At 35.4% G+C, this 144,179-nt stretch overlaps 9 protein-coding genes, 5 long non-coding RNA genes and 3 pseudogenes across 14 annotated transcripts; 10 read left to right on the forward strand and 7 right to left on the reverse strand.

Annotated features, from left to right (window-relative positions):
• Nucleotides 1-11,736: 11,736 nt before the first annotated feature.
• LOC146947030 (quillaic acid 3-O-glycosyltransferase CSL1-like) lies at nt 11,737-19,568 on the reverse strand. Its single transcript, XM_085744766.1, has 8 exons — nt 18,978-19,568; nt 16,067-16,159; nt 15,303-15,404; nt 14,987-15,199; nt 14,789-14,891; nt 13,969-14,147; nt 13,004-13,351; nt 11,737-12,373 (listed from the first exon to the last, which is right to left on the reverse strand). Exons 1-8 carry the CDS (start codon nt 19,548-19,550, stop codon nt 11,906-11,908), a joined length of 2,079 nt encoding a protein of 692 aa, XP_085600892.1. The 5' UTR covers nt 19,551-19,568; the 3' UTR covers nt 11,737-11,905.
• Nucleotides 19,569-19,593: 25 nt separating this feature from the next.
• On the forward strand, nt 19,594-22,572 carry LOC146947031 (uncharacterized). The gene is made up of 3 exons (XR_015026889.1): nt 19,594-20,084; nt 21,513-21,599; nt 22,371-22,572. It is a non-coding gene; the product is annotated as an uncharacterized LOC146947031 (long non-coding RNA).
• A 2,120-nt stretch (nt 22,573-24,692) lies between these two features.
• LOC146947032 (uncharacterized) lies at nt 24,693-27,799 on the reverse strand. The gene is made up of 2 exons (XR_015026890.1): nt 27,276-27,799; nt 24,693-25,111 (listed from the first exon to the last, which is right to left on the reverse strand). It is a non-coding gene; the product is annotated as an uncharacterized LOC146947032 (long non-coding RNA).
• A 4,011-nt stretch (nt 27,800-31,810) lies between these two features.
• On the reverse strand, nt 31,811-34,009 carry LOC146947033 (uncharacterized). Its single transcript, XM_085748361.1, has 2 exons — nt 33,036-34,009; nt 31,811-32,411 (listed from the first exon to the last, which is right to left on the reverse strand). Exons 1-2 carry the CDS (start codon nt 34,007-34,009, stop codon nt 31,811-31,813), a joined length of 1,575 nt encoding a protein of 524 aa, XP_085604487.1.
• A 3-nt stretch (nt 34,010-34,012) lies between these two features.
• LOC146947034 (uncharacterized) lies at nt 34,013-37,232 on the reverse strand (annotated as a pseudogene).
• Nucleotides 37,233-38,758: 1,526 nt separating this feature from the next.
• On the forward strand, nt 38,759-39,697 carry LOC146947035 (uncharacterized; annotated as a pseudogene).
• A 4,479-nt stretch (nt 39,698-44,176) lies between these two features.
• On the reverse strand, nt 44,177-53,413 carry LOC146947036 (quillaic acid 3-O-glycosyltransferase CSL1-like). Its single transcript, XM_085744765.1, has 8 exons — nt 52,824-53,413; nt 49,914-50,006; nt 49,151-49,252; nt 48,835-49,047; nt 48,637-48,739; nt 47,796-47,974; nt 45,394-45,741; nt 44,177-44,789 (listed from the first exon to the last, which is right to left on the reverse strand). The coding sequence occupies exons 1-8, from the start codon at nt 53,394-53,396 to the stop codon at nt 44,322-44,324; spliced, it is 2,079 nt and encodes a 692-aa protein (XP_085600891.1). The 5' UTR covers nt 53,397-53,413; the 3' UTR covers nt 44,177-44,321.
• LOC146947037 (uncharacterized) lies at nt 53,406-55,089 on the forward strand. Its single transcript, XR_015026891.1, has 2 exons — nt 53,406-54,668; nt 54,838-55,089. It is a non-coding gene; the product is annotated as an uncharacterized LOC146947037 (long non-coding RNA).
• Nucleotides 55,090-59,061: 3,972 nt separating this feature from the next.
• LOC146947038 (uncharacterized) lies at nt 59,062-59,597 on the forward strand. Its single transcript, XM_085748362.1, has 2 exons — nt 59,062-59,233; nt 59,341-59,597. The coding sequence occupies exons 1-2, from the start codon at nt 59,062-59,064 to the stop codon at nt 59,595-59,597; spliced, it is 429 nt and encodes a 142-aa protein (XP_085604488.1).
• Nucleotides 59,598-66,575: 6,978 nt separating this feature from the next.
• Nucleotides 66,576-67,509, forward strand: LOC146947039 (uncharacterized). Its single transcript, XM_085748363.1, has 2 exons — nt 66,576-67,085; nt 67,495-67,509. Exons 1-2 carry the CDS (start codon nt 66,576-66,578, stop codon nt 67,507-67,509), a joined length of 525 nt encoding a protein of 174 aa, XP_085604489.1.
• Nucleotides 67,510-67,935: 426 nt separating this feature from the next.
• On the forward strand, nt 67,936-79,091 carry LOC146947040 (uncharacterized). Its single transcript, XR_015028304.1, has 3 exons — nt 67,936-68,360; nt 68,456-68,526; nt 78,716-79,091. It is a non-coding gene; the product is annotated as an uncharacterized LOC146947040 (long non-coding RNA).
• An 855-nt stretch (nt 79,092-79,946) lies between these two features.
• Nucleotides 79,947-80,282, forward strand: LOC146947041 (uncharacterized). The gene has a single exon (XM_085748364.1). It carries the CDS (start codon nt 79,947-79,949, stop codon nt 80,280-80,282), a length of 336 nt encoding a protein of 111 aa, XP_085604490.1.
• Nucleotides 80,283-81,516: 1,234 nt separating this feature from the next.
• LOC146947042 (uncharacterized) lies at nt 81,517-82,686 on the forward strand. The gene has a single exon (XM_085748365.1). It carries the CDS (start codon nt 81,517-81,519, stop codon nt 82,684-82,686), a length of 1,170 nt encoding a protein of 389 aa, XP_085604491.1.
• Nucleotides 82,687-84,477: 1,791 nt separating this feature from the next.
• On the forward strand, nt 84,478-85,355 carry LOC146947043 (uncharacterized). The gene is made up of 2 exons (XM_085748366.1): nt 84,478-84,633; nt 84,792-85,355. The coding sequence occupies exons 1-2, from the start codon at nt 84,478-84,480 to the stop codon at nt 85,353-85,355; spliced, it is 720 nt and encodes a 239-aa protein (XP_085604492.1).
• Nucleotides 85,356-125,799: 40,444 nt separating this feature from the next.
• On the forward strand, nt 125,800-126,699 carry LOC146947044 (uncharacterized). The gene has a single exon (XM_085748367.1). It carries the CDS (start codon nt 125,800-125,802, stop codon nt 126,697-126,699), a length of 900 nt encoding a protein of 299 aa, XP_085604493.1.
• An 8,970-nt stretch (nt 126,700-135,669) lies between these two features.
• LOC146947045 (uncharacterized) lies at nt 135,670-138,071 on the reverse strand. The gene is made up of 3 exons (XR_015028305.1): nt 137,834-138,071; nt 137,658-137,721; nt 135,670-135,966 (listed from the first exon to the last, which is right to left on the reverse strand). It is a non-coding gene; the product is annotated as an uncharacterized LOC146947045 (long non-coding RNA).
• Nucleotides 138,072-143,531: 5,460 nt separating this feature from the next.
• The window catches only part of LOC146947046 (uncharacterized), a 1,065-nt pseudogene continuing 417 nt past the window's right edge, over nt 143,532-144,179 (reverse strand).

Here is a 144,179-nt window from a genome sequence, read left to right on the forward strand (position 1 = left end):
GCTTATGTTTCATTTTTATCTTGTTTCAAGCTGCCAGTCCTAAACAACGGATCGCTTGAGTTTACCTTTCGTCACATTTTATTTTCTCCAGTATCATCCCCAATTTAGCTGTTCTATTGATGTCGCTGAAAAGTTCTGTCTTCATTAAGCTATCGTCCCAAACCAATACGGTAGTAGACAATCTTTTCCCCAGTAAAATTACATTCCCCAGCGGAGTGGGATCCCTTTCTTCAACGAATTTAGGTATCCCGTTTTTATTTCTATCCCCAGTCAAATCATCTTTTCCATCCTGCTTTCATACTTGCATCATGAGCATTTCACATCATCTTAGGTCCAAAATTGGTGTACTTTTGTATTTAAGTCTCTCCAGTCCGTCAAATTAAAGATTTCATCTTCAAGTTTTCGGACAAAGAAACTTAAATAGGGGCATCTGTCATACCCCAATTTTTGACCTAAGGTCCCACTGACACGTGTCCTCTGACCCGGAATATTCTCTGTCTTTTCAGTGAAAATTTCGGCAGGGAGGTATTTTAAAATACCTCATTTTGTTTCGAGTTTGGACCCTCTTCTCACTTTATTTTTATCATTAGTTCTCTTATTTTTATTTTTTTTAGTTTTTTAGTTTCCATCTTTTATTTATTTTAATTTTTATTTCCATTTCTATTTTGTTTTTTTATTTTAGTTTTATTTTCCTTTTAGTTACATTTTTTTAATAAGTTCAATGAGTCCAAAATCACATGTCCATGTCCAAAAATTGTTTCACACACGCCTCAATCACAGGCAATTTTGCAGAAGTCATACTCTGTTCTTTCCGAATCCAGAACCAAAACGCGTACAAGCATTCAAGTTGCAAAATTCACCACCAAAGCTCTTTAACTTGTTCCCATTTCCGAAATTGAAAAAAACCTTTAAAAACACACAGGCAATCACACAATGGGACACGAACAACAACATCAGTAACCTGCACAACAGTTTCACACATTTTTACCCATAACCTACCGATCTCAAACCCACACAACAATCCTCAAAAATCTGATTCAACCAAATCCAACGTTCACGAACCGTCGAAGCTGATTCACGCAATTGCAATCAACACACACAAATAACAGCCTCACAAAGACCAGTGACCCATATCATCAAACCGATCCAAATCTAAATCCGACAGATTCAAACAAATCCAATCACCAAACCACCGCATCCGTACACGAAGCCCAAATCGACAGCCACTAAAAACATCACAGACCGCGAGCATCCGAGGCAAATCCAAACAACACGCAAGCCACACCAGAAAGGTATATCCTTTTGTTCTCTTTAGTAGATCTTAGGGTTTTGTATAGTTTTTTTTATTGTTTTAAAAAAACGAAAATAAAATAGGAGGGAAGAAAAAAAATCAAAAGAAGGAAGGAACCGAAACAAAACAAAAAAAAACAGAAATTAAAGAAGAAGAGAGGAGGGAGCAATTCTCGTGAGAGAAGAATAGGAGAGAGAGAAAGAGTTGGTGAAATGAATGGAAAAGGAAAGAATGGGAATTTATAGGCTTTTTCGTTCGTGTGTGCGTGGGTGTATGTGCTACGATGCACCCTCGCGTCCCAAGCTCTTGATTTTGGATCTGAAGGCCCATGATGCCTCACTGTAGATCTGATCTAGGCCGTCTGATCAATCTGATGGCCTAGATCCAACCAGATCTAAGCCCATGCGCCCTTCTTAAGCCCAATTAGTCTGTTTTACTTTCGTGCACACCCATGTTTATTACTTGCACCCCCCCCCCCTAGCACTTTATTTTATTTCTCATGCATCTTAATTCTTTTTGCATTTTTTTATTTTTTCTTTTGCATTTTTTTATTTTTTCTTTTGCATTTTAATTTCTTTCATTCGCATTTTATTTTATATTCATCATTTTGCATATTTTATTTTGTCATTTATTTTATATTGCAAGATTTAGCATGTAATTAGGTCCAATGTAAACTATAAATAAAAAAATAGTGTGTGTGTGTGTGTGTGTGTGTGTGTGTTTTATTTATCGCTTTATATATTATTATTAGGGACTTTGTGGTGATCCAATGTCACCGCAAAAGTCCACGCGCATTTATTCTTTTATTGCTCCGTTAGTTTATTTTAATGCTTTAATTAATCAAACATTAAAAATATTTTCACAATAAACCTTGGTTCCAAAACCAAGTGATCTTTTCTTTATTTTATTTTTCTTAATCAAATTCTAAATCAATTTAATCATATTACAAGTCTATTTTCTTTTAAATAAAAAACACAAACTAGCTTATTTGCCATTTGACTTTTCCTTTTAAAATATTTTCAAAAACTAATAAAAACCACAAAACCAACAAAAATCAATTTCTACCCCGAACTATGTGATTTTGATCCTTCACGGGTACGTAGGCAAAGGACTCGTCCTCTCAAATCAAATTAAAATCAACTCTTTTTTCTTTTCTTTATTTTATTCACTATTTATGTACATCTCATTATTTTCTTTCAAAGCAAGTTTAAAACACAAAACATTAAATAAAACCAAAAGGTTCTCGTAGAGTACTACGAATATTTAGGGTGCTAATACCTTCCCTAAATATAACCAACCCCCGGACCCCCCAATTTAAATAAATTTTTTCAAAGTCGTGAAATAAAAAGTGAGTCAAAAGCTAATCAAATAGCCTTGATCTCCGAAAAATGACGCGACAACGACTATATCATCTCCAAGGAAGATTGCTGAGTGTTGATACTGCAATGTTGGTTCACTTCCCACCTTACCTGTCTTGTCTCGTTTCATCGAGTCACCTGTCACATCCAGTTTATACATTCACACATTCATTCATACATACATTCATGTGTTCATATATACACACATTCATGCATACATAGCATATACACAACGTCATTCATACATGGTTACATTAGTCACCTAGAGTCTTGTTCGGTTGTATCCATTCAGTTTCGTCCTCATTTATCATTGTGTCAAACCACGAGTTCTACAAACGAGTAGTCGACAATTATCTTATTATTGTTATAAGTGTCATCCCTAGTGTGTCTGGTCAAGAGATGTCACCCGTCAGTGTCAAGTGGCAAGTCCTAAACAACGGATAACTTGAGTTTACCTTTATCTTGTTTCAAGTGGCAAGTCCTACACAACGGACAGCTTGAGTTTACTTTTATCATGTTTCAAGTGGCAAGTCCTAAACAACGGACAACTTGAGAGTACCTTTATCTTGTTTCAAGTGGCAAGTCCTAAACAACGGACAGCTTGAGTCTACCTTTTATCTTGTTTCAAGTGGAAAGTCCTAAACAACGGACAGCTTGAGTCTACCTTTTATCTTGAGTTTACCTTTATCTTGTTTCAAGTGGCAAGTCCTAAACAACGGACAGCTTGAGTCTACCTTTTATCTTGTTTCAAGTGACAAGTCCTAAACAACGGACAGCTTGAGTCTACCTTTTATCTTGTTTCAAGTGGCAAGTCCTAAACAATGGACAACTTGAGTTTACCTTCTATCATGTTTCAAGTCGCAAGTCCTAAGCAACGGACAGCTTGAGTTTACCTTTATTTTGTTTCAAGTGGTAAGTCCTAAACAACGGACAGCTTGAGTTTACCTTTTATCATGTTTGAAGTGGCAAGTCCTAAACAACAGACAGCTTGAGTCTACCTTTTATGTTGTTTCAAGTGGCCAGTCCCAGCTAACGGACAACTTGAGTGTACCTTTTATCGTATGTCAAGTGGCAAGTCCTAACAAATGGACAGCTTGCATCTACTTTTTTTTTACTTTTATCATATGTCAAGTGGCAAGTTCGAACAAACGAACAGCTTGCAATCACCTTTCATTTTCTCATACGTGTCATCCCTAGTGTGTTTGGTCAAGAGGTGTCACTAAAAAGTTTTGTCTTCATTAAGCTATTGTTTCAAACTAATACGATAGTAGACGATCATTTTCCCCAGTGAAACTGCATAACCCCCTAGCGGAGTCGAATCCCTTTCTTCAACGAATTCGGGTGTCCAGTTGTTGTTTCTCAATCCAGATAAATCATCTTTGTCGTCCTGCATTCATGTTTGCATCACGTACATTCACCGTATCTTAGGATAAAAAATCGGTGTACTTTGTATTTAAGTCTCTTCAACCTGTCGAGTCGAAGATTTCATCTCCAAATCTCCGGACGAAGAAACTTAATTAGGGGCATCTGTCATACCCCAATTTTTGATCCAAGATCCCACTGACACGTGTTGTTTGACCCTGATTAGTCTTTGACTTTTCAGTAAAAATTTCGGCACAAAGGTATTTTAAAATACCTCATGTTTGGTTCCGAGTCGGGGCTTCTTCTCTCTTCTTTTTTATTATTATTTTCACCTTTTAAATTTCCATCTTTTATTATTTCTCTTTTAATTTTAATTTTAATTTTAATTTTCTTTTTATTTTTATTTTTATTTAGTCTTTTTTTTTGCCCGTTTGTTTTAATCGTTTTTATTTTATTTATTTTTTTAAAATGTCAAAAAAATTCAAAGTGTCCAATAGGTCCAAGATTTTCGTCCAGGGGTCCGTTTTGTTAGTCTTTTCTTTCTCAACAAGCACGCCACTTTCAGTGGCTATTTTTCAGCAAACAACGCGTTCTACTTTCAGCAAGTTATTTCCAAATTTATCAGAACCCTAATGCTATAAATTACCACCTGCAAACACAACAGATACACACACAGAATTGCCAGAAAAAAGCCTCATCAAACCCTAGCCCCAAACCTGCAACAACACAATTTTCACGCCTCCAATAACCTGCAAAAATTCATCAAAACCCAGCAAACATTTTCGAACCATAAATCTGCAATTTTACATGCCGATTCTCAGAACAAAAAAAAACATCAGCAGTAACCCTTTCAATCCAACATCCACCAATCCAAAACAAACTCTCAAACCACAGAAATATGTTCGTCAAACCATACTACACAGTATCAGATCCATCACAATCAGATATTCAAAAGAAACCAGAAGGTAGTATTTCTCTTCCCTCAGATTTAGGTCAAATCATGTTTATTTGAAAATTTTTGAGTGTAAATCAGAAAAAGGGAGGAAAGAGAGGATTAAAAAAAAGTAAAAAATTAAAAAATAGGGTTTCTGGAGGCGGCGCCGCCACCTTAGGTGGTCGGCCCGCCGCGCAGGATTTCCTTCCGGCCGCCTTGCTTACCGTCAGAGAAGAAGAGAATTCAGAGAGAGAAGAGAGGTATGTATGAAGAGAGAGAAAGAAAAAAATGAAAATGAATGAAAAAGGAAAGGTACCGGTTTTATAGACCCCGTTTTGATTGCATGTGCGTGGGTGTACGTTTTAAACGTACACCCTCGCCTCCTAGTCCTCTGGTGTGATCTGACGGCCTACGTTGGCCTAGATCTAATCTCTGCAAGCCCACACGCTCCTCTTCATTTTAGGCCCAGTCTGCACCCCCCCTTCATTACTGTTTACGCCCCCATTGCATCTCATTTTTATTTCGTGCATGCATTTTAATTTCTTTCGCACCTTTATTTTATTTTTCATTTGCATTTTATTTTCTTGTTAGTTTGAATTCATCGTTCTGCATTTCATTTACTCATGCATATTTATTTTCCGTCATTTATTTGGTTGCATAGCTATTATATTGTATTTAGGTCCAATGTACAATATAAATGAGAAAAAGTGTGCGTGTGTGTGTTTTTTATTTCTTTACCGCTTTATATATATCAAAAATGCAAAAAATTAGGTTAAAGATTATGTGGTGATCCAACATCACTACAAATCCACGCGCTTTTATTTTTATTGTTCTGTTAGTTTATTCTCATATTTTAATTAATAAACCAAAAATCACAAAAATATTTTCACAATAAACCTTGATTCAAAAATCAAGTAACCCAATTTTTTTTTTGTTTTCTTAATCAAATTAATTTTATTTTGAGTCCATTTTCATTAATATTAAAAAACACAAACCAAATCCAATTTTGCCATGTGACTTTTTTCTTTAAAACTTTTTCAAAACTAATAAAAAAACACAAAACAAATCAAACTGTAATTTCTACCCCGAACTACGAGGTTTTGATCCCTTACGGGTACGTAGGCAAAGGACCATGTCCTTCCAAATCAATAAAAAATATAAATAAAAATGTTCTTTTTCTTTTAATCACTTTAAATTCTATTTTTAAAAGCAAGCAAGTTTATAGAACAAAAAGTTAAATAAAATCAAGAGGTTCTCGTAGAGTACTACGAATATTTAGGGTGCTAACACCTTCCCTAAATATAACTAACCCTCAAACCCTAAATCTTTTTAAGGTGGTAATTTGAACTTTTTTCCACTTTCTTTAAAAAAATAAAAAGTTCAGTCGTGAAATGAAATAGTGAGTCTATGCTAATCAAATAGCTTGACCTCCGAAAAATGACGTGACACTCACCCAAAGATACATCTACTTGCCCTGTTCCACTACACTTGAAGCATCTTGCTTCTCCCCCACATTGCTCAGACCCACCCAAAAGAACGGAACAAGTATCGACAGTATTTCCGTACATGTCGCATACAACGGAATAAAAACAAAGTTTTGGCTCGGACTAGACCAACCAGGGTCTGATACCAACTTGTAACACCCTCAAACCCCACATGCAATATTTAATAATAAATCAACAGATAAATACAAGGTTCAAGGTGCTACGGCTTCAATAATCTAGAATCATGCATAATTCTTTTTCATAAACATAAAACAGTCGCAGCGGAAAGTAAAATGGCATAAAACTATCGTCTCAACATCTCAAGATACATCATCACAAAACATCAGGGTTCCTCAACAGATGAAATAAATAAACATCAGGGTTTATGACAACTTTTGTGACAACTTTCTCTCTCATGCTCACATTGTGTTTTTACTTTTTCTTTCTATTTCTTCGGTTTTCGTGCCCACATCTTCTTTTCTTTGTATATCTTTGGTTGTCACAAAATTTGTTCCACATATGGATGTTCAAATAATATACCTCAAGAAAAATATAATTACTAAAGTTACTAGTAAGCATTATGCGACTAGGCAATGTTACGATAAAGTGGGGTATGATTATAAGCTAAGACAATTCTCCGAGCACGGATGAAAGTCTTAGGTGTCAGTTACGATGTAGGTAGGCAGTGGGGCGCCACTTGCAAAGCTTTATTATAGCATATTGTATCGGTAGAATAGATCACGTTGGGTAACCCACGCCAAAGTGTTTCAGAGGACGCAGAGAATTGCGCACATGTTAGTTAGTTAAAGTTATTGAATGCTTATTATGAATTAAGGTTATGATGAATTACCAATGGCAGTTTCATATTAAAATAAAAGTAATGCTTTGTGTATTATATTTGATAAATGTAATTAATGTGGCATATATGTTTTATCCTAAATTTGGGAATTTACTGAGACCATCCTCAACAGAGCATCCAACATTGGGTGTTTAAGTGGGTCTCCTATGTCCACATCACCAATTTTACGGTAATACTTAATAAGCACCAATTTTCTCCAATCTAGCACCTCAAAAGAAATTATTAAATAGGCCCTACAAAAAACTCTATATCATTACATTTTTAACAAAATTTATTCATTTTACTAAGATTTATTAAATGGGACCTCATTAAAATGAAGAGAGAGAGAGAGAGAGAGAGAGAGAGAGAGAGAGAGAGAGAGAGAGAGAGAGAGAGAGAGAGAGAGAGAGGGTGCTTCCATAGCCACCCTTCTCCATAAGCACCCATATGTTATACTCCACAATGGGGGTGCCTATTTAATGTGGTGCTAAATAGGTGAAGCACCCACCATTGTGGATGGTTTGAGACCGTAGTGTCTCATCCCAATCCATTCTTTCCTTTTTCAAGTATAAGTTATTTGTAGTTAATTGGAGCCGGATCACGAGAGTCTAGAGTTTAGGATTCTCTGTTTTATTTAAGTTTCATTGTTTTTTTTTTTATGTAAAATCATGTCACTTATTTTAATATAGTTTCTTAATTAAATTTTGAAGACTTGTATTTTAAATTACTTTGACTGTTGAGAAACTTTCCACGGAAACTTGAATTTTAAAAGCCCAGTTGTTTCACCCCCTGTGTTTTTCTCATCTTCATTGAGTACTTTTAATTTCCCAAAATCACTTTAATCCAATGTAATCTCTAACGGTGGTGGTGCGAAGAGATTCACTCTCCGCACCACCGGTGCGTCTCTTCTCGGCTGGTGTTTCCCCTGTTTTCGTTGTCCTTCAGATCTGTTCGGGTTTAGGGTTGACGGAGAGATGTGGGTTCTCACAAGCTCGTGTTTGTGTGTGTGCAGCACTGGTTCGTAGGTTTCGCTGGAGGGTCGGGGTTTGTTTTGGTGGTTGGCGGCGGCAGCTCCGTGCTGCTTGTCTTCAAGCTTTTCTTGGTGGTGGTTTGCAGATTTCAAGGTGGTGGCTCGTCGCTGTTTCAGGGTAGTGATCCTCTTCTTGCGCAACATTTGATCTCTGGTTCCTTTCAGATCTGTTGAGATCTGCAGTTTTCATGGTTGTTGTTTTGCTGCCACGACGTCGAGGATCTTGGAGGCTGCTTTTGTTTTTGTTTCTGTTTTGTTCTGTTCGTTATATATGTCCTGTGTTATGTTTTGTTTATGTTTTTGTTGCTGTGTTTTGTTGTTGTTCTTCGAGACTGGATTTGGCCTTTTTGAAGTGGATTGTTTCGTAAACCCAAAAGGGTCTGGTGTGTGATTCTAAAACCCGTAAGGTCTGGTCTCTGACGTATTGGACTCATCCCTCAATCTGAGTTCTTACGTGTTGTTTTGCTCGAAAGAGCATTTTATGCTTGCTGTTGATCAAGGAGCTGTTGGCACTTGGATTTTGTTACCGTGTTGGCGGTCAATCCATTCGCCATAATTAAGCTCTAGGTGTTCTTTGAAGATGTTCACTTTTCATTCTTTTTTGTAACTTGGTTTCGTACTCGTATGCGGGTTCGCTGGGTTGCGTCGGTGATTAGGGAAGTTTTATTAGGATAGATTAGAGTTGATCCACTTTTGACTGTTTTATAATGTTGTATTCTCGTTTGAGTCTTCCTGGGTCAGGTATTATGTCCCCCAGTCTTTGTAATTCTTTCTTTTTATTTACAAAGTCTTTCAGAGATTGTATTCTTATAGCTTCTGAAGCCATCAACTTACTGGATACAAAATCTTTTGGGGGGAATGTTGCTCTGAAAGTGGACATAGCCAAAGCCTTTGATACTTTGGAGTGGAGTTTTCTAATCCAAGTTTTGAAGAAGTTTGGTTTTAGTGATTTGTTCTGTGATTGGATAAAAGCTATTCTTGAGTCAGCACATCTTTCTATATCTATAAATGGATCTCAACATGGATACTTTAAATGTACTAGAGGAGTGAGGCAGGGGGATCCTCTTTCCCCATTGCTTTTTTGTATTGCTGAAGAAGTGCTCAGCAGGGGCATCACGCAGCTAGTGGAAAATGGTGAATTAGAGCTCATGTCAGGCACAAGAAGATGTAAGGTTCCATCACATACTCTTTATGCTGATGACATAATGGTTTTTTGCAAAGGGAAGCTTTCATGCATCAATGCTTTGATCAAGCTCTTTACTAGGTATGCGCAAGCTTCAGGTCAGTTTGTCAGTGCAAGCAAGTCAACAATTTTTGCTGGTTCTATTTCACAGGCTAGGATGGAAAACATTGTTGATCTTATTGGTTTCAAAATAGGTTCCCTCCCTTTCACTTATTTAGGGGTACCCATCTTTAAAGGGAAACCCAAGGCCAGGCACCTTCAGCCTATTGCAGACAAAATCAAATCAAAAATGTCAGCTTGGAAAGCTTCTTTACTTTCCATAGCTGGAAGAGTTCAACTAGTGAAATCCATTATTCAAAGCATGCTTATTCATACTTTATCTGTTTATGACTGGCCAGCGTCTTTGATCAAGGATTTAGAGAAATCAATAAGAAACTTCATATGGAGTGGCAGTATTGATAAAAGAAAACTGGTCACAGTAGCTTGGAAGAAGATTTTCAAACCAACTGCTCAAGGTGGGCTTGGAATCAGATCCTTGAACAAGTTAAATCAAGCTGCTAATCTTAAATTGTGCTGGGACTTGTTTCACATGAAAGAAGATTGGGCTGAGCTTATTCTTAGTAGGGTTCTTAGAAATAGAAGAATCATTTCACACCATATTTCTTCTTCAATTTGGTCTAGTATCAAGTCTGAATACAATGTGATGATAGATCATTCCAGTTGGCTTCTGGGTGATGGTACTAAGATTCTTTTTTGGACTGATAGTTGGTGTGGGCCTCCTTTAAATCTGCATCTGCAGGTTGATGAAGTTGTTGATGAAACAACTTTAGTTAGTGATTACATTCATGAAAACAGTTGGGCTATGCCTCATAACTTTTCAACTGATTTCCCTGTTATTTGGAATCTTGTGCAGCAAGTAACTATTTCTGTGCAATGTAAAGAAGATGAACTTGTCTGGAACTCATCAACTAATGGTAGTTTATCCTTCAAGGATGCTTATTTATTCAAGACTTCTTCTTCTGTTCAACCTATCCATTGGGCCAAATCTATTTGGTCCCCCAACATCCCTCCTTCAAAATCATTGCTTGCCTGGAGACTTATGCAAGACAAAATTCCTGTTGATGGGAGTCTAAAGCAAAGAGGATGTGCTTTACCATCTATCTGTAATCTTTGTATGAAAGCAGAAGAAACTACTTTTCACTTGTTTTTTGAATGCTCTTATGCAACTCATCTTTGGTGCTGGTTAGCCTCTGTGCTCAATCAGCCTCTTCACTTCTCAGCTTTGGAAGAAATTTGGCATCTCAGTGAGAAAGGTTGGTCCCCACAATGCAAATTAGCTATCACTGCTGCAATTATAAACATTATGTCTGCAATCTGGCATGCTAGAAACAACTGCAGGTTCCAAAATAGAAAGATTCATTGGAAAAGTGCAATGTCTCAAATCATTGTAAATGTTTCCTTGTCTGCTAGCAATTCTAATCTGCCTGCTAGTTCTGCTATGAAAGAATTCACAATTTTAAAAGCTTTTAATGTTTCAATTAATCCTCCAAAGTTGCTGTTTGTGAAAGAAGTGTTTTGGTGCCCTCCTATTGTTGGTTGGATCAAAGGAAACTGTGATGGCGCCTTTGCTGCTGGTAAGGCCTCTTGCGGTGCAATTTTTAGGAACTGTTTCGGTCATTTTTTGGGTTGTTTTGCTGAAGGGTTAAACTCTGGTAACTCTCTCTTTGCTGAGCTTATTGGTGCAATGAGATCTATCGAATTTTGCTAGTTCTAAGAACTGGAGAAATTTCTGGCTAGAGACAGACTCCATGCTAGTGGTTCAAGCTTTCAGAAATCATGACATTGTTCCTTGGCAACTAAGGAACAGATGGACTAACTGTGTGAATATAACAACTAGGATGAATTTTCTTGTTTCTCATATATTCAGAGAGGGCAACGCCTGTGCAGATGCTCTTGCTAATATAGGTTTAAATTTAAGCACTTTTGTATATTATTACTCTTTGCCCTCACAAGTAAGGAGTGATTATGTTAAAAATAGGCTAGGTTGGCCTAGTTTTAGGTTTAATCACCCCTGAGAAGGTTTTGGTTTGGTCCCCCTTCTCTTTTTTTGTAACAATCTTTTTTTGGAGGTATATATTTGGGGTAGTAGCACCTTGCTTCTACCTTGTTTAAAAAAAAAAAATTAATATATTTTCTATTTGCCTAAAAAAAAAAAAAATTGCCCAAAAGTGGCAATTAAATTCTAATCATGTGTACTTTGTACTATGAATATGTAAATATATTACGACAAAAGATGTGCCACTTTAAAAACAATTGAAACTCTTTCTTCAAAAAAAAAAAAAACAATTGAAATTCAACGAAGCTTAAGACTACAAAACTATAGGACTATCACATATCCCTCTTCTTTTCATGGTTCAAATGTTTGCTACCCACTCTTCCGCTTCATAGATATAATCCCCTCCAGAATAGGACGACTTAGAGCAAGTATATAGATAATGAGGAAAAGTTGACCAAACATTTCATCAAAATCCCTCACATTGAGTAGTCTCCATAAACCACCAAAGAAGCAAACAATATTTATTGTGAGTAACACAATCACTGGTGCCATGAGCAATGCTGCACCATCAAAATTAAACTTACCCTGCTCATATTTCTTTAGCTTATCTTTGTCAATAGCTTTGTCCGATAAAGTGAATTTTGCCTTGTTCAACCCAAACTTTTTTTTCGTTGTTTCTATAATTGCGAAAATGCACCCAATTGATTTTACAATCCCACTTCTTTGTTCATTCCACCAAATCATCGAGGAGCCACCAGTTGAAATTACCTCAATATAATGATGAATTTGACTGGATAGATACAATACTGTAAACACTATAAACCAAGGATCTGTAACCTGTAATGTTCAAAAAAATTAATAGAAGTAACATGTTGGAAAATGACGAAAAATGATAATAAATAACTAATTCATCATGTTAGAATTGACTTATTTGAGTTTATCATTAGACATAAATAGTTGTAAGATTGTTTAGAAGAGTTTAAAAGAAACGACTTATAACACATCCTGAGACCTTAAGAAGAGCACATTTCAAGGTCCAAAACCAACATCACCAAACCAACCCAAATGTGTTCATAAGTTTTTACATTATTTAAGCTTGAGAACATAAGTTATATTATATGTTTGTTATGTATTATAAAAAAGTGATTTTAATATTGGATAATTTATAAATGGGTAGTGTTAACTTGTGTCCTTAGGGCACATGTTAAGAAACCAAAAAAAAAAAATATTTTATAAAATTTTGTACATTCAATTCATTAAAAAGTTAAAAATTAAATGTAATGCACATGTTTCAAGAAATTATTTCTATATTTGATTCATTAATTTGTACCTTAAGTTAGCCTTAAGGGCACAAGTTAGCATTTCCATTTATAAATTAGTTCTTAGAAATTTAATATCTATATATATCTTATGCATAAACACTTATACGAACTTAAAATTTAATTAAGCTATTTATCCATATTTTACCTTTGGATATAGAGGTATTCCCTTCAAGAAGCAAATCTGAGGAACGAATCCATATAGGATATAGGCTGTTGCAAATTGGGTTGTGCTTACCAAGTAACAAAAGGTTAAACAATGAATAGTGGGCAATCTTGAAAGGCCATAAGTGAATGGGCTATATTTAGAGATTGCAAGCAACAAAAGTTCAGATGACCACTTTATCGGTTGAATCAATCCCTCTTTCATGTCAGTTGGAGCACATCCTAAGAAGCATGGTCTTTTTGGGTAAAGATAAGTTGATCTCCATCCTCTACAATGGAGGAGATAGCCAGTAACGGTACTCTCAAGTTTTATAGCATACGAGAATCCCACCTGTGAATATCAGTCAAATTAATAAATGTCAATGCATAATTATAAATGAAAGTTTAATGTGAGTCAGATTTTGGTTATTTGTTACTACTCTCTCTCTTTCATTTTAATTGTCACATAAACATTTTTTTCGTCTTAAAATAATTTTCATTTTAGAATATCAATGCAAGATTTTTTTCTTCTTCAGAAATATACTCTTATTTGATGAAAACAATTATAATGAGCAGGGGAATATATAACGTCACACTTTAAAGAGGAATACACCCTCCGGTCACTATTATAAACAAAAAACCACATTTTAGATTCATTCATTAAATGATGTATGTGGTCTTTATTACAAACCATATACATCATTTAATGAATGAATCTAAAATGTGGTTATTTGCTTATAATAGTGACCGAAGGGTGTATACTCTTAAATTTAAATTCACACCTTATGGTTATGATTCACTCCCTAAAAAAATTTATGATTCACAACATAACCATCCGAACCAACTTTCATTGGCACATGAAAGTTTCAATTTTTTTCATAATTATATAATTTCATTTGGACTAATTTTATATCAATATGCAAGTATATATAATGTTAAGTGTTTCTATATGTATTTATATGTTCTTACCTCATTACCCCAATTTGTGTTTCTCTCATAGGAACAAGAAGCCACTTCACATGCTTCTTGTAAAATTACGTCTCTTGAAATATTCTGCTTCTTAGTTTGTTGACCACGTAACGCTTCTAGTGATTCTACATACATGTTAGACTTGCCAAAGTTGTATAGAGCATCAAGTAGATAGTCCCCTGCCATTATAAATTCAAAAAAAAAAAAAAAAAGTAAACAAAAATATACTGTCTTTGTCATGAAATAAAGATACTTTGTCCTCTCTACGATTGATTTCACCATATCCATTCGTGAAGGTAACATAAATTTTAAGTAAAATAATTAATAAAATAAAATAAAACATACTTCTAAATTTATTATATTATACACAGGGGTAAGTAACACAATTGGTTTGGAGTAAGAGTTAATTAGTTAGAGATTCTATTTCAAACCCGGACAAAAAAGTATTAGTCTTATTTTGGTGGTGGCCGAGGTTCGAACTGGTGGTGGCCGAGGTTCGAACCTCGGACATTGCATATATTATGCATGTCCCTACCAACTGAGATAAGCTTACGAAGATAAAAAAAAAAATATTAGTCTAACAACTATTAACATTTTTTGTTAAAACAAAATAAAAAATATTGAAAATGTCTTAATCATAAGTTCATCGTTAATGAATGTCTTAAGATCATTGGTTAAAAAGATAATGAAAGAAAAATTTAGCTTAAATTTTTTTTTTCAATTACACATTTTTGCTTAAAAACTTCCTTTGTTTCCTAAAACAATATCCTAAGAATATTTGTTAGAATTCTCGAAACTGTAAGGATATAGTAATTTGTACCTTTTTGGTTTGGACTTCCAAAGAGTAATGCACTTCTACTTATATAATTTCCACTACCGGTTAGACCTGGACCTCTTAATCCATCCATTCCCTTCCACTTTGTCTAATAGAAATTACAATATGTTAGTTCATAAACAAAACAAAAATACAAAAATGATTTGAGTAAAAGATAAATAGCTTAAAATTTTGGTGACATACCGTAAAAGCAGTCCTAGTCTGACTATCATATATGTCTTTCTTGCTAAGGTTGTGAAACATTTGAGGGAATTGAACAAAAGCAACATCTTTAGAGGTTTCAGGATCAAGAAAAAAGCACATGGATTGTTTGGCTGATGATGCATCATTACAATTCATATCACAATCTACGACAAGTACATAAGGTCCATTGCTGATTAGCCCTGACACTCTAAGCTGTAATCACATTTGATGAAATGTTTAAATGATTAATTATCATGAATTTAATTTAAAGAAAATTAAGAGGAACGTTTAGAGATCAAATTAAATGAGTACATACCAATGTATTGAGAGCTCCTCCTTTGAATCTGTGAGGAACAGATGGTCTTTTTTCACGAGATACATAAACAACTAATGGCATTTCTTTTTGGTCATTAATGATCTTCATAAAAAAGATAATAAGGAAAATCATCAATTGTCAAAAAAAAAAAAAAAAGGAAAATCATCACTACTTTTAAGCATAATATAAATATGGGTCATATTAACTTGTGCCTAAGGGCACAAGTTAAGAAGCTTAAAATGGAAATAAAAAATAAGTTTTATATTAAAAATGTAACTTTTGAGATTTTTAAGACATTGAATGCACAATTTTCAAACAAAAATTTCTATATTTGGTTTCTTAACTTATGCCTCAAGGCGCAAGTTAACATTTCCTTATAAATATTAGGTTTAATTTAATATAGACCTATTAACTCGTGCCTAAGGGCACAAGTTAAGGAGCTTAAAATGGAAATAAAAAATAAGTTTTATATTAAAAATGTAACTTTTGAGATTTTTAAGACATTGAATGCACAATTTCCAAACAAAAACTTCTATATTTGGTTTCTTAACTTATGCCTCAAGGGCACAAGTTAACATTTCTTATAAATATTAGGTTTAATTTAATATAGACCTCTAATTTAATATAGACCTCTAAAAAATGTCTATAAAATTAAATTCATTAATTAGTCAAAAAAATCAATCATAAAAACATATTTATATCCATTTAACTAAATTATTCTACATATTGATATAGTGATTATTCATTTAACTCAAACGGGGTACCTCGATCTGAGAAGGTCTATCGGTCACCATACAAAGATTCTTTAGGTTGCTTCCGAATTTCTCAATATTTTTCTGCATTTTCTCGTATTTGGCCTGTCAAATTGTAAAATCACCATGTGAACACTAAAAACATTAAAAGTAATGTTATTTGAACTATGAACATGACTAATTTTTCTTTTTTTGGGTGGTCGGGGTTTGAACCCCAGACCTTTGCATATATTATGCTTTGTCCCCACCAACTGAGCTAAACTCACGAGGACAAAACATGACTAATATATATATATATATATAGAGAGAGAGAGAGGGAGAGAGAGAGAGAGAGTGAATAAATACTAAAAGAATTAAAAATAGTATCTATATAGTACACAAATAATCCATTTCTTTGTATGGGTGTCATGTAATTTTGCATTTTTGTTTTAACTTGGTGGCGGCATCCCTCTGTTAGGTGCCTTGTACTTTGTACAGATTGTGTGATTCATCACTTTAGCACACCTTGTGCGGGGTGAATCACCTATTCGGTTGAGCAATATAATCCATTTTGATTTGTTTAAAAAAAAATAGTACACAAATAATTTATGAAAATAATTGATGACATGTTTATAAGTTGTTTTCAGCTTATTTTCATACACTCTTCAAGATATTTTATGAAAATAATTAATGACATGTCTATAAGTTGTTTATTAGTTATTTTCATAACTCTTCAGCTTATACTAAATTAAATAAAATTTTATTCTATAAAAACAACTTATACATAAACACTTATCAAAATAAATGTTTATCCAATAACCTACAGATTAAGTTGTAATCAAGTTTATAGTGGTCTGCAACGTGTATTTATGATATATATTTATTTAGGGTTTGTCTAACATGTGCAATATTGCACATGTTAAAGTAACTAAAAGTAGTAACTTTTCTTTGAAAACTACAATTATTTATTAAAATCCTATATATTTAATATAAAATGCACAAGTTCCAAATCAAAGTTAGAAAACAACAATTATTTATTAAAATCATATATATTTAATATAAAATGCACAAGTTTCAAATCAAAGTTACTACTTTAAACTTCTTAACATGTGCAAATTTGACCATGATAGAAAAACCCATTTATTTTTTCCAACAAACTACTACTATAAAATACAAGTACTAGTATACACTCCCTCTCAAAATAATTGTCTCTTTACCATTTTTTCTTTGTCTCAAAATAATTATCATTTTACAATACCAATACAACAATTATTATTCTTTTCACTATTATACCTTTATTTATTGAATTTCATCTAATTTAACTACTCCACTAACTACAATTAATAAAAACATTTTATTAAATGGTACTAATTTTACCATTAAAATCAACACATCTAATCATTTTCTTAAAAATTGTACACTAATATTAAATGACTATTATTTTAAAATGAGAGTATTTGAGTCGGTGGTGATGGTAGTTCCTTGGAGTTTTCAAGAAGGCATCTTTTATGGAAACCTTTGTCTCCTTTTACTTTGGTGGGCATATGTTCCTTGGAGTTTTCAACTCGTGATGAGTTAGGATCCACTCTATTTAATCTCTTCTATTTGAATAGATAAATACACAAAAAAAATTTAAAAAATTAACGATGATAGAACTCATTTAATAATATGATCCACCACCTCTTTTTTGTGTCTATATCTTTTATAATGGTAATCTTCATTTATTTTCATAAATGGAGAGGATCTAAACTCGTGACTTTTGGATAAATGTGATTTGTTTTTGCTTGCCACTAGCTCGTGTTGATTGCTTCAATGTTCTATTCTCTATTTTTGGAGTTTTGCTCTATGTCACGTGAAGATTGGGGTGCTAATGTTTCTTGGAATTTTGCCTTCACCGTCATGTTTTTTTATGTTTATTTTATCTTATGGCCCAAACTCCTTTGAATTATGCTTTTTGTTGTTTAGCTTTTCTTTAAATGCTTCATACGTTTGCTTTATTTAGTAGGGGGATTGATATATCTTTTGAGAAAATGTTATCTATTGTTCAAGGAGTATTAATTAAGGAAGTAAATATAATAGTAATAGTATATTAAAACTTGTCTAATTAATTTCTTAAAAGTGTGAAAAATGTCTTTCAATATAAAAGTTGTTTTTTTCTTCCTTAACTAGTGTCCTTAGACATTTGTTAACATGACTATATCTTCTACCGTTCTTGTTGCATGTGTTGCCTGTTAGTGTTTATTTGAGGGTGTATAATACTCTCCCCGTCCCATAATAACTGAGCCATTTGCAGAAAAATATTGTTCCAGAAAAATTGACTCATTTCACTTTTCAATACAATATTAATTACTTTTTTCCAATTATAACACTAATTAATACTACTTTCACCACTCTCAATTCAATATATTCTACTTTGTATTTATGATAAAGAAGAATGCACCAATAGTTGATAAGGGCACTCAAAACCATCTCTCTCTCTCTCTCTCTCTCTCTCTCTCTCTCTCTCTCTCTCTCTCTCTCTCTCTCTCTCTCTCTCTCTCTCTCTCTCTCTCTCTCTCTCTCTCTCTCTCTCTCTCTCTCTCTCTCTCTCTCTCTCTCTCTCTCTCTCTCTCTCTCTCACTTATACACTTTTTCTTAATAAGTGTGAAATGAGCCAATGGCTCGGTTAAAATGGGACGGAGGGAGTAGGAGTTAATCCCTCAAAGTTTGTACTTGACTTATAATTTTAACGGTTTTGTCAGTTATTCCACCTTTATCTATTGAAATCTCATATCTTTTCAACCAAAATGAAAAAGTGGGAGTTCAGTCTCAGAAACTAACATAATCACTAACTTATTCACAAATAAACAAATTACGGATATAAAATACATTTTTCAGATATTAATTTGTTTAACAGTGATACTTTAGAGAGTAATAATAAATAAATAAATTAATTAAAAAATACCTTAATCTGGTCCCTCTCTTCTTCAAATTCACGAGGTCGATGAAGTCGTTCATTCTCACCCAAAGCAGTGAAGAAAAACTTAGGACACCTAGACTTAACATCATATTTTTTACAAAAAGGAACCCAAACTTCAGCAAATTCAAAAGCCTCTTTGATCCCAAAAAGAGTAATAGGAGAACCTCCATCATCAGAAAGATAAATAGAAAGTTTATTAGAAGGGTAATCCATTGCAATAGCAGAAATAACTGTGTTCATAACATCAACCGTTGGTTCTTTTTCAGGATCAATGGTACACACAAATATGTCGAGTCCCGGTAACTTCTCGTCGGGAGGTAATTTCTCGGTCATAACTGAACGATTCACCAGCCTCCAACGGAATGCTTGGTTGAAAAACCATAGAAATGATAGAATAATCTCAGCTATTGTCATTAGAAACCATGGATATGAAATAAACAAATTGCTGATACGGTAGTAAAAGAGAAACAAGACACATGTGAAGTGGAAGATTATGTAAGCTCTTCTTAGAGGTAACAATGGTTGAACTGTTTCTTTGTGAAATGTGAAGGTTGCCATGATTGAACCTTTTGTGAATTGTTTCTTTTGTGCATGGCTTATTTATATGAGTAGTGATTGGTGTACACCCTTATGTGGCATCCACCCCTACACACCCACACAAAAATGCAACAAGTGGCAAGTGGGACCCACACACATTTCTCCTCTCTTCCTTCACCCTTTCTTTATCACCCATTCATTCCCCCCGCTTGTACACTTTCCCCAAATTTTCATTCCCCTTTTCTCACTTTGCCCAAAACCCCCAAATCTCCATCTCACTCTCAAATTTTACATCTCATTCTCAATCCTCTCAATCGTTATGCCTTCTCACTCCCAAAACCTAACCTAACCTAGCTCTCACACTCGCTCTAAGATTCAGAATCTTCTCACTCCCAAAACCTAACCTAGCTTTGAATCGGTTCAATCGATGCTACAATCGGTCCAATCGGAACTCAATTCACTCAAACGGTGCTCAAACGGAACTCAGCTCACCCAATCAGAACTCAATATCAGAATCTCGGAATGGAACTCACTCACTCAATCTGAACTCAAACGGTGCTCACCCAATCTGTTCTGGATAATGTTTTTTTAAGAATGTTTAGGTTTTTTTGTTGATTTCAGTGATTTTTTTGTTAATATGTTTATTATTATTGTTTTTTGAGTGATTTTTCATGCTATTGTTTATGAGATGTATTTCATTACGAGATGTATTTCAGCTTCATTACGAGATGTATTCTCATTGCTGATATGTATTTCATGCTATTTTTATGAATTTGTCAATCTGAAAAGATGTGTTAACCACCTTAGAAGTAATGAAGTTATCAAACTCAGCCTCTTTTGGTAAGACTAGATTATTATAGTCTTTCTAAAACGCCCATATAAAAACTCCAAAATACGTAGGCTAATAAGTGTTAGTTACTCCAATGTTATTTTATCATTCAAGCCAAGCATGTAAGACGAGGTTAAAGAATTTAGCTTAATTGTCTTCAGTGATGAATTTGTTCCAGTAATGTTGAACATACTTACAATCTCAAAGCTTATATATAATGTAAGATTTAGAAGATTGTGATAGTGTTGTCATTTTTGTGAAAGATAAACTATTAGCTTTTCCGTATAGATAATATCTTACACATTTTATCAAGATTGGGTGTTTTTTTGGCGTTTTATGGTGTTTTTGGGACTGTTACTGGCAGCTGAGTGCTGCTGCTGTTATGCAGCTGTTTTGTGCCCAGTTTTGGTGTTTTTAGGCAGTTTTTTTTTGTCTGTAATAGCCCCTGCTGGGCGCTGTTTTAGCTGGCCAGGGCAGTAGGTGTTTTTGGTGGTGTTGCCTACCTTTAGTCGTGAATGTTGTCCGGTTTTGGATCGCCGAGATGCACTTAGTTTGCTAGGAGGAAAAGGAGTACAAATAGGCACCATAAATTCACAGTTGTTTGTTGATTGTATGGATGAATCCTTAGCTTGTTCTTTAATTTGATTTAACAACCAGGGAATTATATAATGTTTACTAGTGATTGGTTTTGCTTCGTAATTATATAAATATAGATATCAGTCTCTAATACTAGTGATCAATCTCTAATACTAAAGTTATTCATGTGTGTGGCTGTCAATTACTTAAGGGCCTAATATATGTATATTATAATGTCAATTCTGTTGTGATTGTTGCTTCTGATTGACTTGCTTATCGATTGCTTAGAATGCAATAGAAAACTAGTGCCTTGATAATGTCAAATTTGGTTTTCGTATATCTGGTGAACCTTTTTGATTATATCATGTAGCTTATATTTGAGGTTGTTGGTTATGAGTTATATGTCTGATATTTTCTATTTTATTGGTGCTATTTATCAACATGTTAACTCTACTCTCCGCCAAAATGCTCAAGAAATAAATAAACAAACAAACCTTAGTCCTTTTTTTTTTTTGCTGTTTGTTTTTTGTGTTTCTTTTCAATTTAATGATGGTTTTTCCTTGCTGTAATTTTAACAGGAATAAGATAAACTTCAATGAGATATCACATGACACTGACATGGGTCTCATTGTAGGGTGCTCAAAATGGGAGTGCTTCTAACTGAGGTAAACCTTTCCTCAACATAATTTAAAGGGAAGAACCTTTCCCAACTCTAACATGACTTCAGATGTACACATTAAAATAAACACAATTTTGTGCCAACAAAATATGTCGTATAGATAAATACACTTCTTATAAGTACGTGGGTTGTAATATTAAGTTGATAATTAAATTATTAGAGATGTGAAATGGATAATTTGGACTCTTCAAATTTGTATCGATACAATTAGAGTCTAGGGAAATTTCCATCTATCTATCGAATTTGTGGTTGCAAAGAAGGCTGATAGTCTTTATCCTGTTATCAGTGGTGCAAGGATAGTTGCAAAGGTACCTCACTCTCCCTTGTAGAATTTTCTGCAGTTAAAAATTTTATTGTCTACCTGCAACCTTTAATCCAACATTTCAGTAACCCTGCGATAATGCTGGTAATACACTTGTTCATGTAATACTATATAATCTTTGTTCCAGTTACATATCATTATTGGAAAAATATAATAATCCAAGACAAACATGAAATTATTACATCGAAATCAGGAAAACCTTTTCATTGAATCAATGTTCCTTAAAATTCCTTTTCTTCCAGTCCATACATATAGTCAACTACACAAGGAAAAATATGGTTAGATTGCTTCTTGCTGATCCACTTTTATGCATTTTAGTTTCTTTCTTTAATTGACTGTCATTTTAGTTTCATGTCCTGTAACTATATTCTTTCTTTTATTTTTATCATGATTCTCAAATAGTCTGTGCTTACTGGTTGTTAGCATTGAATGCAGCCATTGAGGGTTAAGGATTGGGACAGTGCATTGGTGGAATTCACTGCTGCAATGCTTCTGGACTACATACTTTTATCTTTTGCAATTGTTTTGAATGTCCACCTGTTACACTATTGTTTTGGTTTTGAATGTTTAAACTATGTATTGTATCTATTAATTTGATTGTTACTCATGAAAGAATTATATGAATGAGATTTAGATATTTTTGGTTTTGAATGTTTAAATTATGACCTCCTTAAATGTCAATCGGAACTCCATAACTGTCACTGATGTCAAAAACAAAGACGGCAAAGGAGAGTGTTTTCAAAGCCGATGAAGACAAAAACAAAGACGGCAAAGGTGAACAAACACGAGTGACTGACGTTTGAGTAATTTCATCAACCACAATGTCTCTTGGTTTTACATTGTGGTTTCACAAATTTCTAAAAAATGGATTAGGAGGAATACAAACCAAAAGATTCTGGAAAGTTAATTGTTCAAGAATTTTACTCTAGTCAAATTGTTCATATTCATTAGCATATAAGATACCAAATCTGCAAAATAGAACCATCATTTTTGAAGATCGAATCCGAAGAAATTAGTGTGTGAGATGGAGTACCTGAATGTGGAAAAGACGTAGGACCTTCAACAGCATTTTATTACATGTTTAATGGTGGACGGCGGTCGTTGCGGTGGTTGTCTTCGTTGGAAATTGGGGAAATCTTCGCATATATATATTTTGCCTAAAACGATATTATTTACTCCTGGGAAAGATAACTAGCCAAATATATGGTCTGTATAACCACATTTTTACACATGCGTGACCACTATTTTTCATAAATTAGAACTTGTCCGACCTTAGGCGTGATAAACTTGCCGATTGTAAAACATGTTATTTATGGTTGGAAATGCTTTTAGTGCAGTGATCAAATGAGATTATGCGTTCGATTCGCCTAAAACGAAATTAATTACATCTGGGAAATATAAACTAGCCAAATATATGGTCTGTATGACCACATTTTTACACATGCGTAACCACTATTTTTTCATAAATTAGAACTTGCCCGTCCTTAGGCGTGATAAACTTGTCGATTGTAAAATAGGTTATTTATGGTTGGAAATGCTTTTAGTGCAGTGATCAAATGAGATCATGCGTTCGATTCGCCTAAAACGAAATTATTTACATATGGGAAATATAAACTAGCCAAATATATGATATGTGTGACCACATTTTTACAAATACGTGACCACTATTTTTTCATAAATTATAACTTGTCCGTCTTTAGGCGTGATAAACTCGCCGATTGTAAATCAAGTTATTTATGGTTGGAAAGGCTGTTAGTGCAGTGATCAAATGAGATCATACGTTTGATTCGCCTAAAACGATATTATTTACACGTGGGAAATATAAACTAGCCAAATATATGGTTTGTATAACCACATATTTACACATGCGTGACCACTATTCTTTCATAAATTAGAACTTGTCCGTCTTTAGGCGTGATAAACTCGCAGATTGTAAAACAATTTATTTATGGTTGGAAAGGCTTTTAGTGCAGTGATCAAATGTGATCATGCGTTCGATTCGCCTAAAACGATATTATTTACACCTGCAAAATATAAACTAGCCAAATATATGGTATGTATAACCACAATTTTACAAATGCGTGACCACTATTTTTTCATAAATTAGAACTTCTCCGTCTTTAGGCGTGATAAACTCACTGATTGTAAAACAAGTTATTTATGTTTGAAAAGGCTTTTAGTGCAGTGATCAAATGAGATTATGTGTTCGATTCGCCTAAAACGGGATAATTTATACCTGGGAAAGATAAACTAGCCAAATATATGGTTTGTGTGACCATATTTTAACAGGTGCGTGACCACTATTTTTTCATAAATTATGACTTGTCCTTCTTTAGGCGTGATGAACTCGCAGATTGTAAAAGGAACACTCATGACATTTCTTTGTCCGTCTTTACCCACTTTTTATTAAAAGAGTAACTGCAATTTTTTATTGTAGAAATTAACATTCTTGACTTTTTTTATCACCTTATAATTTTACAAGGCACATAAAAGGAACACACTCATGATATTTCTCTGATAAGTTTTGAGTAATTTCAAAAATATGACAGCAACTCGTGAACTAACCAAATTGTTGAAGCATGTACCCACTTTTTATCAAAGGTGTAACTATAATTTTTTTTTAGTCTTGAAATTAACATTTGTTACTTTTTTTTTTTATCATCTCATAACATTATAAGACATATAAAAGGGACACACTTGTGGTATTTCTATGATAAGTTTTTAGAAATTTCAAAAATATGACAGAAACTCGCAAACTAACCAAATTGTTGAAGCTTGTATCCACTTTTTATCAAAAGAGTAACCTATTTTTTTTTTACCAAACATCATTACATACAAAAATAAGTTAAAAAATTATAACAAAATGATAATATCTTCCGGTGGAACTACAACTTAGCATGTCTTGTTATAATTTTACAATAGAACTACAACTCATCAAGTCCTATCACTAATTTACAAATTTCCTACAAAGGGATGAGTTTTTCCTTGTGATTGAGTTCACCACGTACTGTATCTGCTATGATGGTGTGTCATTAGGTTGACTTGTTGTTGATAAGTATCAATCCTAGAGAATTCAATTGATCTAAGCACTGCATTCAATATCAAAGCTCTCATTTTCACAACTTTCATGGATGTGTTGTTTGTATCAAAATCAAATTTTTAATCAATGGACCAACCTGAAAATGCATCAATGTTAATGCTTCTATATCGAACTTAAGAAAATAACAATAGAAGGTAACCAAACATGTTATTGCAATGAGCATATTTCATTTTTTTTTTTAAATTATTTGTTCAATGGCTTAATGAGCAACTATATTTGTTCTTGGTCCAACTTTTGCATAATAATCAAGTGAACAAATTCAAACACTACAAAGAGACTAATGTAGAGAGGTATCCTCTATAAATGAAAGTCTAATTAATCATAATGCAATATCTTAACACAAAAAGGAACATTGATCGAAGGAAGTAACATACCTTTTTGTTTTGTTTCACGATTCATGGCTAAATGAACATATTGAAAAGCTTGAATAGGAATGCCAAGTAAAGAAAACTACATCCAAATAAATTCATCACTGTATAAACTAACAGCGGGACTTAACATACAAAACTAAACAAAAAAACATGCAAAAACACCCCAATGATGCTAAAAAAGCAATGACAACAAATCAAAGTAACCCAAGATAAGATATGTGTAGCCAAAATCAAATGCCCCTGCAACCATAAGTACAAAGTAGTCCAGCTAACTGCACAATTAAGAGCGCTTCAATAATCCCATGAAGTTGAACGAAAGATACATGATCAAATGAAACAACAGAGCAATGAATCCAAAAAAAAAATGTTATGTGCAAATATATTGCTTGGCACGCCGAACGAATACAAAACTGAACATAAGACATCTCATATGACCACAAACTCATTAATATAATCACAAGATTGATCACCATAAACATCGCAACTCCCGCACAACCAAACAACTCAACCTACAAGCTTGTTCACCATGAATCATTCATAGGCATAACCACTAAAGACATGCTAAATAATTAGAGGAAAACTTGTGAATTTTGACTAAGAAAATAACAATGAGAGATGAATGTTATTCTATGTATAACATGTTTCACACAAACTAGCCAAAGAATGACTTAACTTAACCCACACAAATTATCATCCCAATCCCATTTGTAGATCCCATCAAATGCAACCAACAACATAACATCTTAATAGGCAACAACCCAAAAGACAACAATAAGACACTAAAGTAACAGAAGATTTTAACAGATATGTGATCATGAAATTGCAGGGAGTTTAGCAATACTATTTATGGATATGTACAAAGTAGTAAAAAGTCTTCATTTTTTTACTGGATATGTATGAAACAAATTCTTCAACATACTCAAATTTAAATCCTTACATAATACAAGAAAGATGTTTATCATTTTTACTATAAGAATTGGAAACAGAATGAATCACATTCAATAGTTGTTAAAAAATGGTTATGATTTGTAGTCCTGATACCTACAATCACGATGGACCATGTTGCTATAAATCTATAAGAAAGTGTGCATAGTAATCACCATCTATATAAAGTTCCATGTTTACTATTTAATCACTATTAATTCTATAAAGTTCCCTATTTAATCCATATACCAAACTGATAACATTTAGCAGTAATCACTATCTATATAAAGTACCCTATTTACTATATAATCACTGAAAAAGGAAACACAAGATCAAATGTATCTACATTCTATATTCTATACATATCAAGTGTATGTGTCATTTTCACAGTAAATTTTTTTCCATTGTATACTTTGCAGAGTGTGAATTCTTTCAACTAATGTGTATGAAAAATTCAGCAAGCACATAGAAATTGTATCAGTTGATATTTTCACATCAAAACATAATATTTTTTACCTTCATTATGCAGTTTAAATCAAAACAAGATGGTATCAATTCATACACATAAACCAAAATCAAAAGAGCAAATAAGAAATCTAAACACACTGCATTCTAATCCATTTCCTGTACAACTATATCATAAACACAAAAACTGCATTCTAATCCATTCTAATCCATTGCAGCAGTTTAAGAGTATGGCTTTGAACAAAAAATCTTAGAAATTATCATATTCACATTTTCAATCCTCAAAATAACTTAATTATTTTCAACATATTCACATATTCAATCCTCAACATACTCACATGAGACTTAGTACAACTCATCTAGACCAGATTAAAACATCATCTAAACCGATTTACACAAATATGAAAACTATTGGAAACAATAACCCATAAAGCATAAAGTGTAAAAAAAAAAATATATAAATTCAAGAGAGCAACTTACTGTGAGAGTTGACTGCGAGAAAGGATAGCTGGTGGCCGTCGCCGGAGGGTTGAGGGAGAGATGGAGAGATCCGTCGCCTAAGAATGGGTAGAGAGATGGAGCCATCGGAGAGAGGGTTGAGATGGAGCCGTCGGAGAGAATTGGAGAGATAGCTGGTGGCCGTCGGTAGCGAAAGGGTAGCGTGAGTGGAGAGAGAGACAAACATAGATCTGAAACTATGATTTTTTTTTTCTCCTTTTTTTTCTTTTCAATTTGCCAAATCTATTTGTTATTTTTAATTATTTTTTATTGCCATGTCATGGTGGTATAAGAGGGTGTACCAAAAGAGTGGTACATGAATCATTTTCCTATTTATTTATATATTAAAAATTGAACACGTACGTACACATATGATGTCAGTTAACATTTATGTTGTCAAGATATTTTTAGCTTTATTCTTAACTATATTTTTTTTTTGTTAGATAGACGAGATGACAAAGCCCATCATAAACTCAAACACATAAAGTGGAGGAACTGGAGTTTGAACCCTGATTATGACGTCCGGCCTAACAATTTCGGCATTTTTTGCCAGTTGAGCTAGGACCTATATGACTACTTAACCATCTAATGATACTAGCAAATGGCAATGAGATTTTGGTAAGCTTTCGGCGATCTATAATTTAGACACTAAATAATAAATATATAAAATAATTGAATTTTTGAAATGCGAAAATAATTTTGTTTAAAAATGATAGTTTTTATTATATTAAGAAATAATGTAATAAAAACATCAAACTCTATTAAAAAAACATTAATTTTTTTATTTAATATCTAAATGCATAAAAAAATCTAATATATCTAAACTTCATAAAAATAATCTAATATATTTTATTTAATATATATGTAAAATCACAGATAATTGTAACACTTTCACTACATGAAAAAAAATAATTTGCATCAACAGCTAACTCCTAACTTTAGAATTTAAGTATCGTTTTTGCTTTTCGTCTTAGACGTCTAATTTTTAATTTAATATGAGGTCCAAATTTTAGACTTGTATTTTAAGGTCTATGACGGTTGACGTCTTCGTCGTAACTTAAATACAACTCTACAATAGCTGAGATTACTCTATCATTTATGTGTGGTTTTTCAATTTAAGTTTTGATGATTATTTGTTTTTGGAGCAGAGGGAGTATAATGTAAATCTTTCATACAAGGTGCAGGGCATGGTTGTCAAACTCGCGAGTTTATACGAGTTTACAAGTCTAGAATGCAAAAATGAGTAGACTCACACATAGAATTAGTTTTGTGGTAGACTCGGTTAACTAAGGTAGACTCGTATAGACTCGCGAGTCTAGGACGAGTTTACCGAGTTCATGAACTTTTTTTAAAAAGCAATTTTTAAAATTTTTTTTTCCCAAAATACGGCCCAAATTCCAAATCAAACAAAAAATGTGAATAGAAAATACCTAGAATCTTATAACCCTATAAACGAAAGGTTACTTTCTCTCACACTTAATTAAGAAACGAAAAATCATTCTCTCTCAACGATGACGTCTGATATCACCTCCATAGTCGGCGAACACTTCGACTTCGTTGTTCTCTCAGGTTTGTAATTCGTAAATCACTTACTTATTGTTTGTTTTCATCAACGATGTTCAGTTAATTGCTTCCTTTTCATGTAATCCTTGCCTTGTTCAATGTGTTTCATCTTGGGTAAAATTTGATGATGATGATGATGATGATGATGATATATGCTGACGATGATGGTCAGGATGCTGGTGAAGATGATGGTGACCATATTGATGACAATGGTGGTGGTGATTTTGATGATGAGCAAGATTTCATTGGAGCTTTAGATGTTTGAAGACATTATCATATATGTTTTATGTTTTTTTTTCCCTTTACGTAGTAGCCAATTTTGAAGGAACTAGGACCTTATCTACTTACTTGCAAATTAACTAGCTTTATTACAGAGATTTTTTTGTTAACAAGTTGGTTATGGAATTTCAATTTTTATATTAATTGGTATTTTGTTATATATATATATATATATATATATATATATATATATATACTCGTACGAGTTTACGAGTCGAGTCTACGGATCCTTTTCGATTCTGTATCGAATCGCGAGTCTAACAACCTTAGTGCAGGGTATTGTTGCCGAACGTCGCAATGTTGTGGGGTCACATATTTGGCTCCTATCACATTTTCAAAAAATAAAATAAAACTGATAACTATATTAACCATTAATAAAAGACATGTTGAACATTGTTAAAAAAAATATATGTTGAACTATTTATGTTAAAATGACGCTAATTAATTTTTTTTTGTCCTTTACTATTTATATTATAGATAGGTTCATGCTAACTTGTGTTCTAAGGGTAAGACTATGGATCTCAAAAGTTTGGTGATCTTGGACCATACGTGGAAGGAATTAGTCTGGTTGTTAGGGTATTGTTTTTGGAGTATTGTTGCATTTTTGTTTTCTGAACTTTATAGATGTATCGTTAGGATGTATCATACTATCTTGATTGTTAGGTCTAATCTCAATTTATGGGTGTGGGGAATGTCCCAACTCTTAATCGATTGTATTATTTTTTGCATTTGAATGAATGAAGTTTTTTGACTGTCAAAAAAAAAAAGGGTACAAGTTAATGAAATAAAAAATTAAACTTTGTTATATAAATAAATTTTGTATTGAAAATATAAATAATTAAACTTTCACAACATTGAATACACAAATTTCAAGAAAATATTTCTATCTTTAGTTTTTTAACTTATGCTTTAAGGACATAAGTTATCATTTTCCTTATAGATATAATGACAAATAAGTTTCTGACTCTCCTCCAGAAACACTAATTCTACACCATTTCCATCTGCTCTGGAAAGATCAACGGGACCACGGCTTAAAACTTCAAAGCTGAAAATCTTAATAAAACTGATTAAGCGATTCTAATTTACAATAAACTAAATTTCGTCAAGATCAGAAATAGGGCCACATCGTAGTTCTTGCATCTAGCCTCGCCGCTGCTAAACACAATGACATCAATGGAGAACCACTTTGATAGGCCACCAGAGTTGCCAGATTTCTTCTCACTTTATTTTGACTCTCTTTTTATTTTAATCATTGGATCAATCAAACATCATTAAATAACACTGAAGAGAAGGCGACAGTAAATAATAGGCAGGAGAGGATTCGTGATCAAAATAGATGCATTAACTAAACTAACAACTTTTTTTAATATATGTAAGAAAATTAATATAGATTTAAAATTTGAGGAGAAGGACTACAGTTTTATCTAGGAGGCAAAATGTTACTTGGATTCGTTTAATATGCATCTCTTAAAAATAACTCTCTCAAAAATAACTCTCTCAAAAATAACTCTCTCAAAAATGATTCAAAGATGAATTTTTACTATTTCAATAAAAAATAAATTTTATAATAATAAAATATGTGCATAGAAAATAGAATTTTATTAAAATTTACCAAGACTATAAGAGTCGACTGTTTGATCATATTAAACAGTCTTTATTTTTTTAGGGGAAGTCTTGTTTAGATGGTGCAATGGTAGGGTGGACAAGGAAAGTCTTTTTAATTTTTTCACAAAAGGGGAAGCCTTGTGTTTTTTTTTCTTTTGAAGGAGGGAAGTCTTGCGTTTTCTTTTTTGGTCAAGAAGTATTATGTTATACTTAAAATGGAATTTTTTGGTTTTCCCAACATACTATATATTATATACTGCTCCGTATAGCACCAGGCGTGGAACTCGAGCACCAGCATGGAACTCGTGACGCATGAGCACAAGCGTTAAACGGTGCCCCCTGGATGATAGTAGTAATTGATAAGGTTTATCATTATGGCCTTAATTATGTGTAGGTAGACATGTGGTCATATTGAGTAAACAAAATTAGAATTCTACTCTTCCCCCTGCACATTTCGATCCCACCCAGCTGAATGGACATTAATGCCCCTACGTTAGTTAAGTCACGCTGAGTGACTTAACTAACGCACGTTGTAATTGTTGCGTGACTTAAGTAGTGCGGCGTGAGTTAAGTCACGTAGCGTCACTTAAGTCGTATATCAGCAAAACAGAAATACAGTTCCCTCATTTCCTAAACTTCCCAACTTCGAATTTTTTTCCCCCAAATCTGATTTTCATCATTCTTGCGCCATTCAAAGCCAATTTCTCCCACAATATCAAGTAAGTGATGATTATCCTACTTCATTACATTGTTTTTTGTTGAAATTTTAGTATTTTTTAAGAAATTTAACATTTTTAGGTTTTTACAAATATGGCTTGCATGTTAGTTTTTTTTTAGGATTGTTAGTACTCCCTCCGTCTCACAATAATTGTCCCTTTAACATTTTTTTTCTGTCTCAAAATAATAGTCACTTTAGAATACCAATGCATCATTTATTACTTTTTTCCACTACCATACCCTTATTTATTGAATTTCATCCAACTTAACTACTTTACTAACTACAATTAATAAGGGTATATTAGTAAATAATATTGATTTTACCATTGAAATCAACACAATTAATCATTTCCTTAATTAGGAAGAGATTCTGTCGAACTGCGCTTATTCCTGATTTCGATGGGTTCCTGTTTTTGATCATGCGAAACCTTATATCCAGAAGCTGTTTGAGCAAGGTCATTTGCCTCTTTATTCTCCACTCGGGGAATGTGTTTTATTTTAACTTGAACAAAATGTTTGAGCAACGCATTTGCTATGGTGAGGTATAAAATTAGACCTTCTTTGACACATTTGTATTCTTTGGTCAATTGTCTCAATACTAGTTCTGAATCTCCATTTATTTCGATATTGTTTTCCCCCAGTTCGAGTAAAAGCTCTAAACCGGTAATTAAGGCTTCATATTCAGCCTCATTATTGGAACAAAATTGATTTATTCGAAATTGGTACTTAGTTATAGTATTGCTTGGTGAAATAATCACCATTCCAATTCCAATTCCATTTTTGTTACTAGATCCATCGAAATACAACCTCCAACACAGGTTCTCGATGCCCCCAGGCATCGGATCTTTCACTGAATGATCAGCTATGAAATCAGCCACAATTTGGCCTTTGACGGATTTCAAAGATTGATAAGTCAATGAATATTCTGTAAGTGTTAAAGCCCATTTTCCCACCCTACTATGCAGAATAGGTTTTGACAACATGTGTTTAATTATATCGAAATGAGAATAAACACAAACATCAAAAGGCTTTATATAATGCTTAGGCTTTGTACATGAGAAATACAAACAAAGACATAATTTTTCACTTAGATGATATCTTGTTTCAGCATCATTCAAAACCCTACTAGGATAATAAATGGCTCTTTCTACGCCATTTTCATCCTCTTGTGATAACATACTACCCATAGTATTTTCAGAAGTTGCTATATACAATTTCATCTTTTTATCTTTTAAAAGAGAAGATAGAGTAGGAGGGTTCATCAAATAGGATTTGATCTCATCGAAAGCCTTCTGGTGCTCTGGTTCCCATTTGAACACATGCTCTTTCTTTAGACGAAGCAGTGATGTGAATGCTTGCGTTCTACCACTTAGATTCAATATGAATCTTCGAAGAAAGTTGATTTTTCCCAATAAAGATTGCAACTCTTTCTTGGTCGAAGGGGTTTTAGTCTCCATTATTGCTTTGGTTTTGTTTTGATTGATCTCAATCCCCTTTTTGTGAACAACAAAACCTAAAAAATCACCTGCACAAACACCAAATGCACATTTTAATGGATTCATTTTTAATCCATATTGCCGCATCCTTTCGAATGACTGGCGCAGGTGTTCTAAATGTCTATCCTCTGATGAGGATTTAACTACAATATCATCGATGTAGACTTGCATAAAGTCTTCTATGAAGTCATGAAACATCGAATTCATTGCTCTTTGATATGTAGCACCAGCATTTTTCAGGCCGAATGGCATTACTATCCACTCATAACAGCCTAATGCCCCTTGGCATCGAAATGCTGTTTTAGAAATATCCTCTTCAGCAATAAAAATTTGGTTGTAGCCTGAATAACCATCAAGCATACTTAGATATTCAAATCCTGCTGTTGAATCTACTAGCATTTCTGCTACAGGCATGGGATATTCATCTTTGGGAGTAGCGAGATTTAAATCTCTAAAGTCGATACAGACTCTTATTGTCCCATTTTTCTTTTTAACAGGCACTACATTTGCTAGCCAATCTACATACCTGGCCGGTCTGATGAAACCGCATTTCAAGAGTCTTTCGATCTCTTCTTTAATCTTTGGCAAGATTTGTGGCGCGAACCTCCTAGGAATCTGCTTCACAGGTTTTTTATCTAGTCGAATTGGCAATTTTAGTTCTACCACTTTTCGATCTAAACCAGGCATTTCATTGTAATCCCAAGCAAAACAATCTTTATATTCTCGCAGGAGTTCTACTATTCGATCCTTAAACTCTTTGGGAATCTTCGTGCTCACATAACTTGGTCTTTTATGTGAACCATCTCCCAAATCTACTTCTTCGAGAGGATCCTGCGCCTTCATTTTGATGGTAGATCCCATAGGATCTTCTTCGAAACCCAAAGGTTCCTCATCATATATACAATCCAGTTTTTGATCATCAAAAAGATCATCAGTAACATCTTCCACTGGAGTCTCGATCATTTTATTTTGCGAAATTTTGGCTTCCTCAGCCGTTTTGGCATGAGTTTCGGCCACATAGGCCGTAATTTTGTCCCAAAAATTGGGCTTAACCATAAATTACTCTTCGATGTCCCACCCAGTTGGTGAGATAGCATACTCTGTTGATTCTGGATTGAGGTCATCAGTAACCTTCTTGTATGCTGAAGCTCTTGTTCTGAGCAAATTTTCCTCCCCTAGAGGAACTTCCTTGTGATCCACCATTATGTAATCATGGTCGATGAGTTCTCTTTCCCATACAAAACCATCAGGATGTAGTTTCATAGTATACATTTCATCTTCAGAAACTACATACTTGGGACCTAGAGAAAGGACTGGAGAAATATTGGCAAGTTGTTTGTCGAAATTTTTCTTGGTGATGGTATTCACCTCAGCCAAAAAATAACTTTGATCTGCCTCGACGTTCTCTACCAAACCATCTTCTCTCCAAATAGCAATCCTTTGATGTACAGTAGAAGGTACTTCCCCCACACCATGGATCCATTCCCTTCCTAACAACACATTGAAGTTAGCCTTAGACGGAACCACCATAAATGTAGTTGTTCTTTTCACACTCCCAACTATCAGATCGACTTCGACAACCCCAAGGGAATTGCCAGTTGTTCCTTCATAGTTAGTGAGAACTATGTTATATGGTTTTAAATCAGAATCAACTAGACCAATTTTCCCTAAAAAAGATTGGGGTATCAAATTCACTATGGCACCTCCATCCACCAGCACTTTATTCACTCCCACACCATTTATTTTGGCTTGAATAAATAAAGGTTTGAGGTGATGCATCATCGAGATTTCAGGCCTCTCGAACACTGCATGTTGATCTTCAACACAACCATTGTTCATAACATAGTAACACAATGGTTTGTGAATAGCCATTTCTTCAGTGAAATCGATTTCCACTTCATTTACTTCAGAAGGTACATCATACTTGACTGGCAATACTGATACAACATTGCACACTATATCGAGACTTGGGTCAGATTCAGAAAAATTTGAAGTCATTTCTTCATCCTCTTTTGGGAGGTCCTCTTTCAAGATTGACAGAGGGAGAAATATCCTTTCAGTGGCTGGTCTTTTGACCATTTCGAAAACAGTTTCCTGTTTCTTTTCCTTTTTTTTCAACATTAGTAACATCTTTCGAGGCACTTGCCTTTTTCTGGCGTTGATACCTTCGCCATTGTGTTTTTGTCATAGGGTTCTTACCCTTATAATTATTGTTGTAGGCATATTTGCTAGAATTCGATGTCTCTTGTTGATGAGATGTTGTGGCCACTCTTTTCACCCATTTTGTTGGTGGAGCGAAGTAACCAGATTTTTTACCTCCAGAAAAAACCCAAGTGTCTGTAGGAACTTTCGAAGAAGGATTGAAAGTCCTGTGATTTTTGCCTGTATTTTCCTCTGAAGGATTCATTTTATAGGGGACTCCTCGTTTGTTGAAACCAAATTTTGACCGGTTGTCAAACCATCCCCTTTACGTTTAGTTTGAGGCTTAAATCCTTCAACAGATTTTGCAGCTTCTTTATCGAAAACTGCGCTGCATCTTGGGCAAAGCATGGCATGTGCATTAGAAATTTTGCACCTGTTGAGAAAATCTATCAAATCTTCTTCAGCCTTAGGATACGCCAATTTCATTTTTTCAGCAAACTGGTCTTCAGTAACCATTGCATTTTCAGACTGATGATCTTCAGTAACCATCTCTTTATTTCCAGTTTTTAAATTTTCATCTGGAACTGGGATTGAAGAAAGGGGTTAAGTGCTGAATTCTTCTGAAATATCTACCATGTCAATGGCAACCACATCAGCATACATTGAATCAGCCTTCTTTAGAGGATTTGTTTCGATTTGCATTGACTGTTTGGTTTTGTCTCTAAACTTCAGTCTTCCCTCATCGAGAGCTGTTTGCACAGAATCCCTAAAACGAGTACAACGAGATAAGTTATGGCCTAAAAATCCATGAAATTTGCAAAAACCTCGTTTCTTCCTTTGTTCTAAAGGAGGAAGTTTCATATTTTTTGGCACCAAAATTATACCATCTGCAACTAAGAGATCAAAACTCTCCTCACATTTAGAAACATCAAAAGTATATGTTTTGGACGGGTATTTATCATTTTTAGGCTCTTCGAGATTTTTCCCATTCGATGGCCTTAACAGTTTGCAAGTATAAGGCGGTCCATCTTTGAGTTCTGCTAAGTTTATCTCATTTTCTTCGACAATGTCTGACCCCCAATCGAATTCAGGGTCACTGTCTCCTGTATCTACATAGGCAATTTTTTCCTTCTTAGGAAATTTGTTCTACCGGCTTGAGTCTCTCGACTTGTCGAACTCTGTTTGCTAACTGTGCCATATCCCTAAGGTATTGGGTGTCTAACTTCTTTCGAACAGAATAATCAAAGCCACCAGCGGCCATTTCGACCAACTCATGTTCTGGTACTGAAGTGAAACACCTGGCCTTAAGAAGACGGAACCTATTCAAATAATCATCAATGGATTCATGCGTCCTTCGTCGAACGCTAGCCAATTCCTTCAAACTAATTTTAGATTGGCCCATGTAGAATTGTTCATGGAAGGCTTTTTCCAATTGATTCCAACTAAAAATAGAATGAGGAGGTAACGTAGTGAACCAAGTGAAGGCATTTTTTGTCAAAGAACTTGGGAAATATTTCAACCTTAAATTCTCATTATTTGCCATTTCACCTGCCTCCATAAGGTATCGAGCAATATGTTCGACTGTTGACTCATTGGTTTCCCCAGCAAATTTAGTAAATTTGGGAACCTTCCAATTTCTTGGCAAGTCAGTTTCTAAAACATATTCAGATAGTGCTGACATGAAATTTGGCCTATGTAAACCCATATTAAAGCCATTTTGGGCTAACAAAGCCTCGACAACGTTCGCTATGTTGTTATGCCCTTCATAATTGTTTCGACGGGCTTGCATGACCACTTGGTCTGCATCTTGGTATCTATTTACCAATATTGGTGCCCTTTCGGGCTCTTCCATAATTTGTGCCTGTATCCCTGGTGGTGGTATTTGGTTTTCAGGCACTTGGGTATTTTGACTAACTGCTGGGGGTTCTATTGACCCACCATTTAAATTTCGATTAGACGGTGTGCTTCGTGCAGCAGGGGCACCGAAAAAATCAGCAATTCGCTCCATTTGAGCAGACAACGCTTGATAACTATTATTCGTATCTCGAATTAAGGGATTAATCACTGCACCCATTTGTTGCGTTACTAAATTGGCCATATCATGGTTGGCCTCATCCATTTGTTGCCTTAGTGCCATCATAGATACGTTTGTTAAAGTTTGTTGGGGCGTTGCAATCGGAACACTTACCCCAGGAGTAAACAATTGAGGCATTGGCACATTTAAACTTTCGGAGAATGAGGATGGATTTTTATGCAGTCCTTGCATTAAGGAAGTTGGCATACCATACTGTATATTTCGACGACTTGTGCCCAGATTAAAAAAATGCTGGGACGGCCTGTGTAGTTTGGCCAGGGACAGTTGATCCCGTCGAAATGGCCTGAGACACTTGAGCGGGTGTCGTGACCGCTGGAATGGCCTGCGATGTTGGCATGGCCATTGTTGATTCGACGGTTTCTAATGCCGTCATTGTGGTACTATTTGGAATTGCTTGCGTACCACCAGATGATGAAGAAAGATTGGTTGTGGTTCCTGATGAACCAGCGGCGTTCGATGCCGCTGTACTTGGACTGGGAGGAGGACGTACCATTTCAGGAAGTTGTTTCCTACTCCTTAAGAGCATACACAACACAAACCAACAATATAAATTCTACAAATTTCGTTATGAAATTATTTACAAAGGCACAAAAAAGTCCCACTGGGTGTGCCAATTTGTTTACGCTGATTTTTGGTAAACAATCGCTGGTTTAAACAGAGTTACTTGCAAGATCAACCAGTAAATCTTAGGAGCATATTTGTGCTTTTGTTATTTATGGGAAACCGTAATGTTCTTGAAGTTTAAATAAAACAAAGAAAATAAAAGCAATCGAAATCAACCCAGTCGATTTCAATCGAAAATCGTTAAACAAAAACAAAGAAATTGTTCAAAGCGAACAAGCAAAATGCAAAGACATTTAAGAAAAAGAACTTAAATTGCATTGATCGAAAGTAAATTGGTACACAGATTCATACATTGCAACTTGTGACTCATATCTCGCTTCCATACGGATAGTTTGAGTGTAAGTTTTGTATGATTGAATTGCGACCCTTTTTTCCTATGAGAAACTACTATTTATACAAATAGAAATAACTACCTACATTCGAATTCAAACCTATAACCGTATAAAAACTAACAAGTCTTAACTGCCTAATTTGAATTTCGAATGCGCCGTTTGGAGATATCTGCTGCTTGTCCTTATCCGAAATAACTGTCCTTCGATGGTTTTTTTATCCGTCGAACTGAAGCACGTGCTCCCAGCAAGCCCAACTTCGATAGAACCTTAAGAACAACTCTTCATTTCTTCGATGATAAGGTCAATCTTCCTTTGACTGCATTTAAAACCACATTAAATGATACCCTTAAAAATATAGGCTAACAAGAAGTAACTACACTCCGGGGAGAGGTGAAAAGGCTAAGTACCTTGGTAGCTTCATTGGTAACTGCACAGAATCAGCCGTCACTTCCTCTGCCTACCAGTACTTCTCCAGCTCAGTCAAGTACATCTGTTAAAGGTACTCATCAAAACACTATGCTTAAAGGTTACCTATGGGGCATGCCATATGTTTTCAGTGAAGGGTTTCGTCCCATTGTCTCTGAAGTCCAAGTTCCTATTACATAACAGACAATGCCGTTCTCTCAGCCCGGTATACCATTCCCTCAAGCTACAACTTTCTCAGTTCCAGTGGTTCATGCCATCCCGCAAGACAATGGACCCATCTTCCATTCAGGGAGTGTGGTGGCTTATGATCGGATGGATCATCTACAAGAAAGGTTTGCCGAGATGAACCGGGAAGTCAAAGCACTCTGTGGGAAAGAACTGTTCGGGAAAGATGCTTATGATCTCTGCTTGGTACCAAATGTTCAGATACCACACAAGTTTAAGGTCCCATATTTCAAAAAATACAAAGGGAACGCTTGACCTAAGATTCATCTGATAATGTATGCAAGAAAGATGTCCACACAGACCGATAATCATCAGCTCTTTATCCATTACTTTCTAGATAGTTTGACCGGTGCCACCTTGAAGTGGTACATGAGTTTGGACAGTGCAGATATCTGAACTTTCAATGATCTGGGTGAGGTCTTCGTTCGCCAATACAAATACAATATGGATATGGCCCTGGACCAAGACCAACTTCGGGCTATGACTCAGAAAGATAAGGAGACCTTTAAGGAATACGCCCAACAGTGGAGAAAGATTGCTGCTCAAATCATTCCACCTCTGGAAGAAAAGGAGATGACCAAGATATTCATAAATACTCTTGGTCAGTTTTATTCCAAGAGGATGATTTCAAGTGCACAAAGTGACTTCGCAGAGATGGTGAACATGGGTATGCGTCTGGAAGAAGGGGTCCGAGAAGGACGTTTGGTCAAAGAAAGTGTTCTCACTGACAGTTCCAAGAAGAAAGACCAGGAAGTGAGTATGGTGAAAGGTCGGCCTCAACGACAGTATCCGACTTATCACCCTGTTGCCGTTGTTATGCCCGTCACGAATGCTATTCAAAATCCAAGTTATCAGCCCCAGTTTCAACAATATCAGCAACAACAACAGCCTCGACAATAGGCTCCAAGAACACAGTTTGATCTGATTCCCATGAAGTATGCAGAGTTGCTCCCGGCTTTGCTTGAAAAGAATTTGGTCCACACCAAGGAACCTCCTCCAGTGCCGGAAAGATTGCCAGCGTGGTATGCTCAATCACAAACGCAAGAGACTTCCTATGCTCAAGCACAAAAGCAAGAGACTTCTAATCAAACAGAATTACATAGAAAATTGTTTGAGGGTTGAACACTTGATATACTATCAGTGGTGTTCACAAATACAAATCATATAAGACTCTTAAGACTCTAGAATTTTTAAGATATGACAGTTGTTAAAAAATTCTATGTGAACTTTGATGTGGGACAATTTTAGCAGAGTTTTGGCACTTGTAAAATTGTTGTGAGTCACATATCAATCTTCAAGTCTTCACTCATTTATATAGAGGTGTGAAAGATACGTTGATGATTTCCAGCACATCAAAAGAGTCGTTGAGAAGCTTGATCATTCACCAATGATTTGTTGTTTGATTTGGTAATTGTCCTAAGAAGGAACAATTTCAAATCCATTCCATGTTTGGAGAACAACCAGTAGGTGCAGCGGTATTCTTGTACTGAGTAGTGGAGTAGTGGTTGTACAATTGCACTATTGTCCTTTTTATGAGCTCTTCAGTGGATAAGCATCCAATGCCTTCTAATTCCTCTGAAATAGCCGTTGCTCCAGGCCTCCATTCCTTTTGCAATGATATGTCTTCAGAATAACAAATTTTAACTAACTCCAGTTAGCAGTCTTCAGATTCTGTTGACCTTTAGCTTCTGATGATCTTTAGACTCTGTCTTCAGACTCTTGTTGTCTTCAATTCTTTCAATATAAGCTTCTTTTGTAGATTCCTTTGCTCTTCATTTGTTATTTCAGAACCAATGCTTGATTTATAAATTTTTACTATGGTCCTGCACACTTGAATAAATATTAGCATATCCAATTGACTTATTTTAATACCTTTGTTATCATCAAAACTTAAAGTGGTATTGTTAAACACATTTTGTTCCAACACTCTAGACGTCTTTTGAATTTCAAATGACATCTCTCGACAGTAACTACTGCTTGGCTTGTTAGTCCGGCACCAACTTCTCTTCGACATCTTGCTTGCTTGTCGAAGCTTCACCATCGAACGACAAAATCTCTTTATGTCCATAAACTCAATCCAGCTTGTGAGTTGAACTCATTTAATTCTCTTCAACGCCTAAATCAAACTTAATTGACTGCATTTATTGTAGCCTGTCGAAAATACAGGCTAACACTGACCCTCTTTGATTTCCTCCAAAATGTTAATTGTCAACTTCAACATTTCAAACTTCACTCCATAAGGCGTCAACACACTCACCAAACTTAAGTCTCGAAACTGCTCAATCAACTCTAACTCTCATGATCGCTGATCACTTCATACTTTGAACTATACAAGTAGTGCCTCCAAACCTTAAGCATAAACACAACAGCTGCCAATTCCAAATCATGGGTCGGGTAATTCCTCTCATGAACCTTCAACTGCCTAGAAGCATACGCCACAACTTGACCTTTCTGCATAAGCACTCCACCCAATCTCATCTTAGACGCGTCACAATACACTACAAAAGATTCAATCACATTCGGCAAAATCAAAATTGGCGCATAAGTCAACCTTCTCTTCAACTCCAAAAAGCTCTCCTCACACTTAGCATCCCAAACAAAAGTTTGTCCCTTACGAGTCAACTGCATCAAAGGTAAAGCCAACTTAGAAAATCCTTCAATGAATCTCCGATAGTAACTCACCAAACCAATAAAACTTCGGATCTTAGAAACAAACTTAGGAGCCTCCCACTGCTACACAAACCTTAAATGCTTTGCATGTTCCTCCTTCGACTTTGAATACACCAAGATATCGTCTATGAAAACCACCATAAACTAATCCAAATAAGAATGGAAAATTCTATTCATGTATTCAATAAATACACTTGCGACATTAGTCACACCAAACAACGTCACATAATACTCATAGTGACCATACCTAGTTCGGAAAGCAGTCTTCAGTATATCTTCCAAATTAACTCGTATCTGGTGATATCCGAATCTCAAATCGATCTTACTAAACGCATGTGCTCCCCACGGAGAAAAACTAGGCCTGAAGAACTTCTTATCTAACAATTCTTTCAACTGCTTCTTCAACTCACTCACGAACTCCACTTCTCTCTCAAATGGCAAATCAACAATTTCCTCCAGGAAAACATCTAGAAACTCATTTACTACCGGCAAATCACCAACTCCCACCTCACTTTCAACCTTCAAAGAAGTGAACATCACAAACACCCGAGCTTCCTCACCCAAAGATACATCTAATTGCCCTGTTCCACTACACTTGAAGCATCTTGCTTCTCCCCCACTTTGCTCAGACCCACCTAAAAGAACAGAACAAGTATCGACAGTACTTTTGTACATGTCGCATATAACGGAATAAAAACAAAGTTTTGGCTCGGACTGGACCAACCAGGCTCCGATACCAACTTGTAACACCCTCAAACCCCACATGCAATATTTAATAATAAATCAACAGATAATTATAAGGTTCAAGGTGATATGCCTTCAATAATCCAAAATCATGCATAATTCTTTTTCATAATCATAAAACAGTCGCAACAGATTCATAAAGTAAAACGGCATAAAACTATCGTCTCAACATCTCAAGATACATCATCATAAAACATCAGGGTTCCTCAACAGATGAAATAAATAAACATCAGGGTTTATGACAACTTTTGTGACAAATTTATCTCTCATGCTCACATTGTGTTTTTACTTTTTCTTTCTATTGCTTCGGTTTTCATGCCCATATCTACTTTTCTTTGTATATCTTTTGTTGTCACAAAATTTGTTCCACATATGGATGTTCAAATAAATGTTCAAATAACATACCTCAAGAAAAATATAATTACTAAAGTTACTAGTTAAGCATTACGCGACTAGGCCATGCCACGATAAAGTGGGGTATGATTATAAGATAAGACAATTCTCCGAACACAGATGAAAGTCTTAGGTGTCAGTTGCAATGTAGGTAGGTAGTGGGCCGCCACTTGCAAAGCTTTATTATAGTATATTGTATCGGTAGAACGGATCACGTTGGGTAACCCACGCTAATGTGTTTCGGAAGACGCAGAGAATTGTGCACATGTTAGTTAGTTAAAGTTATTGAATGCTTATTATGAGTTAAGGTTCTGATGAATTACCAATGGCAGTTTCATATTAAAATAAAAGTGGGTTAATATGTGTTTACCCCCCTGTAATATAGGCCATTTCCGGTTTTACCCCCTGTAAAATATTTTTTTTGGATTTCGTCCTCGTAATTTGAAGATTTTTGGTTTTGGACCTTCATGAGTTTTGACAGTACAAAATCAAAGATATGGCAGGGGGTAAACCGAAATTTGCTCAAATGAACAGGGGGGGTAAACCAAATTTTTTTTCAAATTACAAGAGGGGTAAACCTAAATTTGCTCAAATTACAAGGGGTGAAATATTCAATGAAGGTCTAAAACCAAAATATTTTCAAATTTCAAGGATGAAATTCAAAAAAAATATTTTACATGGGGAAAATCGGAAATGACCTATATTACAGGGGGGTAAACACATATTAACCCAATAAAAGTAATGCTTTGTGTATTATATTTGATAAATGTAATTAATGTGGCATATATGTTTTATCCTAAATTTGGGAATTTACTGAGACCATCCACAACAGAGCACCCAACATTGGGTGTTTAAGTGGGTCTCCTATGTCCACATCACCAATTTTATGGTAATACTTAATAAACACCAATTTTTTCCAATCTAGCACCTCAAAAGAAATTATTAAATGGGCCTTACAAATAACTCTATGTCATTACATTTTTAGCAAAATTTATTCATTTTACTAAGATTTATTAAATGGGACCCCATGAAAGAGAGAGAGAGAGAGAGAGAGAGAGAGAGAGAGAGAGAGAGAGAGAGAGAGAGAGAGAGAGAGAGAGAGAGAGAGAGAGAGAGAGAGAGTGCTTCCATAGCCACCATTCTCCATAAGCACCCATATGTTATACTCCGCAATGTGGGTGCCTATTTAATGTGGTGCTAAATAGGTGAAGCACCCACCATTGTGGATGGTCTAAGACCGTAGTGTCTCATCCCACTCCGTTCTTTCCTTTTTCAGGTATAAGTTTTTTCTAGTTAATTGGAGCCGGATCACGAGAGTCTAGAGTTTAGGATTCTCTGTTGTATTTAAGTTTCATTGTTTTGTTTTTTTATGTAAAAACATGTCACTTATTTTAATATAGTTTCTTAATTCAATTTTGAAGACTTGTATTTTAAATTACTTTGACTGTTGAGAAACTTTCCACTGAAACTTGAATTTTAAAAGCCCGGTTGTTTCACCCCCTGTGTTTTTCTCATCTTCATTGAGTACTTTTAATTGCCCAAAAGTGGCAATTAAATTCTAATCATGTGTACTTTGTACTATGAATATGAAAATATATTAGGACAAAAGATGTGCCACTTTAAAAACAATTGAAACTCAACGAAGCTTAAGACTACAAAACTATAGGATACAAAGCACTATCAATATGCCGCTACTTTTCCATGGTGCAAATGTTTGCTACCCACTCTTCCGCTTCATAGATATAATCCCCTCCACAATAGGACGACTTAGAGCAAGTATATAGATAATGAGGAAAAGTTGACCAAACATTTCATCAAAATCCCTCACATTGAGTAGTCTCCATAAACCACCAAAGAAGCAAACAATATTTATTGTGAGTAACACAATCACTGGTGCCATGAGCAATGCTGCACCATCAAAATTGAACTTACCCTGCTCATATTTCTTTAGCTTTTCTTTGTCAATAGCTTTGTCCGATAAAGTGAATTTTGCCTTGTTCAACCCAAACTTTTTTTTCGTTGTTTCTATAATTGCGAAAATGCACCCAATTGATTTTACAATCCCACTTCTTTGTTCATTCCACCAAATCATCGAGGAGCCACCAGTTGAAATTACCTCAATATAATGATGAATTTGACTGGATAGATACAATACTGTAAACACTATAAACCAAGGATCTGTAACCTGTAATGTTCAAAAAAATTAATAGAAGTAACATGTTGGAAAATGACGAAAAATGATAATAAATAACTAATTCATCATGTTAGAATTGACTTATTTGAGTTTATCATTAGACATCCTGAGAAACGACTTATAACACATCCTGTGACCTTAAGAAGAGCACATTTCAAGGTCCAAAACCAACATCACCAAACCAACCCAAATGTGTTCATAAGTTTTTACATTATTTAAGCTTGAGAACATAAGTTATATTATATGTTTGTTATGTATTATAAAAAAGTGATTTTAATATTGGATAATTTATAAATGGGTAGTGTTAACTTATGCCCTTAGGGCACATGTTAAGAAACCAAAAAAAAAAAAAAATATTTTATAAAATTTTGTACATTCAATTCATTAAAAAGTTAAAAATTAAATGTAATGCACATGTTTCAAGAAATTATTTCTATATTTGATTCATTAATTTGTACCTTAAGTTAGCCTTAAGGGCACAAGTTAGCATTTCCATTTATAAATTAGTTCTTAGAAATTTAATATCTATATATATCTTATGCATAAACACTTATACGAACTTAAAATTTAATTAAGCTATTTATCCATATTTTACCTTTGGATATACAGGTATTCCCTTCAAGAAGCAAATCTGAGGAACGAATCCATATAGGATATAGGCCGTTGCAAATTGGGTTGTGCTTACCAAGTAACAAAAGGTTAAACAATGAATAGTGGGCAATCTTGAAAGGCCATAAGTGAATGGGCTATATTTAGAGATTGCAAGCAACAAAAGTTCAGATGACCACTTTATCGGTTGAATCAATCCCTCTTTCATGTCAGTTGGAGCACATCCTAAGAAACATGGTCTTTTTGGGTAAAGATAAGTTGATCTCCATCCTCTACAATGGAGGAGATAGCCAGTAACGGTACTCTCAAGTTTTATAGCATACGAGAATCCAACCTGTGAATATCAGTCAAATTAATAACGGGCATGAAAAATGTCAATGCATAATTATAAATGGAAGTTTAATGTGAGTTGGATTTTGGTTATTTGTTACTTCCACCATCTCATAATACTTGACACAATTGACCTTATTACGCATGCCAATGCATAACTTTAAACTTAAATATCTTGAATAATATATTATAAAAAATTATGAAAATTTGATATTTTGAAAATATTCATCGAGACAAATCTAACGACATCTTATATGATACTTTGTATATTAGTAGAAAAATATGATCAAAGTAAGTCATACCGAAATTACACATTTTCAAATGAGTCATCTATTGCGGGACGGAGGGAGTACTACTCTCTCCGTTTCATTTTAGTTTTCACGTAAACAATTTTTTTATCTCAATAATTTTCATTTTAGAATATCAATGCAAGATTTTTTTTCTTCACTAATATACCCTTATTTGATGAAGACAATTATAATGAGACGGTGAAATATAGGTGCTTCCTTAATAATACTAACTAATTACCCACCTATAAATTTATCACATTGATGGTAAAATTTAGCTAGCGGTGATCAGATTCATAGGTGCAAGTCGATTTACACGGTGTTTCAAACTGACCCAACCCACTAATTATCTGAACCCAAGCATTTGCAGATCCAATCTGCTGCAACCAGCAAAGTTTAGTTCTGGAATTGGGTTTAAATTTTTGGACCCATGGATCCGACCTGCTGTTATTGATTTATTTTATTATTATTTTAAATTAATAAAATTAAGAAATATACATCAAATTTTTACCTATGATGATCTTCTACCAAAAATGATTATGGGCCCACCTAACCCTAGTTTTATTTACAATAGATTCTCATTCTAAACCACAATTTTTTTTAAAAATTTAAAAAAATAATAATTTTATTAAAATGTGGGTTGAGTGAAACACCCAATCCATTGAAAATTGAACGGGTTGGGTAATTGATTTGGCCAAACTTGTTCCAACCCAACCCGTGTATAGCCCTAAATTTAGCCATAAATTTTTTTTCCTTGTGTTTGTTGACGCATATCTCTAGTCACTTCCTTCAAAAAAAAATCTCTAGTCACGTATTTCTAAATTTGAAAATATAATGCCAAATTCTAGCCATAAATTTAACTATAATTTAAAAATATTTCTAAATAAGACAATATTTTCATAACAAAATATTAAAGCTGATGGACTATATTTTCAAATTAAGAAACATATCAAATAAAATAATGAATCAGTAAAATTAAAGAGATCAAAGGTGTATTTAAACTTTAAATTTAAATTCACACCTTATGGGTATGATTCACTCCCTAAAAAAATTATGATTCACATCATAACCATCCGAACCAACTTTCATTGGCGCATGAAAGTTTCAATTTTTTTCATAATTATATAATTTCATTTGGACTAATTTTAGGGTTAATTATGTTTCTAGTCCCTATAAAATAGCGACCTTGTAAGTTTAGTCCCTACTTAATTTTAATAGCATTTTTAGTCCCTATAAAAAAAAAATTTACTTATAATTTTAGTCCCTGCTAAAACAAAGTTTGATTAATTATCCTTAAACTCTTAAATTTTTGAACGATTTTTTTGAGACAAGATTAGAACACTATGAAAGGTTCGTTTACTAAAATTTAGAATTTTCTGACATGAAATGAATTAAATATGAATTTTTTAAAACGACAAAAGTTAAAGATAAAAAGTAATAAAATCTGGATGTAGAAATCAAATTTTGCAATAATTTTTTGCGGACGAACTTTTAGTAATGTTCTAAACATATCTGCAAAAAATTGTTCAAAAATTTAAGAGTTTAAGCATAAATTAAACAAATTTGAATTGAGTAGAGACTAATACTCAATGCAGAAAAACAAAATTAGGGACTAAAAATGCTATTAAAATTAAGTAGGGACTAAACTTACAAGGTCGCTATTTTATAGGGACTAGAAACATAATTAACCCCTAATTTTATATCAATATGCAAGTATATATAATGTTAAGTGTATAATGTTAAGTGTTTCTATATGTATTTATGTTCTTACCTCGTTACCCCAATTTGTGTTTCTCTCATAGGAACAAGAAGCCACTTCACATGCTTCTTGTAAAATTACGTCTCTTGAAATATTCTGCTTCTTAGTTTGTTGACCACGTAATGCTTTTAGTGATTCTACATACATGTTAGACTTGCCAAAGTTGTATAGAGCATCAAGTAGATAGTCCCCTGCCATTATAAATTCAAAAAAAAAAAAAGTAAACAAAAATATACTGTCTTTGTCATGAAATATGAATAAAGATACTTTGTCCTCTCTACGATTGATTTCACCATATCCATTGGTGAAGGTAACATAAATTTTAAGTAAAATAATTAATAAAATAAAATAAAACATACTTCTAAATTTATTATATTATTATACACAGGGGTAAGTAACACTTTATTATATTATACACAGGGGTAAGTAACACAATTGGTTTGGAGTAAGAGTTAATTAGTTAGAGATTCTATTTCAAACCCAGACAAAAAAGTATTAGTCTTATTTTGGTGGTGGCCGAGGTTCGAACCTCGAACCTTGCATATATTATGCATTATCCCTACCAACTGAAATAAGTTTACGAAGACAAAAAAAAAAGTATTAGTCTAACAACTATTAACATTTTTTGTTAAAACAAAATAAAAAATATTAAAAATGTCTTAATCATAAGTTCATCGTTAATGAATGTCTTAAGATCATTGGTTAAAAAGATAATGAAGAAAATTTTAGCTTAAATTTTTTTTTTCTTTTTCAATTACACATTTTTGCTTAAAAACTTCCTTTGTTTCCTAAAACAATATCCTAAGAATATTTGTTAGAATTCTCGAAACTGTAAGGATATAGTAATTTGTACCTTTTTGGTTTGGACTTCCAAAGAGTAATGCACTTCTACTTATATAATTTCCACTACCGGTTAGACCTGGACCTCTTAATCCATCCATTCCCTTCCACTTTGTCTAATAGAAATTACAATATGTTAGTTCATAAACAAAACAAAAATACAAAAATGATTTGAGTAAAAGATAAATAGCTTAAAATTTTGGTGACATACCGTAAAAGCAGTCCTAGTCTGACTATCATATATGTCTTTCTTGCTAAGGTTGTGAAACATTTGAGGGAATTGAACAAAAGCAACATCTTTAGAGGTTTCAGGATCAAGAAAAAAGCACATGGATTGTTTGGCTGATGATGCATCATTACAATTCATATCACAATCTACGACAAGTACATAAGGTCCATTGCTGATTAGCCCTGACACTCTAAGCTGTAATCACATTTGATGAAATGTTTAAATGATTAATTATCATGAATTTAATTTAAAGAAAATTAAGAGGAACGTTTAGAGATCAAATTAAATGAGTACATACCAATGTATTGAGAGCTCCTCCTTTGAATCTGTGAGGAACAGATGGTCTTTTTTCACGAGATACATAAACAACTAATGGCATTTCTTTTTGGTCATTAATGATCTTCATAAAAAAGATAATAAGGAAAATCATCAATTGTCAAAAAAAAAAAAAAAGGAAAATCATCACTACTTTTAAGCATAATATAAATATGGGTCATATTAACTTGTGCCTAAGGGCACAAGTTAAGAACCTTAAAATGGAAATAAAAAATAAGTTTTATATTAAAAATGTAACTTTTGAGATTTTTAAGACATTGAATGCACAATTTTGAAACAAAAATTTCTATATTTGGTTTCTTAACTTATGCCTCAAGGCGCAAGTTAATATTTCCTTATAAATATTAGGTTTAATTTAATATAGACCTATTAACTCGTGCCTAAGGGCACAAGTTAAGGAGCTTAAAATGGAAATAAAAAATAAGTTTTATATTAAAAATGTAACTTTTGAGATTTTTAAGACATTGAATGCACAATTTCCAAACAAAAACTTCTATATTTGGTTTCTTAACTTATGCCTCAAGGGCACAAGTTAACATTTCTTATAAATATTAGGTTTAATTTAATATAGACCTCTAATTTAATATAGACCTCTAAAAAATGTCTATAAAATTATATTCATTAATTAGTCAAAAAAATCAATCATAAAAACATATTTATATCCATTTAACTAAATTATTCTACATATTGATATAGTGATTATTCATTTAACTCAAACGGGGTACCTCGATCTGAGAAGGTCTATCGGTCACCATACAAAGATTCTTTAGGTTGCTTCCGAATTTCTCAATATTTTTCTGCATTTTCTCGTATTTGGCCTGTCAAATTGTAAAATCACCATGTGAACACTAAAAACATTAAAAGTAATGTTATTTGAACTATGAACATGACTAATTTTTCTTTTTTTGGGTGGTCGGGGTTTGAACCCCAGACCTTGCATATATTATGCTTTGTCCCCACCAACTGAGCTAAACTCACGAGGACAAAACATGACTAATATATACTCCCTCCGGTCCTTATTATAAGAAACAATTTACTTTTTTGGTTCATTGTATAAGTGATGTATCTAGTCTATATTTTCAATAAAATACATTAATTATTCTATGAACCTAAAAAGTCAACTTTTTCTTATAATAAGGATCGGAGGGAGTAGTACACAAATAATCCATTTCTTTGTATGGGTGTCATGTAATTTTGCATTTTTGTTTTAACTTGGTGGCGGCATCCATCTGTTAGGTGCCTTGTACTTTGTACAGATTGTGTGATTCATCACTTTAGCACACCTTGTGCGGGGTGAATCACCTATTCGGTTGAGCAATATAATCCATTTTGATTTGTTCAAAAAAAAAAATAGTACACAAATAATTTATGAAAATAATTGATGACATGTTTATAAGTTGTTTTCAGCTTATTTTCATACACTCTTCAAGATATTTTATGAAAATAATTGATGACATGTCTATAAGTTGTTTATTAGTTATTTTCATAACTCTTCAGCTTATACTAAATTAAATAAAATTTTATTCTATAAAAACAACTTATACATAAACACTTATCAAAATAAATGTTTATCCAATAACCTACAGATTAAGTTGTAATCAAGTTTATAGTGGTCTGCAACGTGTATTTATGATCTATATTTATTTAGGGTTTGTCTAACATGTGCAATATTGCACATGTTAAAGTAACTAAAAGTAGTAACTTTTCTTTGAAAACTACAATTATTTATTAAAATCCTATATATTTAATATAAAATGCACAAGTTCCAAATCAAAGTTAGAAAACAACAATTATTTATTAAAATCATATATATTTAATATAAAATGCACAAGTTCCAAATCAAAGTTACTACTTTAAACTTCTTAACATGTGCAAATTTGACCATGATAGAAAAACCCATTTATTTTTTCCAACAAACTACTACTATAAAATACAAGTACTAGTATACACTCCCTCTCAAAATAATTGTCTCTTTACCATTTTTTCTTTGTCTCAAAATAATTATCATTTTACAATACCAATACAACAATTATTATTCTTTTCACTATTATACTTTTATTTATTGAATTTCATCTAATTTAACTACTCCACTAACTACAATTAATAAAAACATTTTATTAAATGGTACTAATTTTACCATTAAAATCAACACATCTAATCATTTTCTTAAAAATTGTACACTAATATTAAATGACTATTATTTTAAAATGAGAGTATTTGAGTCGGTGGTGATGGTAGTTCCTTGGAGTTTTCAAGAAGGCATCTTTTATGGAAACCTTTGTCTCGTTTTACTTTGGTGGGCATATGTTCCTTGGAGTTTTCAACTCGTGATGAGTTAGGATCCACTCTATTTAATCTCTTCTATTTGAATAGATAAATACACAAAAAAAAAATTAAAAAATTAACGATGATAGAACTCATTTAATAATATGATCCACCACCTCTTTTTTGTGTCTATATCTTTTATAATGGTAATCTTCATTTATTTTCATAAATGGAGAGGATCTAAACTCGTGACTTTTGGATAAATGTGATTTGTTTTTGCTTGCCACTAGCTCGTGTTGATTGCTTCAATGTTCTATTCTCTATTTTTGGAGTTTTGCTCTATGTCACGTGAAGATTGGGGTGCTAATGTTTCTTGGAATTTTGCCTTCACCGTCATGTTTTTTTATGTTTATTTTATCTTATGGCCCAAACTCCTTTGAATTATGCTTTTTGTTGTTTAGCTTTTCTTTAAATGCTTCATACGTTTGCTTTATTTAGTAGGGGGATTGATATATCTTTTGAGAAAATGTTATCTATTGTTCAAGGAGTATTAATTAAGGAAGTAAATATAATAGTAATAGTATATTAAAACTTGTCTAATTAATTTCTTAAAAGTGTGAAAAATGTCTTTCAATATAAAAGTTGTTTTTTTCTTCCTTAACTAGTGTCCTTAGACATTTGTTAACATGACTATATCTTCTACCGTTCTTGTTGCATGTGTTGCCTGTTAGTGTTTATTTGAGGGTGTATAATACTCTCCCCGTCCCATAATAACTGAGCCATTTGCAGAAAAATATTGTTCCAGAAAAATTGACTCATTTCACTTTTCAATACAATATTAATTACTTTTTTCCAATTATAACACTAATTAATACTACTTTCACCACTCTCAATTCAATATATTCTACTTTGTATTTATGATAAAGAAGAATGCACCAATAGTTGATAAGGGCACTCAAAACCATTTCTCTCTCTCTCTCTCTCTCTCTCTCTCTCTCTCTCTCTCTCTCTCTCTCTCTCTCTCTCTCTCTCTCTCTCTCTCTCTCTCTCTCTCTCTCTCTCACTTATACACTTTTTCTTAATAAGTGTGAAATGAGCCAATGGCTCGGTTAAAATGGGACGGAGGGAGTAGGAGTTAATCCCTCAAAGTTTGTACTTGACTTATAATTTTAACGGTTTTGTCAGTTATTCCACCTTTATCTATTGAAATCTCATATCTTTTCAACCAAAATGAAAAAGTGGGAGTTCAGTCTCAGAAACTAACACAAATAAACAAATTACGGATATAAAATACATTTTTCAGATATTAATTTGTTTAACAGTGATACTTTAGAGAGTAATAATAAATAAATAAATTAATTAAAAAATACCTTAATCTGGTCCCTCTCTTCTTCAAATTCACGAGGTCGATGAAGTCGTTCATTCTCACCCAAAGCAGTGAAGAAAAACTTAGGACACCTAGACTTAACATCATATTTTTTACAAAAAGGAACCCAAACTTCAGCAAATTCAAAAGCCTCTTTGATCCCAAAAAGAGTAATAGGAGAACCTCCATCATCAGAAAGATAAATAGAAAGTTTATTAGAAGGGTAATCCATTGCAATAGCAGAAATAACTGTGTTCATAACATCAACCGTTGGTTCTTTTTCAGGATCAATGGTACACACAAATATGTCGAGTCCCGGTAACTTCTCGTCGGGAGGTAATTTCTCGGTCATAACTGAACGATTCACCAGCCTCCAACGGAATGCTTGGTTGAAAAACCATAGAAATGATAGAATAATCTCAGCTATTGTCATTAGAAACCATGGATATGAAATAAACAAATTGCTGATACGGTAGTAAAAGAGAAACAAGACACATGTGAAGTGGAAGATTATGTAAGCTCTTCTTAGAGGTAACAATGGTTGAACTGTTTCTTTGTGAAATGTGAAGGTTGCCATGATTGAACCTTTTGTGAACTGTTTCTTTTGTGCATGGCTTATTTATATATTAAAAATTGAACACGTACGTACACATATGATGTCAGTTAACATTTATGTTGTCAAGATATTTTCCGCTTTATTCTTAACTATATTTTTTTTTTGTTAGATAGACGAGATGACAAAGCTCATCATAAACTCAAACACATAAAGTGGAGGAACTGGAATTTGAACCTTGGTTATGACGTCCGGCCTAACAATTTCGGCATTTTTTGCCAGTTGAGCTAGGACTATATGACTACTTAACCATCTAATGATACTAGCAAATGGCAATGAGATTTTGGTAAGCTTTCGGCGATCTATAATTTAGACACTAAATAATAAATATATAAAATAATTGAATTTTTGAAATGCGAAAATAATTTTGTTTAAAAATGATAGTTTTTATTATATTAAGAAATAATGTAATAAAAACATCAAACTCTATTAAAAAAACATTAATTTTTTTATTTAATATCTAAATGCATAAAAAAATCTAATATATCTAAACTTCATAAAAATAATCTAATATATTTTATTTAATATATATGTAAAATCACAGATAATTGTAACACTTTCACTACATGAAAAAAAATAATTTGCATCAACAGCTAACTCCTAACTTTAGAATTTAAGTATCGTTTTTGCTTTTCGTCTTAGACGTCTAATTTTTAATTTAATATGAGGTCCAAATTTTAGACTTGTATTTTAAGGTCTATGACGGTTGACGTCTTCGTCGTAACTTAAATACAACTCTACAATAGCTGAGATTACTCTATCATTTATGTGTGGTTTTTCAATTTAAGTTTTGATGATTATTTGTTTTTGGAGCAGAGGGAGTATAATGTAAATCTTTCATACAAGGTGCAGGGCATTGTTGTCAAACTCGCGAGTTTATACGAGTTTACAAGTCTAGAATGCAAAAATGAGTAGACTCACACATAGAATCAGTTTTGTGGTAGACTCGGTTAACTAAGGTAGACTCGTATAGACTCGCGAGTCTAGGACGAGTTTACCGAGTTCATGAACATTTTTTAAAAAGCAATTTTTAAAAATTTTTTTCCCAAAATACGGCCCAAATTCCAAATCAAACAAAAAATGTGAATAGAAAATACCTAGAATCTTATAACTCTATAAACGAAAGGTTACTTTCTCTCACACTTAATTAAGAAATGAAAAATCATTCTCTCTCAACGATGACGTCTGATATCACCTCCATAGTCGGCGAACACTTCGACTTCGTTGTTCTCTCAGGTTTGTAATTCGTAAATCACTTACTTATTGTTTGTTTTCATCAACGATGTTCAGTTAATTGCTTCCTTTTCATGTAATCGTTGCCTTGTTCAATGTGTTTCATCTTGGGTAAAATTTGATGATGATGATGATGATGATGATGATGATATATGCTGACGATGATGGTCAGGATGCTGGTGAAGATGATGGTGACCATATTGATGACAATGGTGGTGGTGATTTTGATGATGAGCAAGATTTCATTGGAGCTTTAGATGTTTGAAGACATTATCATATATGTTTTATGTTTTTTTTTTCTCTTTACGTAGTAGCCAATTTTGAAGGAACTAGGACCTTATCTACTTACTTGCAAATTAACTAGCTTTATTACAGAGATTTTTTTGTTAACAAGTTGGTTATGGAATTTCAATTTTTATACTAATTGGTATTTTGTTATATATATATATATACTCGTACGAGTTTACGAGTCGAGTCTACGGATCCTTTTCGATTCTGTATCGAATCGCGAGTCTAACAACCTTAGTGCAGGGTATTGTTGCCGAACGTCGCAATGTTGTGGGGTCACATATTTTTGTTGCTTTTACGGTTGAAATCTTGGGCTCCTATCTATTTGGTTACTTCTTGTAGTTGGTTGGAGAAGTTTAAATAAAATTCACATTTTCAAAAAATAAAATAAAACTGATAACTATATTAACCATTAATAAAAGACATGTTGAACATTGTTAAAAAAAATATATGTTGAACTATTTATGTTAAAATGACGCTAATTAATTTTTTTTTGTCCTTTACTATTTATATTATAGATAGGTTCATGCTAACTTGTGTTCTAAGGGTAAGACTATGGATCTCAAAAGTTTGGTGATCTTGGACCATACGTGGAAGGAATTAGTCTGGTTGTTAGGGTATTGTTTTTGGAGTATTGTTGCCTTTTTGTTTTTTGAACTTTATAGATGTATCGTTAGGATGTATCATACTATCTTGATCGTTAGGTCTAATCTCAATTTATGGGTGTGGGGAATGTCCCAACTCTTAATCGATTGTATTATTTTTTGCATTTGAATGAATGAAGTTTTTTGACTGTCAAAAAAAAAAGGGTACAAGTTAATGAAATAAAAAAATTAAACTTTGTTATATAAATAAATTTTGTATTGAAAATATAAATAATTAAACTTTCACAACATTGAATACACAAATTTCAAGAAAATATTTCTATCTTTAGTTTTTTAACTTATGCTTTAAGGACATAAGTTATCATTTTCCTTATAGATATAATGACAAATAAGTTTCTGACTCTCCTCCAGAAACACTAATTCTACACCATTTCCATCTGCTCTGGAAAGATCAACGGGACCACGGCTTAAAACTTCAAAGCTGAAAATCTTAATAAAACTGATTAAGCGATTCTAATTTACAATAAACTAAATTTCGTCAAGATCAGAAATAGGGCCACATCGTAGTTCTTGCATCTAGCCTCGCCACTGCTAAACACAATAACATCAATGGACAACCACTTTGATAGGCCACCAGAGTTGCCAGATTTCTTCTCACTTTATTTTGACTCTCTTTTTATTTTAATCATTGGATCAATCAAACATCATTAAATAACACTGAAGAGAAGGCGACAGTAAATAATAGGCAGGAGAGGATTCGTGATCAAAATAGATGCATTAACTAAACTAACAACTTTTTTTAATATATGTAAGAAAATTAATATAGATTTAAAATTTGAGGAGAAGGACTACAGTTTTATCTAAGAGGCAAAATGTTACTTGGATTCGTTTAATATGCATCTCTTAAAAATAACTCTCTCAAAAATAACTCTCTCAAAAATGATTCAAAGATGAATTTTTACTATTTCAATAAAAAATAAATTTTATAATAATAAAATATGTGCATAGAAAATAGAATTTTATTAAAATTTACCAAGACTATAAGAGTCGACTGTTTGATCATATTAAACAGTCTTTATTTTTTTAGGGGAAGTCTTGTTTAGATGGTGCAATGGTAGGGTGGACAAGGAAAGTCTTTTTAATTTTTTCACAAAAGGGGAAGCCTTGTGTTTTTTTTTCTTTTGAAGGAGGGAAGTCTTGCGTTTTCTTTTTTGGTCAAGAAGTATTATGTTATACACCCTCTGGTCACTATTATAAGCTAAAATCTACATTTTAGATTCACTCATTTAATGATGCACATAGTCTTTATTATAGACTACATACATCATTAAATGAATGAACCTAAAATGTAGATTTTTGCTTATATTAGTGACCGGAGGGTGTACATAAAATGGAATTTTTTGGTTTTCCCAACATACTATATATTATATACTGCTCCGTATATAGCACCAGGCGTGGAACTCGAGCACCAGCATGGAACTCGTGACGCATGAGCACAAGCGTTAAACGGTGCCCCCTGGATGATAGTAGTAATTGATAAGGTTTATCATTATGGCCTTAATTATGTGTAGGTAGACATGTGGTCATATTGAGTAAACAAAATTAGAATTCTACTCTTCCCCCCGCACATTTCGATCCCACCCAGCTGAATGGACATTAATGCCCCTACGTTAGTTAAGTCACGTTGAGTGACTTAACTAACGCACGTTGTAATTGTTGCGTGACTTAAGTAGTGCGGCGTGAGTTAAGTCACGCAGCGTCACTTAAGTCGTATATCAGCAAAACAGAAATACAGTTCCCTCATTTCCTAAACTTCCCAACTTCGAATTTTTTTCCCCCAAATCTGATTTTCATCATTCTTGCGCCATTCAAAGCCAATTTCTCCCACAATATCAAGTAAGTGATGATTATCCTACTTCATTACATTGTTTTTTTGTTGAAATTTTAATATTTTTTAAGAAATTTAACATTTTTAGGTTTTTACAAATATGGCTTGCATGTTAGTTTTTTTTAGGATTGTTAGTACTCCCTCCGTCTCACAATAATTGTCCCTTTAACATTTTTTTCTGTCTCAAAATAATAGTCACTTTAGAATACCAATGCATCATTTATTACTTTTTTCCACTACCATACCCTTATTTATTGAATTTCATCTAACTTAACTACTTTACTAACTACAATTAATAAGGGTATATTAGTAAATAATATTGATTTTACCATTGAAATCAACACAACTAATCATTTCCTTAATTACCGCACACAAACCTTAAACGACTATTATTGTGAGACGGGGGGAGTAATAAATTAAGTTAGGAATAGTATTTTAGATGTTGTTTAGAGTGAAATGTGGTAGTTTAGGGTTTAGAAATTGTTAGATTTCTTAGTTGTTTGAAAATTGCACTCTATATGTTTGGTAAAATGCCTCAATGATTTTTTTTTTGTTTTTTGGATTGTTAATGATGATATTAGTTAGAAATATGTTTGTTAATGTTGATTATAGTTAGTTTCAGGACAATGTGGTAGTTTACGGATTGAATTGTAGTTTACGGATTGAATTGTTGCTGTTGATTATAAGTGTTGTTGTTGTACAATTGTTGGAAATGTTGTGTAGATATGTCTCGGAGGAATACGTCAGAGACCGTCTAAACCGCCTTAGGATAGGAGTGACAAATTTAGGGTAGGGAGGCATGTCCCTAGTAGTGCACGGAGGGAGAAGCAAGTACTAAACCTCCTATGGCTGGTCGAGGGAGAGGTGGGGGCACGAGACTTGCTATAGTTGATGTTGCGGGGGGATCATCGTCCCAGACGGGTCTATCCCAGACGGTGGACCCGACGCAGTATCAGCAGCATTATGAGGTGTATCAGCCGGCACAGGATCAGGTGTATCATTTTGAGGAGCCTCAGCCTCACCATTACCAGTTTGATGCTTATCAGTAGCATCAGTATGAGGATCATCATGAGCAGCCTGATATTGAGCAGGAGCAGCCTGTTATTGAGGAGCCTCAACAGCAAAAACATTAATCTGTTGTGGCTGCTTGCGTTGCAAGATATGGACGAGTTGGACAGCTGGTCATGGGGTGGGATGAGACTTGCTTTCCTATATGAGCCGCTATCTCTTACCTCCGACTTATCTGTGGCCTCCTGTGGTGGTTATATGACCTTGCTTGTGGTAATATTTGTTTTTCTTCTTTTTTACTTATTGGATCGTAAATGTATAGTTGTTTGTATAATACTTGTGCTAATATAAATTTGTTTCTTTGTGTTTGCAGGGATGAACTTTGGCGCACTTCACGAACATCATTCCGAGGATTGATGATGAGGACTACAACCCTACTGTTTCCCCGCTTGTCAGTCAATGGAAACCTCCCAGAGGCTTTTCTAATCCGGGACACTACCGAGCTGCCATTGATTCGATGGACCATTCTCATGTCACCTGGAGGCCGTACAAAAGACGACGACACATCACGCCCTTTCAGGATATATGCTGGTACTCCGGATGGATCATGGCCGGCAGCGACAGGATGATTCGTCACTTGCCAGAGCGGGTTCTTAGGCAGTACGAGTATGTCCAGACTATTCCCAGGCCTCCTACAGACATTGAGCTTCTTGCGGCAGATGACGTGGCCCAGGCCTTCACGGAGTTTGCTCTACATGTCCTCAGCCATCAGCAGAGGGGTCATCCGGTTTCGGATAACCAGCCGTGGGCTCATAATAAGAGGTGATGGTCCATTAGAGTATCACATCCTATTGTGAACCCCCTGCGGCCATTCCTAACTACGCAGCTGATGCCCCTCCTCGTCCTGTCCCTCCTTACGAGGAGGTTCTTGTTGAGCAACAATGGGCCAGACATCCTCCTGAACGATACAAGATCATCAACAACATCAGAGCTAGAGTGGGCATTACAATTGGGCATCCTGATGTGTTTGGTAATCCAGAGGTTCTTCGCATCATGCAGGGCATACAGTCTGAGTGGAGCATGCTGGAGCAGATGCCGGCTCCGCGGAGGAGGAGTAGGAGTCCGCGGGATGGACCAGTATGACTTGTGTAGTTTTTTTTATGATATTTTGTTGGATTTGGTTGTAATTATATTACACTTGCGCTTTTTGACGTTTTTATGACATTATTCGTTATTTTATTCTGTTATTTTTCGTAATATAATTATGAGTTAATGCTTGATTGAAAGAATGCTTGAATGAAGAAAAATGTATGCTTGAATGAATGTATGAAAGAAGGATTGAAAAATTAGGGAAAATAGAGGTTTTTGCCTCTTCTGGTTTTTTGCACAGACTGCGCGTGAGTTAACTCACGCAGTGTATTACACATGCGTTACTTAAGTAATGCAACGTTGGTTAACTAACGCATAGTTTTACACTTGCGTTAGTTAACTAAGGCAGGGGCATTTTTAGCAACACTGCAGGGCGCGAGTGTTTTGTGCTGGGGGAGAGCAAAATCCACAAAATTAAATACCATAAAATTTTCAAACGAAAAATTTGCCCTCTTAATATTTATTTTTTGCTTAGAAAGAAAGAATGAACTTGTATTAGGATTGTTTTGGACGGCATAAAAGCTTGTAGAAAATTGCTCATCTTCCATACAAAATTGCTCACTCATATGCAGCGGCGAAACTAGCAACAAATATACGCAGGGGCTAACTATAAAGAAAAATAAAATATTTTCAAACCAACCCATTAAATTTAAGGATAAAATATGTCTTTAGTCCTATAAATTATTAATTTTTAGGTTTAGTTGTTTTTTTTTAAAAAATATTCAATTTTTGTCTCGATTTTTTATTTTTTGAAAAAAAAAAGTGTTTTTAGTCTAGGATTTAATCCCTATAACAAAAAATTAAGGACTAAGATTAAGCAAAACCTTAAGAACTTAACTTAAAAATCGCAAGTCTTGTAGAGACTAAAAACGAAATAATGTGAAAAATTAGCCAATACATGAAAATTAACTTAGAGCAATAACAAATGATAAAAATTGACAATAACTATTTGGAAAAGTTGGGCAAAATACTTTTCAAGAAGCCAATTTTATCCATAATTGGACTTTCACAAAATAAATTAATAATGCCATTTTTTATGTAAACAAATAAGTTATTTGCAAGAAACTCGTTGTTCATATAGTATGTCTATGACTATTGTGTTGATAATTTTTATTGTTGAAATTTTTTTCTCTATAATTGTTATTGAGACCGGAAGTACCAAGCATGGTATATGCATACCAGCCAATTCAAGAATTTATATTTCTTTGGGGTAGCCAAGGCTACCCCTTCTACACGAAGGGCTACACCCATACTCCCATATGAACTGATCAAAATACCCCCAACGTAAGGTAACTCACGTTCGATATACCCAACATGAGTTAACTCACACTAATGTTGGATATCAGCGTGAGTTAACACATGCTGAACCCCAACGCGAGTTAATTACTCACGTTGGGTTGCATGCACATGAAAATCATATTAATTCTCAATTATGCAATGAAGGGGCCTAAAGTCTTTATCACAGATAGTTACTTTATTTGAAATTTCACCCATTCGAAATTGGTTGAGTTTTTGCTTTAGTTTCTTCTTGATTTATGTATTTGTGCCTGTGTTAGACCATGATCATTCTTAGCTTGTGAAGTTAGACGTGATCTTGTAGATGTACAAGTCAGGAGCAAATCCGGTGCTTAATTTTTTTATCTGTTTGATTATGCATTAATTCTGTACTTTACCCCGATAGTGGGTAGTGTTCTACACATGGTGTAATGTTCGCTCTTTAGCTAATTGAATGAATGAAATATCTTATTTGACCAAAAAAAAATTGGTTGAGTTATGAGGCCAAAGTGGTAGGTAGTTTATTACACTGTTAAGAGCAATGTTCCCAATTTTCATCTAAGCCTTATTTGAGTGGTTACTAATGCCGCATGGGTGACAATCATATTATACCAACCAAAGTATGGAGGTGTTATTTGCTTTTGTCATTCTATTTGTTTTGGTTTATAGTAAGTAGCATCCATAAATACAGGATGGGAAGAATTAATATGATTTTCATTGAAGTTGAAGTTATGCAAGTTATTGTTGATAAAGACTTTAGGCCACTTGCATTGCATAACTGAGAATCAATATGATTTCATTTGCATGCAACCATATGTGAGTTAACTCACGTTGGGGTTCGGCGTACGTTAATTCACGTTGAACGTGAGTTAACTTACGTTGGTTATATGTCAACATGAGTTAACTCACGTTGCTTATACCGAACGTGTGTTAACTTACATTGGGAGTATTTTGATTAGTTCATGTGGGAGTAAGCAATTTTGTATGAGAGGAGAAATTTTCAAGCTTGTGTTTGGAGCAACCAAAGCTCAATAACAGGCTCGATTCATCATTGGACCTATTACATTTTTCAAAAAAAAAATCATTGGACCTATTACTTATGACAAACATAAGGGGTGCTCACAGCAAAGCGGATTGACGATTCAAACAAAAAAAATCATTGGACCTATTATTTATGACAAACATAAGGGGTGCTCACAACAAAACGGATCGACGATTCACACCAAAAAATTGTAACTGCTCCCTGTTTCTTCTGGTGAAAGGCACGTACGCTGCACGATCGTCGTTAAAATATGATAAAGACCACGAGCGCCTGGTGTGTCTCGAGGAGCGATGAGATCTCCTACTAATGGAACGCCTTGGTGATCTGCATCTCTCTCTCTCGAGTCGGACACCTTCCTCTTCTGCAACGGGGATCGAAAGGGGCCTGATGACCTGTCAAAGAGACGGTGATCTCCTTCGAGTCTAACTGGAACGAGCGTCTTCCATTTCTTTGATTCGACGGTTCTGGTCCTCAATCATTAGTATTTGTTACTGAAATGTTCGGAGGAGATTGTTGAGCATAGCATCTGCGGAAGATTCCTTTCTCTCCTCCTCGTTAGGTCACGGGGGACTGTATAGAGGGGCCTCCTGTAAGGGAGTTACCATTTGTGGGATCTGATAGTTGCGATCCTTCCTTTGACTTTCAATTAGTGACGCATAGAGGTTTGACCGTCACTCTAGGGATGATGGATCTCACTCCTTATTTGTGAGGTTGTGTATGTAGCACTATTGGTAATCATCTGTTCATAGTGTAATTATTAAAGGTTTTGGTTTTTGTATGTAAAAAATGGGGAAACTATATTTTTTCCCACATATGGCACAACTGATCGTACCTGTTTAGAAGATGATAGTCGGTGTAGTGCTTTTCACGGTAGTTTTGAGTAGTTGCATTGTCTAGAACGGCGAGGGGGTGTGCACCTGCAGACACTAAGACGTTCAAGTCAGTATTTGACTCAGAAATGGGGGTTTTAGGTTAGAAAGAGAATGTACATTTGGGGACTGTGTAAAGTCCCCTTATATTGAGGTGACGTGCATGAGCCCTTGTTATAACACACCTTGGGCTTGACGGTTATGGATTCATGAAAATCCCAACCGTCAAACTAGATTGTAGGCACGTGGGGGGAGACGTTACAAGTCAGTTCGAATTGGTTTCCCGTAATGCTACGAACATCTCCCTTGTGGAGAGGGGTTAAATGATAACAGATGACCCTAACACAAATTTGGGCTTGCTTTAGTTTGGGCCCATGTATATGGGACTAGGAGAGTTTTGCGTGGTCTAGAATAGTTATTTTTTTTTTTTTGGGATTTTGTGAAGTTTTGGTCTTTCGAAGAAGAAAAGACGGGGATAACTTGTTAATTCCCACAAATGCTATAACAACTCATTTTTCGCTAGAATTATTTTATTTAATTATTATGTGCATTTATATGTGGTTTGCTGGTCTATATGGCCAATGAGGTTGTAAGCTAGGGGGGGGGGGGGGGGGGGTTAATAGCTTTTTGAAAAGTTTTCTGGAGTTTGATAAAAATTGATTTTAACGAAATCGACTATTGGAATCGTGCGCGGACAATCACAACAATAAGCAAAAAGATAAACCTGTGTGTAATAAGATTCAATGTAGAATTGAGTGATTCACAGTACAAATCTTATTAACACTCAAACTTTAATGTGCCTTGAACAATTTACAAAACTTTAGACAATTTCAAAACCAAATCTATATGAACAATAATACCAAACTATCAATTGAAAACACAATTTATATGAAATTGAAGAATTGAATAGATTTTGCAATCAATTGATCTAAGCAAATTATTTAAGACCTAATTCAATGAATTAGATTATCTTTTAATGAAAAAAAACTTAGATCAACACTAGCAATTATCCTAACAATTTTTCAATTAATCACATGCAATAGTAAAAAGTAAAGAGGATAGTGAGAGTGACAAGACAAAATTTTCGCACAACAACAACATGAAGAATCAATTCAGACAGCAAAAGTACAAGCCAAGAACACTTGAAGGATGAAACAATTCAATGCATAAGTGAATCGATTCAAATGAGCCCAGGATGAAAAATGATGCGATTCAACCTTTAGATGAATCGATTCAGTGTAAGTCAGAGAGTTTTATGATACGATTCAAATTGTAATTAGTTGATTCACAAGTGATACAATTCAAGAAGTTGTGTATCAATTCATCTGAAGTCAGAGACTCAGATGAGTCGATTCAGTGTATGATGAATCGATTCAACAAGACAAAAGATGAACAATGACACTTTTTCACAAGACACAAGTGAATCCTAGACCAAGACACATAGATGATGGGTGCTTTAACATGCTAACCACAATGCAATTATAAAAAAGATAAACAAAGCAAAAGAACATCATCAAAAAGATATAAGGTAAAACAGTGTAGACTTCAATCTCCCCCTTTTTGATGGTGACAAATAGTTGATGATGGTTCCCCCTGACATATAGCTTAGAAGAAGAAAAAACAAAACAAAGAAGCAAGAAGAAGGATAAAAGAGTAACAAGGAACATCAACATTTTCTCCTCTTTTGACAACATCAAAAAGGATTAGTATTCCAACACAAGTAATAAGAAAACAAGATAAAACAACACAAGTGACAATCACAATTGAACACAAGTCAAACATGCAAATTAAGGCACAAAGAAGAAAATATACGCACATGGAAGAAAAGTAACACAAATAATAAATTAAGAAGAAGCTCTTGCTTATTTAAGGCAAGAGATATCCAAGATACCTAGTTCCCTACGGATCTTGAGAAAAAACTCGGATGGTAGAGGTTTTGTAAAAATGTCAGCAAGTTGATTTTTGGTGTCAACATATTCAAATGTTACATCTTTCTTTTCAACATGATTCCTAAGAAAGTGATGCTGAATCTAGATGTTTAGTCCTTGAATGTTTAGTCCATGATCCAAATATCGTCCCCAATTGGCATAATGATAAATCATCCCATTTGGCACCTATGACACAACTATATGCCATGCTATGCATATGTATAATCTTTTAAAATCATCATCACTTTCACAACTTCAATCAAAATTCAATCTTTCTTTCAAAACCTTCGTCAAATCATCTCTTCTTTAACACGATGAACTCAAACACAATGTCATGCTATGCCACAAAAATGAGACTTTTCCACCATACATGAAATGCAATAAAAATTAATATATATTTCATTCTTTTATTCATATTCAAGTTTTCTCCTCTTATTAGGATAAGGGCTCTACGTTCAACTTAGCTTATAATTTTTATGAATATATAATTGTACGGAATACTGCCCTTACTTCAAAGTTCTTTCCTTCAACACAAGATGTCCTCAAGGTTGATTCCGCACCAAACACACGAGCAAGTCTTTGAGGTTCTTAAGACCAACTAACGAGTAGAGTGGATGGAGGTTTAGAATTTTGATGAACAACATGATAATGGGAATGAGTATGGGGCATGAGATTCTAAATGTAAGGATTTTAGAAGGCTACGTGAGGTTTGTTTTCTGACTACCTACAGGTGCAATATTGGTATTGAATAATGGGAATGATGTAGAAGAAATGAAAACATGCAACATATTAGAAGAAATACATCAGAATTAAAAGGGCAATTGAAAGATAGCTAGGATGTGTAATGAATTGGGTGCAATACTTATTTGATGAGTAAAATTCCATAACCACATGATTATGTAATTCATTAGGCTGATTAAGGAGAATAAATTGCACGGTTATGTTGTTGTTGAAGAAACGCATGGCATGGAATTTAAAGGGATTAACTGAAATTGTAACAAACACATAGCAATGTTAGAATAATGTGGACTTTAATATGTTTTGACGCATTTTCATGCACCAGAAAGATATTTTAATGATTCCTAATTCCTTCTAAGTGTGAGTTGGCGTAAAAAAAAAGAGCAATGCTATATCTCTAGAAAAATAACATCAAGAATTCTTCAAGAATAAAGAGTAGCCAATCACAATGCACTATTTGCCACAATTCAAGGAGGTGTGGCTGAAAAATAGGAAGTGGACAAATAAATCATCCAATTAAAATTTGCCAACTATGTCTTGAAAAATTCTTGAAGCTATTTTTTTTGAGAAGTAGCATTTTCCAAAAAATAAACTAGAGGGGAATGGTTTATTCTTAAATTTTGGTCAATGGCAATGATGGCTATTCATGGCTAATGAATTTTGCTATTTGACTATTATGAGAAAATAATCAATCCAAAGGTACAAGGCTCTTGGAATCTAATTTGGACGCTCAAGATTCACCCAAAGGTAAAAAAAATTATGTGGCGAATCTGCAGGAATTGCTTACCAACTCGTGTACGTCTAAAAGATAAAGGAGTCACATATCATATGGATTGTACACTGTGTACGGTGGGCAGTGAGGATACACTTCATTTATTTTTTTTAATGCCCAAGTAGCTTAAATGTTTGGAGTATGCTTCCTTTCTTTTCTTCTATTTCTATTTTGCTACAACAAGATACAGATAGCAAGAATATTATTTTCAAAGCATTACATGATTTATCTAATGAAGATGCGACTTTATTTTGTTGTGTGTTGTGGAGTATATGGAAACAAAGAAACAACAAAGTGTGGAATGAGGTAATTGATACTCAAGTCTATGTTGTGGAGAGAGCAAAAGCTATGCTTCATGATTGGCAAGATGCACGTAGGTTTCGTAATACATCTTGTGCACAGCCGCGACAAGAAGGAAATGTGAAATGGATCAAACCAGCTGAAGGAAGATTTAAGTGCAATATTGATGATTCTTTCTCACAACTTTCTAATAGAGTGAGAATAATAGTCTGTATAAGGGATGATACAGGCACTTTTGTTTTGGCAAAAACTGAGTGGTTTACTCCAGTCTGTGAGGTACATGTTGGCGAAGCTCTTGGATTGTTATCAGCTATGGAATGGGTTCATCAATTACACTTGGGACCTATCAATTTTGAGCTTGATGCCAAAAAAGTGGTGGATAATTTTTCATCTGCATGTCAGGATGTTACAGAATTTGGGATGATTATCCATAATTGTAAAACTATCTTTGAACAATATTATGTCAACTCTAGTGTTGAGTTTGTAAGGAGAAAAGCAAATGAGGCAGCCCATAGATTAGCTAAGGAGGCCACATCTTCAGCTAGTTTCCAGATTTTGGTAGAAATACCAGATTGTATTGAACACATTTTAAGTAATGAAATGATATAAGCTTCTTTCCTTAAAAAAAAAAAATAATCAGTGAGGCAAATTAAGAGAGAGAAAGAGTTGCTAACAATAATTCTTTTCTACACCAAGATAATTAAGTGGATTCAGCTGCTTTCATTGCACATCTAACGTTCGATATTTTAAGAAAGAGCTCATGTAGGCGTGAGCCTACAAGGATTGAATGGTTCTAATCTACTTTATATCTAATCCAAAGGTACATATGCTAACCCTAATTGTTAAGCTTAAACCTAATTACTGTGGCGGCAATTTTTTTACCTTAATGACCTAGAATGTTCTAACCACAATCTTAGTGTTAGGCAGAGCATCAAAACTGATTTAAGTTTAATGACTGTTAATGTAGCCCACTGCCTCATGAAGTTCTTGCGTATTCCCAATTCTCAATTCTACTACTCCCTCCGTTTCAAAATGACTGTCGCTTTAGCCAAAAAAATTTGTTTCAAAATGAATGTCACTTTCAGTTTTCAATGCAATAATAACTTTTTCTTTTCAATTGTACCCTCCAATTAATACTCTGCACACTACTTCCAAAGTATTACTTTTAAAACCAACCAATAGTTAATAAGGATAATTTGGTAAAATAAGCATTCTCTTTCTTTTAATCATTGCATTTCTTAATATGTGTGTAAACACCTAAAACGACACTCATTTTGAAACGGAGGGAGTATCTATTAACATTGGGAAAAAAAACATTGGTAAACATACACACAATTAATTATTACCGGTCCCTGCATATACCAGATGGAACTCTCCCCTAAAAAAAACCGTGAATGACACATTTGCATTGAATTATCTATTTCCCTCAATATCCGAAATGGTTCTCTCCTTCTCCTCCTCACTCATCCTTCTCTACTGTCATTCTTCCATCAATTCTCTTTCTCTTATCCTCTTCCCCCCATCTCAATTTCTCAATCTAGCATTTTTTTCCATCTACTCACTCTGAACCCCAAATGCACCCTTCATTACCAAAAGCCCCTTCCCCAAACCTTCTTCGTTCAATCTCCTCAAAACTTCTTCTGCGGACATTAAAAACGCTTCCATTCCTCCTCTATTTCATTAAATTCCACCTATCCTTTGTGTATTCTTCTCTTCTAAAAAGAGTTTCATTTCAATCCCTTTTTAGTTTTGGTTACAACAAAAAGATGAAGGCAACGGAGGGGACGAACACATTTCAGTCCTTTTTTTTGGTTTATAGGCTTATGGTTTAGGGTAAGAATGTTTATATTTCTTTGAGTAGATCTATTTTGATTTCAATGGATTCTTTCTCTGATTTTCTTACATGGTTTAGACGATTTTTTCTTTAGGTGACTTATAATTCTTCTATTATCTCCAATGATGTTACCCAGTTGAGAAAAAAATCACACCTTTATTTCAGGTGAGCCTTGAAATAACTTATCTTCAACACAAACATTTTTTTTTTCATCTCTGTGGATGTATTATTTTTACATTATGTTCCTTCACAAATACTAATATTTATTTTAGTACATGATTAATTGCTTAATGATTGGTAGAATTCACCCTTCATTACTAATATAAGTCTTCCTTATTTTATATACATTATATAAGTCTTCCTTAATGATTGGTAGAATTTACACCTCAATTGTCCACTAACTACTCCTATAATGTATATAAAACATACAATAAATCAATCATTAAGGAAGACTTATATAATGTATATAAAATATTTGGGCGTTACACAAGGTTCCCTTAGGTCGGCCCATCTATGAATCTTAGGACACTCTCTCTCTACGCTTACTTAGTAGTTCTACAAACGGGCAACCCTAATTTACGTCTACCTTATAAATGGTCTTACTAGGTTATAGCTTTAAGTCGGACAATTAGGTGCTTGTTTCCCTAATTACTAACCATTTAATTCCTAGCTTCAGTAATGCACCACACGACCCAATGGGTTCTAGCCACTGGGTACCTCGTCTAGGGTCAAAAATTCTTATGGCATCTTTGGCTAGTTAATATAATCACTTACTTCCTAGACGGATAGTTATCAGTAAAGGGATATAAATATCAAGATAGATGCATCCAGTTAGTGATAACAATATTAGGTCCTGTCACAACCTAAGTACCTAATCTAGGGTTGCACCTCTCACAGAAATAAAACTACTTCCTAATAAAACTCTATAATGGACAAAAACATAAATAAAATAAATAAACGAGAAATTAAATTAAATAAATATCCAACAAAATATACAAAGGTTCATCTTAGAACTCTGACCTAAAAAGATTTAGTTACACATGGTAACTAAAAACAAACCCTAGAAAATCAAGGAGAAGATAGATTCTCTCCCGAAGCTCCAAAGTCGCATTCCTCTTGAACTGCTACAGTTGAGAACGAGAAATTCTGAATGAGGAAGGCTAGTATTTATAGTGCAGATTTCTAACTGGGTTTGGGATAAAAACGCAGGCTAAACCTAGAAAAATGAATGAAATGACGATTGTGCCCCCACATTTTGAGATGCTTGGGGCGCATGGCATATGCTTGAAGCGCATATGCCTCTTTGCATATGCTTGTGGCGCATGGTAACAACAAACCATGCCCTAGGCGCATGGTATTGCAATTCCATTCCCTAGGCGCATTCTTTTGTGCTTCCAGGCCCAAATTCTTCGATCTTCATCGTTTTTAGGTTTTCGTCTTTAAATAACTTGCCTCGGAACTTGGTAATAGAATTCCTTCCTATGTAAAGTCGCCTAAGGCCTCTTGAATCTTCATTCTTTGTCTTTGCAATGTCTTGACAATTCTTCAGTTGTTCTTGATTTGCCGATTTGCATGATTTCTTCGTGAATTACTTCAAAAACCCTAAACTTGCTATGTTTCGGGAAAACTAGAATTACAGGCTCAAATATAGAAAACATTACAAAAGTCCTGAAATCATAGGAAAACGTTTTAATACTCCTCCTTTTTGCTGCTAAAACCTATTGAAAATGACTGAAAAACATGCTAAGAATAACGTAAGATGACCTGTCATCAGAACCCCAAACTTAAACTGTTGCTTATCCTCATGTAACGAAAGAAAAACATATTTTATTCTTTGCACTTTTTCAGGAAAAACATACCTTTCCAGAAGTTGTGCTTAGGATATCATCCATCGCATTTATTGCAGAGCAACAACTAACATACCACAGTACATTAAAACAGGTCTGGCTTGGTAAAAGTAACATATGTTCACAACCATACTCTTTTCCATGATACACGTGTGTATCTCCTAAAACCAGCAGGGCTGGTCACAACATTTGCCCACTCTATTCGTCACATGAATGTACCTTGCTTTAAATTTGAAGAAATTCTAAACAAATAATCAAAATCAGATTATTTACACACTTGGAGGACTTTGAGGGTTATAACTTGGCTTAGGTTAAGGGTAGATATATTTGGGAAAGTAGGCTAACAAAGAAACTTGGAGGTAGTTTTCTAACCTAGGGATTCTTACTAAAACATTACTGCACTACTATCCTTCATTCCCTGGTTCTAAAAAAATGGGTAAAACAGTAGAACTATTTGTCTTTTTATTTTTGACAGAAAGATACATTTTCTTTCAAAGAGACCTTTTTTTTTTGGCTCTCGATTTTTTTTTCGTTTTTTCTATTTTTTTTGTGTAGATCCATGATCATTTACATTTTTTCATTTTTTTCTTTTTCTAACAAATGTGTTTTACTGTTACCCCACCCCCAAACTTAAAATGTTGCTAATTCTAAAGAGCAACCCGAAACTTAGTTTCAAAACATGTGCAGTTATAAAATATATACCTATCTAACTCGAAGTGAAATCAAACAGGGTTCATGTAAAGTGCAGGACTGTGACATGATTCGTCACTATTAAAGAAAAGAAATTTCATCTGGAGGCTCAAATTGGTTTCACAAAGGATAACAAGAATATTAAAAAGGATGGCTTGAAAGGCTAAAAATACCAAAGAAAATTGCCTCGTGTGTATAATAACCTAATCGATCGTCCATAAAGAACGACTGCAAATTCAAGCAAAAATAACATTCATATGGAACACTCATAATATATATTGGAAATATTTAAGTATATAACAACCTAGAATGGATATGGAAGTACTTGGCTCTGAATCTCACCGGTTATGCTATTTAGAAAAGAGTTGGTGATCCTATAAGTACCTTTACTAGCAAGCCCTAGAAATTTACCATATGTGGCGGAAGAAGGAAACTGTGCTCTTGATTGTATGGATAAACTAGCCTCTGCCTTAAATGCTTTGAAATAAATACCTAAGACTAAAACAAATTTAAGCATAAAAGGAAAGGTTGTAAATGTAATGCAAAAGAAATAAAATTTTATTAGATAATACTTGAAAGAAAAAGTAATAGAAAAAGTAAAGAAATTGATTAGTCAAATCATCTCAGCTTAGCAAAAAGAAAAATGCAGAAAATAAAAATAATGGGTTGCCTCCCATTCAACGGCTGTATAACGTTTGAGTCTCGACGGTCAATAGGTTGACTCCTATTCAGTGCTTCTTTTGAGTCATTAGCTTGACGAAATAGGTTGCCTCCTGGACCGTCATAATATTCCTAAGGACCTAAAAGAATATGATATATCTCCAAGAATCCCCTAAAAGAGAATCCAAGATCACGTCTTTAAATTTGACGGCAAATGCTAACAAGTACCAAGAAACTAGAACACGGTCAACCTGCGTCACTATTATAGTTAAAGAATTTTATGTTTTATTTTTCGTAGTATAGGGCGAGCACAAAATCATACAGTTGCCGCCTCTTTTATATTTCCTAACTATTTTTCTTCAAGTTTCATTCAATAAAAGAATAGGGTGGCACTCTGTTCCCCTGCAAGGGCAGGGGTTTTTAACGAGGCACCCTATTTTAAATTGATCGCCTTCTCGACTACACCAACAAAATCAACACAAAGAAGATATTGCAAAAACTACTGACATTCACTCATCCCCCCTGTGGCACTGAACTCCCATTCATCCCCCCGTGGCACGGAACGCCTTGTCAACCCCCAGTGGCACCGCCATTCACTCATCCCCCGTGGCACTGAGTATTCGTTCATCCCCCTGTGGCACTGAACGCCTATTCATCCCCCCGTGGCACTGAACGCTTTGTCAACCCCCCTGTGGCACTGACATTCACTCATCCCCTCGTGGTACTGAGTATTTGTTCATCCCACCACAACACTGAACGCTCGTTCATCCCCCCTTGGCACTGAACGCCTTGTCAACCCCCCGTGGCACTGACAAAATGCTCATCCCCCATGGCACTGAGTATTCGTTCATTCCCCCGAGACACTGAACGTTCAAGTAAAAACATCACTTTAAGAACATAAGTCAACAAGGCGCCAAATATTTATAATTGAATAATCACGCCACCCATCGAGGAAATATGCAAAAACGAACAAACGAAGAACATAACTTAAGGATTAAAGAATTTTTTGTCGTAACAAAAGTGACCAAAAGCACATCAATTCGTCATAAATATAAATAAAGGAATTCCAGGAAACCGAATAAAGTTAAATTATAGCGTACACAATCATCATTACAAAACAGTCGCCAGGAACGGCGAACACATTGTCAAAAGAAGAAATAAATTAAACAAAGTACAACCATCACTCTTCATCGACCAACTTTCCATCTACGATGACCTTAAAGGAATCAAGCTCATCAACCTTCGCTTCAGGATTAAAGAGCAACACCTGCTCCGTGGCGCGTTTGAAACCATTGTCAAAATAAATGGCAAGAGCTCGCCTTCCTTCGTCGACAGCCGCGTTCGCCTCTTCCAACACCTTTTGAAGCCGGCCCACTTCATCCTTTTGAGCGTCCTTTTCTTTCTCCAAGGCTTCCTTCACCTCCTTCATATCGCCAAACTCTTTCTCCGCAACCTTCTTCTCTTTCAAGGCATCTTTTAAGCGCCCCTCTAAACCAATAGCTTTGTGTTTCCACTTTTCCACGTCCTTATCAACATCCTTATGTTGTTTTTCCATAGCACCATGCTTCAGCTCCATCGCATGGCCCAACAACAAAATACGCAGAGCTGCTGATCCAGCATCAGCCACCAAGTCATTGAACTTAGCCTTCACACCGGCTTCAACATCAACTCTCGCCAGAGGTACCTGCTCCGCCATGTATCTACAAACACGAATCAACTATTAGATAGATAAACAAAAACCTTAGCGAAACAACAAAGTGAAAGGATAGAAGAGCGTACTTTCGAAAATTAAACTTTGAATGCCAAAAAGACTATGTGGCTTCAACATTCAAAGAAGTGCCACCCATAGCGTTGCTCCTCATATCTTTGCTCGTCGAGGGGCGAGACTTCACAGGATCAATGCCTTAACTCGTCTTTATCTTCTTTGGCTGAGGAGAATCAGCTTGAGCATAAGCTTCTCCATCCCCAACACCCTCAAGATCCTCTAACCCCACCACGCCCGTATCGGCGTCACTCTTTGCAGCAGACTCCTTCCTCTTCAGCTTCCTCAGTTTCAAGCCTGCCATCTAAGTTTTTATTCTTCTTCAGCTCCACCAAATACTTCTTGCGTTCTGCTCCAGTCAAAGGCAACATTTTTTCTACATCACACAAAGACACCACATCGAAATAGGTCAGAAACATAAACAAGCTCAAAACTCAAAGACAAAATGGAACTTTTAAACCAAAGACCACTCACGCATATAAGCGTCCATGCTTTTAGCATACACCTATCTATTCAACAACTCATGAATATTGATAAGGGGAAACTTCTCCAAGAAACAAACAAAAGTCTGCTAGTAGGGCGTCATCTTGGCAAAATCGTAACCCATCACCTCCAGAGGATTGTTTGTCCAACCAAGAGGAAACTTAGGTTTCCCGTCCACCAAAATAGATGCAGTGGAACACTCAGGCGCACTTTGTATCATGGCAAATGAATATCGCCATTCTTTCTTAAAGTTCAAGGCATACGGAGGAAAAAGCCTCTTCCCAGCGTGAGCACAAATGGAAATCCATGTTCCCTTGTTAACATCCTTAGTACCATAAAAGTGATAGAAGACGCCAACAGAAGGTTCCAGAGTCAAAGACTTACATAAAATCTCAAAGCCTCGGATGAACGCCCAACTGTTGGGATGGATATGTGAGGGCGCAACATTAAGGAATTTCAACACGTCCATCTCAAAGGGCGTGAAGGATTTGTCCTACTTGCCCGCCATCTCTTGATCGCAGACGCAATCATCTTCGTCGCAAGACAACGCCACTACATCCTCTTCATGTCCAGTGGAAGAGATATTAAACTTGCTACGAAACAAGTTGACGTCTAGAACATCGGTGTATAACGAATATTCCTCATGAACTTCTTCGGCGAAACAAGCCATTTCCGTAGACCTAGATCGCGACTCCTCACCTCTCAACTCAGACGAAGATGGCTGAAACAAACAAACCTTTCGACAAACGTTTTCCCTATAGTTCGTTTCTGAAGTAGCAGAGAGAAACACACAATCACTATCACTACCCAAATTAACACTGGATTCACTAGATAAATCATTGAATAAATTTTCCCCATAAAGCCCTAAGTTGTAAATCTCCCAATCGATAACTCTGTTAGGACCGGTGGCATGTCACAAGCAATCCTTCCTCAACTGATCCCTTTCAGCTGGATTAGTGGGATCGATCACCTTTCCTGAATCATCGCACTCTCTAATCAAAACCATCTCCTAGGTTTACGTCTACAAAAGTAAAAACAAAACAGTAAAAAGGAGAAGGTTCAGAGAATACCTGAGAGAAACAGGCTACGAACTCTCGAACAAAGGTTGGGGAAGCTGCGAACGAAAGCGAAACGGAGAGAAAGCAAAAGACAAAGAAAATGAAAATGAAAAGGAACAGTCACGCTTATATAGGAGAAGTTAAAGGACGCCTTGAAAAATGTGTAGGAGACTTCAATCAGTGGAGACACGTGAACGAAAAGCTATGATTTAAACACGTGGGCATCAACGAAGAGTCAAGAAATCTAAGTCGTCCAAATGCCCAGGGTAAAATATATATAGCTCGCCTTCATTATTATCCCACAATAAAACCATCCCGCCATGTCCCAAGACTCATGCTTGGGGGGCTAGAGGAATCATCAGAATCATATGCATACCCGCAGGGGCTCTCAAGACATCTTACGTCGCCCCAGGGTAAACGCCTTCTATGAAAATCATACGCTTACCCTCGGGGGCTCTCAAGATACCTTATGTCGCCCTGGGGCCATGCTATCCATACAAAACATATACACGCCTGTAAAAGCCTTCCCCAAAACGCTGGGAGACCACCCCAAATGGAATCCCCTAATACAAAGCAGATATCCAAGTATAAACCAACATTTACAAACGATTAAATCATTTTACCTTCTTCCAAGGCTCGTACTTTGGGGGCTGTGGACCGTCATAATATTCCTAAGGACCCAAGAGACCATCAGAAAGGCTCTCAGACACTCTAGAAGGTCTTGAAGTCCTTTATAAGGCCTTAAACGCCCTTTAGACGGGCTTTTAGGCCCAAGGCGCGTCCTCCTCGTGAAGCTGCCTTAAGCTGCTTCTAGAAGCCTTTAGAAGCCGCCTAATTACTTAATTAGCCCTATTACTTGCTGCCTAAGTAATCATAAATCAGGCTTATAGAGGGCTATAAATACAACTCTTGAGAGCCTTCTCAAGGCATGACCATTACAATACAAAACCCTAATTCGATTATTGTACTTTAAACAAGTACACCTCCTATTCAGCGCGTTTTTAGCGTCCCGAGCCTGACAGATATGTCTAAGTGTCTTGTTCAGGTCCTTGAGTAGTTGATTTTTCTCTCCAAGTACTTAGGCCTGCCATATAGTCTCGCTGATGCATGACTTCCTCGATTGGGACCTTTGCCATCCATCTAGTATGGTCCTTGATCTCAACAGGATTGTTCTTGCATATGCGGTTTATTTTGAAAGGCCCATACCAAGCCTTATGTACAAGAGTAGGTGGTAGAAAAGCTCATGGGATTTGATCATAACTCTGTCCCTCATTCGGAAAGCGTTCTTATCTTTGACTTTGCTTTGAACTTCTTCCATGAAGTTGACTTGTCGGATCTCCTCTTATGGATCTTTTTTCCAGTTCCCAAATGGCCGTCCTCCGGTTGATTTTCTTGCTGTTCGTTTAGTTCTTGCCATGTTGATCTTCTTCTTTAGTTTGGGTACCTACAAGAAGTTAATACAACAATACTTTATGACAGCAAGTTTTCAATTAAAGAATTTGATTTAGACCTACTTCTTACGATGTAAAATAGATTTATAATTATAATTGATTTTAGTTTTGAACGTTTATTCACTTAGACTCAACTGACTCAACCTATCTTTAACTATTAAAGTTAAAAGCTAACAACACTACTAATTAAACCTAAGACTCTATTACTAATACTAAATGCTAATCCTAATTCTAAATGCAAAATAAAATGACCTAATTAACTAGACACGATCTAATGTAGAAATTATAACAACTTGTTATTTTTACTACAACTCCCTAAAATGCAATGCGATAAATAAAATAAAAACCCATACCAAGACTCAAAAAAAATAAAAATAAATGAATGGGGTTAGTTCCTATATGGCAAAAAGAAAAAAGAAAAATAAAAATGTTAGTACTAGATGGAAACAATAAACTAAATGGAAACGAAAAATTAAACTATGTTAGTAATAACTAGACTAAAAAAAAAAAGACTCAACTAGGACTAAATAATTTTGGTATTTTTAAATTTTTGATTTTTTTAATATTTTTGAATGTTTGAAAACATAAAAAAATAATGCGGAAAAATAAATGACAGAAAAATAATGATAAATAAAAATAAGTAATTCAAACTGTTCAATCGAAAATATAAACAATCCCTGGCAGCGGCGCCAAAAACTTGATGCACGATTAGTATAATGATAAATAAAAATAAGTAATTCAAACTGTTCAATCGAAAATATAAACAATCCCTGGCAGCGGCACCAAAAACTTGATGCACGGTTAGTGATAAAACATTAGATGTGTTTGCTTATGCCAAGTGTACCAGTCGTTTTCATCAAGTAATAAAGTGATCAGTAGAGTATCAAATCCAGCAGGATTGTCCTTTCGTCCGAACAATTCTTGTTACTTATTTTTGTAAGTTTGACGGTTAAAAGTGAGTTGCAATTTTTATCTGTTTGCAACAGAGCGGAGCGAAATTACCTGTTTTGGTTACAAAAAAAATAAACAGCGGTTAGGATTCTTCGAATCCCCTCTATATATTCGCTGTTGAATAATACGTAATCTAAATGTCGGGTTTATTTATCTTTTGGTGACTATAAAAGTGATAAGGCAGTTGGGAGTATCCTAAATAAGTAGGGCACCACCTGACCCAATGGGTTTTAGCCACTGGGTACCTAATTAGACCTTTCCCTTTGATGGCTAACTGCACCTGCTGATCGCGCGGTGATCCTTACGTATGGGCTCTTGCTAATTCAAAGGTAATTGAAACATAAATTTTATATTAACTTTCTAGTGTTTCCCAATGCAATGACGGCCAAGGTTTCCTTAAGTCTGCCAATCTATGAATCTTAGGACACTCAAAGCACACTCTCTCTACGCTACTTTTTAGTTCTACAAATAGGCAGCCCTAATCTTCGTCTACCTTACTAAGGGTTTTAAGAGAATGGTATTAATAGGTTATAGCTTTAAGTCGGACAACTAGGTGCTTGTTTCCCTAATTACTAACCATTTAATTCCTAGCTTCGGTAATGCACCACACGACCCAATGAGTTCTAGCCATTGGGTACCTACGTTTAGGGTCAATATTTCTTATGGCATCTTTGGCTAATTAATAATCACTTACTTTCTAGACAGATAATTATCAATAAAGGGATATAAATATCAAGATATAAGCATCCAGTTAGTGATAACAATATTAGGTCATGTCACAACCTAAGTACCTAATATAGGGTTGCACCTCTCACAGAAATAAAACTACTTCCTAATAAAACTCCATAATGGACAAAAACATAAATAAAATAAATAAACGACAAATTAAATTAAATAAATATCCAACAAAAATATACAAAGGTTCATCTTAGAACTCTAACCTAAAAAGATTTAGTTACACATGTTAACTAAAAATAAAGTACTAAAGATAAAAACATACCGTAAAAAATCGAGAAGATAGATTCTCTCCCGAAGCTCCAAAGTCGCCTTCCTCTTGAACTACAATAGTTCTGAACGAGAAATTCTGAATGAAGAAGGCTAGTATTTATAGTGGAGATTTCTAACTGTGTCTGGGCTAAAAACTCGGGCTAAACCCAAATAAATGAATAAAATGACGATTGCGCCCCCGCATTTTGAGACTTGGGGCGCATGGCATATGCTTGAAGCGCATATTCCTCTTTAGAATTGTTCATGAAAAGCCTTTTCTAATTGACTCCAAGTAAAAATAGACCCTGGAGGCAACATTGTATACCAAGTGATGAGTCAATAATTAGTGTTTTTAATAGATTATATGTGTCTATTTTATTTAGATTTTATGTGTTTCTGTTTCCTTTTTAGAACTATTTTACTTCAATTGAAAGTTATTTAATTTCAAGAATAAATATTTTAAAGATTTAGTCTTGGAGCAAAAGAAAGGAGATTTGGAGCTGATTCGGGCCAAAAATATGAAAATTCTATGCAAAAATATCAGGCATGGCCGCGGCCGACAGCGGCGTGGCCACGTCATCAAAGTTTGAAGCTCATTGGCCAAGTCAGAGAGGTTGCACATCCTGTGCCTCCAGCCACACGGCCGTGCCACCGCCACAGCATCCCCTTTTGCTGCTTTTGCTTCTCGGACAAGCTGCTAATTTAGTTTATTTATGACCTAAAGCTCATAGTTTCTTGTGGAACATACTATTGATGTATTTATTGGGGCTTAAATTGTTGTAAACTATAAATAGAGTAGCTAGCAAACATATTCAATCATCTTTTGTTCTTGGAAATAATAAGTGACAATTGTTTCTTTGAATAAAAGTTTATCTTTATTTTCTTTATTAACGTGAGTGAGTAAACTTCTTTGTCTTGGGATTGTTGGATGCGTCTAATGACCTAATCCCTATCAAACCAAGCCTCAAACCCTAATTCTATGTAAATCTATTTTCTAATCTATTTCACCGTTTTTATAATGAATTAGCAAGTATCAAATCAATAAAACGAAAGTGGAGGCTTAATACTTGTTAATTCATAATCAAAAATATCAAGCGAAGTATCGAAAGATGAAGTTTTGATATTGGAACAAGTGAAATTAGACAAGGATTGCGAAACATGAGAATAGTCTAGCAAACCTTGAGACAATAAAGTTTCTTGCTTCAAGGATTTCAATAACAATCAACCATGAGAATAGGCGTGGTTGCTAGAGAAATACACTCACTGAGACCAGAAGGAGATGTGATAGGCTAAAGAGAAACTTATATTTAGAAAATAGGTCCAACATAAAGTTCTAGGTTTAGGTTTGGTTGTGAAGGATTTGTCACCATGACGAATCATTGTTGAAAGTCAATCAAATTCATAACTCCCTGTCGGAACGATATCTTTATTACTACATCGGTAAACCGTGCACTTGCGAATTTACTACATCAAGTTTTTGGCGTCGTTGCCAGGGAGTGATGCAATTTGATTAACCTTTTAATAGCGGTTGGATTGATTTTTCCTTTTTCTTTTACTTTTTATTTCTTTTCCTTTTACTTTTAACTTCTTGGGTTCTTATTCTTTTATTTGAAAAAGCAAAAGTCTTGGTGAATTCATTCCCGAGATCGACACATTCTTGAATAAGAGAAGGAGAAAAGCATGAAATAATAACGTTATGGCTGAGGAACACACTCTTAAGGAGTATGCAACCCCTTATACGGAAGAGACACATGCTATTATTGTCAACCCAACGGTTGAAAACAATAATTTTGAAATAAAGCCTGCACTTATTTACTTAGTGCAGCAAATTCAATTTTCCAAATCACCCATTGAGGATCCGAATTTTCATATTTCTTCTTTTCTAAGACTCAGTGGAAATTTGAAAGCAAACCAAGAAGCCGTAATGCTGCACCTTTTTCCTTTCTCTTTAAGGGATAGAGCTAGTGCATGGTTTCATTCATTGCGAAATGGTTCTATTACTTCATGGGACCAAATGAGGCAAGCATTCTGAACCGTCATAATATTCCTAAAGGCTTAGAAGTCCTCCATAAGGGTTCTAAGTCCTCTAGAAAGGCTCTAAGGCCTCAGAAAGGCTCTAAGACCTCTAAAAGGGCTCAGGCGCCCTCAAGAAAGGCTCCTGAGACTCTGGCGCGCTCGCCTTAAGGCACCGCCCTTCTAAGCTTCTAGAAACCTCTAGTAACTGCCTAAAATACACAAATACCCCTATTGCTTGGGAACCACGCGACCGAGACCTAAGCCCATGACAGGCTATAAATACCACTCTTGAGAGAATTATCAAGGCATCTAATCATCAGTCTAAACCCTAGCATACGATTCTTAACCCTAGGATCCCTTACCGTACTTTTGCAAGTACAGTTGGATACCCCTATTGCTTGGGAACCACGCGGCTGAGACCCAAGCCCATGGCAGGCTATAAATACCACTCTTGAGAGCATTCTCAAGGCATCTAATCATCAGTCTAAACCCTAGCATACGATTCTTAACCCTAGGATCCCTTACCGTACTTTTGCAAGTACAGTTGGCGCTGTCTGTGCGAAAAGGTAAAATTAGCCTTGACCACGCTTTCTGAATCGCAAATCGCGATTCGGGACCCCTCGAACTAAAAACTTCCAAATTGTAAGCCACTTTTACGACTTGGAAACCCTAACCCTTTCTCAACCAACCTAGGTCGCACCCCATGTACGGTCTAGAGAAAAGCCTCTCATCATGGCCACAACAAGGCTTTTTGACTCATACTCTTGCTTCCCAGTTGGTGGAGGCACTAAGTAGCCTTTGGGTATGACGAAAGGCTAAAGCTATGCATTAGAGAGGCCCTCTTTAATACATTAAGAAAAGATGTTCAGAGGGGCCAGAAAGACTCGGTCATAGGAACTTAGACCGCATTTCAATGTCGGGTTTAATAAGTACTCTCGGTCAATCATCTCATGATCCAGACGGTATGGGGTATAAGCACGTTTCTTGGAGCCGTTGCGAAGGGTGCTTGAGGGATGGGAATGGCGTCTGCCCGTATGCAACTGGCCAACAATTGTATCGAGCTACAGGCCCTTCTCATAAGATGTTGTAAGCACCGGGCAGGTGTCAGACTCTATACATCGTGTTACCACTTAGCAGAGTCCTGTGTTTTTAATAAACAGTCGCTACCCCCCTGGTATGTGCCGCTTTCCTAGTCCCTACGAACCCAGCTCGTCCAACTGAAGGAGCATAACGATGCCCTACATGCCTCAATGGAAACTATACAACAGAAACAACTTGAAGAAAAAGATGAGTCGAACCACGGTGAGATGGATGACCCTGAGCCACAGCCTTTGTCCGCCGAAATTTGGGGTGCGCCAATACCAGAAAACTTCAAGCCCCCTCATCTCTCTGTCTTCGACGGGAAGAGCGACCCCATGGAACATATCACGAACTTCAACACTCGCATAGTTGTAGTCGGAGCCCCAGACTCCCTCAAATGCAAACTGTTAGCCAGCACCCTCTCAGATGTTGCCCTACAATGGTACATGAATCTCCCACGCTTCTCCATCATCAGCTACCAAGACATGACGAGGAAGCTTATCCAACAATTCTCTGCAGGCCGCCATCGCAAGGTTCCCGCAACCAGCCTTTTCAACGTATGCCTGGGGCATAATGAGTCTCTCCGGGATTACCTGACAAGGTTCAATGACACAACTATTAAGGTAATCAACCGCAATCAAGAAGTGTTTGTAGGTGCCTTCCAGAACGGTCTAAGGGCGGGACAATTCAATGAATCCCTGGCTCAAAAAACCGCCGATTCCATGGAAGAGATAATCGCCAGGGCGGATTGTTACATCAAGGGTGAAGAGAGCAACGTGGAAAGGAAAGCAAGGGATGCGAAGGATCGTACGTCCAATAACATAGAACGGCGAACTTATCAACCAGCAGCAAGCAGGGACCATACTCCCTACAGGAGACCAGAAAGGCGACCTTATACGCCTTATTTTCACAAGCTGTGCCTACAAGATTTCACCCCTCTGAACACCAGACCAGAACATATCATGAAGGAAGTCTGCGAGACAAAGTTAATTCCAGAACTGATCCCATCGCGTTACCCCGTTATGGGAGCAGACAAGAACAAATGGTGCAAATATCACAAAATAAGGGGACATGACACCGACTCCTGCGTACATCTCTGCCAGGAAATCGAGAAATTGATACAAAGTGGAAAGTTAAGGGGGTACGCCCAAGAAAGAAGGAGTGGAAACAGAGGAAAAACAGATGACAAAAAAAGAAGAAACAAGCGAAGAAAAGAGACACATACTAAACACCATCTCAGGAGGATTTTTGGGAGGAGGGGAATCAAGTTCATCTCGAAGGAAGTTCGTATGACAAGTAATGTTGTGCCAAGAGTACGGGGAACAGATTCTCGAGCATGAACCCGATGTTTCCTTCACAGCCAGGGACTATCAAGACGTCGTTCCACACATCGACGACCCCATGGTTATCACTTTGCAAATTTTCAAGTGGGATGTAAAGAGGGTCCTGATAGATCCAAGAAGTTCTGCTGATATCCTATACTACGACACGTTTGATCAAATAGGCCTAGACCCGTAACAGCTACAACCCTTCAAAGGAACCCTGGCGGGCTTCACAGGTGAGTAGGTTCACGTACGGTGTTACATCACTCTCAGGACAACCTTCGGTAGCGGATCTCAAGCGAAAACCATTCGCGTCAGGTATCTTGTAGTAAACTCGCCAAGCTCATACAATATCATTATCGGCCGCTCTGCTTTCAATCTTTTGGGAGGTTTCCTATCTACCAAATTTTTAGTCGTGAAGTATCCATTAGACGGGGGGAAGATCAGGACCATCTGGGGCGATCAGAAGGTCGCGAGAGAATGCTATCACAACAGTCTACGACTGCAGAAAACCAGGAAGAAGTCTAGTAACGAAGTAACGCATGAAGTCAACATGATAGACCTCGACCCCAGAGAAGATTTCCAACAGAACGCCTAGAACTCACTGAAGACTTAAATGAAATCTCCATTGGTCCTGAAGTTCATCAGACAACTAAGATTGGTACGTCTTTAAGCCCCGACGAGGAGACCACCCTTATTGACCTGCTACAAAAAAATTTAGATCTCTTTGCCTGGCACCCTTCTGAAATGCCTGGGATGGAACTTGACATTGCCTGCCATCACTTATCTGTCAAGCCTGGCGTAAAACTGGTCGTGCAACGAAAAAGGAAGATGGGGGAGGAAATAAGGAAAGCTGTGGATGGTGAAGTAAAAAAATTAGTAGACGCCCGCTTTATCAGCGAAATAAAATATCCCACTTGGCTGGCCAATACCGTTCTCGTCAAGAAAGCGAATGGGAAGTGGAGAATATGCGTAGACTACACTGATTTAAACATGGCGTGCCCCAAAGATCCATACCCACTCCCGAATATTGATCACCTGATTGACAATGCATCAGGATACAAAACCCTGAGATTCATGGACGCCTATTCCAATTACAACCAAATAAGGATCCCTTGGACTCCCCTAAAACGACTTTTATGACCAATACCAAAACTACCACTATGAAGTCATGTCCTTTGGTCTAAAAAACCCAGGCGCCACTTTTCAGAGGTCTATGGATACGGCTTTTTCTCAACAAATAGGACGGAATCTAGAAGTATACATTGACGACCTGGTGGCGAATACAAAAGAAGGGCATAGCCATACAATTGACCTGGAAGAAATTTTGAGCCAGGTAAAGAAGTATAGAATTCAGTTGAACCCAACAAAGTGTTCTTTCGGAGTACACACAGGAAAATTCTTAGGCTTCCTCTTAATAAGGCGGGGTATCGAAGCAAACCCGGACAAATGTCAAGCGATCATCAACATGAGGAGCCCTTTTAACATCAAAGAAGTCCAACAGTTAACGGGAAGGCTGGCAACTCTATCTCGTTTCTTATCCTGTGCTGGCGATAAAGCTTTCACCTTTTTCGCCTCCATTAAAAAGAAGGAGAAGTTCAAATGGACGCCATAATGTGAAGACACCTTCCAACAGATAAAAAAGTTTTTATCTAGCCCGCCCGTTCTTTAGCGACCAAGTGCACACGCTGTTCTATTCTTTTATTTGGTGATCTCCGACAACGCCATGAGCACTGTCCTGGTAGAGGATTCTGACACGGGTGAAAAACCAATTTATTTTGTAAGCAGGGTATTCAAAGGTGCGGAACTATGATATCAGAAGATAGAACGCCTGGCTCTAGCGGTAGTTACAACAGCAAGAAAACTTCGACCATATTTTCAATGCCACAAAATTGTCGTCAAGTCAGATTATCCCATCAAACAAGTCCTTGGAAAACCGGAGTTGCCGGGAAGGATGGTAGCTTGGTCTGTAGAGCTTTCAGAATATGACGTTCAGTTCGTACCAAGAGGAAGAATCAAATCCCAAGTTTTGGTGGATTTCATTGGGGAATTCACCTCGCCAGCTCAGGGAGAGACTCCCTTTGTATGGCTGTTGTCCGTGGATGGATCTTCAAACTTGAAAGGCACCTGGAGCATGCGTGATCTTGGAGGGACCAAATGATATCCTCATAGAACAATCCCTCAGGTTCGAATTCAAAGCAAGCAACAACCAGGCTGAGTACGAAGCGTTGATCGCTGGTATGACTTTAGCAAAAGAGATGGGAGCTGAGAATTTAAGGGCAAAAAGCGATTCCCAACTCATAACAAGTCAGATCACGGCCGAGTATCAAACAAAGGACATTCAACTCATCAAGTATCTAGCTAAAGTGCAGGATCTCGCCAAGAGATTTACTTTCTTTGAAGCAGTCTACGTGCCACGAGAGCAGAATTCCAGAGCAGCCTTGTTGGCGAAACTCGCTAGTACCAAGCGACCAGGCAACAACAGAACATTCATTCAGGAGGTAATCGCCGCACCCAATACCAGGATTGAGGCAGTACACCACGCCGCCGAAGGCAAAGAAGGCTGGATGGAGCCATTACTCAGATATTTGACTGGAGCATTCACGCCCGCCAACAGCGAGGAAGACCAGATAGTCCGAAAACGAGCTTCGAAATTCGTCATCATCTCAGGCAATCTCTACAAATGAGGGCGAACAAATCCTCTATTGCGCTGTCTCGGTGAGAACGAGACGCGCCTGATTCTGCTAGAAGTACACGAGGGCGTGTACGGCAGGCATATTGGAGGGCGAGCATTAGCAGCAAAACTCCTCCGCGCAGGATACTACTGGGCCACCATGCTTCAAGATAGCTCCAATTACGTCAGGAGGTGTGACAAATGCCAAAGATTTTCGGATAAAAAGCACGTCCCGGCCCAGGAATTGACTTCCGTATACTCCCATTGGCCTTTCCATAAATGGGCAGTTGACATCGTCGGGCCCTTTCCTCTCGCCCCAGGGCAACTAAAATTTCTCATAGTAGGCGTGGATTACTTTACTAAATGGATCGAGGCTGAAGCAGTTGCAAAGATAACAGCCGAGAGGGTCAGGAAGTTCTACTGGAAGAAAATCATATGTCGTTTCGGCCTTCCCAAATGCATAGTGTCGGACAACGGAACTCAATTTGCAAGCTCAACGATGATCGACTTCTGTAAACACCTAAGGATACAAACAAAGTTTGTCTCCGTAATTCACCCACAAGCTAATGGGCAGGCAGAGTCGGCAAACAAAGTCATCTTCAACGGGATCAAAAAGAAGCTGAAGGCCGCCAAAGGACTTTGGACAGAACAGCTCCATGTGGTACTATGGTCTTATCATACTACCACACATTCTACGACCATGGAAACGCCATTCACGATGGTCTATGGCACGGACGCCATGCTCCCTATTGAAATAGACACCCCCACTTGGCGACGAGATACTTTTTCGGAAGAAGGTATAACATAATTTGATCGCCTAGCTAACAATTTTTATGCTGGGAAATTCTTTCTCTTTTTAAACTCACGAAATACAAATTCATGAATCATTTTTCTACCAAAGCAAATGAAGTAGGTTTAGCAGTCAGCATGGACGTAATCGATGAAGTCCAAGAACAAGCCCACATCAGAGAATTCGCCGCCAAACAGAGAGCAGCTCGCAGCTACAACTCTAAGGTGACGCCTAGAGAAATGAAGGAAGGCGCCCTAGTCTTGAAGAGTCAGTAAGAGTTAGAAAATCAGAACACATACGTTTTGGAGAAAAGAGGAGAACTCGGAGAGAGAACCCTAAGAACGAAGAACGCAACCGTTGGAATTCAGAAAAATAATATAAGGTAAGGGTGAGACTAACTCTCATTAGTATCAAGTTTGATTCATGAAGTTTGGTCAATTGTTGTAGTTTTAGGAATTTGGAAATTAGGTAAAGAATCATTAAAAATGTAAGATTTAAGTGAACTTTTGAGTAATTTGATGTAAAAACTTGATATCGGTCATAGAAAATGTATAGATGTTAATTCCTATCGAATTAGGGTTTGAGTGGGAATGGTTGATTAGATGAAGGAAATCTGTTGAATTGATATAGGAAAACAGAGTTCAGACCTTCGAACTTTCATAGTACAATGATTAGAACCAGTTTTGGGGTTGGGTTGATGAAAATTGAGATTCTGAGAAAAAGTGATTTTAAGTGTTTTTGAGAAATAAGTGATTTTGGGATAAGCTGTTTTGGAGATTTAAAAATATGATTTTTCAGTAAAATATAATAGGATTTGTCGAATAGAATGTGTAGGCGAAAATGGAATCGGATTCGGGGTAACGGTTAGGTTTTTACGGACGAAACGATGAAACCGGAAAAAAAAAATGGGACTGCACAGAGCTGCATCGCAGGTCCCTGGCTACTGCCTGCCCACGCTTGGGCGCAACTGGCCAGGGCCTGGGAGCAGCAAGGCAGCCCCTCATGGGTGACTGCTTGTTGTGCTTTTGTTGCGTGCGGTCAGAACTTCGATTTTTGCGTTCTTGTGTCTTTCTCACTTGTTTCCGTGTTGAATTAGCTTTCGGTGTAAACATGAAAGTTGTAGATAATTGAGTTAGCTTCCTAATGACTTTAGGTTGACTTCAAAATGATTTTTAGATCTTAAGTTATGACAAAAATACTCTAAGGAGGTCTTAACGAAATTTTTTGAAGACTAACCCAAAACTTATAGATTGTCTCTGAACTTCAAAGCTTGAGTACTATGGGTTTAATTAAGGTGTTTATAGGTATTTAATCTATCTTGTGATGTATCTAACTTGATTTGATTTGAATGAATTTGATGTATAGAATTCCTTGTGAATAATTTGTTAATGAATTTGTCATTAAAGACGAAGTTGTTGCTTTAGAGTCGTGTCGTTGCATAGCATAGTCAGAGATGGGGCCTTAATGCCCGACATGTCCTTTATGACCTTAAAGATGGGGGCTTAATGCCCGACAGGTCCATTTATGACCTTAGAGATGGGGGCTTAATGCCCTGGTGGTACCACATGCATATTGAAGTTGTCTAAGATGTTGTTGGTTAAGATGAGGAGTTGTTGTTGCATTGTAGAGTCGTCTTAACATGAAATAAATGATGATTGCTTAAGAGGTTGTTGTCGTTCTTGATGATGTTGTTGCTGTTCTGACATTAATGGATGCTATTAATTGATGTTATATAATGATGAATATATATGTTGTTGATTATTCTTTATGAATTGTTACTTGCTATTAATGAATGTGAAATCTCACCGCTTCTACTTGAAAATGTTGCTCTTCGTATGAGTAACTTGCAGGTAGCAAAGAATAGTGCAATTGCGAGTGGTCTCTGTCTTGTCGTCTAGGATGCTCTGATACGTAACAGGATGAGGATTGTTTGATGCATTGTTTTCCTTGTTACGTATTTCTTTTATTATTGTTGGACTAATTTCATGGAGACTATTTTATGATGTTAAGTTGTTGCCTTTTAGCGCCAATAATTTTATAAGATGATGTAAAATTGTTTCCACTGCATATGATTATTGGATTTTTATAAAGGCTGGTTATTTTGAATAAATAGTATTTTGTTCTATTAATGAGTGGAAAATGTATTATAGATGAATGTGATACTCTGTTTCTGATGAGAAACTCTGATATTCTTTGTATTTACTTAAATTGGGAAAACGGGGTGTTACACATAGGTTTTGCCTCCATCATGGTTTAGAGAAGTGGCTAATTATCCATACATTCTATAATGGTCTTTTGTATACCACAAAAATGAATGTTGATGTAGCTACAAGTGAAGCTTTGATGAATAAAACTTACACAGGAGCATATGCTTTGATCAAGGACATGGCCCAAAATCACTATCAGTGGACAAGTGAGAGAGCCGTCACTGCTGTTGCTCCTCCACCCTCTAAAAAAGAGGCAGGTATGTACGAAGTTTCTACCCTTGATCATCTATCTGCTAAGGTGGACACACTTTTTCAAAATTTTGATAAATTAAGTGTAAGTGTTGTCACACCTGCTCCTGTTTCACCACCTTGTGAAGTCTGTGGAATATTGGGTCATACTGCCGTTGAATGCCAACTAAGTAATGTTGTTGAAAGTCTCGAGCAATTGAACTATGATCAATATAATCAAGGAATGAGGCCAAATAAAATTTTTTATAATAAAACTCCTCAAAATCCTTTTGGACAGCAAACAACACTACCCGGTTATGCAAACAACCAAAGAGTCGCTCAAAAATCCAGCCTTGGAACTTTTAATGGAAAATTATGTTATGAATCAATCCAAGCAGATTCAAGATCTTAAAACTCAAACTGGATTTTTGAATGACTCTCTTGTCACACTCACATCTAAAGTAGACTCCATTGTTACTCACAATAAAATGTTGGAGACTCAGATCTCTCAAGTGGCCCAACAAGTGGCTGCTTCCTCTCAAACCCCTGGAATCTTTCCAGGTCAAACTGAAGCCAACCCCAAAACCCATATAAATGCTATTACTCTTAGGGATGGTAAACAATTAGAGGACCCCGTTGTGAAAACCACAACAATTGAGAGTGAGATAGAGAGTGATGAACCTCAAAGTGAGAAATCCATAGCAGAGAGTGAGAAGTCAATTTTCCCAACACCCTATAAGCCAAAAATTCCATTTCCACAAAGGCTTGCCAAACCTAACCTGGATGCGCAGTTTAAAATGTTTGTAGACATGCTGAAAAAATATACATCAATGTTCCTTTTACTGAAGCTTTGTCTCAAATGCCTCTTTATGCAAAATATTTGAAAGATATTTTGTCAAAGAAAATAAAAATAAAGGATAATGAGACAATAACTCTAACAAGAGAATGTAGTGTTGTCATACAAAAGAAATTGCCTCCAAAGCTCAAAGATCTCGGTAGTTTTTCCATCCCTTGCGTGATTAGGAAGGAAACCATTGAGACAGCCATGTGTGATCTAGGGGCTAGTGTTAACTTGTTGCCTTTGTCCCTCTTGAAGAGGATTGGTATAGGTGATTTGAAACCCACTAAGATGACGTTGCAGTTGATCGATCGTTCCATTATCTATCCGACCGGAATTCTTGAGGATATCCCCATTGAGGTAGGAAAAATTTATATCCCGGCGGATTTTGTGGTAGTAGACATCAAAGAGGATTCCGAAATTCCAATCCTTCTAGGAAGGTCATTCCTCGCTACTGCGGGTGCTGTTATTAATGTTAAGTATGGTAAGATAGTTTTTCATGTAGGTGATAAGAAGGTAGAGTTTGAAATTTCCAAATTGATGAAGGGTCCCTCTATTTTTTATTCATGCTATATGATTGATGTGATTGATCATCGTGTGAAAGAATGTTCTTTAGCATTATCTGCACACAATGGTCTACGTAACCCAGATTAAGAAACTGAAACTTTTTGATCATCAAGCTAGTGACGGTAAAAGAGCGCTGCGTGGGAGGCAATCCACAGTTTAATGTCTTTCTTTCTTTATTTTTGTTTTGCAGGTTAGTAAAAGAAAAGCCACATGAAGGATCCTCCAGGACCCCAATAAATTGTGAGCTTTCCCTTTTCCTTTTTCTTTTATTTTTAGTTTTTCTTTTTCAAATCATTGAGGACAATGCTTCACCCAAGTATGGGGTGGGGGGAATAAAGTGTTTTGTCTTGTTTAGTTAAGTGTCGTGGTGTTTCCAAACTCCCTTGAATTTTAATCTTTTGTTTTCTTTTGTTGCGAAAGGCATGTAAAGCAGCTTGTTTTTATTGTGAATTATGACATAAATTTTTTGTTAAGTCTCTTCCGAAATGGCTGTTTGTTGTACATGAAAGTGATTTCTTGTGTTTTAAGTGTTCTTTTTATACCCACATCATGTTTTATTGTGAAATTTCTTTTTGAGAAAAGCACAAAGTTGCAGTCTTTGAGTAAGTGTGTAGGTAGGTATTTTAAGGAGCACGTTCTAACTTTAGTGGTAAATTGACCCTTAAAATTTTCAGAGTAAAAGTAGTATAAGTTAGTGTGGGGAATAAAAAGGTCAAAAAAAAAGACATCTAATATAAATAAATAAAGTGAATGAATAAAACAAATAATTGCTCAAAACTTCAAAACATGGATGGTCACCTTATAACCAACCCGTAGAATAGAGGCAATGGTGCTCTTTACTAGCGTCTGCCCCCATCCCCGTACATGTCAAATGACCAAAGAATTCCCACCTTCTTTATATGAAATGAAGAAAGAACTTTTCTCGGTTGTTTTAGTGGTAAAGTTAGAACCTATTTCCTCATAATATCTCTTACACAGGAGCAAGAAAAGGGTTGGACTACACATGCACATACACTCACATAAGACTTGTTGTTAGGTTGAAAAGGTTCATGAGAAATGCTTGAAGTTGTGATTAGTGTACGCTTGAAACAAAGCCTTGGAGGAGACATGAGTGTTAATAATGTTGTCATATGTTAAATCTTGTTTATGCTGCTAATGTTTATGCCTTTTGCTTGAGGACAAGCAAAGATTCAAGTATGGGGGAATTTGATGAGTCAATAATTAGTGTTTTTAATAGATTATTTGAGTCTATTTTATTATGATTTTATGTGTTTTTATTTCCTTTTTAGAACTATTTTACTTCAATTGCAAGTTATTTAATTTCAGGAACAAATATTTTAAAGATTTAGTCTTTGAGCAAATGAAAGGAGATTTAGAGCTGATTTGGGCCAAAAATATGAAGATTCTTTGCAAAAATATCAGTCATGGCCACGACGGACAGTGGCATGGCCATGCCATCAAAGTTTGAAGCTCATTGGGCAAGCAAGTCAGAGAATTGGCACGGCCCGTGCCTCCAGCCACACGACCGTGCCACCACCACATGATCACCTTTTCTTGATTTTGCTTCTCGGACAAGCTGCCTATTTAGTTTATTTCTGACCTAATGCCCATAGTTTCTTGTGGAACATTCTGATGTATTTCTTGGGGCTTAAGTAGTTGTAAACTATAAATAGACTAGCTAGCAAACATATTTAATCATCTTTTGTTCTTGGAAATAACAAGTGACAATTGTTTCTTTGAATAAAAGTTCATCTTTATTTTCTTTATTTTATTTTATGTTCTTCTTCTTCTTCTCTATTTCTACAATGAACTTGAGTGAGTAAACTTCTTTGTCTTGGGATTGTTGGATGAGTCTAATGACCTAATCCCTTTAAAACCAAGCCTCAAACCCTAATTCTATGTAAATCTATTTTCTAATCTATTTCACCATTTTTATAATGAATTAAAAGTATTAAATCAATAAAATGAAAGTGGAGGCTTAATACTTGTTAATTCATAATCACAAATATCAAGCGAAATATCAAAAGATTAAGTTTTGACATTGGAACAAGTGAAATTAGACAAGGATTGCGAAACATGAGAATAGTCTAGCAAACCTTGAGACAATAAAGTTTCGTGCTTCAAGGATTTCAATAGCAATCAACCATGAGAATAGGCGTGGTTGCTAGAGAAATGCACTCACTGAGACCTAAAGGAGATGTGATAGGCTAAAGAGAAACTTGTCTTTAGAAAATAGGTCCAACATAAAGTTCTAGGTTTAGGGTTTGGTTTGTGAAGGATTTGTCACCATGACGAACCAATAATCCCAAGGCGCCTTTTTTATTTTATTTTCTTTTAAAAACAAAATCCAATCTTTTCAAACTTGAACTTTCATCTAATCATTGTTGAAAGTCAATCAAATTCATGACTCCCTGTCAGAACGATATCTTTATTACTACATCGGTAAACCGTGCACTTGCGGATTTACTACATCACCAAGTAAAGGCATTCTTTGTCAATGAACTTGGAAAATACTTCATTCTCAAGTTCTCATTATTTGCTATGTCACCTGCTTCTGTCAAGTAACGAGCAATATGTTCGACAGTGGATTCGTTAGTGTCTCCACCAAATTTGGTGAATTTAGGGATTTTCCATCCCCTGGGTAATTCCTCCATTGTCACATACTCAGACAAAGGTGACACAAAATTAGGTCTATGTAGACCCAAATTGAAACCATTTTGAGTCAAAAGGGTTTCAACTACATTGACAATATTATTTTAACCCTCCAAATTAATTTGTTGGGCTTACCTAACTATTTGATCAGGATCTTGGTTCCTTCGAGCCAAGATTGGAACTCTTTCCTGCACCCTTGGCACTTGTAGTTCGACCATATGTTGAGGCACTGGATTGGCAAGATTTCCATCATTAGGCCTATTTACAGGTACTTCAACAGGCCTAGGGTTTTGAACTTGAGGTATTTGCACATATTTCCTTGGAGGAGCGCCAAAGAAATCAGCAATTCGCCTCATTTGGTCTAATAGTGCTAAATAACTATTATGGGTATCCCTAATTAAAGGTTTAAACACTGATCCAATTTGTTGGGTCAACATATTGACCATTTCATGGTAACAATCCTCCATCTACTGCCTTAAAGCGGACAAGGAAGCATTGGTCAGTGATTGTTAAGGATTTGAACTTGGAACACTTGGCCAAGGATAATAAAACTGAGGGTGAACCGTATTCAAATTCTCTGAAACGTTAAATGGATTATTATGGAGGCCTACCATAAAAGATGAGGGCATTCCATATGGTTAGTTCCTAAGATTTGATGGATCAAAGGACCATGGATTTTGAACTAACGAATTACCAAAATTCGCGTTAGATTATGTAACCGCTGCAACCGTCGAAGTTGTAACGGGCATGGTTGATGATATATGAACATGAACTGTTGCCCCCACTGTTTCATCAACATTTGTGTCATGAGATGGCGTCGTTTATGGACTTTGTTGTGGAATTACATTTAATGATGTATTTTCCATCGACGTCCTTGTTGGGCTTGATTGTGGATCATTACTGCGAGTAGAACGTACCGTTTCTGGAAGTTTCTTTCTATTCCTCAAGAACATACACAACAATAATCACAAGTTTGGAAAAAACAGAACAAATTTTCAAGAAAATTTAAACAAAAGCACAAACTGTCCCACTGGGTGTGCCAATTTGTTTACCCTAGATTTTGGTAAACTACTGAATTGATTTAAACTAAAGGCGAGCGAGATCAACCAATAAATCTCAAGGCATTTGTGCTTGATTGTTTTCCAGAAAACCGTGATCGTTCTTGTTATTGATAGCGAACTATGAATATAACCGTCGAAATCCAGACATAGGGTAAGTCATGTCGAGATTATCTTCAAGGGATCGATGCGAAAGCTTAAAAGAGAAGATTAAACGAAAAAAAGAGTCTAAAAAGTTAAACTAGAATTGCATTAAAATGAAAGTAAAGTGGTGCACATATTCATACATTAGGACTTGTCTACTTGTTTCTCCTTATGTGGGCGGATTGTTTAAGCGTAAGTTTTCAGTATGATTGAATTGTGACCTGTTTTCCATAGAGGAAAATGCTATTTCTACTTAGTAACTACCTACAGACATGTTCAAGACGTAACTGCCAATAACTACTACAGACTTATTCAAATTTCAAATAATGTCTCTTCGACAAGAAACCGCTCCTTAGCTCTTCTCTCTATGACGCCAACCTTCCTTCAACACCTTCAATCCATCGAACCATCCTCTCGATCAGCATATCTTCTGGACTTTGCTTCGACAGTCGAACTTGAGAGTTGAACTCAATTCATTCTTTTCGAAATCTAGGTCAAACTTCATTGACCATATTTATTATAGCCCGTCAAAAATACAGGCTAACAACAAAGCAAGAGACTTCAAAATACTCAAGCATAAAAGTAAGAGATTTCCTATGCTCAAGAACAAAAGCAAGATACTTCTAGACAAAAAAATTTAACAGAAAAATGTTTGAGGTTGAACACTTGATATACAATCAGTGGTGTTCACAATACAAATCAGATAAGACTCTTAAGACTCTAGAATTTTCTAAGATATGAAAGTTGATAAGAAATTCTAAGTGAACTTTGATGTGCAACAATTTCAGTAGAGTTTTGGCACCTGTAAATTGTTGGTGAGTCTTTGACAATCTTCAAATCTTCACTCCTTTATATAGAGGTGTGGGAGATACGTTGAGGATTTCCAGCTCATCAAATGAGTCATTGTTGAAGCTTGATCGTCACCAATGATTTGTTGCTTGATTTGGTTATTGTCCTAGGAGGGAATAATTTGAAATTCATTCATTGTTTGGAGAACAACCAGTGTAGACATAGTTGTATCAGTACTATTGCAGACATGAAGAGTGGAGTAGTGGTTGTACAAAGGTCTTTTTCCTGCGCTATTTAGTGGATAAGCATCCAATGCCTTCTAATTCCTCTAAAATAGCCATTGCTCCAGGCTTCTATTCCTTCTGCAATGATGTGTCTTTAAAATTACAAACTTTAACTAACTGCAGCTTCTAGTCTTCAGACTCTGATGAACTTCAGCTTCTGAAGATCTTCAGAAGCTTGATGACGTCATCTTCTGGCAGTCAGCTTCTGATGATCTTCAGGCTCTGGCAGTCTTCAGACTTTGTCTGCAACATAAGCTTCCTTTGTAAATTCTTTTGCTCTCTTTTGTTGATTCAGAACCAATACTTGAATTTAAAGACTTATAAAAAAAATTTCTAAGGTCCTGCACACTTGAACAAATATTAGCATATCCAATTGACTTTTTAATACCTTGTTAACATCAAAACTTAATGTGGTAATATTAAACACATATTGTTCCAACAATCTCCCTTTTTTTGATGATGACAAACACTAGTATTAATGGTCAGTTGTTGTTAATCTAATTAACAAGTTGACTTTATGGTCTGAGGTTTATAAGCTCCTCCTGAGTTCTATCCATGTTAATTAAATTCATTTTAATCTTAAAAACTCCACTCAGAAATACATTCACATGAAATCAGAGACTAAGAGATGTGAAGCAGGTTCTCCTAAATTAATTTTAATGTTAATTTAGTGGGCTTAGATCCTAAATGTACTATATCTACTCCCCCTTTTGTCATCAACAAAATGTATAAAATAAAAATAGAAGTAAGAAAAACATGAATTATTTTTAAGTATTAAATCAGAGCATGGTTGAAATATCAATTAATAAACATTAAGAATTAGAAAATGACAACCAAAATCATATCAGAGCATAACTAAAGAGTATCAAAATAGTGTCAGAAGCATAATAATAGAGCATTAGAAACAAAAGCATCAGAGGCATAAACTAAGAAACATTAGCAACAAGACAAAATATTGTGTGTGCAATCTAAGGTTGTTGTTGTTTCTTCATCATGGCCATCATGTCAATCATCATTGCCTTGAGCTCTTCTGATTGTTTCTTCACAATTTCTTCCAAAGCTTCTGACCTCTTTGCTTGGGCTTCTTGAATTGCTTTCTGTTCTTCCTTCATTTATGCCATCTGTCTCTTTAGAGCTTCAGTGATCATCTTCTGTTCAAACAACTCTTCCTAAAGCTTCTGAACTCTCTTGTCTTCTTCAGGGTCTTGCATCTGCACTTCCTTAACAGCTGGCTTCTTAGGCTTGACAAACACTTGAGTCAACCATGGAGTAACCAAATCCTCTTTGACTGATTGAGTTATAAGTGAAGAGAGATCCAAGAAGAATGGAGAGTCTGAGATATACAATCTTTTCCTTATGACTTCCACAACTTCCATACTTCTAATGGCATCTTTTAGCCAGTTGTTAAGGGCCTGATTCTGAGCTTCACATATAATCCTTGCAAGTCACATAAGACTCTGTCTATAACTTCTCTTAAAGAAATCCACTTGTCCTCGTAATTCTCAGTGTGAATTGGATCATTTCTTGATTTGACAAGTTGCATCAGATCCTTAAAAATGTTTTCACAAACCTCTCTCAGAAAGGTAGATTGAAGTAAAAGGGCGGGATCATAACATATTCTTGTCCAACTATGAGGGAAAACTCGGTCTCTCTCGTGGTGCCCTCCAACTGAGCCTCATTGTAGGATCTGTTACCAGACCAACTCTATTCATGGTAGTGCCGTCAAAAGCAAACTTTAATTTGCTTTTAGGGAGAGAATGGATACATGGAATTTGTAACAGCCCGTTTTTTGCTAGAATTATTTTAATTGTTTATTATATGTGTTTATATGTGCTTCTGTGTGATTTATTGTCTCTGTGTGTATTTTATTTGGGATTAGTGGATTTTGGCTTAAGAAGGATATTTTAGTCATTCTAGACTCAGAGGTATTTTGGTCATTTGGTGAGCAAGGGTAAATTAGTCCTTGTATTGAGAAGGTTGTTTTTAGTGTTTTGAGTCGAAGTAATTATTTTTACTAAGTTACTAGTGAGATGGGGTAATCATTTTGAGACGGTAATTATTCGTTATTTTGACAGTTTAAGTGTGTAGTATCTTTGGGGAATTAGTTGGTAAGAATATTAAGCCCACTAAGACAACTAGAGACTAAGCCCATTCATGTGGTGACTATATAAGCACAAGTCTTGTGAGAAAATTAGGTCATTACATTCATTCACTCATTTTACAAACATTTTGAGAGAGGTAGAGAGAGAAAGTGAATCAAGAGGAGTTAGAGGGAGAGAGCTTGGGATAGAAGGCTAGGAGCAAAAGTGAAGCCAGGGTTTGGATTCTTGAATAACTAGAGGTAAGGGGGATAGTGCTCTTTCATAATTAAGTCATAATCACTTATTTTCAATTATGGGTTTAAGTGCTTTTGTGATAATTGTGACTATTGGTGATTTTGAATGATGAAATTCGTACTCTTAATTCATGTGAATTTATAGGTATGATAAACATCATGAAATTGATGTGTTATGTGGTTAAAAATCATAGTTGTTGTTGTTGATAAGTTGTTTTGATGATTATTGCTTAAAGTAGTGAAAATGAAGACGTTGTTGTTAACTGTTGGTGAATTCATACTTACATGCTATGAATGTTGTTGATTGTTGTTGATAATGATAATTCAAAGATTGGGTAATGATAATTCAAGTGATTGTTGTTGTGGTGTTGAATTTTGGAAAATCAAAGTGTTGTTTACTTTGAAAATTGATTTCATTCATTCTTAAGCTATTTTGCGGGTTGTGAAGCGAGCCATTTGATGTGTTTAAGCCTTGGATGATGATCTAAATGGTTTTGATAAATGAGGGAATCAAAATAAGCACTTTTGGGGCGTTTTAGGCGAAAATCCGAAGCGAGAACACACCAATCGGCGCTGTTTGCAGCGCTGACGCTGCACTGGGTGCTGCAGTCCTGGCGCCAGGTGCCCTGTCAGGGAAAACAACTAATGTTGTCTCGCATCGGGTGCTTGCGGGGCGACACATGTGGTTCCTAGGCGATCTTTCGAGGGTATTCTTTTGCTGTTTTCAATAATATACTTGCTGGAACATAGTATGCTTATACTTAATTTGGATTTCATAAATGAGAGGAATCTTGATTTTTGAGACGAACTTGGTTTACGAAAATCGAACAATGACTTTTCTTAAGAACAATGATGATGTTTTGACCTGTTTACTGTAATGATGGACTTAAAGGAAGTATGTAGGCTTGTTATAGGACTATAATAACATGGAACTTGATTTTTGGCAAAATATGTGTTTGAGATAAAACGATACGAACTTAGGTGAATTTTGGAGTTGATCGGAATTGGCCTATAAAACGTATATGTATATGCTACTGCACTCATATGTGAATTGTGTATATACTCGGTTGAGGCATTTGAGCTTACTTACTTTGATTTCAAAGAAAAAAAATCGGAAATGCTAGATTTTACGAAAATAGACAAAATATATCAAATTAATTTTTTATGGTCGGATAACTTGTAGTAGACTTTAAATTCATGTTAGTATATTTTAATATGAATGAATTGTTAAGAATCGAGTGTTTAAATTGATGAATGTCAAGATGTGGCTAAATGTTCGTCTTTATGTGAAATGTGAATTTGGAACTTTATCGTTTCTTTGAGGTGTTAAATGTGGTTGATGATTATGATGTTGATTCTTTTGGTGATTATAAATAGATGATTTGATGATGACTTGTTGATTGTATGCATGTAAGTATTTGATAATACAATTATTGGTGAATAACATAAGTTCGGGTTGATTTTTTTTTTTTTTTTGAGGGAATAAGTGCGGGTTGATTATTATGTTATGTATGTGAAGTTGAATTGTGCATTGTCGAGTCCTTACTTGAAGTCCATGCATTCATAGTCATGTGAGTGATTTGAAGAATGTAATTATGCAGGTTGAAAATGCGGGTTGACTATTACATAGCTTATGCAGGAGATAAATTCGGGTTGATTATTATGTTGGTGGATTCATTAAAGGTAAAATTATCTCCGGAATCCAATGGTATCATATGCATCTATAAGAGTCTAGATCATTGCATGCATTTATTATTTGGTGGGTCGTGTCATAATTGGATATGTGAGTTGGTGAATGTAACGACCCATATTTTTAAGACATTAACTTATTTAATTCTTAGAGAAAATGGTGCATATTTTTTTTTATAATAATAATAACTTCAAACTCCCGCGCTTCAAGGTAAAAATAAATAAATAAATAAGTTTTCCTTTGAACTTTCACAATAGTAAATTAGTATTATTTTACATCAAAACATAAATTTTCAAGAGCAAGGCTCTTGGCCTTTCACTACCCAAAGACACACCCTAGCTGGTCATAACTTTGGACACTTGTGAGAAATCTCACTAAGTCGCATCCAAGGTCCACATCTCTCGAAGCCTCCAACTATAAGTCATTGTCATTATCTGATTTTCAAATACGGAAAAAAGGTCAACTCCCAAACAACAACAAACATACAAGTTATACATATATTTAACATGTATTTCAAGACTAGAAAATCGTTCAAATATTAATATAACTACACAAAATGTCAACACCCAAAACACCAGCGAACTCGACAAATGCACAACACCCTAAAGACCGACCTATATGCGACTCCAAATGATCCGGATATCACCTCCCTTAAAGGGCAACAAAAGTTCTTCGTAGATATTTGTGGGCTTCAACCAATTATGAACACTCCATCGTGGCTCCAACCAATTATGGACACCACATACCCCACGGGTCCCAACCAATTATGGGCACCAAAAGAAAACAGTGAGCCTCAACCAATTATGAGCACTCAAAAGCAAACACTAAGCCCCAACCAATTATGGGCACTCAAGACTTCGGGTCCCAACCAATTATGGGCACCACGCGACAATGAATGTATGCATGCGACACCTGGTTATTAACTCCACAAAATATATCACTCACAATGGGTATCCGACTAAATTAGTCATTGTCTTAACCACCTGCTAGAGACATTGTTTACACCGACACCAACCGTAACTCTGACTAACAAAATATGCAAGACCACAATTCAAGCACGAGAAAACAAGTTATACTCATAACCAAGCAATACCAAACCAAGTTCACATAGTATGTAAGCATGTACCATTCATAAACATGTTAAAAATATCATCATTTAAACAACAAGTAAATACATATATAAAACAAAAAAAATGGAGCGCCCTTTCCCTTACCGTAGCAATAGCAATTCTTTTTCAATCACCGTCTTTGCACCACCAAATCTAAACCTTCACAATTAAATATTTACTAATTTAGTTTCGGATACTACTTACTCATAATTCATTCCTACTCCTACTGAATACTTGGCTATGGCTAGGCACCTACCGAATTATTTTCGTTATTGAAATATAAGACATCTTAATAAAGATAATCACTCAAGACTATAATAACACAATCGGCATCAGGTTCACTCTCATTTACAAATGTTTATACTACGTTTGTTCTACTCTTACCAATTGAATTACCATCACCATCTCCATAGAACAATTATTTTTTCCTAATTACGGTTACCGGTAACACCTATCCTAATGAAATTCTATTTGAGGCTTTAGAACAAGCTACCTGACTGGATATATATACGACATAAAACTAGTTTTCACTTGTGTAATTTATTCTTATACTCTTACTCTACTCATGGCTAGTAATTTATCTTTAAAATTGTTTCAAGCCGTGCATTTTTTTTCTTCATGACTAACACTTGAATGGCACAAGGAGAGACATACAATGGTGTGATTTTCCTAATGATAAATAGATAGATAAAGAGTTAAATATTCTTACTTGGTAGCTTAGAGTGAATGCCTTGTTCTCTTTCCTTTCTCCTTCAAACTTCCTCTACGTTCCTCTTTCTCTCTTTGTGTTCCTCTCTAAACCTTTTGTTTTCTCTCTTTCTATGTGTGTCTGAGAGAGTGGAGAACTTGTTATTAACTACCCACCCACCAACTCATTTTCTAAAAAGATGGAACTAACCCTGTAACTAAGAAGAGGAGTTGAAATTGATTTTCCTATTTTCTCTCACGCCAACCACTATAATGTAAATCCATATGTTTCACTTCGTTCCTATATTACTGCTTGTTATTGTTATTACTTTAATAAATTAATGAATTAAAAATGTAAGGGTGAGTATGGGAAATTCTATAGTGACTGTGAACTAAAGAGGTGGTGTAACCTGCTAGTTGTACCTACTTGGTGCATGAGCCTTGATGCCAAGTCAAAATCCCTGCATAATACTCCATAATAATAGGCTTACTAATCACACTATTAAAACCTTTATATGACCATTACTATTATTATTATTATTATTATTATTATTATTATTATTATTATTATTATTATTATTATTATTATTATTATTATTCACATGGTCACCTAATTATCATCATTTTCTTCTCTACTAAAATACCTATCCTAATTATGCAATTTATTGCTCGCACACATAGTATAATAAAATAAATATTTATACTCATTAAAATAACTTAAAACATTCATCAAATAATTAGCGACATCGACTCGACAATAACAAAATAGTTTAATAAAATAAATAGCAACTAAATAAGATAAATAACCCCGATCTTACAGTGAATTTGTGCATTGGTGAAATTTGGTGAATGTTGTGATTATGTGAATTGGTGTATATGTGCATTAGTGGATTTTTGTCGATGGTTGTGAATAATTGAACCAGACTCTAATTGTATGTCTTACTTGCTTGTGCTTATACACTTGGTGAATCTATTTGATGATAATTACCTTGGTAATATTAATGAGGTGAGAATTATATATATATATATATATATATATATATATATATATATATGATTTGGTGATTCCTTTGATAATGATGATTTCTTTGCCTACATTTTGAAATGATGAATTATATTTGGTAAGTTGATTAGGCAAGAGTTTATGTGATTTATATGATTGATGTTGTTAAGTGATGAGCTTATGTTGATGACTTCATTAGAGAGTGAATATGATTGCTATGCTATGATTGAAGTATGATAACATGATTGATGTTGAACTGGGAGATAATATATATGTGATGGTAGTATTCTAGGAATATTGAGTATGTATATGTGTTATGCATGAAATCCTTGAATGCTTATGTTTGATTATGCTTTAATTGTGAATTGTGAACTAACCCCCAGTGGTCGTTTGGTTGACCACCTTCCTTATCCGTATGGATGGGTAGACGGAGTGCAGGACTAGTAGTTTGTTTTGCTTTGGTGAGTTGCTTGAGGATAGCTTAGAGCTTGACAACATCACAGGGAAGACCTTTGAGAAAAGTTTGGCAAAAATTGCGCCATGTTCTTTTGTTGTAGATGATGGTAATCACCAAATAGATACAGTATATGTAAGACTTGATCCAACCCATGGCTTCATGTTGGAAAAAGAAGGTCTTTACGATAAAAGATCTGATTCCCCATCCGGGAAGAATGGTCTAAATAATGATCATGAAGTAAAGTCCCTAATATTTATATCTATGTGAAGACTTGATAACTCTTTATCCATGATTTGTGAGATGTGATCATCAGTCTACCCACATATAGTCTATATGCTTTAATGATATCCCACTTCTCAATAAAGCTTGACTACAGATACTTTTAGAATAGTTTCCTTATGTTTAACGGGGTCTCACAATTAAGTTATACTTAATGTTCCATTAAACGGACTAACTATTCTAGGGACTTTATTATTTTGAAACAAAACAAAATCAATAAAGAAACGCCTTATAATTTATATTTTCACAATATATTTATTTATATCAATATCATGATACAAAGTCAAACCCAATCAATATAGATTGGCTATTAGGGCTTACTCCAACACATTCATGTGACGACTAGCATGGGCAAATGTTGTGACCGACCCTACTGGCTTTAGAAGATACATACGTGTATTATGGAAAAGAGTATGGCTGAGAATACATGTTACTTTTACCAAGCCAGAACCGTTTGAATGTACTTTGGTAAGTTAGTTGCTGCTCCGCTATAAATGCGATGAATGATGTCCTAAGCACAACTCCCGGAAAGGTATGTTTTTCCTGAGAAAAAAATGCATAGAATAAAATATGTTTTTCTTTCGTTACTTGAGGACAAGCAACAATTTAAGTTTGGGGTTGTGATGACATGTCATCTTACGTTATTCTAAGCATGTTTTTCAGACATTTTTAGTAGGTTTTAGCAGCAAAAAGGAGGAGTATTAAAACGATTTCCTATGATTTCGGTACTTTTGTAATGTTTTCTATATTTGAGTCTGTAATTCTAGTTTTCCCGAAACATAGCAATTTTAGGGGGTTTTCCAAGTAATTCACGAAGAAATCATGCAAATCGACAAATCAAGAACATCTAGAGAATTGTCAAGACTTTGGGAAAACCAAGAATGAAGATTCAAGAGGCCTCAAGAGACTTCACAAAGGGAGGAATTATGTTCCTAAGTTCCGAGGCAAGTTATTTGAAGACGAAGACCTAAAAACGACGAAAATCAGAGAAACTGGGCCCAATAGGGGAATGCCATGCGCCTAGGGCATGGCAAAGGTGCTAGATGCGCCTAAGGCATGCTATATGCGCCTAATTTAATGTCGTTTATATTTTATTTATTTATTGTTCGCTATTAAGTTTTATTAGGAAATTCCTTAGTTTATTTCTGTGGTAGATGCAACCCTAGATTAGGTACTTACGCTGTGACAGGGCCTAATATTGCTATCACTAGCTAAATGCATATATCTTGATATTTATATCCTTATACCGGTAGCTATCTCTCTAAGAAGTAATTAATTAGTAATTAGCGAAAGGTACCGAAAGAGAGTTGACCCTAGTAGTAAGTACTTATGAGGTGACATTACTAAGACTGAGTAGTAACACTGCTGAACCTAGGATGTATCAGGTTAGTAATTAAGGAAACAAGTACCTAGCTAAAGGAAATAAGTTGTAGCCTAATAGAATCATTCACTTAAACAATTAGTAAGGTAGACATATATTAGGGTTGCCCATTTGTAGAACTACTAAGTAAGTGAGAGGGGGTGTGCTATGAGTGTCCTAAGATTCATAGATGGGCCGACCTAATGAAACCTTGGCCTTCATTGCCTTGGTAAAAAATGGAACGCCAATTTAAGTTTATGATTCAATTACCTTTGAATTAGCAAGACCCTGCACGTAAGGATCACCGTACAATCAGCAGGTGCAGTTAGCCATGGGAGGGATATACCAATTAGGCTAGACACGTCCCAACGATATCATCGCTTGTATAGTCTACCTAAGATAAATAAACGTGACATTAATGTTACTTAATATCCAACAATATAAACAGGGGGATTCTAAGAATCCTAACCGCTGCTTACTTTTCTGCAACCAAAACAGGTAAACTTGCTATGTTGCAAACAGATAAAAATTGCAACTTCTAACCCTTTTAACTTTTACATCGTTAAACTTACAAAAATAAGTAATGCGAATTGTTTGGACGAAATTATAATCCATGTGGATACGATACTCTACTTATCACTTTATTACTTGGTAAACGATTTGGTACACTTGCCATATCCGACCATCAATAACCACCATTTGAAAATACATTTATAACTTCTAATGGTCCTTCCCAATTCAGTGACCACCTGCCTAAGACTTTGTCTCTTTTGTCCATATGCAAAAGTACTTTCCAAACCAAATCTCCAATATTGAAGGATTTTGATTTTACCTTTTTATTATAGGATTTTGCAACGCGTTTTTTTATCTCAAAAGCACGTCCAATGCAGTCGGCCTTTCTTCATCTACACCAACCAACTCATCCAACATCATGTTCCAATACTGATTTGTTGGAATTTCCAATTGTCTTTGGACTCTGGTTGATTGTACACAGCATCATGACTGAAAGCCAGATGAAATGGTGTAGAGTTTGTTGACTCTTTTGGGGATGTTCGACAAGCCTAAAGTATTTGATTTAAAGTTTTATGCCAATTCTTTGGTTGAGCATGCGTATGCTTTGTTGGAACAAAATGTGTTTGACATCACCCTTTGAGTTTTGATGATAACAAGGTATTAAAAATTGTCAATTGAATATGCTAATATTTTTTTAAGTGTGCAGGACCATAGACAAAAGTTTTAGTGTCTTTTTAATGCATAGGTTCTGGAAGAACAAATGAGAGCAATGGCATCAACAAGAAGGAAGTTTGAAGCGTCTGAAGAAAAGAGGTTCTGAAGACAAGAGGTTCTGAAGAAGCTGACTTCATCAGAAGCACTCTCCTGAGAAGCTGGTCACCAGAAGCTGACGTCATCAGAAGTTCTGAAGATCATCAGGAGCTGAAGATCATCAGAAGTTGAGAGACTTGAAGCTTCAAAGGCTGTTCAAATTTCTTAACAACTTTCATATCTTAGAAATTCTAGAGTCTTAAGAGTATGTATCTGATTTATATTGTGAACACCACTGATTGTATATCAAGTGTTTAACCTTAAACAAATTTCTTTGTATTTCAGTTGAATAGAAGTCTCTTGCTTGTGTGCTTGTGTAACAACCCGATTTTTCGTTAGATTTATTTTATTATTTATTGATGTGTGTTATATGTGCTCTTATGTGATTATTTGCCTCTGTGTGTATTTTCGGTGTTAGAAGGGCATTTTAGTCATTTTGGACTTAGGGGCATTTTGGTCATTTTGAGAGTAGGGGTAATATTGTAATATTGCTGAGAATTATTTTTAGTGCTTAGTAATTGTTTTATTACTGGTAGGTGACCATCAGTATTACATTTTACCGTTAAGTGAGTAGTAACATTGGGGATTAGAATAGAAATGGGTTAGGCCCATTAAAGTGTTGTGAGTTGAGCCCAATTAGTAAAGCCTATATAAACTCTAGTTGGTAGAGAAAATAGGGTTTTACCAACATTTCAATTTCATTAGAAAGAAGAGGTAAAGAGAGAAAGAACAAGAGGAGAGAAAGGGTTTGAAGAGAAGGATCTAGAGAGAGCTAGAAGAGGCTCGAGATTCAAGTGTTGGGAGCTAAAGTGAAGCCTTAGTTGGTGATTGTAAGGAATTAAGGTAAGGGGGTTAGTCTTTACTCATAATCTAGTATTTTAATTTTCTACCCTAATTCTTTGCATAATTGTGGTTAAGTGGTTAATTTGATTTTAGAGGTAGAAATTCATGCTTAATTTTGATGAAATGATTATGTACATGAATTGAATGATAATTGTGTTGTTGTTGTTGTTGAATTTGTATGTCAAAATGGGTATATATGAACATGATGTGTTTTTGTGTGAAATTGATGATGAATGAAGTTGTGGTTGTTAAATTGTGAATGAATTCATGTTCAAATGTTGTTGTTGTTGTTTTAACATGTGTTGTTGATGGATTGATGCATTGGGTATCTTAAAATGGTGAATTGGTGATGAGTTTGTTGTTGTTGATGAAATTGCATGTTCATGATATGTATAAATGGGTATATTGTGAATTGTGCTTAAATTGATGAATTGTGCTATGTTGTTGATTTGTGGTGGAATTCAAGTTTGAATGAAGTTGTTGTTGAATTAGATATGTTGTTGTTGTTGATTTATACCATGGGTATTCCATTTGTGAAGTTGTTGTTTGAATTGGCGAAGTTGTGTTATGTTGTTCATGTGAAGAACCAAAATGAACTTTTGAAATATGATGTTGTTGACTGAGTTTTTGATGTTGTTGGATGAATTAGAGTTGGTAGAATTTCTGTTTTCATGTTGTGATGATGTTAGTCGAGTCGTTTGGGAGAAAACGGGATTTTCGTGTGAAAATTCGAGTGTTAACCGTTTGAAAAATGAGTGTTGATGTGAGGTCTTGGGAAATGATTTTGGGATGGTTGAAACTTGAATTTTTCAGTAGATTATGATAGAGCTAAGTGTCAGGAGCGCGTAGGCGAAAACGGCATCAAAAACGGGTTAACAGTTTGGATTTTACGCACAAAAACGTGAAAATTGGAAAATCTGATGCTGTCTGTCAGGCAGAAATCGGACTCCGATTTTTGGTATCGGGCTACGATTTTGACCAGGTTTTGGAGTGTTTCGACACAAAAAAAATCGGACTATGATGGGTAAAAATCGGACTACGATTTTGTCTGACCAGGAACTTTTTAAATGCATTTTTCTTCAACCAAATTGCTTCCAAACTTATTCCTAAGTGTAGGAACTTTATCCTAATCATCTAGGGGTTTTTATGAAAGAAATGACCTTGTTTAAGGGATCTAACTTGGTTTTGTTTTGTAAATGAATTGGTTTTGCAAAATGATATCATGAGATGAACTTTGTGAATTTTATGATTCCGTCACGTTTAGCCGGTGAAACGCCAAGGTATACCTACTGCACTTATATGTGGACTTGAGGTATGCTTAGTTGAGGCATTGGATCTTGTTTACTTGGTTTTGATTCAATAGCTCAACTATTTTGAAAAGAGGATAACGATAGACGAACTTAGTTGGAAATGATTCCTTTAAACCAATTGCCTTGTAAAACTTTCATGAATGGTTTCATATGATTGATTGAGGATATGTGGATGATTGTGAAGGTTGAATACGATGTTTATCATGAAAAGTTATGTTGCTCCATTTTACTTAGTTTATGTGAAGTAAATGGAAATGTTGTGATATATTGTGAGTTGATGTTGAAGTATGATAATTATGATGAGGATCCTTAGTTGAGTTATGATTGTTGAATGTGTGGACATGTATACTTGATAATGCAATGTTGTTGATGATAGTCAATGTAATTGGAGGTGTACTTTTACATTGTCGTTGATGGTTGTTATTTTGAAGTTGTGCATTATCGGGTCTTTGTATGTCCATGCATCATATCATATGAGTTGCATGTTGAAATGTAAAAGGAGGTGTACTTTTACATAGTAAGAGGAGGTGTACTCTTACTTAGATGTGTGGTTGGCATCTATTGTTGTTGTTATGGTACCACATGCATATATGTGTCGAGTATAGACGCATTGCATAATTTGAAATGTAAGTTGAGTGTGTTATGTGAATGATGGTTAATGGAGGTAAGTATGCTTGAATGAGTGATTGCTTGTGTACTTGGATTGCTTGTATGATTGGATATTTGGAAATTACTTGTTCATGCAACTGTCTGAGAATTGTTGGAATTCATATATCAATTTTATTATTATTATTTGATTATGATTAATGTAATGCTTACCCCCAGTGGTTTCGACCGCCTACCTGTCTGTATGGATGTGTAGACGTTGTGTAGGATTAGACGCTTGGTGAGTATGCTTGGTGGATGTTTGGGCGACGAGAGCTTTCTCCGTTGTCGTGTCTGAGTCGTAGGTCTAGGCTCTGATTAGGCTTAGTGTCTGTTGCTGTTATTCATTTCTGGTTATGTTGTTGATATTTTCCCTTATGTCGGGACTTGGAGAATTTTTACATGATGATGTATTATGACCATGGCATGTATATGTTGGAGATTAATGAATTATATTCCGCTGTGATAGTTGAGATATTTATATATATGCATGATGACTTTGGTTCTTTGAGACGTAACTTCTATTTCTTGAATATTTGTTATATTCACGCGTTTTATCGCTTTAATAGAAGTAGGGCGTTACATGTTGGTATCAGAGCCTGGTTAGTCCTTGTCCGGACTAGTATCCGTTGAATTTTCCTGTTTGTACGCGAATGGTAATGAGCTACCTTCGGTACTTGTTTTGTTGTATTGTTGTTCTTATCTGTTGGTTGTTTTTCCCGTTGTATGCGACATGTACGGAAGTACTGTCGGTACTTGTTCCGGTGTTCCGTTCTTTTAGGCGGGTCTGAGTTGAGTGGGGAGAAGCTGCATACTCCAGGTATCTTTCGAGGTTTTGTCCATATATCAATGTGGAGGATGCTATGGTTTCCAAGTGTGTGAAGTTCGAGAGCGGTTTGAGGCTCGATATCTACCAGTACATGTGTATTCAGGAGATCCGAGACTTTGATACTTTGGTGCATAAGTTTTGTATGTTTGATGATGTTGGAAGGGTTAGGGCTAATCATTACAAGACTCAGCATGATAAGAAAGGAAAGAGTCATGGATTTGGGAAACCGTACAACAAGGACAAGGGAAAGAAGAAAAAAAGTGGTGGAGGTTCTAAGGTGAACGTTGCTGAGGTTAGGTGCTTCAAGTGTGGCACATTGGGTCATTTTGCTAATGATTGCAAGAAGGGTGATAGTTGCTACAAGTGTGGAAAAGCGGGTCACAAGGCTTATGAGTGTACTTATGTGGAGAAGGAGATCACTTGCTACAATTGTGGTGAGAAGGGTCATATCAGCACTAAGTGTACCAAGCCGAAGAAGGCGGCAGGGAAGGTGTTTGCATTGAATGCAGAAGAGGTGGAGCATCCGGATAATCTCATCTGAGGTATGTGTTTTATCAATTGTACTCCTTTGATTGCAATTATTGATACTGGTGCTACTCATTCTTTTATCGCGGTTAGTTGTGTTAAGCTTTTGGGTTTGGTTGTGACTCTGTTGTATCGAGGGATGGTTATCGATACCCCGGCTAGTGGTTCGGTGACTACTTCCTTAGTGTGTGTTAAGTGTCCTGTTAGTTTTGATAACGTTGATTTTGAGTTGGATCTTGTGTGTCTTTCGTTGAAGCATATGGACGTGATTTTTGGTATGGATTGGATGTTGACTTTTGGTGTTAACATTAATTGTTTGACCAAGAGTGTAACGTTTTCTAAGCCGGTAGCCGAGGAAGGTGGTAAGTTCTTAACCGCGGAGCAAGTGAAGAAGTCCTTGGACGGTGAAGCTAGTGTGTTTATGATGTTTGCTTCTTTGAAGGAGAGTAGTGAGAAAGGAGTTGGTGATTTGCCGGTAATGCAAGAGTTTTCAAAAGTTTTTCCGGACGAAATCATCGAGTTACCGCCAGAGAGGGAAGTTGAGTTTGCAATTGATTTGGTACCAGGAACGAGTCCTATTTCAATTGCGCCATATCGGATGTCTGCATCAGAGTTGGGTGAGTTGAAGCAGCAATTGGAAGAGTTGCTCGAGAAGCAGTTTATTAGGTCGAGTGTTTCTTTGTGGGGTGCTCCAGTATTGGTGGTTAAGAAGAAAGATGGAAGCATGAGGTTGTGTGTTGATTATCGGCAGTTGAACAAAGTGACGATTAAGAATCGGTATCCGCTTCCGAGGATTGATGATTTAATGGATCAGTTGGTTGGTGCGGAAGTGTTCAGCAAGATTGATTTGAGATCAGGATATCATCAGATTAGAGTCAAGGCAGAAGATATATCTAAAACTGCGTTCCGAACGAGGTATGGACACTATAAGTATTCTGTGATGCCATTTGGAGTATCTAATGCGCCAGGTGTTTTCATGGAATATATGAATAGAATATTTCATCCTTTTCTGGACCGTTTTGTGGTGGTGTTTATCGATGATATTTTGGTGTATTCGAAGTCGGAAGAAGAGCATGCCGAGCATTTGAGGATTGTGTTGGGAGTTTTGAAGGAGAATAAGTTGTTTGCTAAGTTGTCAAAGTGTGAGTTTTGGTTGCGGGAAGTGAGTTTCCTTTATCATGTGATTTCTAAGGGTGGTATTGCCGTGGATCCATCGAAGGTTGATGCAGTGTTGCAGTGGCAATCACCTAAGTCTGTTTTTTAAGTAAGAAGCTTTCTTGGGTTGGCAGGTTACTATCGGAGGTTCATTGAGGGATTCTCTAAGTTGGCGTTGCCATTGACGCAGTTGACTCGGAAAGGACGAGCTTATGTTTGGGATGCTAAGTGTGAGAAGAGTTTCCAAGAGTTGAAGAAGAGGCTGACTTCAGCTCCAGTGTTGATTTTGCCAAATCCGAAGGAATCGTTTGTTGTGTATTGTGATGCTTCTAAGATGGGTCTTGGTGGTGTGCTTATACAGAATCGTCAAGTTGTGGCTTATGCTTCAAGGCAGTTGAAAGTGCATGAGAAGAATTATCCGACTCACGACTTGGAATTAGCAGCCGTTGTGTATGTGTTGAAGATTTGGAGGCATTATTTGTATGGTTCTAAGTTTGAGGTGTTCAGTGATCACAAGAGTTTGAAGTATTTGTTTGACCAGAAAGAGTTGAATATGAGGCAAAGAAGATGGTTGGAGTATCTTAAGGATTTCAACTTTCAGCTGAGTTATCATCCTGGAAAGGCGAATGTTGTTGTTGATGCTTAGAGTAGGAAGTCGTTGCATATGTCTGCTTTAATGGTTAAAGAGTTGGAGTTGATTGAGCAGTTTTGAGACTTGAGTTTGGTTAGTGAATTGACACCGGAGGGTGTGAGGTTGGGAATGTTGAAACTGACGAGTAATATTTTGGAGGAGATCAAGAATGGTCAGAAGGAAGATTTGGAACTTGTGGATCGAGTGGTGTTGGTTAATCAAGGTGGAGACTTCAGATTGGATGAGAATGGTGTTTTGATGTTTCGTGATCGTGTTTGTGTACCAAGTGTTCTTGAGCTTAAGAGATGGATCTTGGAAGAAGGTCATAGAAGTAGTTTGAGTATTCATCCAGGAGCGACTAAGATGTATCAGGATTTGAAAAGGTTGTTTTGGTGGCCTGGAATGAAGAAAAAGATTGCAGAGTTTGTTTATGCTTGCTTGATTTGTCAGAAGTCTAAAATTGAACATCAGAGACTGTCGGGTTTGATGCAACCATTGTTTGTGCCAGAGTGGAAGTGGGACAGTATCTCAATGGAGTTTGTTGGAGCGTTGCCGAAGACTGTTAAAGGTTTTGATTCGATTTGGGTAACTGTTGATCGGTTGACGAAGTCGGCACATTTTGTTCCTATTAAGACCGGTATGTCTGTGGCGAAGTTGGCTGAGATCTACATTGAGCATATTGTTAGATTGCATGGTATTCCTTCTAGTATTGTGTCGGATCGGGATCCGAGGTTTACTTATAAGTTTTGGGAGAGTTTGCAAGTTGCTTTGGGTACTAAGTTGAGGTTGAGTTCTGCTTATCATCCCCAGACTGATGGTCAGACGGAGAGGACTATTCAGAGTTTGGAAGATTTGTTGAGAGCTTGTGTTTTGGACCAAGGTGTCAGTTCGGTTGAATGTTTACCGTTGATTGAGTTTACTTACAACAACAGTTTTCATTCCAGTATCGGAATGGCGCCATTTGAGGATTTGTATGGTAGAAGGTGTAGAACTCCGTTATGTTGGTATGAGTCAGGTGAAAGTGCTTTGTTATGACCAGAAATTGTGCAAGAGACTACGGAAAAGGTTAAGATGATTCAAGATAAGATGAAAGCGTCTCAGAGTAGGCAGAAGAGTTACCATGATAAGAGGAGGAAGGACCTTGAGTTTCAGGTTGGTGATCATGTGTTTTTGAGAGTGAATCCTGTAACCGGTGTTGGTCGTGCTTTGAAGTGTCGGAAGTTGACTCCTCGTTTTGTTGGACCGTTTGAGATTGTTGAGAAGGTTGGGGTTGTAGCGTATCGGATTGCGTTACCACCATCCTTGTCGAATCTTCATGATGTGTTTCATGTGTCTCAGTTGCGGAAGTATGTGTATGATGCATCTCATGTGATTCAAGTGGATGATTTGGAAGTAAGAGATAATTTGACCGTTGAGACTTGGCCAGTTAGGATTGAGGATCGTGAAGTGAAGCGGTTGCGTGGCAAAGAGATCATTTTGGTTAAAGTGATTTTGGTTAGACCAACTGGTGAGAGTGCCACTTGGGAATCAGAGAGTAGGATGAAGGTTTCGTATCCGGAGTTATTTCCTTCAGGTAATTTTCGAAGGCGAAAATTCTTTTAGTGGGGGAGAGTTGTAACAGCCCGATTTTTCGTTAGATTTATTTTATTATATATTGATGTGCGTTATATGTGCTCTTATGTGATTATTTGCCTCTGTGTGTATTTTCGGTGTTAGAAGGGCATTTTAGTCATTTTGGACTTAGGGGCATTTTGGTCATTTTGAGAGTAGGGGTAATATTGTAATTTTGCTGAGAATTATTTTTAGTGCTTAGTGAGTGTTGTTATTTTACTAAGTTACTAGAGAAGGTGTAGTAATTGTTTTATTACTGGTAGGTGACCATTAGTATTACATTTTACCGTTAAGTGAGTAGTAACATTGGGGATTAGAATAGAAATGGGTTAGGCCCATTAAAGTGTTGTGAGTTGAGCCCAATTAGTAAAGCCTATATAAACTCTAGTTGGTAGAGAAAATAGGGTTTTACCAACATTTCAATTTCATTAGAAAGAAGAGGTAAAGAGAGAAAGAACAAGAGGAGAGAAAGGGTTTGAAGAGAAGGATCTAGAGAGAGCTAGAAGAGGCTAGAGATTCAAGTGTTGGGAGCTAAAGTGAAGCCTTAGTTGGTGATTGTAAGGAATTAAGGTAAGGGGGTTAGTCTTTACTCATAATCTAGTAGTTTAATTTTCTACCCTAATTCTTTGCATAATTGTGGTTAAGTGGTTAATTTGATTTTAGAGGTAGAAATTCATGCTTAATTTTGATGAAATGATTATGTACATGAATTGAATGATAATTGTGTTGTTGTTGTTGTTGTTGTTGAATTTGTATGTCAAAATGGGTATATATGAACATGATGTGTTTTTGTGTGAAATTGATGATGAATGAAGTTGTGGTTGTTAAATTGTGAATGAATTCATGTTCAAATGTTGTTGTTGTTGTTGTTTTAACATGTGTTGTTGATGGATTGATGCATTGGGTATCTTAAAATGGTGAATTGGTGATGAGTTTGTTGTTGTTGATGAAATTGCATGTTCATGATATGTATAAATGGGTATATTGTGAATTGTGCTTAAATTGATGAATTGTGCTATGTTGTTGATTTGTGGTGGAATTCAAGTTTGAATGAAGTTGTTGTTGAATTAGATATGTTGTTGTTGTTGATTTATACCATGGGTATTCCATTTGTGAAGTTGTTGTTTGAATTGGCGAAGTTGGTGTTATGTTGTTCATGTGAAGAACCAAAATGAACTTTTGAAATATGAGGTTGTTGACTGAGTTTTTGATGTTGTTGGATGAATTAGAGTTGGTAGAATTTCTGTTTTCATGTTGTGATGATGTTAGTCGAGTCGTTTGGGAGAAAACGGGATTTTCGTGTGAAAATTCGAGTGTTAACCGTTTGAAAAATGAGTGTTGATGTGAGGTCTTGGGAAATGATTTTGGGATGGTTGAAACTTGAATTTTTCAGTAGATTATGATAGAGCTAAGTGTCAGGAGCGCGTAGGCGAAAACGGCATGAAAAACGGGTTAACGGTTTGGATTTTACGCGCGAAAACGTGAAAATTGGAAAATCTGATGCTGTCTGTCAGGCAGAAATCGGACTCCGATTTTTGGCATTGGGCTACGATTTTGACCAGGTTTTAGAGTGTTTCGACACGAAAAAAATCGGACTATGATGGGTAAAAATCGGACTACGATTTTGTCTGACTAGGAACTTTTTAAATGCCTTTTTCTTCAACCAAATTGCTTCCAAACTTATTCCTAAGTGTAGGAACTTTATCCTAATCATCTAGGGGTGTTTTTATGAAAGAAATGACCTTGTTTAAGGGATCTAACTTGGTTTTGTTTTGTAAATGAATTAGTTTTGCAAAATGATATCATGAGACGAACTTTGTGAATTTTATGATTCCGTCGCGTTTAGCCGGTGAAACGCCAAGGTATACCTACTGCACTTATATGTGGACTTGAGGTATGCTTAGTTGAGGCATTGGATCTTGTTTACTTGGTTTTGATTCAATAGCTCAACTATTTTGAAAAGAGGATAACGATAGACGAACTTAGTTGGAAATGATTCCTTTAAACCAATTGCCTTGTAAAACTTTCATGAATGGTTTCATATAATTGATTGAGGATATGTGGATGATTGTGAAGGTTGAATACGATGTTTATTATGAAAATTTATGTTGCTCCATTTTACTTAGTTTATGTGAAGTAAATGGAAATGTTGTGATATATTGTGAGTTGATGTTGAAGTATGATAATTATGATGAGGATCCTTAGTTGAGTTATGATTGTTGAATGTGCGAACATGTATACTTGATAATGCAATGTTGTTGATGTTAGTCAATGTAATTGGAGGTGTACTTTTACATTGTCGTTGATGGTTGTTATGTTGAAGTTGTGCATTATCAGGTCTTTGTATGTCCATGCATCATATCATATGAGTTGCATGTTGAAATGTAAAAGGAGGTGTACTTTTACATAGTAAGATGAGGTGTACTCTTACTTAGATGTGCGGTTGGCGTCTATTGTTGTTGTTATGGTACCACATGCATATATGTGTCGAGTATAGACGCATTTCATAATTTGAAATGTTAGTTGAGTGTGTTATGTGAATGATGGTTAATGGAGGTAAGTATGCTTGAATGAGTGATTGCTTGTGTACTTGGATTGCTTGTATGATTGAATATTTGGAAATTACTTGTTGATGCAACTGTCTGAGAATTGTTGGAATTCATATATCAATTTTATTATTATTTGATCATGATTAATGTAATGTTTACCCCCAGTGGTTTTGACCGCCTACCTGTCTGTATGGATGTGTAGACGTTGTGCAGGATTAGACGCTTGGTGAGTATGCTTGGTGGATGTTTGGGCGACGAGAGCTTTCTCCGTTGTCGTGTCTGAGTCGTAGGTCTAGGCTCTGATTAGGCTTAGTGTCTGTTGCTGTTATTGATTTCTGGTTATGTTGTTGATATCTTCCCTTATGTCGGGACTTGGAGAATTTTTACATGATGTTGTATTATGACCATGGCATGTATATGTTGGAGATTTATGAATTATATTCCGCTGTGATAGTTGAGATATTTATATATATGCATGATGACTTTGGTTTCTTTGAGACGTAACGTCTATTTCTTGAATATTTGTTATATTCGCATGTTTTATCGCTTTAATAGAAGTAGGGCGTTACAGCTTGAGCATAGGAAGTCTCTTGATTTTGTTCTTGAGCATAGGAAATCTCTTGCAGTTGTTCTTGAGTAGTTTGAAGTCTCTTGCTAGTTGTAGCAGTGAGCAGTTGTAATCAGATATTACATTTTAGTGAACTCTAATTGGAAGTGCAAGGGGGACATGACTACTTCTGGTTTGTGGAAGGAACCTGTATAATTGCTTTGTGTCTTTCTTCCTTCTCTCTCTTTTATCCGCTGCAACTAGATTCTGAACATCACTTCAGAAGCTGAACTCTATCTGCTTCTGAACAGTGATTTCAGCTTAGGAGAAAACGAAGAAAAAGCTAACACAATTCATCCCCACATCTTGTGTTTTTCTCACCTTCAATTGGTATCTAGAGCCTTGGTCTATTGTCTTAACACTTAACAGTGTAACAAGAAAAGATCTGAGAAAAACATGTCTGGTGAAATCTCTAGTTCAGGTCAGAAGAACAATGTTGTTCCATATGATTATGGTGATAAGAAAGCTGACTCTAGAAAAGTTCCAAAGGTTAATGGAGATTCTGAAGAATTCTCTTGGTGGAAAACCAATTTCTAGATGAAGAACTGTGGGATATTCTTGAAGAAGGTGTTGGTGACTTGGTTCTTGATGAAGAAGGAGCTGCTATTGATAGAATGAAACATACTCCTGCTCAGAAGAAAATTTACAAGAAACATCACAAGATCAGAGGTTCACTTGTTCTTGTTATACCTCGTGTAGAGTATATGAAAATGAGTGACAAATCTACTGCAAAGGCAATGTTTTCTTCTCTCTGTGCAAACTATGAAGGTAGTAAGAAGGTCAGATAGGCAAAGGCTCTTATTGTAACACCCCGTTCTCCCCACAACGTAATATTAATTATTATAATCAGAGTAATCATACAACGGAGTATCACACTACTTTTCTAAAATTCATAAATAGAAAATATCTATTTATTTAAGGCCAACATAAAGAATCTTAATAAACTGCAGCGGAATAATTCTTTAAAAATATAATTTCAACCAAAATTCAACATCAATGAAAATCTTGGCACAAAGGCCCCAACATAATTCAACTTTACTTTCAACAACGATAAACTCTAATAGCAAGTCTTTTCCAAAATATGTGATACATAAAAGAAATGAGAAGACATTCGCAACGATTTCCCCATCCTAGTATGTATCAGAGCCCTAGACACTTGAGCCGACCAAACCTACAAGTCATCAGTACCTGCACATTACCCACGGTCGAGGCAACATATACGCAGAAGGGGTGAGAAACTTATCCAATAATAATAATATATAATTCATCAAATTAATGAAAACAACAAAGCATATCACAACAAGCATCATTAATAATGTATTTAAATAAACACATAAGCAACGACATAATTATTTTCAGCAACAAGGTACAACAACAACAACAACAACGTTATCCACAATGACACCGACAACTCGACAATGCGACAACGACAACAACTCGACAATGCTACAACGACAACAACAACTAATGCATCATGCAGGTGGTACCAATCTACGCGCGTTGAATGCTAAGCATTCCAGGGCATAAGCCCCCAACGATTTGGATGGTTAAAGCATCCCAGGGCATAAGCCCCCAACAGGTGAATGATAACATTCCAGGGCATAAGCCCCCAACAATTTGAACGATAAACATTCCAGGGCATAAGCCCCCAACAGAACATGAGTATGCATATGGACTCGACTTGTGTATATCAACATACAACTTCAACAACGACTACAACAACATATGTGCCTACAACAATTATGACACACTCCCCAACTTTGACATTAGACGTTACAACAACGTCAACAACGGGAATCAACAACATAGCATATATTTATAAATCAATTACATTCATCTCAAAGTCTAAAACATCCCCCAAAAGCAATTAAGTTTTGATCAATAGAACATAAGTCAAATATCCATAAAACACCTCAACTAAATCCCTAACACTTAAGTTTATTGATTTGGGGCCTTACTATACATCTTAGGACCCCTTTAGAGGCATAGAAATAGGTCAAAAATAGTCTAAGTCAATACTTCATCGTGGCACGTTAAGGTACCATCGTGGCACGTTTGGACAGCCTAAAAATGGTTTCGTTCCTGGAAAAATCGTGGACGTTGGGATTCCATCGTGGCACGTTCATAGTTCGACAGACAACATCAGATTTTCTACCTCTCACGTTTTCGTGCGTAAAACCTAAACCGTTAATCCGTTTTCGATGCCGTTTTCGCCCATGCGCTCATGACACTAAGCTCTATCATATTCTACAGGAAAATTCAAGTTTAAACCACTCAAAAAAAAATCGTTTTCCCAACCTCACATAATCACTTGTCTGTAGAACATTCAGACACCGACGTTTCAATCAAAATCCCAATTTTCAATCCCTGATTACCCAAAATACGTTTCAACATTAGTTTTCAGGCTCAATTAGGCAATATAGCAATCAAATAACATAGAAACATTCATCAACAACACAATTCATCATGTTAAGCAATTAACCTAAAACTTTCTAACCCTAATGCCCAAAACACCACAATCATCAAAATCAGAATTATATACCATGATTATTGAAAGGAATCCCACCCTTACCTTAGTTTAGATGAATCAAAAGCTTACAGAATTGTTCCTCCTCTTCTCTTTGCCTCTTCTAGGTTTTTCTCTTCTTCTCCCAAAACTTATGTTTTTCTTTTGTACGTGAAAAATGTTTCTGACTCCTCTCTATTCTATTTCCCAATAAACATAACCTCTCCTTTATTTTTCTTAACTCCCTTAAACTCACATAATTACTAATTAACTCCCATCAACCAAAATATTAATATTTTACTCCTATTTTTATTTCTCCTAATGTTTCCACAAATAATAAAGCCATACTCATTTAAATAATATACAACTCCCTAAATCATATAATAAAATAGCATCACACCATATGTCACATAAAATCACCAAAAACACATATTTCACATAAAATCATATATTTAACAGATAAAGTCATATAAAATTATTCACACATCTATTAAAAGTAATAGAATAAAAATGGGGCGTTATACTTATGCTGGTTCATCAGTATGAGTTTTTCAAGATGAAGGATAATGAAAGTATTGAGAAAATGTACTCAAGATTTCAAACCCTAGTCCCTGAACTACAAATACTGAAGAAAAGCTATGTTGCTTCTGATTATGTGAGCAAGATACTAAGAAGCTTGCCTGCTAGATGGAGACCTAAGGTTACTGCTATTGAGAAAGCTAAAGATTTAAACACTTTAAGTGATGAAGATCTTGTCAGCTCTCTCAAGGTTCATGAGATAAGTCTAAATGAACATGAGCCTGCTAAGAAGAGTAAATCTATTGCTCTTCCAACTAAAGGGAAGTCATCACAAGCTCTTAAAGTTATTGAATCTGAAGAAGAATCACCCGATGGAGATTCTAATGAAGATCCTACTGAGAAGATGGCTATGCTATCCAACAAGCTTGAGTATCTTGCAAGGAAGCATATGAAGTTTCTGAGTAAGAGAGGTGGTTATAAAAGCTCCAAGAAAGAAGATCAGAAGGGATGCTTCAACTGTAAGAAGCTTGGACATTTCATTGCTGATTGCCCTGATCTTCAGAAGGAGAAATCAAAGGACAAGTCAAAGAAATCAACCTTCAACTCAAGAAAATTCAGAAAGCAGATTAAGAAGAGTTTAATAGCAACCTGGGAAGATTTAGACAGTGAATCTGGGTTTGAAAAGGAAGAACCTGGAGATGAAGCAAATGTAGTTATGGGGTTAGTAGCTACACTGACATCAGAAGCTGAACCTGACTCAGACTCTGAAGATGAAAATGAGATATGCCTAAGAGCAAAGGAAAAGCGAAAATCATGGTACCTAGACAGTGGTTGCTCAAGACATATGACAAGAGAGAAGTCCATGTTCATTACCTTCACAATGAAATAAGGAGGAGATGTGAAATTTGGAGGCAACCAATCTAGCAAGATCATTGGTACAGAACTTTTGGTAACTCCTCTATCTCTGTTAATAATGTGTGGTTGGTAGATGGTCTTGAACATAACCTTTTGAGTATTAGTTAGTTTTGTGACAATGGTTATGATGTGATATTTTGTAAGACCAACTGCACAGTAATTAACAAGGATGACAATTCTATAGTGTTCAAGGGAAAGAGGATTGAAAATGTCTATAAAATCAACTTCTCTGAACTGGTTGATCAGAAGGTGATTTGCCTTTTATCAGTGAATGATAAGAAATGGGTATGGCACAGAAGGTTGGAACATGCTAACTGGAGATTAATCTCTAAGCTTAGTAAGTTACAACTTGTCAAAGGCTTACCTAACATTGACTATCATTCAGATGCACTTTGTGGTGCATGCTAGAAAGGGAAGATTGTTAAATCTTCTTTTAAAACTAAAGACATTGTTTCAACCTCCAGACCCTTGGAATTACTTCATATTGATTTGTTTGGACCAGTTAATACTGCATCCTTATATGGAAGTAAATATGGATTAGTCATTGTTGATGATTTCAGCAGATGGACTTGGGTTAAATTCCTGAGAAGTAAGGATAATGCATATGATGTATTCAGTAACTTCTGCACTCAAATACAGTCTGAAAAAGAAATGAAGATTTTAAAAGTGAGAAGTGATCATGGTGGAGAAATTGAAAATGAGCCATTTGAAACTTTTTGTGAAAAATATGGAATCATCCATGAATTCTCTTCTCCTAGAACTCCACAGCAAAATGGGGTTGTAGAGAGAAATAATAGAACTTTACAAGAAATGGCAAGAACCATGCTTCATGAAAATAATTTGTCTAAACATTTCTGGGTAGAAGTAGTGAATACAACATGTTATGTCCAAAATAAAATCTATATAAGACCTATCTTGGAGAAAACAGCGTACGAACTCTTTATGGGAAGAAGACCCAATATCTCTTACTTTCATCAATTTGGATGTACATGTTACATTCTAAATAACAAGCACTACCTAAAGAAATTTGATGCCAAGGCCCAAAGAAGAATCTTTTTTAGGTTACTCTGAAAGGTCAAAGGCATACACAATGTATAATTCAGAGACACTCTGTGTTGAAGAATCAATGCACATTAAATTTGATGACAAAGAGCCTGGAAATGAAACTCCAGAGCAACGTGAAAGTTTTGCAGATATATAGGTGCCTAAAGATACTTCAGAACCTGATCAGACTCCTGAGTCTGAAGAGAGTCCAGAAGCTGAACCCACTCCAGAAGCTCAAGATGAAGTAGCTTCTGATGAAGCTCAAAATGGTTCTCAGCAAGGTAATCAATCCAAGAATACATTCAAGTACAAGTCTTCACATCCTGATGATCAAATCATTGGAAACAAAGAAAGTCCTAGAAGAACAAGATCAAATTTCAGACAGGAAGAGTCTATGATGGGATTGTTATCAGTGATAGAACCTACTACAGTTGATAAAGCACTATCAGATGATGGATGGATAATAGCTATGGAAGAAGAACTCAATCAATTTTAGAGAAATGATGTGTGGGATCTGGTACCCAAGCCTCAACATAAGAACATTATTGGAACAAAATGGGTATTCAGAAACAAGCTTAATGAACAAGGAGAAGTAGTCGGAAACAAAGCTAGACTTGTGGCTCAAGGTTACCGTCAACAAGAAGGCATTGATTATACTGAAACATTTGCTCCAGTTGCATGATTGGAAGCAATCATGTTACTTCTATCCTATGCAGTAAACCATGGCATTATATTATATCAAATGGATGTAAAGAGTGCATTTCTCAATGGAGTGATATCAGAAGAAGTGTTAGTCAAGCAACCTTCTAGTTTTGAGGATCTGAAGTATCCTGACCATGTCCATAAGCTTAAGAAATCACTATATGGTCTTAAACAAGCTCCTAGAGCCTAGTATGATAGACTAAGTAATTTCTTGATTAAAAATGATTTTAAAAGAGGACAGATTGACACAACACTCTTCAGAAAGACTCTTGGGAAAGACATTCTTGTTGTGCAGATATATGTTGATAATATAATATTTGGTTCTATTAATGCATCTCTTTGCAAGGAATTATTTAAGTTAATGCAGGATGAGTTTGAAATGAGCATGATGGGAGAATTGAAGTTCTTCCTTGGAATTCAAATCAATCAGTACAAAGAAGGAGTATATGTTCATCAAACAAAATATACTAAGGAGATTCTGAAGAAGTTCAAGCTGGAAGATTGTAAAGTGATGAACACTCTAATGCATCCAACCTGCACCTTAAGCAAAGAAGATACTGGATCAAAGGTAGATCAGAAACTGTATAGAGGTATGATTGGTTCTTTGTTATACCTCACTGTATCTAGGCTAGATATTTTATTCAGTGTATGCTTGTGTGCAAGATTCCAATCAAATCCTAGAGAATCTCATTTAACAGCTATTAAGAGAATCTTCAGGTATCTGAAAAGAACAACAAATCTTGGACTCCTCTATAGGAAATCCTTAGATTATAAGTTGGTTGGATTTTGTGATGATGACTATGCTGGTGACAGGATTGAAAGAAAATCAACCAGTGGAAATTGCCAGTTCCTGGGTAAGAATCTGATATCTGGGATAGCAAAAGACAAGCAACTATTGCATTGTCTACAACAAAAGAAAAATACATCTCAGCTGCAAGTTGTTGTACACAACTACTTTGGATGAAACATCAGTTGGAATATTATCAGATTAATGCTAACAATATTCCCATTTATTGTGATAATACTGCTGCTATTTGTTTGTCTAAGAATCCAATTCTACATTCAAGGGCCAAGCATATTGAAATCAAACACCACTTTATTAGAGATTATGTTCAAAAAGGAATTTTAGATATACAATTCATTGATACTGAACATCAATGGGCTAATATATTTACTAAGCCTTTAATTGTGGAAAGATTTGATTTTATAAAGAAAAATTTGAACATGCACCTTGTGTCTGATTAAATTGCTTGCCTATGAGTAGGAATTTAGGTTCTAAAGTCGTTCAGAAGCTATAGTCCATCAGAAGCTCTTTACTAAGGCGCTGAGGAAAATGTGCTTCTGAAAATGACATCAGCATTTGAACTCCAGAAGCTGGATTTTGTGCTTCTGAATAGCAGGGTTAGTGGAAACGTTGGAAGTTACTTTTTGGTAGCATCTGTCCCACTAACTTGGCAGTTACTCTGAGAAACTCTGACGTGGCTTAAGTGTATTGGTGAATAACGTAAGAGGGCAATGATGAATTTTTGCTTTGAATGTACTATCTCGCGCTCCCTAAGTCATTAATGCTGTGTTTGTTTGTCCCCTTCTGAATTGTAATCGTTTTTGCTAAAAACACTTAGACAAAATCACACACTACTCACTTCACATCCTACACTTTCTGATTTTAGACTGAATCTCTGCAAAAATCGTTTTTTTTCAAAATCAAAAGCTTAGAACCCTAAAACCTTCATCAGTCTCAATGGCAACTTCAAGTTCAAATCAAGAAACCTCTATGCAAATAGCTACTGGTGAAGCATATCAGATTAAGGGAAGAACGATGAAGCTGGAGGAATGAGAATTAACAGTTCAAGTGGAGAATCTAGTGGATCTCATCTCCTTGACTCATCATGGTTGTGAGCTCAGATTCTTTCACACTCAAGACTTGGATGGTTACTTCAGCATTCTGAATGGTCCAACTTTTGAGAATATGGTCAAGCATTTCTGGGTCAGGGCTGAAATTTATGACATTCAAGCTGCTAGGTTGGAAGAGCATGAAAAGGTTTTGATAGATCCTAGCTTGGAAGGGAAGACCAGAGAACAACTTGGTTTAAAACCATTCATCTGTACAGAGATTCGCTCAAGCATCATGGGAATCCCTGTTTCTATCTTAGAAGATACTATTGCTAAGGCTTGTAGAAGAGAAGCAGAAGGTTCTTTTGAAGAGAATCTGGATAACAAGACAAGTCCCTGGATAGAGGTTGTGAACATGACTATGTTCAACATCACGAAGAAAGGAAAATACCGTGATATGCAGAAGGAACACTAAATACTTCAGAAGATAATGACTGAGTGTCTTCTACCCAAAGGTGGGGGGGTGGATCAACCTTCATTAGAACACAGAGTGTTCCTACATTTTATCATAACTCAAGAGAAAGCAAATGTAACTAAGTACATCTTTAATCACATGTTGTCGGCAGTGAAAGAAAGCCAGGACAAGAACAAAAGTTACATTCCTTATGGAAGATTATTGTCAGAAATCTTTCATCAAGGAGGAATCCTGAAGGCAGTCAAGCAGTCCAATATTGTCAATGATCATCAATTGGGCACAATGACTGGAAAATGCATCAATGGTAGCACCTTGAAACATATGAAGATGATAAAAGATGTTTTCAAGCTGGAGACTGATCTTAAGAAATCATTTGGTGTATCCAACTTAATGGATGATTTTCCTCCAATCTGCAGACAAGATCCTCCTGAAGTTAGAGCTCATTATGTGTATGAGCACTGGCAAAGAACTGGAGAAACTATCAAGTATGATGACATTCCAGAAACAATGTTTGGTGGTGCTTTGCATGTTGCTATAAAGAGGAAATCAAAGAAGAAAGCAACTTCAGAAGCTGATGATGATGAATAAGCTTCTGAACAAAAGAAGAAGAAGGCCAAGAAAGCAAAGGATGCTCCTCAAGAACAAGCAACTGGTTCTGATGTGCCATCCATTCAAGATGAAGTTCAGGACTTAGAACCTGCTAAGATTCTGAATAGAAGAACCAGAAGCGGCAAGTCAGTTGGCTCTTCACAATCTCTACCTCCTCAACCATCAATTCTTAAGAAGAAGAGGAAGCATAGTGTAAGGAAACTGAAGGAGTCTACATATGTGATGGAAGAGGATGATCAAGTAGAAGCTGCAACTGAGTTGGTCACTAGAGAAGTCAGAAGGAAGAAAGCTGCTGATACTGCTGCTGCTTTACAAAAGCACTTGAGATTGCTGAAGATATTGAGGTTCCTGCTGAATCATTACTGAAGGAATCAGCAATTGAAGCTGCTCAGAAGGTAGTTGAGCTAACTGGGAGTTTGCAATAGCTTGTAGTGGCAGATGAGATACTGAAGACTGCTAAAGATGTTCAGAGGAAGGAAGCTACTTGTTTAGAAGCTGATGCTTCAGAAGCAACAAGAGGTAACACTGAATCTCATAACATCTCTAATGTAATAGAAATAGAATCTAGTTCAACCTCAGCCTCTCACTCAACCTCTGTTTCAACCTCCTCAGACATAGATGATATTCCCTTGAATAGAGTCTATGCAAACTTACAAAAATCCTTATCCCCATCATCATCTACCAAGAACAAGAAAAAGCCTGATGATGATACATTTGTGCCTATGTATCCATCTGTTGTTGATAGAATATATGAGATGGCACAAATGAGGTTTAATGTTTATGCAAGACTACCTGCCAATCATCCTCTACAAGCACCAATGATTGAGCCACTTCAATTTATACCTGCTGATGCAAAGGTTGTAGGTGAACTAGCAGAGCCTGAGTCTTCCAATCATGAGGTATCATCATCTCATCCCAAACCAACAACCCAAACCAGTGACCCATCTGTTTTACAAGAACTGGCTAATCACTATCAAGGTGAATTACCAGGTTTTGAGCCAAGCTTAGAAAGAGCCTCTGAAATAGCTTGTGATGAAGTTACTTTAGAAAGCCCCCAACAACATGAACCTAAATTAGAAATGGCCTCAAATACCTGTACTGATTTGATTATTCACCCTGAAATTCAACAATACCATCTTAATGTAACACACTCCAATATATCTTTTGGTATTGATTTGAAGAACTTAGCCAACAAAAAAACATTCATCCTAGAACAACATGCTTCTGATAATCATCCTTCCTTATCAGAAGAATCAACTTTTGTTGTGCAGCCCATCAATTTAGCTCCACCTTCACAAGCTACATTTGTTTCTCAACCTTCACATTAACACTCTAAAGAACCTGATTCTATGATTACATCAGATTCTTCTAATGATGAAGATGAACAACCTACTCAATGGTTTAGGCCTGGATTCCTAAATAAACCCTTAAGCTCATCTTCACCTTTTGTTCTAGAGTCTATTCATGATCCTCCCTATGTTCCTGCTATTGAGGCCAACACCTCAATAATCATAGCTACTGAACCTACCCAAATTGCTGACAACATGTCCTTAGACTTACCTTCTTCTTCCACTCAAACTTGTCCACCTGTCCAAACCACAAATGTCTCATTACCACCTACCCTTTTACTAGATTTCACTATATTGCAAGAGGTATGTGAAAATATTTTTAAGGATCTGAACAAGTTAGTGAAGACCAGGAACAACCTTGTCCATGAGAATGATTATGTAAATGAATGGACAAGACTGAGAACCAGAGTATACAATGTCATGTGTGAGCTTCAGAAGACCTCTTTGGAAGCACATGATAAAGCTGTGAAATCTCTCAATGAATGTTTTTCAGAAGTTGTCAAGAATATGGAGCATATAGAAATCAACAGGAATAAGGAGAAGAGAAAGCTATACATATCAGGCACCCCTATCTTCTTGGATGCTTCTGGTATCATTTCTTCAAGTATGCATTCTGAGAATCTGGATCTCAAATGGTTGACTAAGCTAAAAGTCCAAACAGATTCTCCAATACTTGAAAAGTTGAAGAATGATTCTGAGCTAGAGAAAGAGAACAAGCAGCTGAAGAAAGAACTCATAGAGCAAAGATTTTTATTTACTGAATACAAGAGAAAGACATATGCTCTACTGGAAGAAGCAAGAATCAGAGAAGAAAATCTTATCATGAGTAACCATGAGTTCAAAGAAGAAATGAAGAAGCAATCAGAAACAACAAACAGTTTGATTAAAGATCTGATGTAAGTGGTCCAGAAACAAGCCAAGCCTTAGATTGCACACCTTATTTTTAGCTTGTTTACTCTTGTTTGTGTTTCTGGAACTGAATATTTTGTTTTGCTTCTGACTATGTTTTTGCTTCTAAACTTATTATATACTAGATTTTTGACCCGTGCTCCGCTCGGGTTTATTGTAAAGGGATTGACATACGAATAATAAAATGCAATATATAATAGGTAACAGTGAAAAAATAACACGTGATAATCCATAGTAGGTAAAATAAAACACTTCATAAAATGTATGACATCTGAAAATATTATAAAAGAAAATTCGGTAATCCTATCAATAATTCAGGTATATATAACCAAGTTTACATGGAAATTAGGGTAGCCGAAAAAAAAGGCATCAAACATGATCATTGATATGCTCATAGTTTCTAGAACAAACGTGCAGCATCAAATAAGTGTAGAAAATATTTTCTTCAAAAAAATAAAGGCAAAAGGATAGGAATGAAATTGGTGCGATGCATTTTTTTAGATGAAATTTTTTAGGTTAAATAATTGCAAATCTAATAAAGCAAATGAGCGGGAAAAAATTAGGTTAAGTTGCTGCAGATGTAACAAAATCAATAAATAAGGATGAGTGGGAAAAAAATCAAGTTAAGTTGTTGCATACATAACAAAATTAATAAATAAGGATGTCTTATATTGAATTTTTCTCACTATGTTTTTCTCATCTCTTCTTTTTGTCTTTATTTTATCTTTTTGTTGATGACAAAAGAGGAAGTAGTTCTATAGTATTTATAGGCTCTGAGACCCATTAATTTAACAAGTTAAATTAATAGGACCTTCTTCTCATCTCTTAGTCTATTAATGTGAGATTATTTTGAGTGTATTACGTTTTTAATGATAAATTTAATTAACTTGTATAGAACTCAGGGGGAGCTTACAAACCTCACCTTAAAGTACTATTAGACTCAATGGGAGCTTACAAACCTCATACCCTAAAAGTCAACTTGTTAATTAGATTAACAACAATTGAACATTTTAAATACTAGTGTTTGTCATCATCAAAAAGGGGGAGATTGTTGGAACAAAATGTGTTTGACATTACCCTTTGAGTTTTGATGATAACAAGGTATTAAAAATTGTCAATTGGATATGCTAATATTTGTTCAAGTGTGCAGGACCATAGACAAAAAATTTAGTGCCCTTTTAAAAGCATAGGTTCTCGAAGAACAAATGAGAGCAATGGAATCAACAAGAAGGAAGCATGAAACGTCTGAAGAAAAGAGGTTCTGAAGCACTCTCCACAGAAGCTGGTCACCAGAAGCTGACGTCATCAGAAGTTCTAAAGATCATCAAGAGCTGAAGATCATCAGAAGCTAAGAGACTTGAAACTTCAAAGCTTGTTCAAATGTTTTAATCACGCCTATCATTGCAGAAGACTAGAAGCACATAAGCAACAGCTAATTCAAATGGATTTCAAGTCATTGGATGCTTATTTGTTGGAGAGAGTTGAAAAAGGACAATTGTACGAAGTGTACAACCACTACCTCCACTACTCTGTTTTGTGTCTGCAATAGGACAAGAACAATAGTTATGCCTGCACCAGTGTTCCTCCAAGGATTTGAAATTGATCCTTCAGAGGACAATAACCAAATCAGGAAAAAGATCATTGGTGATTTGATCAAGCTTCAAACGACTCTTTTTGATGTGCTGGCAATCAACAACGTCTCTCTCACAGCTCTATATAAAGGAGTGAAGACTTGAAGAATTGCAATACTCTAACAACAATTTTACTAGTGCCAAAACTCTGCTGAAATTGTTCCATATCAAAGTTCACTTAGAATTTCTTAACAACTTTCATATCTTAGAAATTCTAGAGTCTTAAGAGCATGTATCTGATTTGTGTTGTGAACATCACTGATTGTATATCAAGTGTTCAACCTCAAACAAATTTCTTTGTATTTTTGTTTGAATAGAAGTCTCTTACTTGTGTGCTCGAGAATAGGAAGCCTCTTGATTTTGTTTTTAAGCATAGGAAATCTCTTGTAGTTGTGCTTCAGTAATTTGAAGTCTCTTGCTAGTTTTAACAGTGAGCAGTTGTAATCAGATATTCCATTTTAGTGAACTCTCCTTGGAAGTGCAAGGGGGACAAGACTACTTCCGGTTTGTGGAAGGAACCTGTATAATTGCTTTGTGTCTTTCTTCTCTCTCTATTTTATCCGCTACAACTAGATTCTGAACATCACTTCAGAAGCTGAACTCTATCTGCTTCTGAACAGTGATTTCAGCTTAGGAGAAAACGAAAAAAAAGCTAACACAATTCAACCCCCCTTCTTGTGTTTTTCTCACCTTCATGCTTTTTTATCAAATCGATGACAATTTTATTGGCATCTTTTATTTGACCATTTGCTTGAGCATAGTATGGTGTCGAAGTAAGCAACTTAAAACCTGTTTGGTTGGCGAAATCAACCATTTTTTGACCAATAAAGATTGATCCTTGGTCCCTAGTGATAGTGTACTTGCAAAAGTACAATAATAGAATATAAGGTTTAGACTGTTTATGTGATGCCTTGAGAGTGCTCTCAAGAGGGGTATATATAGCCCTTCGTGGGCTTGTATTTCGGTGACTTAAGCCCCAAACAACTTGGGCCCTAAGTCACTCTAGAGCATTCTAGATGTTTCTAGAAGCTTGTCAAGACGGCGCCTGTAGCACCATAAACTCTAAAAGCGATAAATTACACCAATGATACGGCATATCAAGAATTTAGATGTTACATCTTCAATAAATCACCAAGCATGCATAAATAACAATTTTCTCAAAACATCGCAGCGGAATAAAACATCATAACATCAACACCTCAATAAAATATTTCAACAGTCATCCAAGTATAATATGTCTCCAACTAGTCATGTCATCATACAACTCATATCATCATCAATACATAGTCTCAAAAATCTCCAAAGGACATAATAAAGATAACAACAAAGACCAACCCCTAATCATATCCCTAAGTCTAAGACACCAAAAGCAATAAATGAGGTAGCATCCAAGCTATCCTCAAGCAACTCACCAAAGCAAAGCAAAGCAAACTATTCATGCACACTTTCTACCCATCCATACGGATAAGGAAGGCGGTCAACCAAACGACCACTGGGGTTAGTTCAACATTCACGATTAAACATAATCAAACATCAGTATTCAAGGATTTCATGCATAACACCTAAACATACCCATCCCTCCTAGAATACTAACATCACATGAATATTATCCCCCATTCCATACACATCATGCTATCAGAATTCTATCATAGCACATCAAGCATATTCATCCTTTAATCAAATCATCAACAAGGTACATCACTTAACAACACCAATCATATAAATCAACTCAACAAATACTATTCATCATTTCAAAGCTTAGGCGAAGAAATCATCATTATCAAAGGAATCACCAAATCATATATATATATATATATATATATATATATATAGACACACACACACAATTCTCACCTCATTACTTTTAGCAAAATAATTATCATCAAATAGATTCACCAAGTGTATACACACAAGCAAGTAAGACCTACAATTAGAGCCTGGTTCAAATACTCACAACCATCAATTAAATCCACCAAAGTACATATACACCAATTCACATAATCACAACGTTCACCAAATTTCACCAATGCACAAATTCACCAACTCACATATTCAATTATGACAAGACTCACCAAATAATAAGTGCATGCAATGTTCTAGAGTCATCTAGATGCATGTGCTACCAAAGGATTCCGGAGATAGTTTTACCGTTTTGAATCCATACCGACATAAAAGTAAACCACCTTTTACGTATTTCACCTACGTAAGAGTACACCTCCTCTTACAGTTCACCTATGTAAAAGTACACCTCCTTTTACATTCCTCATATGACTCAATATGACTATGATGCATGGACATACAAGCAAAGACTCAACAATGCAAAATCACCTAACATATGTATTCACCAACAACAACGTAAAAGTACACCTCCATTTACATTGATTAGTTCACCACCAATTGCATTATCAAGTATTTACGTCCACACAACCAACAAGTCATAATTCAAACAAGAGTCATCGCCATATTATCATCAAACATCAACATAATCATCATCATAATTATCAACAAACAGCAACATAATCATCATCATAATTATCAACAACAACAACACATTAAGGAACAAGAAGTTCCAAAGTCACCTTTGACATAAAAGACAGATAACTATCCACATTATCAACAACAACAACACATTAAGGAACAAGAAGTTCCAAAGTCACCTTTGACATAAAAGACAGATAACTATCCACATTAAGATATTCATCATATCAAACACCCAAACATCATCAATTCATTCACATTCTATCATAATAACATGAATTCAAAGTTCACAACAAGTCATCCGACCATAAAACATTAATTTGACAAAGTTCGTCTAATTTGTAAAAACTAACATTTTCCGATAAATCTCCGAAAACCAAAGTAAAAGAATTCAAATGCCTCAACCGAGTCTACACACAAATCACATATAAGTGCAGTAGTGTGTACACATACGTTTCATAGGCTAAAGCTAATAAATACCAAAATTCATCTAAGTTCGTCTCATTTTGTCAATTTGCAAAACCAATTCATTATCAAAAAAAAATCAAGTTAGATCCATCATGACATAGGTTAAATACTCTTAAACATCCTAATTAAACTCCTAGTACTCAAGTTTTGAGGTTTGGAACCAAACTATAGCTCTTGGGTTCACTTAAAAATAGTTAAGCTGGATTTTCGTAAAATTTCACCAAGACCTACTTGTAGTGTTTTCATCATAACTCAATATAAAATTTAAGCCAAACCAAGGCCATTATAAAACTAACAAATTTATCTAAAACTTTCATGTTTACACCTAAAGCCAATTCAAAACAAAAATGGGTGAAAAATGCATAAGAACTCAGAAAACGAAGTTCTGACAGAGAAAAACACACGGTCGTGCTCTTTAAAACGCTTGGTCCTGGGGAAAACACACTAGACCGTGCACCCCCTGTACCAGACTGTGCGTTTTGAATCAGACAACAAAACACACTCGCTCATTTTCGCGTGTAAAAACCCGCTTGTAACTCGGAATTCGGTGCCGTTTTTTCCTACGCGTTCGTTAAATTAGCTCTATCACATTCTACAGAAAATATTCATGTTTCTCTCATCTCAAAACAACTTGCCCAAAATCACTTATAATCACTTATATTTCAAAATCACTTAAGCTAGCTTTTCGTACAAAACCCCAAGTTTCTTCCCAAAACTTTTCACAACCAAAACTTGTAATCAAAAACAGAAGTTCATCTAGCCTAACTCAACACAACAACATCAACAATTCACCTCAGATCGTCAAGGATCACAATTCACCATTAATGACCAATTTTCTTCAAAACTCATTTAAACAACAACAACTTAACCATAACTTCACCAATAACAACACCCAAGGTATAAATTATCATCAACAACATAACATAACAACAATCAAAACATAATTTCACAATTTCATCAACAATCAACCACAACAACTTCATTTTCATCAATTTAAGCAAAAATCAACAAAGTAACTTATCAACATACTTTAATCATGCAAAATCAACAACAACCACGAGTTTAACATCAATTTAGCATACCCAAACTTATCAGTAAAGAAGGGACACAAAATTGACATTAAAAATTCACAAAAATAATCACTATTCACAAATAAGCACTTATGCACTTAAGTAGAAAAGTAAATTATGACTTAATCATAACAATCACTAGCCCCCTTACCTCTAACCTCCAAGAATTAGAATCATAGCCTCAATTTTTCTCCAAAGCTCCAATCCAAGCTTTCTCTCTCTAGATCTTCTTCTAACCCTTGTTGCCTCACTTTCTCTTTCTACCTCTTTCTCCAAAATGTTTTGCAGTGTGTGAATGAGTGTAGAATGACCTAGTTTCTCTTAAGACTCGTGTTTATATAGGCTCTTCACAAATGGGCTCAACCCTCAATTGTCTTAATAGGCTTAAAGTTCACACTAACTAATTCACCATGTTTCTACTCACTTAACGGGTAAAAAATAACGAATAGTTACCGTCTCTTATTTAATCACCCCAACTCACTAGTAACTTTGTAAAAATAATTATTGCCACTTAAAACACAAAAAATAATCCTCATGGTGAAATTACTATTTTACCCTTGCTTACAAAATGACCAAAACGCCCTGTGTCTAAAATGACCAAAATACCTTTCTTAAGCCAAAACCCACTAATCCCGAATAAAATACACACAGAGACAAATAATCACATACAAGCACACATAAACACATATAATAATAAATAAAAATAATTCTAGCGAAAATCGGGTTGTTAAAGCGCCCTTAGGGGGGCGCGCCTAGGGGTTCAGAAGCCCTTCGAGAGGGCGCATGTGCCCTTCTGGAAGGCATATGTGCCCTTATGGATACTTTAGCGGTCCACAGCCCCAAGTACGAGTCTTGGGACAAGGCGAAGTGATGAATAAGTATAACTGTTGAGGAGACGCCTTTGAAGGGTACGCCCAGGCTTTCTTAGTCTTTTTTGAGGGCGTTTAAGCCCTTAGGAATATAATGATGTTCCACAGCACCCCCAAGCACGAGTCTTGGAACAAGGCGAAGTGATATATATAGTCGATAGTCCACAGCCCCCAAGCATGAGTCTTGGGACAAGGCGAAGTGATTAATTATGTAGGCTATAGTCGACATCCCCCCAAACACGAGTCTTGGGACAAGGCGAAGTGATGAATAAGTATAACTATTGAGGCATTGCCTTTGAAGAGCATGCACAAGCTTTCTAGTGTCTTTCTTGAGGGCATTTAAGCCCTTAGGAATATAATGACGGTCCACAGCCCCCCAAGCGTGAGCCTTGGGACAAGCCGAAGTGATTAAATATGAAGGCGATAATCCACAGCTCCCAAGCACTAGTCTAGGGGCAAGGCGAAGTGATTAACTATGAAGGCAATTTCGATACTGCATTATGGGCAATATCTGCAATTTATATGTCCTGCAGCGAGTTCGTTGGTGCATGGCATAGGCGAGCCCTTTGTGGTTCTATAGTAACCTACATTTTGATGTAATTGAAATGGGCGAGCCTTCTATGGCGACTTCCGTACTTTTTAAGCTTTTGGTGGGATATTTTTTTGAGACATCGTATTTATGTTGTCTTGCCTTAATGGTTTTGAATCTGTTTCCCCTTTATAATATTTGATGTTCTTCGTCGTTTCGAATCTGTTTCCTCTTTTCTTTTTAACTTGTAATTTATCCTGGTCTTCTGACCCTGTTTCGCCTTTTTAGCGTTGGCTTTAGCTCGCCTGTGATGTTAAATATTCTTGACCTTTTGGTCTTAGTTTGCCTGTGGCGTTATGTTTTCTTGATCCTATGAGTCTTTGTTCTTCTTGACTTTTGTTGATCCCTTAGTTATAACTTTTTGTTGAGTTCTTCTTTAGTTATTTTGTGATTTTCTTTGAGAAAAGTTTCTTCTACGGCCCCTTTGAGGAGAGATCTCTATATGAGGTTTTCTTGCGCTTAGAGCCCTATTTTGGGGTTGGCGTCATGTTTTTATTCAGAACCCACTTGGGGTTGATGTAGTGGCGGAGTTCAGTGCCCTCTTGGGGGTTGACATTTCAATTTGTTCACAGCCTTATATGGTTGACATAAAAAATTAGTTCAGAGCCTCTAAGGGTTGACATTACGTTCAGTGCCTCATAGGGTTGACGCCTCATTCAGAGCCTCATGGGGTTGACGAGTAAGAATGTTCAGAACCTCAAAGGGTTGACAGGGCGTTTAGGGCCTCGTAGGGTTGACGCCACGTTCAGATCCTCGTGGGGTTGACGAGTAAGACTGTTCAGAGCCTCGAAGGGTTCACAAGGCGTTAAAGGACACGTAGGGTTGACGCCTCGTTCAGAACCTCGTGGGGTTGAAGGAATGTCGACGTTCAGAGCCCTATTTTAAGGTTGACGTAATATCGATGTTCAGAGCCCTCTTTAAGGGTTGACATAATGGTTTACTCTGCAAGTGTTTTTGGTCTTGAGCTTTCGTTTTTAGCTTTTCTGCTTTGGCGTCTTGTCTTTATTTATGCGGAAATAAAGTAGAGAAAATAAGAGAACAATATTTTTAAGAAAGTATGGTGCCTCGTAAACAACCTGCAAAACAAATTTCAAAGGTCGAAAAAGGTTAGGATAACTCAGCATTTCATCTTCATGTTCTTAATGGAGGGACAATTGCTTCCATATGCATTTCATTTCACATTTGAATTATGGCGTGCTGTTTGGTAAGTTCTTCCTTTTGTTTAATCTCTCCCTTGGCGGGATTGTTTGCCTCCCAGACATGATTTATCTGAAATATAACAATACTAGCAGGATTCTCCATTGGTAAGTATAATAATGCAATCTCAAATATAGTCACTACAACATTTTTGGCTTTAGGCAACGACACAAAATCGTGGACAGAAGTCGAAAAACCGTTGTCTAAACGTTTAGGCCACGGATATAAGGGTGTGGTATATACGGCCGTTGCCTAAAGTATAAGCCACGGTTTTTGCACTTTTTGCAACGGAATTAGAAAACCGTCGGCTGAATGCAGTTAAATGCCACGGTTTTTATGGAAGTTTAAGGCCGCGGTTTCCAAATTAACAACGATAGCTAACCGTGGCCTGTATGTTTAAGCTACGGAATAAACAGTTGCTATACACTTTAGACTAAATGTATAAAGCGTTGCCTATTTAGTTAACCCTCATATATAAAACCGTTGCCTCACACGTTTTAATAAAAAAAAAAATACCACAGTTTTGTTTTGCTTTTTATTCCCCTCAACTTAAACACAACCAATAAGATACTTCACTTAGACATCCATTCTTGTGTCTCATGATAGTCTTTTAAAATTGACAATTATCAAATTTATTTAAAACAATTACATTAAAATACTTATGAAAACAATCATTTTTATTCACTACATCAAAGAATAATTTCACAACACACAATAGTATATAAAACTCAACTCTTTCTGAAGTTAAATATACAATATAAACACATTCATAAACAAAATTCTTAACTTGTAATCTCATTCTAAAGTGGAAAGTGCTAATGAATGTGGAAATTATACTACACCAGATAATGAAGCTCTTAAGCTAGCTCCTTGTGCAATAGCATCACAAGATGAAAATGCTAGTGTCTCAAAGTTGTTGGTCTTACGTTGAAAAAATTGGTCAAATCTTCCCACATCTGTAATGCACAATTAAACCAACAAAAACACACATTAATTCTTTCAGTAATTATGTTATTTTTAAGTTGAGTTTGGATATGTGACATATGCCTAAGACACTCTATGACTATTTGAAAAAATTGAACCTTACAATAAGTAGGAATCCAATAACATAGTTTATCAACTTAGTTTCAATTACGAGGACTTATTTATGTCACTTATCCAACACCCAATTACTAATTAATTTTAAATACGTAAAGAAACAACCTTAAATTCACAATTTCTCGATCCAACACAGGATTACAATTGATATCGAAATTAACTCTCATTCCAACCGCTATTGATCAAAGTCCAAAAACAAAGCACATACCAAGAAAGGTCCTAATGACATAAACAATTTGTACTAACTTACAAGTTATACTTAGATCCTATATCCCGTTAAAGATGAGCTAAAATAACTTTAAAGTAGGAATCCAATAACATAGTTTATCAACTTGGTTTCAATTACAATGACTTATTTATGTCGTTTATCCAACACCCAATTACTAATTAATTTCAAATACGTAAAGGAACAACCTTAAATTCACAATTTCTCAATCCAACACGAGATTACAATTGATATCGAAATTAACTCTCATTCTAACCTCTGTGGATCAAAGTCCAAAAACAAAGCATATACCAAGAAAGGTCCTAATGACATAAACAATTTGTACTAACTTACTAGTTATACTTAGATCCTATATCCCGTTAAAGATGAGCTAAAATGATGTTAAAGTAGGAATCCAATAACATAGTTTATCAACTTAGTTTCAATTACAATGACTTATTTATGTCGTTTATCCAACACCCAATTACTAATTAATTTCAAATACGTAAAGGAATAACCTTAAATTCACAATTTCTCGATCCAACACGAGATTACAATTGATATCGACATTAATTCTCATTCCAACCTCAAAGGATCAAAGTCCAAAAATAAATGCACATACCAAGAAAGGTCCAAATGACATAAACAATTCGTACTAACTTACAAGATATACTTAGATCCTATAGTCCGTTAAAGATGAGCTAAAATGACGTTAAACAATGTCAACTCTACACTAGATGAATTTTTTAAAATTGATTTAGAGCTTTAAATGTTCTTGTTTTTATATTCAAAATCAATGTCCACTAGCTCCAATTTGTTATCATCGTCAACTAATATAAAAAAAATTCCAAATCATAAGTCACACTATTTCAAATATATTTTTTTTTAATTCAAAATTCACTAGAATCAAAGAATCAATTTATAAAGTTGAAAGCTCCACTTTTTAATTCAAAATTCACTAGCTCATTGTATAAAAATTCACAATTGAATGAGTTAATTTTCATTTTATAAATGTGAGTTGAGGACTTTTATACTAAAATTTAGAAATGTAAGCAATTAAAGTAATTTCTAAGGTCAAAATAAACACAAAATTAATGCTAAAATTCGGATTTAGAAGAGCATGGGAAATTAAAGTTCAATACAAATTGGGAATCTTTTCATTAGGTTTACAAACTAAACATGATTAAATTAACACAAGTTAGCTCAATCTATCTCAAAAAACGTATGTCTATTTTTTTCTCTTCCAGTTTGAACAAGGATAATAAGGTTTTGTCTTCAACAACAAAATATGAGCTTCTAAATTTTCAAGAATTAATTGAGTAAGCTAGAAGAATATATACTTACCCTAAAGAGAAAAAACACACATGCTTATGTCACTTTTCCGGCGAGGTGGTGTTTGATATTAGATCTAGAAGAAAGAAGAAAAAAACAATAAGAGGAAAGAAAAATCTCAGTGCAAGGTAAGAAAATATGAACAAAGAAGAAGAAAAACAAATCAAAGTTGCCGGAAACGAGCTTACCGGAGCGGAGGAAGAAAAAGGGTCGACGAAAAAACTGCTCCGTTCGTGAAATTAATAGGATCAATGGAAAGATCTCGTCGAGTAGATGAAGAAAATTGTCTTACTTTGTTCGAACGGTGTAAACGGCGGTCAAAACGGCGCCGGAGAGAATATGGTGGTGGTGGTTTGTCAAAGGAAGGAGATGGTCGTGTTCTTCTTTCACTTATGGAGAGAGAAACGATAATTTGATATGTGGGGTAGGTTCAAGTGAAAAAGGCATAAGAGATAAACAAACAAAAAAAATATGTGGCTAGTGTATGTCCAATAAAGGAAGATAAGGATAAATAAAAATAAATATTTCTCATGTCAAAAAAAATAAAACAAAATATCTCATTAGATGTAATCTTGATTAATATTAAAAATAAAATTAAATAAGATATCTAAAGGACTAAAAAGGAAAAGTTTTAATTGGAAAATTACTCTAACAATATTTGATGAGATATTCTCTCTAAAAATTAAAATTAAAAGAGTGAGTCATCCTAAAATTAAATTTGATATAAAATTAAACAAAATAAAATAAAGTACGCCACACTAGTATTTTTTTTTATACAAAACTAAACAACAAGGAATGGAAAAGTAAATTTATTTTCGTATTATCCTTCAAAAAAATATTTTCTTACCATCAAACTCCCACGCTAATTTTTTTCGCTCTTTTTATTGCGCTAACTTTTGAAAAATATTAACGATGTTTTTTTATGAAATTTTGATTTGGATTAAAACTAAAAATATAAATCTTTGTTGCTTTCATATAACAAATCAAACTAATAATGATTATTTGTTTCAATGACACCAACAATATAATAAAAAAATACAATCTAAATTCTTTTTTTTAATGATACCAACAACGATCTTTATTATAGAAAAAGTTGTTTAAGAATATAATTGGGATAATAAACAAATAAGTATAAATATGCTTATCTATTTTGTTACACTTTTAAATGATAAAGGAAAAAAAACCATATATATATATTCATATCATATTTGTTACATTTTTTAAATATTTAAATTTTTGTTACACTTTTAAATGATAAAGGAAAAAAAACCAGACATATATATATATATATATATATATATATATATATATATATATTCATATCATGTTTGTTACATTTTTTTAATATTTAAATTTATTCTTATTTTTTAATTTGTTACATGTGTTGTTTGTATTCAAAATTGAAGGTATTTTTAGAAAGAGAAAAAGTCAGCCCAACATAGTTGAAATGAGTTGTTTTCTTTATATATAGTATAGATATAGATAAATAAAAGCATCTATACCATATATAAATAAAATAGTCTTTTTTTTAGCAAAAATAAAATAGTTGTAAAATACATGAGTTTGAGCTTACTTTTTCATTACCTATTTTACCCTTCATTTAAACTATTTTATTTTTAATAATATTATTTTAAATTTTAATTAAAAAATTAAATCCCATTAAAATAGAAAATATCTCGTCAAAGTGTTATTGGATTAAAAAATAAAATATTTTTTATTTTATGTTATTTTCTTTGTAATTATTCTCAATAAAAATAAATGAACAAAATAATAATAAAACATAACAATATCATTTAAAGATTTTCCTTCAAAAAAAAAAATATCATTGAAAGATTTTTTAAAAAAAAAAGGGTTTAGAGATCAATACCAAATTACAAGGAAAGACGTTGAAATATTTTAATTCTTAAAGTTTTGTCTTTTAATGTGTCATGTGACGTGTAATATTTGGTTCAGGTGACACATCGTTAATTTTGCTTTTTTTTTAATGTAAATATAATAGAAGGAAAAGTTGTAAATATTTTACAAAGTGTGGTGACTAATGTCAAAATATTGTGAAAATGCATGGACCAGTGACATATTTAAGTTAAAAAAATATATACACTTTTTGCATTGTTAAAAAATATACTTTTTTTCAAAAAAAAATAAAAATACAATGATAAATATATATAGACACACACACACTTTCTATTTTATTTTGTTATAAATAGAAGGGAATCACTGAAAACGTATAGGGAAATTTGCAGGCAATGAAATAATTATAGCCCACAAATTACAAATGTTATTAGCAACGGTTATCACATGTGGCATAATATTTAAGAAAATCGCAGTCAAAAGGTGTTTACGCCACGCTTTTTTTGTTGCAACTTATTTAAAAGAGAATAGCCACGCTTTTAAGTCGCGGTTTCCATACCAACATCTGAAATCCGTTGCTTAGAGGGAATAGGCAACGGCAATACTATTCCCACGGTTACAGAGTCGTGGATATATATGAATCAGCAACGGTTTTTAACTGGTCGACATAAAAACTATAAAAACCTGTCAACGTGTAGAAATCCGTGGCCTATTACCCCTTTAGCCAATGGTTTTTCAGCCGTTGGCTAAAGTTTAGTTGCCTAAAGCCAAAAATGTTGTAGTGAGTACATCATAATGACATAGAACTAACTACTTTCTTCCTATTAAATTGGAGCTAACTCGCCAATTCATATATTTTATGTATTTCCCCTTTAACTTGAAATAAATCTTCCATCTCCTTATTAATTATTCGCTGTCATTCTCTTATTAATTCGCCCATGTTTTCTACTTCTCTTCTTCATTATCCTACTAACATGAAATAATTTTCTTACTAAATTATCTTGTGCTTTTAGTCCTTTTCTTTATTCTATTTAGATTGGAACAAAATTTTCTTTTCTATTCTACTACGGCTCTTAACTCGGAATTCACTACACCTCTTTCTTTTAATTAAATTTAAACTAACTCGCCCCCTACATCTTTTATGCTCCTCTTCAGCTTGGAAACTAGCTCACATGTTATCTTATATTCTATCTTTTTATTTCCTTCTAGATCTTTTGCCCAATTTTATTTTTCTATTCGGGTCTATTTTGTCTTTATCCTAATCTATCGCTATTAGTCCATTACTTAAGTTTTTACTAAGCAGTTGGTTCAGCTTGCAAAGTAAATGGGGCATAAAAAGGGTTTCTAAGAAAGAGAGGTGGGTCACCTAGACCACTTAAATACCAAGGCTTTCCTTGACATAATCCCTTCTATGTGACCTTTTAATAATACTACGCTCCAGAATGAGCTCAAGCTAACAACACTGATTAAATAACGTGACAACATCATATATGATTTCACGCCTTTTTCTATATCACTAAACAAACTATGAGCCTCTACCGGTAATCTATTTTGTGCGTATATCAAAGAATTCCAAAATTGTGAGTATTAAAATAAGACATATATTCTGCCATGCTTACCGTGTTTATAAATCACACTAAGAAAACCATAAAGATAATTACAAGGTTTAAGATAATAATATGTTCAAATATCACTTTTGGTCCTTTTAGTTTGACAGAATCCCCAAATTAGTACTTTAAGTTTCGAAAGTTTCAATTAGATCCTTTTAGTTTGACAGAATTCTCAAGTTAGTCCTTTCAATTTTAAAAGTTTCAAATAGGTCCTTTAAGTTGGTAAACTATTTCACCGTTACCCCTGCTGTCAGTCTCCGTTTAATTGATGTTGATGTAGCCGTTAAGTTGTTGACTTAGATCAAAATGCTGCCTTTAAAAAGGTCCAGGGTGTAAAAACGCTACGTTTAATGGTCACAAAAGATCATTTATAGTTCTAGAAAGACATCTATTTACAACAACAAATGTCTTTCTAGCACTATTAAACGGTATTTATAGTGCTAGAATGATCATTTGTGACCATTAAACGTAACGTTTTCACACCTGGAGCTTTTAAAAGGCACTGTTATGATCCAAGTCAACAACTTAACGGCTACATCAGCATCAGTTAATTATTAACTAACAGCAGGGGTAACGGTGAAATAGTTTATCAACTAAAATGACCTATTTGAAACTTTTGAAATTTAAATGACTAACTTGGAAATTCTGTCAAACTAAAAGGATCTATTTGAAACTGTTGAAACTTAAAGGACTAATTTGGGAATTCTATCAAACTAAAAGAACCAAACGTGGTATTTAGCCTAATAATATAATGAATTCCAAATCAATTAAATCCTGATGCCGTCAAAAATAGAAATCAAAGCTTGGTTAATGTGGCTGAAGTATACACAACGCAAACACAGGTAAACTGCCTAAAATTCAAAAGCTATAATCTCTATTTTCTCATGTTATAAATCAGTCTCTACTTTTGCTTTTCTCTCTTTTTTTTTTATGTGGCGTGGCGTTACCTTATGCCTGGGTATTAAATTTCTCTATCAAGTGGTTCAAAGATTACAAACATCCATTGCAAAAAGAGTATAAGATGTGAAGAACGGTATAATTTTAAAAGATCATGCATCTGCAGCATTTTGTGGAGCAGTAAAATTTTGACAGCTTATCTGCCCAGTGAACTACCCCTTATAACTACTAATTCCATAAAGCTTGACTGCTTAGTGAAGTGACCCATGTCAAACAAACTAAATATTTTAAAAATATCATTTAGATATAAGTCCTCTTCAAGGGGGACATTCAAAACATTAATAAACAGCGACAAATAAGTATGCCTTTGAGAAATCAACTTTGTTTAGGCTTTGTCCATACTTATGTGTAAAAGAGAAACACTAATTTGCAACTTTCACCATCAGGCCATGAGGTTAATTATCAAATAATAATTTAACATACAACCACCCAAAAAAGGATAAACACGAATCTAGCTAAATGAATTCATAAAGTGAAACCGAACCGAAAGCAACAAAACCATACGCATATCGCACGAACAACATACATAACCAGAGAAATAAAAAATAAGCCGCCGATTGTAATCTTTACTTTTAAGAATTTCGAGGGAAGGATTAATCAGAGAACAATAGAGTTAGAAAGGTACAACCTGACATGACATCACGATCTCTTCGACCAACCATCTATAGGCGATCAGTCGATAAGGAGGCGGAAAAATCAATTAGGTATGGCCGGGTTAGTTTTACGATTTGCTTGAGCATAGTATAGTGTCGAATAAGCAACTTAAAACCTGGTTGGTTGGTGAAATCAACCATTTTTTGACCAATAAAGATTGATCCTTATCCAGAAGTCCTAGCTCAACTGGCAAAATGCCGAAATTGTTAGGCCGGATGTTATGACCGGGGTTCGAACCCCGGTACCTCCACTTGTGTGTGTGAGTTTATAATGGCTTTGCCATTTCGTCTATCTACCAAAAAAAAAAAAAGATTGATCCTTGATCCCTAGTGATTGTTTTAGGAATTCCAAATCTATAAAGAATATGATTTTGAATAAAACTAATCACAATATCTTGGCTAACCCTGGACAAAGGAATAACTTCAATCCATTTAGTGAAATAATCTGTTCCAACTAGAATTAAATGATGACCTCCAAATGAAGCAGAATGAATTTGACCAATTATGTCCATAGCCCAACCTCTAAAAGGCCAAGGTTTTACTATGGAGTGTAATTCACTTGCAGGTACACGTTGAATTCCCGCATGTTATTGGCACTCTTGGCACCCTTTTGCAAACTCAATGCAGCCTTTCAACATGGATGGCCAATACAAACCTTGTCGAAATAGCAACCATTTTATTTTGTGACATGCTTGATGAGAACCACGAGCTCCACCATGTACCCCAGAAACAGCTAGATAAGCCTCATTTTCATTGAAGCATTTAAGTAAAATGTCTTCGGCAGTTTTCTTAAACAATTCATTTCCAATGATCACTTAGCTTAAGGCTCTATATCTAGTCTTTCGACTAACTGCGTCTGATGGGTTCTCAAGGTACTCTACGATTGGTTTTCTCCAATCATTATCTGACAAATCGTCAATGGCAAAAATTTCAGGATAAGAAAATTTGGGATAGGTGTATGATTCATTAGAGTCTGATTCACCTTCTACCCCCATAAGTTTTGGCATTGACAATTTTGTCGGAGGGCATTCAGTAGGAACCAATTTATCCTTAATTTTTATCAACTCCTGTAATTTTTGTTTAGAAATTTTATATCCTGAAGCAACTTGTGCTAAATCATTTGCCACTTGATTTTCAATTCTTGGCACATGTTGAATATCGATAGATTCAAAATTATTTAAAAAAGAATTAGCAAAAACAAAATAAGAAAATAAATTCTCACTTATGTATTTGTATTCCTTTGTTAGCTGCTTCACCACCAATTCTGAATCTCCCTTTATCATGACATTCTTTGCCCCCAGTCCAAGCAGTATTTCTAATCCCATTATCAGGGCTAAGTATTACGCCTCATTGTTGGAGCAAGTTCCATTAATATTATATTTGAACTTAGTTGGTACATTTAATGGAGATATTATGAAAATACCAACTCCGGTACCATTTTTATAACTAGAGCCATCAAAATA

The sequence above is a fragment of the Medicago sativa genome, chromosome 2 (genome assembly GCF_051527215.1).
Source record: "Medicago sativa cultivar Bolivia chromosome 2, Bolivia_mono, whole genome shotgun sequence".
NCBI lineage: Eukaryota > Viridiplantae > Streptophyta > Magnoliopsida > Fabales > Fabaceae > Medicago > Medicago sativa.

Excerpts from the sequence above, each read along its gene's own strand:
- LOC146947039 (XM_085748363.1), top strand. The coding sequence starts at position 66,576 with ATGCTTCATGATTGGCAAGATGCACGTAGGTTTCGTAATACATCTTGT.
- LOC146947042 (XM_085748365.1), top strand. The coding sequence starts at position 81,517 with ATGGAAACTATACAACAGAAACAACTTGAAGAAAAAGATGAGTCGAAC.
- LOC146947044 (XM_085748367.1), top strand. The coding sequence starts at position 125,800 with ATGATTACATCAGATTCTTCTAATGATGAAGATGAACAACCTACTCAA.
- LOC146947041 (XM_085748364.1), top strand. The coding sequence starts at position 79,947 with ATGGCTGAGGAACACACTCTTAAGGAGTATGCAACCCCTTATACGGAA.
- LOC146947030 (XM_085744766.1), bottom strand. The coding sequence starts at position 19,550 with ATGGCAACCTTCACATTTCACAAAGAAACAGTTCAACCATTGTTACCT. Across the intron at positions 15,200-15,302 it reads GAGGAGCTCTCAATACATTG|CTTAGAGTGTCAGGGCTAAT; the intron begins GTATGTACTCAT and ends ATGTGATTACAG. Across the intron at positions 14,892-14,986 it reads AGACTAGGACTGCTTTTACG|ACAAAGTGGAAGGGAATGGA; the intron begins GTATGTCACCAA and ends AATTTCTATTAG.
- LOC146947036 (XM_085744765.1), bottom strand. The coding sequence starts at position 53,396 with ATGGCAACCTTCACATTTCACAAAGAAACAGTTCAACCATTGTTACCT. Across the intron at positions 48,740-48,834 it reads AGACTAGGACTGCTTTTACG|ACAAAGTGGAAGGGAATGGA; the intron begins GTATGTCACCAA and ends AATTTCTATTAG. Across the intron at positions 44,790-45,393 it reads GAATACCTGTATATCCAAAG|GTTACAGATCCTTGGTTTAT; the intron begins GTAAAATATGGA and ends TGAACATTACAG.
- LOC146947043 (XM_085748366.1), top strand. The coding sequence starts at position 84,478 with ATGATATCAGAAGATAGAACGCCTGGCTCTAGCGGTAGTTACAACAGC. Across the intron at positions 84,634-84,791 it reads CCGGGAAGGATGGTAGCTTG|GCACCTGGAGCATGCGTGAT; the intron begins GTCTGTAGAGCT and ends CAAACTTGAAAG.
- LOC146947033 (XM_085748361.1), bottom strand. The coding sequence starts at position 34,009 with ATGGTTAAGCCCAATTTTTGGGACAAAATTACGGCCTATGTGGCCGAA. Across the intron at positions 32,412-33,035 it reads CAGTCATTCGAAAGGATGCG|GGTGGGAAAATGGGCTTTAA; the intron begins GCAATATGGATT and ends TCTGCATAGTAG.
- LOC146947038 (XM_085748362.1), top strand. The coding sequence starts at position 59,062 with ATGGCCGGCAGCGACAGGATGATTCGTCACTTGCCAGAGCGGGTTCTT. Across the intron at positions 59,234-59,340 it reads CCTCAGCCATCAGCAGAGGG|CTGATGCCCCTCCTCGTCCT; the intron begins GTCATCCGGTTT and ends CTAACTACGCAG.